Consider the following 144,179-nt stretch of genomic DNA (forward strand, 5'->3'; position numbering starts at 1 on the left):
TCAGAGATGTTCTTTTGCACACCACTGTCGTAAAGTATGGTTACTTGAGTTACTGTCACCTTCCTGTCAGCTTAAACCAGTCTAGCCATTCTCATCTGACCTCTCCCATCAACAAGGCATTTTCATTCACAGTACTGCTGCTCATAGGATGTTTTTTGTTTCCACACACACTCTAGGGACCATTGTGAGTGAAAATCCTAGGAGATCAGCAATTCCTGAGACACCCAAACCATCCCGTCTGGCACCAACAATGTCAAAATCACGTAGATCACATTCCTTCCGCGTTCCGAGTTTGGTCTGAACAACAACTGAACCTCTTGACCATGTCTGCATGCTTTTTTGCATTGAATTGCTGCCACGTGACTTATTGAATAAGCGTGTGCAAAGGTGTACCTAGTAAGGTGGCCACTGAGTGTATGTTTCCATCAAAACCCCTCAGACTCCAAAGGACAGTTGTGTACCAGCAGCCCCACCTACTGACAACAGTGAGGAAGAGAGTCTGGATATCCAGACCAACTTTACAAAGGGAAATGACTTCACATTACAAATACGTATAGAAAATATACGCCACCTCTCATTAATACACAAAAATAAGTTTGCCTCTCTCATGTTTAGGATGGATTATATTTCGGGTAGATGGGGCTCGTCGGCCATGATTGGCAGCTCATCGAGAAGGAAGACTCTGACCTCAGAGAATTCCACTGCCTTGAGGCTATACCCACTCATGGAGAAGGGAGTAACCCTGAGGGGAGAGTCCAGAGCTGGGGTCCCTGAGGCAGTCCCACGTTGAGTTCAATACTGACTGCAACTCCCGCGATGCTGCTGACACCGAACTGCTTTCCTTTGGGTTCCTCAGTCGTGTGGGGAAGGGGAGCCTGCTACGTGGGCAACAGCTTGCTCTCCATACTGTTCAAATGGTTGTTGTTCATGTATACAGTGTACAAACTGAAATATTTGTCTTCGCAAACATCCACGAAGAACAGAACCCCAAAAGAATGAATGACAGAGAAACATCAGAACCCCAAATCCCCCCTTCTCCCCCTCCCCCGTGCATCAACCTCCAGCCACCACCCCCCCACCAAAAAGGGTACCTAGACGTCTAGGACACAACATCCATGGTCAACCTTGAGCGATATGAGCATTATACAGTAAAACAAGATACGAAATAGGGTCAGGCCCAGGCAGTGAGACCTCTCTGCTATGCAGTAAGATCAGAGCTTATCTAACCTTCCTGGTCCACTTTGCCCCCACCCAACCCCACTCTCCATATTTCTCGACTCCCTTACTGAATAATAATCCGCATCAGTTTTAAACATGTTGAAGAACTCAGCCTCCGCAACTTTGTGCGACACTCACAACCCCTGTCGTCCTATAGGGTGGTGCAGCAGCATTGCACTTAGCGTAATGGTGTTACACCACCAGCAATTGGAAGATCAGGGTTCAATTCCCACCACTGTCTATAAGGACGTTATACATTTTTCCGTGATCATTCTGTTTCCTTGGGTGCTCTTATTTCCTTTCCCATTCCAGGATTAGCAAGTGGTGGGCATGCGATGTTGGCACTGGAACATGGTGACTCATGTAGGTTGCCCCCGGCACATCTTCAGACTGTGTTGGACATTGGCACAACCTATGCATTTCACTGTACATTTTGATGTTTCAATGAAGACGTGACAAATAAAGCTAATTTTTAAGAAGAAATTCTCCCTCATCCCCTATTTTAAAACTACTTTCCCAAGACCAGAGGCGAACTGTCCTCCCACAAACAAGAGGAAAATCTGCAGATGCTGGAAATCCCAGCAACACACACACAATGCTGGGGGAGCTCAGCAGGCCCGGCCGAAGGTTTTTGGCCTGAAATGTCGACTGTACTCTTTTCCTCGAGGCTGCCTGGCCTGCTGAGCTCCCCCAGCATTTTGTGTGCATTGAGAGAAATGTCCTCCGGGTATTTGCATATTTCAATAAAATCACCTCTCAGTTTTCTTCACGTACAGTATAAAAGTACGGATACAATCTAGTATAGGACTCCCGAAAGGTTAACTTGCAGGTTGAGCTGGTAGTAAGGAAGACAAATACAACGTAAGCATTCATTTTGAGAGGAGTAATATATAAAAGCAAGAATGCAATGCTGAATTTGTATAAGGCAAAGGGCAGACCACACTTGGAGTATTGTGAGCAACACACACAAAATGTAAGAGGAACTCAGCAGGTCAGGCAGCATCTATGGAAAAGAATAAACAGTTGACGTTTCAGGCTGAGACCCTTCCTCAGTACCCTTCTCAAGTCCCAAGGAAGGGTCTTGGCTTGAAACATTGACTCTTTACTCTTTTCCATGGATTCTGCCTGGCCTGCTGAATTCCTCTAGCATTTTATGTGTGTTGCTTTGGATTTCCAGCATCTGCAGACTTTCTCAGGTTTGTGGAGTATTGTGAGAAGTTTTGGGCTCCATGTCTAAGAAGGGACGTGCTAGTATTGGGGAGGTTTCAAAGGAAATTTACACAAATGATCCAAAGAATGAAAGGATTAATGTATGAGGTGATTTTGAGGGCACTGGACTTGTACTGTTTGGAGTTTTAAAGAATGACGAATCAACTCAATGAAACCTACTGTATTTTGAAAGGCTAGGTAGGGTGGACATCACGGGGATGTTTCCAATAGTGGCGGAGTCTAGGAGCCCAGCCTCAGAATAGAAGGACATCCAATTAGAAAAGAGAACGAGGAATTTCTTTGGCCAGAGGGTGGTGAATCTATGGAATTCATTGCTACAGTTGGCTGTGTAGGCCAAATCATAGGATATATCTAAAGCTGAGATTGTAAGCTTCTTGATTACTAAGGGTACCAAAGTTATGGAGAAAGGTAGGAGAATAGGTTGAGAGTGAAGTTAAATGAACCTTGGACAAATGGCAGAATAGATTCAGTGGGCTCAATGGCCTAATTCTACTCCTATGTCTTATGTTCATATTTGTCTAATAGAGCAATCCTAGTGTTCCTGTGCCTCAAGAAGACCATCACCATCTGGGACTTGCCCCCTTCATGTTATTGCCGTCCGGGAGGAGATACAGGAGCCCGAAGGTGCACACTCAATGTTTTAAAAACAGCTTTTTCCCATTCACCCTCAGGTTTCTGAATGGTTCATGAACTAATGAACATGATCTCATTATTCCTCTTTCGTATTATCTATTTTGTTGTAACATGATAATTTTCATATCTTGCACTGTACCGCTGGCACAAAACAGCAAATTTCATGACACGTCGGTGATAATAAACCTGATTTTGATCTTGATTCTGTCTAAGTCACAGTGGCATCGCAGGATTCTGGGTTCAATTCTGGCTTCAGAAGCTACCTGAGTGGAGTTCGTACATTCTCTCCACTGCTGAGTGGGATTCCCTCCTGGTGCTCCAGTCCCAAAAACATGCTGGTGGGCTATTTGTCTACTGTAAGTCACCCCTTAATTGACTTAGTGACAATAAGACTCAAAGGAGAGTTACACACAAAAGTGCTGGAGGAACTTAGCAGGTCAGGCAGCATCTATGGAAATGAATAAACAGTCGACATTTCGGCCGAGATCCTTCTTCAGCACTGGAAAGGAAGGAGGAAGGTGCCAGAGAAATAAAAGTGGAGGGGGGGAGGGGGAGGAGGACAAGCAAGAAGATGATAGGTGAAGCCAGCTGGGTGGGAAAGGCAAAGGGCAGAAGGAGAAGGGATCTATGAAGAAAGGAGAGGACAAAGGGAAGGAGGAGGGGCACTAGGTGGAGGCGATTGGCTTCTTATCTCTTCTCCTCACCTGCCTGAGTGGGGAATGGAAGAAGAGGGAAGGGGGAGGGAATTTTTTTATTTTATTATTATTATTTTTTTACCGGAAGGAGAAATCGACGTTCATGCCATCAGATTGGAGGGCACCCAGCTGGAATATGAGGCGTTGCTCCTCCATCCTGAGAGTGGCCTCATCGTGGCAAAAGGGGAGGCCACGGACCGACATGTCAGAACGGGAATGGGGAGAGGAAATTCCATTTTTGGTGGATGGACTGGAGGTGCTCAATAAAGAAGAGTTGATGGGCATGTGTGAAATGGAATAAATTGCAGGCGTGCAGAGAACGGGCAAACAGCATGGTACCATTTGGTTGAATGGCTTCCCTTTGTGCTAATAAAAGATAGAAGATTAAAGCAGCTTTTTATTTATTTTATTATTTATTGTCCTACAATGTGGATCTGGCCCTTTGAGCTGCGCCGCTCAGCAATCCATCCAATTTAATTCTAGTCTAATCAAGAGACAATGACCAGATTCCAAACTGATATAATTTTTGCTAAAGAGACACATATCAGGGCGGGAGATCAAAATAGATTTTTTAGATGGTGTAATGGTTTGCAATTCCACTCAACTTCTCAGAGTAAAACAAAAGGTGTGTCTATTTTCATTAAACCTAATATATTTATTCAAGAGGATATTGAATCAGATTCTAATGGTAGATTTTTAATTGTTAAAGGAACAATCTGTAACAGAAAAGTTGTTTTGGTTAATTTGTATGGTCCTAACTTAGATGATCCTTCTTTTTTTAAAAAGGTATTTGCTTTACTGCCTGACTTAAATGAATATATGCTCATAATGGGTGGGGATTTTAATTGCTGTTTAAATCCTATGATTGATAAGAGCTCAACCAATCAGCGACTTCCAAATCGATCTGCGTCATTTATTAATTCCTATTTGATTGATTTTGGGTTGATTGGTTTGTGGAGGTATCTTCATGCCAATAATAGAGAATATTCTTTCTTCTCACATGTTTATAAAAAATATTCGAGGATCGATTGTATTATAATCGATCCCCATTTCTTGCCTAGTGTTAAAACTTGCAAATATGACGCTATTGCTATATCTGATCATGCGCCTCTGAGTTTGTCTTTTGAATTTGATGATGTCACTCTTGCCCGCCCACCTTGGCGCATCTCTCAGACATTATTGCAAAACTCTGACTTTGTCAGTTTCATTGAAACCCAGATAAAAGAATTTTTTCTTTTTAATGATATAGGGGGTATGTCTAAATTAGTTATATGGGATATATTTAAAGCATTTTTACGTGGTCAGATTATTTCTTATTCAGCTAAATTTAAAAAACAAACTAAAGCAGAATTAGATAGAATTTCAAAACAAATTAAAGATTTAGATAATATTTATGCAATTTCCCCCAATACTGATTTATTTAAACAAAGGGTGGAACTTCAATCACAATATAACCTGTTATTAACTCATCCCATTGAAGATTATTTGCTTAAGTTATAGAGCCAATTTTATATGTCTGGAGTTAAAAATAATAAACTGCTTACATCTCAATTAAAAATGGCTGCAGCCAAAAGGCAAATCATGAAAATTCGTAGGAAAGATGGTACCTTAGCTCAGGAATATGAAGAAATTAATAAGATTTTTCAAGATTTTTATGCTGAGCTTTATAAATCTCAATGTCTGTTAGATTCCTCAAAAATGAATGCTTTTTTATAAAAGATTGTTTTTCCTAAAATCTCAGCTGAGGATCAAAAAACTCTCGATGCTCAAATTACTGAAGCTGAAATTCATAAAGCTATTTTTTCAATGCAATCTGTTAAGTCCCTAGGACTTGATGGCTATCCTGTAGAATTTTATAAAAAATTTGGAAAGTTGCTCTCTCCGTATATGTTGGAAATGTTTAAGGATTCTTTTGTGAAAGGTGACTTACCCTCTACTTTTTATGAGGCTTCTATTTCTTTAATTCTTAAAAAAGATAAAGATCCTACTGACTGTGCTTCATATAGACCTATTTCATTACTGAATGTTGACGCTAAGATTTTGTCAAAGATAATGGCCAATCGGTTGGAGAATATTTTGGGTAAAATTATTTGTAAAGATCAAACAGGCTTTATAAAGGTTTGCTATTCTTTTTCAAATGCTCAGAGACTATTTAACATTATATATTCATCCTCTTCTAAAACTTCACAATGTGTTGTATCTTTGGATGCTGAAAAAGCGTTCGACCGAGTCGAATGGAAATATTTATTCAATGTTTTAGAGAAATTTGGCTTTGGTGTTAATTTTAATAATTGGATTAAAATGCCCCTATTGCTACTGCTGTAACTAACAATTGTAGGTCTCCTTTTTTTCAGCTTTCACGGGGGACAAGGCAAGGCTGTCCATTAAGTCCTTTGTTGTTTAATTTAATATTAGAACCCCTTGCTATTGCTCTTTGTGAGGTTAAAAATATCCATGGGATCTTTGTGAATGAGACCATGCATAAGGGCTCTCTTTATGCTGATGATTTATTGGTTTATATATCTAACCCTGATGAATCCATTCCTGCCTTGCTAAAATTATTTAATGAATTTGGAGGTTTTTCAGGATATAAAATAAATTTTAGTAAAAGTGAATTGTTTCCTTTAAATGATTCTGTCTCTATATATGATAATACTCCTTTTAAAGTTTCAGACTCTTTTAGATATTTAGGTATTATAATTACTAAAAAATATAAGGATCTTTATAAAGCAAATTTTGTTCCCTTAGTAGACTGTATGAAGTATTTATTTAGTAGATGGAGTCCACTTATATTTTCACTTGTTGGTCGTATTCATATAGTTAAAATGATGATTTTACCGAAATTTTTATATTTATTTCAGAATATTCCTGTTTTTTTGAGTAGGAAGTTTTTTGATTGGATTGATTCTATTATTTTATCTTTTATTTGGAATAATAAAAGACCAAGAATTAGTAAATGTCATTTACAAAAATTGAAAAAGGATGGAGGTCTTGCTTTGCCTAATTTTAGAATGTATCATTGGGCTGTTAATGTGCGATATATGTCTTTTTGGTTATACTGGGTTGATAAGAGTGATCGGCCAATTTGGGTAGACCTGGAACTGAAAGTTGTAAAACAGTTTTATTTAACCTCATTATTGGGAGCTCCTTTACCTATGCAATTAGGTAAAGTTGTTAATTTATACCTATATCCTGTGATTAGGTATTCTTTACAAATTTGGCTGCAGTTCCGCAATTTTTTTAATCTTAAAAAATTTAAACTTCGTAGTTTAATTTACCGAAATTACTTTTTTAAGCTTTCTTTGAGTGATCCAATTTTTTTTGCTTTGGAAAAATAAAGGTATTAATTCTTTTTTGGATTTATTTAAAGAAGATAGATTGATGTCTTTTGAACAATTGATAAATATTCTCTTTCATACTCACACTTTCTGCAATACTTTCAAGTTAGATATTTTTTACAAACATATTTAAGCAATTTTCCCTACATCTTGGAGGCTGACCTGTTAGATACTATTATGAGTATGAATCCTTTGATTAAGAGTTCTATTGGAAGAATTTATAATTTATTATTACAATGGGATAAGCGTCCCTTATCTAAGATTAAACAGGATTGGGAAAAGGAACTTAATTTGACTTTTATGACGGAGGATTGGATGCGGATATTGAAGTTGGTTAACTCTTCTTCAATTTGTGCTAGCCATTCATTGATTCAATTTAAAATTGTACATCACTATCATTTGACAAAGGAGAGGCTTTCTAAAATCTTTCCTAATGTTGATAGTCATTGTGATAGATGTAAAACTGAGATAGCTACACTGACACATATGTTTTGGTCTTGTTCTATATTGGAACAGTTCTGGAAGTCGGTTTTCTCAACAATTTCTAAAGCACTTAAAATTAATTTACAACCTAATAAATTAACTGTGCTCTTTGAAATAGTTCCTCAAAATATTCATGGTATTTCTGTGTCCGACCAACATGTTATTGCATTTTTTACATTGATAGCTAGGAGGGCCATTTTGTTGAAGTGGAAGGATACATCAGCTCCCACTTCATCACAATGGTTCTCTCAAGTGATGCTATGTCTTAGTTTGGAAAAAATTAGAAGTTGAATCTTTGAACCTTTATTTGATTTTGAGAAAAGATGGGGCTCATTTGCTCGTTATTATCATTTGAGTTAATTGATATAATTTTTCCGCGATCTAATTGTAAATTTTTTTAGTATATTTTCTTTTCTTGCTGGCGGTTTGATGTTTATTTTTAGAAGTTTTTTGTATGACGCATAACTATGGGGTTGTACACCTAATGCGTTCTTTTTTTCCCTCACTTTTCTGCTTAGTAGGTTTTTTTTGTTATCACAAAATTTTTTTCAATCCTTAAGATAATTTTTTTTTGAGGCATTGTAAGTGTTGTTACTTCGATGTACTCATGTTATTTTTCCTGTGTATAACAATAAAAAGATTTGAAAAGAAAAGAAAGAGATAATGACCAATTAAACTGCCAACCTTTAGACTATGGGAGGAAACTGGACCACCCAAAGGAAACCCATGCAGTCACGAGGAGGACGTACAAACTCCTTACAGGCAGCAATGGGAATTGAACTTGGGTCACTGGTACTGTAAAGCGTTGTGCTAACCACTATGCTACCATGCCACCCCCCAATACTCTTCCAGAATTGCTATGCATGAACAAAACTGTTGACGTCTTTCAGTCTGGAGAAACAACTAATTTCCACTAATCTCTGCATTTAGGCCAATTTTATAACCATGCTGCTTTTGTTACAATATAGGAGCTGTTTAATTCCCTGCACCTTAACTATGCACACGGTTTTCTGTATGATTATCAATGCCTTCTGAAAATTCATGAGGTGACATGCACCACATTCTCATCAATCTTCTACATTACCTTATTAAAAATTCATTATTAACTATCAGTCAATAACATTTGACTTTAATTCATGCCAGTTCCCTGTTTTCCCTAATGCCTATAGATTATTCTCATGATCATTGTTTCTTAAAGATGCTTCACGTCTGAGGTCGAACCGACCAGTCTAGGTTCCTGGTGTTTTATACATTTTTTGCACAGTATTCTGGCATGTCCTTCCTACTTAGAAGTGATTGAAAGGTTATGGCAAGCCTCTCTGAAGCTTTCACCTCACCAAGCTAACTAGAAAGCATTCCCATGAAATTGGTGACGTGTTTTCTTGGACCACAGCCAGTTTTTGAGTACCTCCTTCAAAAGACATATACCACTCTCAGCTTCTTCTGTTCCTGCACATCCTTGGACAATATGCCATTAAAGGATAAAATAAAACTATATGAATCATTGTCTAAGTTTTCTTTAAACTTCCCTTGATCCCTTATTTTCACCACCCTTTGTCATCAGTTTCTATTATACTCTGATTCCATTCTTTAAGACTGTTCTGAGACAGAATCTCTTTATATTCACAGGAATCATTTGGCTATCAATAAAAAAAAAAATCAATCCTGGCATACGTGTGATGGACATGAGAAAAAAATGAATACTCCCTGTCTACTGGATATAAAAGACACCAGATATCAACAATACCACATTTCATTAGAAAAGATTGAACAAACAAAGTTGATTTATTAAGTGTCGCTGGTCTAGAAGATGACCGGTCTAAAACTGGATCTAACCAGCAATTAAAGTCTCCTCCCATCACAAATGAATAAAGACTCAAATCTGGCAAAAACGAAAACAGAAACGCTCAAAGAATCCTGGGTCATCTATATTCGGGGCATACAGATTAGCAAATACCATTAATTTATTATCTAATTTTCCTGACACTATAACAAAATGGTCATTAGTATCAGATACTACTTTATGTTGGACGAAGGGAACTATGTTATCCATAAAAATCGAAACTCCCCTAGACATAGCCTGAAAAGAGGAATTAAAATGTGGTCCTCTCCATCGGCAAAAAAGGCGTAAGTTGTCACATTTACGTATGTGAGTTTCTTGTAAAAAAAATTAGGACCTTAAGTTTTTTAATATAGGCAAAAATCTTATTGCATTTCACAGGGTGATTTAATCCTTTCATGTTAAGACTAGTAAGTTAATAGTTTGATCCATTTTTAATACTATTTAAAAGAAAGGTTAGAGTAATGACCACTGGAATGTATATTAAAACCAAACAATGAACCTTGAGATAGAGTAACCAAGCAACAGATTTGGCTAAGAGTCCAGAACAGCTTCCAGAAAAAAAAATCCATCCCCCCTCCCTCCTCCCAAAGTCAGAAAGCCGGCCAATAGACAGTCAGCAGCTACAACTACCATCCCCCCGAAAACCTACTGGTTTGGCTCCAAATTAATTTCAAGGTTAGCTGCATTCCAACCTAGACAAAACAGCAGACAGAAAGAAAAAACTTAACCCTCATAACAAAAACACATATAAATTAATGATTACAGTTTCAAATTGAAAAAATCCTATACTGAGCCTTATTGATAGAGAAAAACCTCAAGAAGATTAAGTATAATATAAAATAAAAAAAACCTTTCAAAATTCAAAACACATGGACACACAAGGTGTTAACTCGTTAGAATCTTATTCTCTAAATAAAGCGTTAAAAGATTCAAAAAGAGAGTTAGCTACAAAGGTTTATCAAAAGTAAAAGAAGCAATTATTTATGTAGAAAGATACTGAACAGTTAATTTTCTGATTTTAAAAATTCCTGAACCTCGTCACTCAAACAGAACCATTCCGTAGAGCCATCCCTCAGTATAATTCTGAGCGAAGCAGAATAAGGTTTGAAACCTTTGTTAAAAAGTTCCGACATAACCTTTTTGAACTTAGCACGCTCATCCATGATCTCGGCTGAGAAATCCTCAACGACTCTAATCTTCTGGCCATTATAATGAATCATTCTTTTTCCATGGGATTCACGAATTAAAAGTTCCTTTGTTTGAAATTCATGAAAACAGATTATTTCTGAGCTGGGTCTCGCTGCTGGAGCTGGTCTGGGCACAGGCAATCTATGAGCTCGGTCAATCATAGGTAAAGACGTTAAAATTTTAGGAAATAATTGTGTCAAGAAGCTTTGTCATCAGTTTCTATTATACCCTGATTCCATTCTTTAAGACTGTTCTGGTCCAAAACCTATGATGATGTCTCAGGCACTGCCTCCTCTTCAGGAGTGCATGTTATTTTACAATGAGCAGTGGTTTCCATTGGTTATTTCACTCTTTTTCCAAACTATTCACTTTACATCTAAAATATCCATTGTCTTTGGTGGTCTCCACTACATCTTCATTACTATAAGCAGATTGGAAATCCCTGCCTTTCTTGATCTACTTCTTGTCCAGGGCAGTTGGATGTCCTAGCAAAATCACATACAGCTTTGGCCCGGGATGCTCACATTTCCATTTGTGTCACTGAATCAGCATATTTCCCACCTTGCGTCAGCTTTACCTTGGGTTGACTGACATTGCCTTAAAATTGGATAACGATGGGCAGATGACCATGTTCAGCACGTGGGAACTTCTCAGTGCTGGCTTTGTAGTCACTTCATTCTCCAGTTCAACAGCCGAAGATACGAAATGGGCATTCTCAGAGATTTCCTGGTGGTCAACTAACATCATCTTGTGTGGAGTTTTGTTGACAAATATTTTTTCACAGTCCGTTTCTGGATTGTCTTTACTCCTGTACACTTCCATCACCTTCTGTCTTATTAGTCTTTACCATGGGCAAGTCGCTTTGCTTCCCTTCACTGCACTTCCTTAAGTACTGGGACCCCTTAAATACTTGCACTGAAGCACCGACTCACTCCAGTACCAAACTACATACGTGGAAACTCTCAGCTCAGTCATTTTGGCATTTCTCAAAGCTCAGCTGTTTGCCTTTGTAAACCTTCCAACTTCATACGATGCCCAAACTCAGTATAGACTGAAAGGCTTTCTTCTTCTAGCATTAAGTTATTGGCAATACTTTATATGATTTCTGGAAATCTGCCTTTCACTCAATAAACTACCCTGAAAATGCTGTCTCTTCTTTCGTAGGATAGTCTTTTTTATATCACCTAAGGCAGTTTCAAACCAAAACCAAAGCTGAATTAATCTAATATGACCAAGTTTCATACACTTTCTGCCTGTTGATGCTGGTGGTCTATGTCCTCATAGGAGAATCACTTTAGCTGGTGACAGAGATGTCTGTTTCAAAGGTTTTCCTATTTAGCCTAACTCTTTTCAAGCTACAGTGTAATTTTCCACACCAGTCTTTTTCTCATCCAAATCCTCCTCTCTGTTGCTGCTGCTCCTGCACCAGACAGCAGGTTGTGTGACTTCTGCCTTCCTCTCTGCCTCGTGCATTGCCAGAGACAGAGTTGTGGCGGTTTTCTCTCATTTTGCAGTCCATAACACAAATCTTGCTCAACCCACATTTCTCCAGGTCTTCACTCCATCACAAACAAGAGAAATTCTGCAGATGCTGGAAATCCAAGCAACATACACAAAGTGTTGGATGAACTCAGCAGGCCGGGCAGTTTCAAGTTCCTGGGTGTCAAGATTTCTGAGGACTTAACTTGGTCCCAACATATCGATGCAGTTATAAGGAAGGCAAGACAGCGACTATACTTTGTTAGGAGTTTGAAGAGATTTGTTATGTCAACAAAAACATTCAAACACTTCTATAGATGTAGAGTGGAGAGCATTCTGACAAGCTGCATCACTGTCCAGTATGGTGGTGGAAATGGGGCTACTGCACAGGACTGAAAGAAGCTGCAGCAGGTTGTAAATCTAGTTGGCTCCATCTTGGGTACTAGCCTACAAGGTACCCAGGACATCTTCAAGGAGTGGTATCTTAGAAAGGCAGCGTCCATTATTAAGGACCTCTGGCACCCAGGGCATGCCCTTTTCTCACTGTTACCAACAGGTAGGGGGTACAGAAGCCTGAAGGCACACACTCAGCGATTTGGGAACAGTTCCTTCCCCTCTGCCATCCAATTCCTAAATGGACATTGAACCCGTGAACACTACCTTACTTTTTAAATATACATTATTTCTGGGTTTTTTGCATGATTTTTAATCTATTCAATATATGTATACTGGAATTGATTTATAAATTTATTTATTATCACTTTTCTTCTTCTTCTAAATTATGTATTGCATTAAACTGCTGCTGCTAAGTTAACAAATTTCACGAGACATGCCGGTGATAATCTGCTCTTTAATGGCTGTACCCACAAACATTTGAAAATAGGAATAGAGGAAATGCCTCTACCTTCTCTGCCACTCACCCATTCAAAAATAAAATCATGCAGGTTTATCTGACTTGACTACGATTTCCAACAGCATGCTGCAGCCTCTGATTTCCTAAAAAAATTAGGTTGTTTTTCTTAAGTAGTTGTTCTTGATAAGAGACTAACTGATCCAATTTCCTGCTTTCCCTCTCTCACCTTACTGACATAACAGTCAGAAGACATGATATTCATAACACTGAGTTATGAATGAGATACAACTAGCTGTTGTTAAGCTTCGTGATATATACATTAAAGCAGATACACTAAATGTCTCTGAAACTCAGCCTTTCAGTGTTTGAAAATTTACTACAGATTTATAAAAAAGATGCAGCATAAGAGAGCTATTCACATACTGTGGTGAAGTAAATGCTCTCCAGTTAGTCTCCCACACATTTCCCAAAAGGCATGAAAGTGTCCTTTTCAAATATTTATCCAAATCCATTTAAAGTCTGCTTTTAAGTCTATTTCCATTACGTTTTGGGCAGTGGATTCCATATTACACAAAGATCTGTGTAATTATTTTTCCTCATGTTGCCTCTGATCCGCTTGGCAATTACCCAAAATTTCAACATTATTGACTCATCCACTGCTGGAATGAATGCTTCTCCCAATTTACTCTTTCAAAAAGCTTCATATTCTTAAGAAGAACATCAACTTTGCTGCACATCTATCTCACACATCATTCTCAAAAATGCCTTTTGCTCTCTCTCTATGCCCTTGGAAGATTCGGCATGACCACCATGTCTACTTTTTACACAGCTGGTGGGGTGGGGTGGGGAGGGGAATAGGGTGTCAATTTCAGTACCCATATAAAATGTAGTTCATATTGCCTCTCTTCACTCCTCTGACCAAACTGACACACTTTCTACATGTTTATTTACTTCCACAGGCTACACCATTTCAAAGTCTTTGAGCACCTTCCGCATTGTTCACCATACTCCCAAGATTTGTGCCATCTGCAGACTGTGAAATTAAATTTAGCTACTTAATATATTAGAAATAACATTGGTTCCAAAACCACTTTTTATTGACTGAAAACCATTTAGTAATACTTTTCCAATTATAGGCAGTATTACTTTTTCTATCAGCTTTATTGCACCAATTATGTAGCAAATGCCTCCTTAAGTATCATCAAATGCATTACAATCATCACTACATCAAAGAATACAGATAATCACATTCAATCTGAATTTAATAAATATATATATATATATATATTCAACAATAAGCTATATAGTTCCAATTTTGCAGTACACAAGTGTCAATGTTTTGCCCGAACCAAAGTTGACTAGCCTGTAATTATAGGGATATATCATTGTTTCTTACACAGTGATCTATCACAGGAAATCCTTTTGGCACCACCCCCACATAAGGAAGAAGATTGTGAGCAGAGCCCTTTATAACTTATGCCCTTAATTTCCTTACATTCATCAGCAATCTAGTATGCATCACATCCAGACTTGGTGACCTTCTTCGAGTGCTGAATTTTGGTCAGTGTTGCTACCTCAAAGACTGATGCAGTTCTATGTCCAGATATAATGGACTCACTTAGGTGCTATACAGGGATAAAATGCACCACAAACACTGCAAGTGGAGGGGAGCAGGATGAGGCATTCCCTGACAAAAGATCTTTTACCTGTAACAATAACTCTGCTTCTCTTCTCATAGATGCTGCCTCACCCTCTGAGTATTTCCTCTTTTTATGTGTAAGCAGTTTGTTCCTGGATTGCAGGAGACAATTTAAGAAGCATCCTGTAAGTGCATGTAAGGGGTTTCTTCTTTCACGTTACTTGCTAAGGCTAATAAAACGGCTTCTCTGTAATTTTAACTGATGAGGTAATGTTCTCTGTAGCAACATGTTTGGATTATAATTAGTGATAATGGGACTTGTATTTGTTTGCTAACCAACTGGGATAGATATTATTCTTCCTGGTGTGTCTAAAAGCTGTTGCTTGCACGGGATTTGAGGGAGAAGGCACGAGGAGGATGAAGAGAGAAGACGTGGCTTGAGGAGACGGTTGCCGGACCCACTGGGCCTGGGCTCGGGGTGGGAGCCCAGGGCTCGACGACTAGCAAAGGAGGAGCAGTAAAAGGAATCCATGAGCTCCAACGTTTGTGCACTGGACATGTTTATGTGATGATTGGCGCCTTTTATTTGTTTTCCTTTTCTTTTGTTTCTCTACTAACCCAATACTTAAATATAAAATCTTAATCATTTAACTTCACATTGTGGACTGAATGTTATTTCGGGGTACTGATGATACACAGGGGACACAACATGCAGCATCCACCCAAACGAGAGCGCTAAAGTTTGGCCGGGTAGGGGGCGCCACCCCCGAGATTATGTCAGTAGGCAAAACGAGTCTTACAATGTGAGGGCTCGTCTGGGATATGGATTTTTGTAGGGTGCTGTATTTTTGCCCTGTTAAAATCAGTGCTGGTGTGTCTCTGTGGGATTGGGGTTAGTAACAGGCTGAGTGACTGTCTCTACGGGATCAAGTCTGAAGTGAAGTCAGAGAGACAGAATTCCCAGCAGAGACTGGAGAAAGTGATCCAGAACCAGTTGCAAGTTGGGGAAGACAAAGGAAGTGTTCTGACTAAGGCCAACAGAAAACCGAGAGCCCAGAGAGGGGAGTTTGACTACACTTCCGAGGAGGTGAAGTAATTGCGGACAGATCTCAGAAGAGGGAAGCGCACGCTTGAAGGGAACCTGATGATGACCATTGACAGCTTAAATGAAGTGGAAAAACTGAAGGTTGACCTGGAAGAAGTCATTAGGAAGAGAAAGCTGGAGATAAGTTCAGTGAACACTAAACTGGAGGCTGGACAATCTTTAACTGCTGCTTTTCAGGTCAGGGTGGAAGAACCTGGTGGAGTAACTGCATCCCTGATTGAGATGGCCAGAACTGCTGAGACTGTGGCGAGAGTTAGAGGAGTCCAAGAAGAAGCTGTTGTCTCGATTACAGGAGGCTGAAGAGGCTGCAGAAGCAGTCCAGGCCAAGTGCTCCAGCGTGGAGAGAACCAACCAGCAGCTACAAATCGAGGAAAAGGGGAAGAATACGGATTCGACGGATGATGAGATAGAGGTGTGGTACACGCTGCCTTTCGCTAACTTCCCCCTGTGGGATGAAGAGACTCCTGGCCCTTCTCCCACTGAGTAAGGTGAGGGGGGTCTAGCTGTGGGCAGCCTGGGTTACTGCAGGACCCTGAAGGAGAGGCAGGGGTGCCTGGACACAGGACAGGAGGCTCCAGGTTGCAGTGGGGGCATAAGTAAGAGATTGAGAGAGGATTTGGCAAGCAGACCCAAGGTATCCCCAGTAGTGTCCGAGCCTGAAGGATTTAGGTGAGGGGAATGGAGGTCTCGGAGGATTAGCAAAACTCCGAGAGAGGTTGGCCTATATAGCACCTGGGGAACAAGGCGTAAGGTCTACTGTTTGGGGAGCAATGTCACTGTTTGTACCTGGATTGGGTTTCTGTGTCTGCAGGAATGGTTGGCGAGTTATTTAGAAGTCATGAGGACATGACTAAGTTTGGTGGGGGGAGATTGTAAGAGATTCCTTGTTTCATGTTACTTGCTAAGGCTAATAAAATGGCTTCTCTGTAATTTTAACTGATGAGGTAATGCTCTCTGTAGCAGCATGTTTGGATTATAATTAGTGATAACGGGAACTTGAATTTGTTTGCTAACCAATTGGGATAGATGTTATTCTTTCTTGTGTATCTGAAAGCTGTTGTTTGCACGGGATTTGAGGGAGAAGGCACGAGGAGGATGAAGAGAGAAGTCGTGGCTTGAGGAGACGGTTGCTGGACCTGCTGGGCCTGGGCTCGGGGCGGGAGCGCAGGGGCCGACTAGCGGAGGAGCAGCGAAAGGGAAACAGTGAGCTCCAACGATTGCGCACTGGACATGTTTGTGAGATTATTGGCGCCTTTTATCTGTTTTCCTTTTCTTTTGTTTCTCTACTAACCCCATACTTAAATATAAAATCTTAATTGTTTAACCGCACATTGTGCACTGAATGTTATTTCGGGGTACAGACGTTACACAGGGGACACAACATGCAGCATCCACCCAAACGAGAGTGCTAAAATTTGGCCGGGTAGGGGGCAGCACCCCCGAGATCATGTCACTAGGCAAAACGAGTCTTAAAAAAACTACAGTCAAACAAAAACTACATGTTTTTCTGTTTTTATTATCAAGCACCCTTCATGACTTGAACATATCTAAAGCGGCCTTTATTTTTTATGAAAGTCAATTCTGAAATGCTGTAATATGGTAGCTTACAATGTACGTCGACCAAGTCAACTGTTGACAAGATTATTGGTGAGAGATTAATATTGGCCAGTCTGTTGGGGACAATTCTCCAACTCTTTTTTTTATATACAAGAATGACCACAGAATGATTAGCATTATCTGGAAAGGTATACAGCTCACTGTTTTCACTTTCAGCTGAGAGATGGCATCTCCAGAGGTTATTATCTGCGTATTGCTGGAGGGAGGACTTGAACCCACAACCTTCAACACAGAAGCAAAAGTGCAAGCAGTCCAGACACAGCTTCAACAAGGTATCAAACGTTTGCAAAGAAAACACACACTGCATGCAGATTCCTAGACTAGAAATATATATTTATTAAATACAAACATTAAAGTTGGAAGCAAAAATTAAAATATAAATTCACAATTTGACAGTTCAATCTCAAAAAAAATCTGAATACTCAGAAGTCAGAAATTTTACAAAAGAAAACACAGAAATGTGTTTGCTAATGTTAGCTCAAACCTGCAACTTTTATGAAGGCAATCCAAAATTTTCTTTGTTAACTGAAAGCTCTGGCAAACGTTACTCTGTGTAATTATGGCATGGTTACAGATAGTGATACCATTACTTGTGGTCAGAAGGGCAATGATTGCGATTCTTGGATCAATTGCATCATCTATAAGTGGCTGGGTTTGCTTTTTCTTACCTTCTTTGTATCACATAATCTGCCTTCATTCCTTGTGTTTGCTGGAGAGGTCATCGTGCATTTAATCAGCCATAGCTGAATGGCTTTCTATTTTTGCTTGTAGTAGAGAAGTTCATTTTAGCTAGACTCTGTAGGCCTTTTGCTACAAAGCACTATTTAAGCAGACTGTCTGAAGAGCAAATACATTGCTGTAAAAGCACACTGTTCACCAAGAGTCGCATCCTGCTTCGCATTCATCGGTTGGCAGTTAGAATCTGGCACAAGATTTCTTAACACCAGTGAAGATTGTTCAAAATCTCATTGATTCACACTTGCCCTATGCTGCCTTGGCTCTATACTCTCAAATGTCTCCAGGCCATACTTTGCATTGCCAGGATTGGCCAACCCTACACCTTTGCACAACTTCTCTTCAAACTGAAATTCCTTGACCTCTTCTCCTATGGTTTTTGATTCTTCTTCCAATTCACAGCAGCACCCTCCAAGAGGAGCACAACCTTGTTACGGGGCTTGGAGGCTTTCATGTCTCAATGACCCGGAGTGTTATGTTGGCTGGAGTCAGGGCCCTGTGCTTTGGCTCTTGGTCGGGTTACCCATGCCAAAGAGGTCAATGGATAGAGGCTAGGTGAAGAGTGGTCCACTGATCCTCCAGGTTCGGGGGTTCAGCTCAGAACTGACAACCCTGACTTGTCAAAAAACAATTGTTAGGGAAACAGCAATGAAGAATCCGTCCACACAGACAGAGATGAAGGACCTTCATTGCTGCCCTAAATGCCAGCGGCATAACAGGCAGTCAGTAAGTGACAGTACAAATGACAAAGGTCAGACACAAATCATCGAGATAACTGAGCTTGATTAGAGACATACTTCGGTTGTGTTTCATTTGCACAAATATAGGGGCAAGGAGTTACTTTTAGACTGTCATTCTGGCAATACAGGAGAGAGAGGGGCTATCAATGTGTAATAGGTAAGATGAGTAGAATGAAAATTAACCATTAACCTGCAGCAATTAGTCAAATACATTTAACTGTTAGACACCTATAATCACCAGCATACGATTGTTCAGGATGGGGTAGTATATCGTCATTCCACCAACTTTTCTTAGGATTGAGGGTTTTTAATTTTAGGCCAATAGGATAAAATTATCTCCAATAACGAAGTACAGATACGAGTAGTTTGACTGTGAGGGATCTTATTGAAACGTATAAAATTCTAAAGGGATTGGACAGGCTAGATGCAGGAAGATTGTTCCCGATGTTGGGGAAGTCCAGAACAAGGGGTCACAGTTTGAGGATAAAGGGGAAGCCTTTTAGGACCGAGATGAGGAAAAACTTCTTCACACAGAGTGGTGAATCTGTTGAATTCTCTGCCACGGGAAACAGTTGAGGCCAGTTCATTGGCTATATTTAAGAGGGAGTCAGATATGGCCCTTGTGGCTAAAGGGATCAGGGGGTATGGAGAGAAGGCAGGTACAGGGTTCCGAGTTGGATGATCAGCCATGATCATACTGAATGGTGGTGCAGGCTCGAAGGGCCAAATGGCCTACTCCTGCACCTATGTTTCTATGTGAGTGTAGTAGGGTTTATAAGATATCCAGTTGCCTAAATAAAAGCAAGAATATGCTCTGTATTTAAGACCACTTCAAAAATATGGCAATGAGAAGGAACACAGTGTCACCCACAGGGGAACTAATTATTAGTCTGCTGACCATTATGGTATTCTGTCTTTGATAAGCAGATGGGCTGGTTTAACCCTAATTTTCCCTCATGCGAAGCCCAAAAACTGACTATCAGCTCTTCCAGTTCAACTAAAAAAAAACCGAGAAAATAAAATGTACATACAGAATATTTCTCATTGTGTATTTTCCTGTCATCCCATTCTCAACCCGCCTCTCTATGGGCAAATGTCAGAATTTCTTGGGGTTATTACATTATCAACCACTAGTTAAACTAGTTGTATGCCAGGGTCCCCCAGGCGCACTGTGAAATGGACTCAGCAGCGTTATTTGCCGAGCAAAGAACCAGGAGCTGACCCATGGAGATCAAATTATAGAACAGAGGCAAGAAGAGACCCAGTAAAAAGGAAGGAAGGGAGGGAGAGAGGAGATGCTAAGATGGGGCAAGTGTCAAGAGGGCAGGAAGGCCAGGTGTATGGAAATAAGGATTTGGGAAGTTTAGTGGAACAGCGATCAGGAGAGTAAGAGGTTTGGGCATTGGGAAATGTCAGAGGAATGGGAATTAGGAAGCCGAAACAGAAGGAGTCAGAGGGTTTAGGGAGTGCCAAAGGGAGCAGAATTATGGTGGGCCAGCCAGAGGATGATTAAGGAACATCAGGAGGATGGGAATGAGGGAGCATTTACCTTGAGAAACCATGAGGGGTTTCAGCTTAGCCATGTATCAATCATTTTGAAAGGGAAACTAGAGCATTATTAGCAACAATGCAGAGGCCACAGTGACATCCCAACAGCCTCAAAATCTTACACCCTGAATCCCTGAAACAGTATCTCTGTCGTAAACATGGCTCAGGATCCTCCCTCCTGAACCCAGACAATCAGAAGAAACGCTAGAAGAGCCTGCAAGCCCACTGCAGGGCAAGTCTGTGGTTTTTATGGTCCAACTGGATACTTAATGGAGTGTGTAATCATTTAAAAACAAGAAATAAAAGAGAGGCTTATCCAGTGCAGAGTCAAAACCATTATTCAGCTTAGAGGTGTGTGGAAATATCTCTGGCAACTGGATGAATGGAGGCACACTGGCATACCATTGAAACATGAAATCCAGGCACGGTAAAAGTATTTTACCTATAAAAAGGAACCCATCAGTTTCAAACCCTTCCCACCCGTTGGACCTTCCCCTAACTGAAAGTATTTAATGGCATTGGAGGTGTCGGAACCTCACACATCAGACGGGCTTCGATTACATGTGCATCAGTCTCTTCGCCTCCTCAATGGTGGAGCTGGTGGAACTGACTGGGCCTGCTTGATGTCGACTCTGCTTCTTCATTTTCAGCAGGTAGTAGATCAGGATGGCAAGAACCACAGTGATGCAAATGGCAAGAACCACAGCTATGGCAACGCCAGCTAGGGACAGAGAGAGAGAGAGAGAGAGAGAGAGAGAGAGAGAGAGAGAGCAGTTAGGAGAGAAGTATGCTCCACTGCTCCCTTCTCTGCAGTTCTCAAGCATACTACATCCCTCCATCCCCCAACCCACAATAACTCCACCCCTAAAATGCAACAAGCCTCCCTCCTACCACTTCCTCATGCTTTCCTCTTATCATCCCCTACTTGCAGGCTACCCCCAACACACCTTTGATTGTGTTGGTTGTTAATGCAGATGATGCATTTCACTCTATGTTTTGAAGCTATGTGATAAACTTGAATCTTGAACGCCCCATGCAGAACTGTGTAAAAGTCTTTGGCACATGTATATAGCTAGGGGCCCTAAGACTTTCGCACAGTACTGTATTTGTCAATGTGCAGTGGAGAGTGAGTTTGTAAATCTGGCAGGAGCAAAGGATGTTGGGAATGGTGAGGATGCAGCCCTGTGGGATGGGTGGCAGGGAAGGAGTGCCGAAGTCGGGGATGGCAAGGGTGCAGACACACCCAGCTCTGAGACACCAGGCAAGATCATTTGATTCCCAACAATTGGTTCATTAATCATTACAGAATGTCTCTGATGCTTCTTGCTTCTTCACCTCTCCCTTGCCCCATTTTCCTTTTTTCTGGCATGTGCGTGTGCGCAATGATGTCTTTTTCATGCCTTTACAAGGCGCAGAGCGAGAGAGAGACGGTGTGGCGCGCCACTCCTCACACAGACATTTTCGCAGTCTTTTTCCCTTTATTTTTACGAGGTCGAGTTGCAATCTCGAGACTCAACCCGGCACGGATGGAAAGCGTACTCGGGAGTGGCCCTGACTGGATTCGAACCCGGGAACCTCCGTTCCGGGATCCGGCGCTGATGTCATTGTGCCACCAGCCGGCCCAGTCCCTTGGCCTTTTTCCAACTGTGAATCCCTCTCCCTGCCCCCTTCCCACTCTCAGTCCACAATAGAGACCCATATCAGAATCAAGTTAATCATCATCCACATCTGTTATGAAATGTGTTTTTTCTGGCTGCAGTACGATACGTGTATATACACACATACCCACGACCTTTGCACAGTACTGTACTTCTAGTATTTCTGCCCTGCAAACACTCCCTCACCCACCACCTTTCATTACATTTCTCTTTCATTCCTCTTTTCCAAAGAATACTGACCATTTGAAGATTTTTCTTGCTCCTGCCTCTCAAAAACACCTCGGTAAAATACATCTTTTTCTGAAAAGAGAAAGAACAGAGTCTTTATCTTGTCTAGTGCAAGTGGTGAGACACACCTGTTCAGTGTGCATTTCCCTCCATATTTGTACGTACGAACATGTTGGGCAGTTCAGCCAGTGTCTCATAGATCCAGTCCTGATGCCTGGTGCTATCTGCGTGGAGATTGAAACATAGAAAACTACAGCACAATACAGGCCCTTCGGCCCACAAAGCTGTGCTGAACATGTACTTACTTTAGAAATTACCTAGGCTTACCCATAGCCCTCTATTTTTCTAAGATCCATGTACCTATCCAGGAGTTTCTTAAAAGACCCTATCATATCCACCTCCAACACCGTCGTGGGCAGCCCATTCCACGCACTCACCATTCTCTGCGTAAAAAACTTACCCCTGATATCCCATCTGTACCTACTTCCAAGCACCTTAAAACTGTGCCCTCTCGTGATAGCCATTTCAGCCCTAGGAAAAAGCCTCTGACTATCCAAATGATCAATGCCTCTCATCATCTTGTACACCTCTATCAGGTCACCTCTCATCCTCCGTTGCTCCAAGGAGAAAAGGCCAAGTTCTCTCAATATATTCTCATAAGGCATGCTCCCCAATCCAGGCAACATCCTTGTAAATCTCCTCTGCACCCTTTCTATGATTTCCACATCCTTACTGTAGTGGGGTGATCAAAACTGAGCACAGTACTCCAAGTGGGGTCCGACCAGGGTCCTATATACCTGCAACTTAACCTCTCGACTCTTAAACTCAACTCCACAGTTGATGAAGGCCAATGCACCTTATGCCTTCTTAACTACAGAGTCAACCTGCGCAGCAGCTTTGAGTGTCCTATGGACTCAGACCCCAAGATCTCTCTGATCCTCCACACTGCCAAAAGTCTTACCATTAATGCTATACTCTGCCATCGTATTTGGCCTAACAAAATGAACCACCTCACATTTATCTGGGTTGAACGCCATCTACTTCTCAGCCCAGTTTTGCATTCTATCAATGTCCCGCTGTAACTTCTGACAGCACTCCACACCATCCACAACACCCCCCACATTTGTGTCATCAGGTCTCCATGTGAAAAACCCATGAATTCCTCCAGGTGCTCGTTTCCTCCCATGTACCAAACACTACAGGCTGATAGACCCACACATCCTAGGGAAAAAGACAGTGACCATCCCTTATCGATGCACTTCATGATTTTATAAACGTTGGGCCCCTTGTGATTTTATATAATGGGAAAGAGGTTGAATCCATTAAGGTTCTATACACTGGGAATTAACTGTAAACATATTTGATTCATTGAGATTCCAGACAATGAACTCGAGTTGTAACCAGTTCGGTCTACCATGATTTGAGATAATGGAAGGAACGGGAAGCTGTTTTTTATTAGATGGACTGTACAACGTTTTTGTTGCATTGCATTTTTATAAAGGAACAGTTAATGAAAAAATGATTTATCTACAGTGAGGGCCTGCAAATAAGTGGCTTGATCCACTGAGATTTAGCGTTTAAGGAGCACGAATATTCAACACTTGAGCAAGAATTCTGACTCCGAGGATGATGGGAGGCCATGGAGAGGGTCAATAGCACTGTGGCCGGCTCTGAGGCTCAGCAGGGAAGAGTAAAGTCAGGCAGAGCAATTGTGTTAGGAGACTCAATAGCTAGGGGGACGGACAGCAGATTCTGTGACCACGAAAGATTCACCAGGATAGTGGGTTGCCTCCTCGGTGCTAGAGTCCAGGATGTCTCAGAGTTACTGCAGATATTTTCATGAGTGAGGGTGTGAGCCAGAGATTGTGATGCACATTGGCACCCATGTCATAAGTAAAAAGGGGGAATAGGTCCTGTGCAGTGAATATAAGGGAGTTGGGAAGGAGGCTGAAGAGTAGGACATCCAAGCTAGTAATCTCTGGATTACTCCTGGTGCCACGTACTAGTCAGGGCAAGAATAGGACGACAGTACAGATGAGGAACTGGTGCAGGGGACTGTGTTTCAGGTTCTTGGATAATTGGAACCTCTTGGGGATAGCAGTGACCTGTACAGGAGGGGCAGTTTGCATATAAACTGGAGGAGAACCAACATCCTGGCTGGGAGGCTTGTGAGTGCTACTCGGGAGAGCTTACACTAGTTTGGCAGGGGAATGTGAACTAGGTCAGAAAGTGGAGGGATGGAGAGGAAGATAAATATTGGGGCCAGTAAAAAGAAACAGGAGCAAGGTAATAGATACAATAGGATGAACAGAGTGAAGTGTGTGTGTTTTAATGCTAGGAGTATTATGAGTAAAGGTGATGATGTGGCCATTATGGAGACTTGGTTGAGGGAGGGACAGAAATGGGTACTTAATGTTCAGGGTGTAGAGTGTCGATACTTTAGAAAAGATAGAGAGAGAGGTAAAGGAGGTGGGGGTGGGAATTGCTCTACTTGTCCAGGACAATATTACAGCTGTATTCAGAGGGGCCAAAATGGAGGGCCTGTCCACTGAGTCTGATTGGGTAGAGCTCAGAAATGGGAAAGGTGAAAGGGATTGTACTGGAGACCCACCCTCCCAATAGCATTGTTCCCTCTAAGCTGTGCATGTGTGCAATGACTGCTCCCGTGCACAAAGCTTTTGTTGCCTTGCAGCCAGTTTTCCTTTATATAACGTTTTATTAAAGTGCCGCACAGCTTTCAGCCCATGTAAAAATTTCCTGCTCAGAGCAATGATTGCTCCACGCAGCTGTTAAGAAAAAATTAGAGGGATCATTGCCCAGTAGCTACTGGGACACTGAGGGACAGATATGGAGACAGAGTAAGGAAAGGTGTTGTCATGAGGGGCTTCAATTTCCCGAATATAAACCGGGACCTTCTGAGTGCAAGAGGTTCAGATGGGGCAGAAATTGTTAGGTGCATCCAGGATGGTTTCATAAATCAGTATGTAGGTAGTGCAACAAGGGGAGGGGCTGTACTGGACAAGGTTTTGGGTAATGAGCCTGTCCAGATGACTGACCTTTCAGTGGGTGAACTGTGACCACAACTCATTAAGTTTTCAGATAGCTATTGCTAAGGACAAGCATGAACCTTACAGGAGAGTATTAAAGTGGAGCAGAGCAAATTACGACAGCATTAAGCAGGAACTAGGCAGAATTAATTGGGAACAAGTGTTTTTGGGCAAATCCACACTTGACATGTGGAGGGTGTTTAAGGACCCGCTGTACAGAATATAGCACATGTATGTTCCAGTCAGAAGGAAGGTCAAGAATGGCAAGGTAAGAGGACCTTGGATATCCAGAGAAGTGATGAATTAAGTCAAGAAGTAAAAGGAAAGTATGCAAAGCTTAGGAAGCTAGAATCAAACAGAGACCATGAAGAATATAAAAAAGGCAGAGAAGAACTCAAGAAGAGAATTAGGAAAGTCAGGAGGGGCTATGAAAAGCCCTTGGAAAGTAAAATTAAAGAGAATCCCAAGACATTCTATACGTATATTAAGAGCAAGAGGATAACTAGGGAGAGGGTAGGACCACTCAAGGATAAAGAGAGGAACATTTGCTTGGAGGTAGAGGATGTGGGTGCGGTCCGCAATGAGTACTTGATATCAGTATTTACCAAGGAAAGGTACAGGGAGATCAGTGCTGCGTGTATTCATATGCTCCGGCATTTCGAGGTAAAGAAGGTATTGTGGGGTTTCTTAAAGAGCACTAAGGTGGTTAAGTCCCCACAGAGCGATGCGATATACCCCAGGTTATTGGGAGAGGCAAGAGATATGATTGCTGGGACCTTGACCAATATATTCATGTCTGCTCTAGCCACAGGCGAGGTCCCAGAGGACTGACAAATAGCTAATGTTGTTCCATTATTCAAAAGGGAACCAGGGATAATCCTGGAAACTATAGATGGTGAGTCTCACATCCGTAGCAGGGAAGATACTGACAGAAATCTTAGTGATAGGATTTATGAGCTTTTGGAAAACCATTGCCTAATTAGGGAGAGACAGCATGGCTTTGTGTGGAGTAAGTCATGTTTTACTAACTTGATTGAGTTTTTTTGACAAGGTGACGAGGGTCAGTGGTGAAGATAGATCTGTGGATATTGTCTACTTAGATTTTAGTAAGACGTTTCACAAGATCCATGGTGAATTGTCCATTTGGATTCAGAGTTGGCTTGCCCACAGAAGACAGAATGTAGTGGTTGAAGGGACTTACTCTAGCTGGAGGTCTGTGATTAGTGGTTTTCCACTGGGATCGGTGCTGAGACCTCTGCTATTTGAGATGTATATAAATGGCCTGGATGGGTTTGTAAATTTTCGGATGACATGAAGATTGGTGGTGTTATAGATAGTGTAGAAGACTGGCAAAGAATACAGCAGGACATAGATCAGTTTCACATATGGATGGAGAAATGGCAGAAGGAGTTTAACCCAGCTAAATGTGAAGTGTTGCACCTTGGTGAGTCAAATGTAAAGAGACAGTGCACTGTTACGGACAAGACCCTTAACAGTGTTGATGAGCAGAGGGATCTTGGGATCCAAGTTCATTGCTCCCTGTAAGTGAGTACACAGGTCGATAGGGTGGTTAAGAAGGCATACGGCATGCTTGTCTTTATTAGTTGAGACATTGAGTTCAAAAGTTGAGAAGTTATGTTGCAGCTTTATAAAACTCTGGTTAGGCCACATCTGGAGTATCGCATGCAATTCTGGTCGCCTCATTACAAGAAGGATGTCGAGGCTTTGGAGAGGGTGCAGAAGCAGTTTACCAGAATGCTGCCTGGGTTAGAGGGCATGTGTTATAACGAGAGGTTGGACAAACTTGGGTTGTTTTCTCTGGAGCAGCAGAGGCTGATGGGAGACCTGATAGAGGTTTATAAGATTATGAGAGGCAGAGACAGAGTAGACAGGCAGTATCTTTTTTCAAGGGTTGAAATATCTCATACTAAATGTGAGAGGGGGTAAGTTTAAAGGAGGGATGAAGGGCAAGTTATTTTTGAAACACAGAGACTTGTAGGTGGCTTGTATGTACTGGCTGGGGTAGTGATAGAGGCAGATACATTAGGGACTTTCAAATGTTTAATTAGGCATATGAATACAAAGGGAATGGAAGGATATGGGCATTGAGTAGGCAGAAGCGTTCGTTTAGACTTTTGATTACTAGTTTAATTGGTTCAGCACAACATTCTGGGCCAAAGGCTCTGCTTCTGTGCTGTACTCTTCTATGTTCTATGTACACTGTTGCTATAAAATTATCTGTATGGGCGACATGCAAAACAACGTTTCTCACTGCACCTCAGTACGTGTGACAATAATTAACCAATTATCTCAGGTCTGCAGATGAAGGAGCCCTACCTGACACTCCTCGGCAAGCTTTCATGCATTTGCTCTCCTCCTGGAAACGGTTCTCGTTGCCGTTGCAGCCTCCGTATGTGAAGCGCTCACATGACTTGCTGAAGGGGTTGTAGTAGAAGAAGCTGAAGTCTGCTCGGCAGGGGCCAGTCACCGGAGGGTAGACGCAGCGAGCTGGAGAGGTGAGACAGCAACGGAAGGGTCACAGTGAACGCTCCAAAATGCTGACTGCAGTCCCCATGACAGCGTCCTTATCAGACTGATCATTTCCTCCAGTGAAAGAGAGAGGGAAACGGTAACAGAAAAGGAGAACGGGAGATAGAGGCTTCATTTGCAGTTCCTCGGGCGTGTATTCACACACAGCAAACCCTGGAGATGACTCAGGTTTGAGTTACTAAGGTGTAGATTATGTCCACACTAAGCTCGTGCTGGGCCATCGCAACCTTGAAATTCGTCACTTGCCCTGTGAGATCGAAGATTATCATCACCTCCCAGACCCGCAAGTGCTAATGCTGAAGAGGACGAGGGAACCAGATATATGGGAATGAAATTCCCTCTAGATTCCCTCCAAGTCACACGATGTCCTGATTGGAAAATATATCAGCAGTCCTTCAGTGATACAAGGTTGGAACCCTGCAACTCCCTGCCCAAAGGAACTTTTGCAAGTACCTTCGGTGGAAGAAGTGCAGCAGTTTAAAGAGGCGGCACACCAACACTTCCTCTGGGGTCGAGAGGGGATGGGTAGTACCTGCTGGCCTCGTCAGCATTGTTCACTTGCTGTGAATTAATGAGAAGGAACAAAAAAAACGAGCAACCCTAAGAGTAAAAAAAGGAAGGTAAATGTACACATCCAAAATACTGGAGGAACTCAGCAAATCAGGCAGCATCTATGGAACAACCTCATCAGTGACATGGGTTCCACTTGCATGCCCAGCACCACCTCTTCACTCTTCAGTCTGCTTGCCGGATATTCACCTCTAAATGATCCATATTTTTCCCTAAATTCAACGTGGGAAGATCAAAATGGAGCATCACTTTTAAGGTGAGATAAGTTTTTTTTTAAAAAAATAAAACACAGATTGTGATGGCTGTGTAGAACATCCTGCCAGGGGCGGTATGAGAGGCAGATACATTAGGGACATTTAAGGAACTCTTAGGTAAGCATAAGTACAAACGTATGATAGAAAAATGGAGGGCTATGTAGGGGAGAAGATTCGGACTGATCTTTGAGAAGATTAAAAGGTCAGCCCAACATAGTGGGCCAAGGGCCTGTCGTGTTCTAAGTCTTATGCTCAAAGCCAATGTGTTTGGCTCTTCTGACAAATCCCCTTTCCCTTGCCACCGATGCCGTCTCACACTATGGCACTGGCCCAAGGCAGAATCTTTATTTTTTCCTTGGATTCTATCCTTTTCTCACCCCAATTCCTGGCTAAACTTGCAACTCTCGTGTGGTCCCCATTACTGGGCTCTACTGCTTCTGACTCCACAGCACTGTCTAAACTTGCATCTGCTCACCTACTGCAGAAATACACAAGTGTACCCTGCTTAGCAATAACCTACAGAGTGCTGATTCACTGCAGTACTCTTGGTCCAGGAGTCTGAACGCAGTGCGCTGCATCCCTGTCTACATTAAGAACAATGTCCTTCTTGGCCAGAACCTGTGCGGCATTCAAACAGTGATATCCTTAGTGTATGGCTTGGTGTGGGCTCGAGGTTGGTGCCTCTGCAGGAAATCGGTGTGTCGTGCGAGACAGAAGATCTCTGGCTGCGTGCCCAGAGACCCGAATTCTTTGGGCACAGTGTTCGGAGAAAGCAACGCAACAGACTTTCAAGATCATAAACCAGCAAGTTGTTTGTCTCCCCTCTGGCTGTGAAATGAAGACTCTTCTTTCCCTTTATTAGGGAGAGAGGGAGAGCCTGTGGTACGTCGAATTACTGGGTGAACGAGTAGTCTTTGGGGTACTGCAAGTCTGTGTCTTTATTGATGCTTTGCTGCACGCTTGAGTGCTCGGTGGGGGGCGCTGATGCTTTTTTTTTGCTGATGATTATGTGTGAGAGGGAGGAGAGCTGGGGGCAGCTTTGGGGTTCTAATATTTAACTTTCATTCATTCTTTGGGGCACTCCTCTGTTTTCATGGATGGTTGCAAAGAAAAAGAATTTCAAGATGTATATTGTATACATTTCTCTGACATTAAATGTACCTTTGAAAAAGTTTAAGGGAGATGTGTGGGACGTTTTTCTCCCCCCACAGTGTGATAGGTGCATGAAACTCACTGCCTAGGGTGGTAGTGGAAGCAGATAGAATAGTGGTGTTCATGAGGCTTTTAGAAGGGCACATGAATATGCAAGGAACGGAGGAATATCGATCATGTGCAGGCAGAAGAGATTAGTTTAAGTTGGCATCAGCTCAGCAGAGATATTGTAGGCTAAAGAGCCTATTCCTGAGATGTACTGCTCTTTGTTCTATGTTCCTTAGACAATTATTCAGTGCATTGTGATTACTCACAATTAACTAACTCACTTCATTCCTCTGCTTGTGTGAACAAATTTTCTCCATTCATTCTCTGCAAACATCTCGAAGAACTCAATAAATCAGCTGCTTAGCTTTCTCTGCTCTGAGAAGATCAACCCCAGTTTCTCTCATAACTGGAGATTCTCATTCTATAATGCATTCTGGTAAAGTTTCTCTTCATCACTTCCACGACCTGAACATCTTCCCTAAATTGCAAAATCCAGAATTGGACACAATTCTGCAAAGGCTTAGCATCACACCTTTGCTTCAGGACCATGCGTGTCCCTTTATAAAAGTTAAAAGCAGCGGCTCCAAGAGAAGGAGATATGAAAGGCTACAAGTGCTGGAATCTGCAGCAACACAAAAGGTGCTGGAGGGACTCAGCAGGTCAGGCAGCATCTGTGGAGGAAAATGGACAGTTGAATTTGCAGGTTGAAACCTTTCATCTCTACTTAGAAGAAATGGGAGAGATTGCCAGTATAAAAAGATGGAGGGAAATAGTGAAGTAACAGCTGTCAGGTGATATAGGTGGATCAAGGTGAAGGGGTGATAGGCAGAGGAAGGCCCCAGTGCTGTATCTCTTTTCCCCTTGCTGACCCTCCCTATCTGCCCATCACCCACATATTCCTCCCCCCAGTTTCACTCCCGACCTCCCGCACCTTATTCCATGCTCTTCTATCAGATTCTTTCATCTTCTGCCTTTTGTCATTTCCACCTATCTCCGCCCAGATTCTGACATCATTGCCACTTTCCACTCCCTCCCCCCACCACCCCAAATATCTGCCCATCACCCCCCCCCCTTTTATACTGGCTACCTCCTCTTTTTTTTTATTCCTATCCAGATCAACTATTTCCCTTTGTAGATGCTGCCTGACCTGCTGAGTTCTGCCAGCACTTTTTGATGTAACTCCAATAGGTTAATGTGAAACAGACCAGAAAGAGATCCAAAATATTATGTCACTTATCACCTTCTCTCACCTGTCCCCACTAACCTCACATCCCCTGTCTGCCCCACCCCAAAAATCTAACATTGGATTCAGAATTGAATTGAACATGGTGTAATTCCTACCTCTCATACATTTCATTGAAATCATCATCATGCAATAGAACGTGGAAACATACTCAGTAATATATTTCTCTAGATTTGACGGACTTGGCTATCTGACTAGCACCAGGGGGTTTAACTTAGGTTTGTGAAAAAAATTACCTTTCTCTTTAGGGATGTCTATGTCCAACAGCCTATTGAATCGGTCTCTTACTGGAAAAGAAAAGAAAAATTAAAGCAGGTTACAATAAATTTCATTAACCCTCTCTCCACGATAAACCATGGAGAAGCACCAAGAGGAAGGAAGTCAAAAGACACCAGTAAAATCCACCACTGATCCAAATTGCAGCAAATTTACTGAGGCAGAAAGCCGAAAAGCTGGGTGGGGAGATACGGATGTAGAAAATTCACAGTGGGAAGGAGTTGGAAACAAGTTCAGAACCAATGGGATAGTTTTCACATTCTGGCAGAGTCCAAAATGAAACACACAGCCTATTCTTGAGAAATCTCTTGTGGAATGAGGCAATGCCCAGTGTTTGTCACAAACCCTACATCCACATGCTATGTTCAACTATCCCGGGATGGTAACAACCTGTCATTTCCATTTCTGGCAATGAAGTTAATTGCAGCCGGAATCACTACTTCTAGACCCATTCTACAACATGACATCCAAGGTTTGAATCTCTCTCACTTGCTTGTGATCATTAGCCCAGATGGCTAAAGATTACAGTGGCTTCCAATTTATGTTTCTTTGCTTCAGTCATGTTGCAAAATATTTATTAGCTACACTAATTGACTTCTGGAGGTCTTCCCGATTTATCTTCTCTTACCTTAGTACCATTGTTGACTACCCGAACATCCTCAAATCCTACAATGCTCCTATTCTTTCCAGTTCCTTGTTTATATACATTTGCCTGTGTTGAAAATCAGCTGCTGCTGTCAGGTCCTACTTAGTAGAGCACTTCAATCAAATGGCTGCAGGTTCAAGTTTATTCCAGGACCATAAGATCAGAAGTGGAACTCCCAGTGCAGCACTGGAGGATCTCAACATTTTTGGATGACAACTTTCAGGTAAGATGTTAAACATGGGTCCCATTTGCCTGTTGACTTAAAAAATACACACAAAATTACCTTAAGGACGAGCACAGAAGTTCTTTTGGTATGTTGACAAAATCTATCCTTCCACCGGAATCAGGGGAACAAATTATTTAGTTTCTTGTAGTTTACCAACACTACATCACATGCAGCTAAGCAAATCTAAAACACTTTATTTATTTTTTATTGACAAACAGTGTGGATTAGGTCCTTTGAGTTGCAACACCTGACAAGCCCCCAATTTAATCCAAGCCTAATCACTGGACAATTTACAATGACACCCTATGGTACACCTTATTAGCTGTAGAGCTCCTTTCGCAGTCTTATGGTCAAGAAAGGTGCCAAATAAATGGAGGGCAATGTATCCCCCACTTGCAGCTTATCAAACTCACTGTATAATTTCTGAGCTTCTCCTATAAAATATGCATCACTTGCGAGTTCCAACACATTGAGATCCCACACTTAAATCGTGTATTCACACCTGGAACAAAGTGGTCCAATCTGTGGGAGATAGAGGAACACGCATTTTCCACCTTGCATGGCCTCAACTCCTCCTCGATTCTCAGCACTCCCTGATTTGAATTGAACTGGAATTACTTTGTTGGGAACGTTACAATGGTACACTATGAAGTAGAGTTTTGTATACTTAGCTGCAAATGGAGGTGTAAATACTGATTGCGAAGCACTTTCCCCATCTGAGCCCTTGCTGAGCATTAGTCACTACTTTGCATTAATTATTCTCCAGTTTTCTGATCACCAGTGATCTCTTTTGATATCATGGGTAGAGCTGAAGCAATTCTAATGATTCAACTCTTTGACAATAACTGCAAAGTCACTGGTTTGAACATTCCCCAGTGTTGTCTCATTCCCCAGGAATGAGAAAATATAATTAAACCTCTTAGTCTCAAACAGTGCCACTAAGAGCAATTCCCAGGAATTTTCAACTTATTTAACCACTCTAATCATTCATAAAGTCATTACAGCAAAGGGGAGAATTCTTGCCTTAGCACACTGAATAGTTTCTCATGGCAATCAGAACAATTATTATGCTCATCTTAGGGGTAAATCTTATTATATCTTCTATGGATTTCACTGCGGTCCTGCCCCTTCTGTTGTGACACTGTAATATTTTCTCAGGGGAAAAGTTTTTTGCATCTTCTGCTGTGCTCCTCCCTACTAGCTCTTCAGTCTCCATTGGATGCGCCGTTACACACTCAGTCCAGAATTCTTCCCTAGGAGAGCCCCATCCTTTCTTGTTACAGGAGAGAGGCAAGGACACAGAATGTCCCATCAAAAACAAGAGGTAGAAGCACAATCCATCCGCAGCAGCTTTGAAAATGGCAGTGGATGAATATCCAACAGGAAAGTCTACAGGAGATTACAGAGTATGTGACTGACTGGAAAGTTCTTTCAAAAAGCTGTCAGAATTTTTGCACATATGAATGGTCTTCCTTGGCAATTTGAGATGCTTTAGGGAGACAGGTGGAAATTAACAGAGTGGAAAGGAGGCTAGTGGCTTCATTCTGTGACTGCGAAAGAGCAGAGTATTCAACAGGAGATAGAAGAGTCCTCCACACCCTCGGCTATTTGCACAAAGGTTGAAAAAGGAGAATCTCAGAGTTGTATCCTGCATACATACTCCGATAATAAATGAACCTTTGAGCAAGCAGTACTCACTGTGTTCACAGCCAGATTCATCTGAGCTATCTCTGCATTGGGAAGTTCCATCGCACTCCAGGTTACGATCAATGCAACAGTTGTCTGCGCACTTAAACTGCTGCTCAGTGCATTCTTTGGTGCAGCCTGTGGGGTGAGGGGCAAGTGAACAGAGGTCAGGAGGAAATGGTTAAGGATTTGAACGACAGAATTGTGCAGAGGAACCCCAGCACATTGATCACTGTCAGTCACAAACTTATCAAACCCGTGCCTGGTAGATCTTGCTGGCGAAGGGCCTACAGCACCATCACTTCATTCCCAAGCTTACGCAGTGGAGGAGCTAAAGCACTCTCAACACCAGTGATAAAAGGCATTAATAATAACGTGAACAAATAAAATCAGCTGAAAATACAGAAATTCTTCAATAATTTAAAAGACAGAACTTATAATCCTCACTCTTCTTCCTTACAGCCCTGAAGTCCCAATGGGGCTTCAGATCCTGGGCACAGGGTTCTGGAACTCATTGGCAGACAATCTCTGCAAGATTGAACTCTGCCATTAGACGCATGAAATCTCCAATGAAGGAATATAGTGACAGACACAACTGTGCGAGACTACATTTGCACAAGTCTCTGGTATTTAATAGACAAGTGTTTATGGAGTCAAAGAGAAATACTGTAAGATCATAGGAGCAGGATTAGGCCATTCGGCTCATCGAGTCTCCTCCACTATTCCATCATGGCTGATTTATTTTCTCCCTCAACCCCATTCTCCTGCCCTCTGCCCATAACCTTTGACACCTTGACTAATCAGGAACTCATCAACCTCCGCTTTAAATGTACTCAATGACTTGGCCTCCATAGACATCTGTGACAATGAATTCCTCAGATTCACTGCCCTCTAGCTAAAGAAATTCCTCCTCACCTCTGTTCTAAATGGACCTCCCTCTATTCAGAGGTTATACTGAATCCTAGGCCTCCCCACTGGAGGAAACTCATTCTTCACATACACTCCATCTAGGTATTTCAATATTCAATGGGTTTCAATGAGACCCCTCCCCCCCTCTACCTTCTAAACTCTAGTGAGTACAGGCCCAGGGCTATCAAATGGTCCTCAGATGTTAACTCTTCCATTCCCAGAATCATTCTAATGAACTTCTTCTGGACCCTCTCCATGCCAGCACATCTTTTCTTAGATAAGGAGCCTAAAACAGCTCACAATACTCCAAGTGCGGTCTGACTAATGCCCTATAAAGCCTCAGCGTGACATCCTTGCTCTTATATTCTAGTCCTCTCGAAATGAATACCAATGTTGTATTTGCCTTCTTTACCACCAACTCAACCTGCAAGTTGACCTTCAAGAAATCCTGCACAAGGACTCAGGTCCTTTTGCACCTCTGATTTTTGAATTTTCTCCCCACTTAGAAAACTGCCCACACCTTACATCCTTCTACCAAAGTGCAACACCATACACTTCCTTAGATGTTATTCCATCTGCCACTTCTTTGCCCATTCTCCCAATCTGACTAAGTTCTTCTGCATCCTCCTTGGTTCTTCAACACTACTTGCCCCACTGCTTATTCTGCAGACATGGCCACAGAGCCATCAATTAGCATATTAAGTGAAAAGAAGAGGTCCCAACACTTAAACCTGTGGAACTCCACTAGACACTGGCAGCCAACCAGAAAGTGCCCTTTATTCCCAGTCCTTGCCTCCTGTCAGTCAGCCAAACTTCTATTGATACTGGTATACTTCCTGTATACCAGGGACTCTCATCTTGTCAAGCAGCCTCACGTGTGGCACCTTGTCAAGGCCTTCTGAAAATTCAAGTAAACAACATCCACCCGATTCTCCTTCGTCTACCCTGCCTGTTATTTCCCCAAAGACTTCCAATAGATTTGTCAGGCAAGATTCCCCATAAGGAAACTGTATTGAATTTGGCCTATTTTAATATGTGCCTCCAAGAACCCCAAAACCTCATCCTTAATAACAGACTCCAACCTCTCAGCAACCAATAAAGTCAGACTAACAGGTGACTTGCTTACCTTCAGACCTTTCAGCTTTCCAAGCAACTTCTCCTTAGTAACAGCAGCTACACTCAATCCTGCCCTTCGATCCTCTTGAATTTGTGGCATACGACTGGGGCCTTCCATTGTGAAGATCGACGAACCCAGAGGAAACCCAGGTGGCCACAGGGAGAAAAGGCTAACTCATGAGTGGCTAGGATTAACAGAAAAATCCAAGCCAAAGTACGTTTAAAGGCAAAATGTTTTTATTCTGCTCTTATTTTTATCTTTACTCTTGTGGTTGACAGCAGAACAGCAATGGCTGGAGTTTCTGGGAGCAATTTGGAAGGTGCAGGATAAATACATCCCAGAGGGAGGATGAGGCAACCATGGCTGACAAGGGAATGCATAAAAGCTAAAGAGAAGGTATATAATACAGCAAAAGTCAGCAGGAAGTTAGAGGATTGGGAAACTTTAAAAAAAACAACAAAAGGCAACTAAACAAGCAACAAGCTGAAATATGAAGGTAAGCTAGCCGATAATATAAAAGTAGATACAAAAAGTTATTTTATGTATATAAAGAATAAGAGAGGTGAGAGTAGATATTGGACCACTGGAAAATGATGTTGGCGAGGTAGGAATGGGGGACAAAAAAAAAAAGGCAAACAAACTAAAGTAGAAGAAATCGATATATCATTTTAGATACTGTTGGAGAGGTTGACCTGACAGAGGAAGACCATAGCAAACGGGACTCTGGCATTCTGCCCAGTGCCATGATCAAGAGAGCAAGGAGAAATGCAGTACTTATAGGGGATTCCATAGTGAGGGGAACAGACAAGATATTCTGTGAGCCAAACAAGGATACCCGGATTGTGTGTTGCCTCCCTGGTGCCAGGGTACGGGATGTCTCAGATCGGGTCCAGAGTATTCTGAGGAGAGAGGGCGAGCAGTCAGAAGTCTTGGTACATGTTGGTACCAATGACATAGACAGAAAAAGAGAGGAGGTCCTGAAGGAAGATTACTGGGAGCTAGGAAGAAAATTGAAAAGCCGGACCTCCAGAGTAATAATCTCAGGATTACTGCCTGAGCCACGCGCTAATGATGGTAAGAATAGCAGAGTTAAGCAGATGAATGTGTTGCTAAGTAACTGGTACAGGGGGCAGGGCTTCAAATTCTTGGATCATTGGGATCTATTTTGGGGGAAGTATGACTTATAGAAAAACAATGGGTTACACCTAAACTCAAAGGGTACTAATATCCTGGCGGGATTGTTTAAAATAGCTATTAGGGAGGGTTTAATCTAAATTGGCAAGGGGAAGGAAACCAGGGTGTTAGGGTCGAGGAAGAGGAGACTAGAAATAAGTCAAAGATACTGTGCAGCAAAGATGGCAAGAAGGACAGGCAGGTAAATAGACAGAATGATTTGGTGTGCGATAGAAATATAGCAAAATCGGTAACAGATACTGATCTAAATGTACTGTACGTGCAGCATTAGAAATAAAGTGGATGACTTGTTGTACAGCTACAAGTTAAAAGATATGACATTGTGGCCATCACCAAGTCATGGCTAAATGATGGATGTGATTGGGAGCTGAATGCCCAAGGATACATAGTGTATAGGAAAGATAGGAAGATAGGTAAAGGGGGTGGTGTGGCCCTGATGGTAAGCAACAATATCAAATCACTAGAAAGAAGGAATTCAGAAGGATCATAGGATCATCAAAGGATCAGAAGAGGTAGAATCCTTATGGGTCTAGTTAAGAAATGGCAAGGTAAAAAGACACTAATAGCAGTTATATACAGGCCTCCAAACAGCAGCTGGGATGTGGACTACAAGTTACAGCTGGAAATAGAAAAAGCATGTCAGAAGGAAAATGTCAAGCTAATTATGGGGGATTTTAATATGAAAGTGGATTGGGAAAGTCAGGAAGGTACTGAATCTCAGGAGAGGGAGTTTGTAGAATGCCTATGGGATGGCTTTTTGGAGCAGCTTGTCCATAAGCCCACCAGGAGATCAGCTGTTTTGGATTGGGTGCTGTGTAATGAACCTGAGGCGATTAGGGAGCTGGAGGTAATGGAACCCCTTGGAAGAAGTGATCATAATATGATTGAGTTCAGTTTCAAATTTGAAAAGGAGAAGCTGGTATTAGGTCTATCGATATTTCAGTGGAACAAAGGAAATTACAGTGGTATGAGAGAGGAACTGGCCCAAGTCGATTGGAGAACTAAGCTAGATGGAGGGACGGTACAGCAGAATTGGATGAAATTCCTACAAGAAATAAGGAAAGTGCAGGAAAAATATATTCCAAGAAAAAAGAAAATCATGAGTGGAAAAATGGCACAAATGTGGCTAACGAGAGAAGTTAAGGCTAAAATAAAAGCAAAAGAGATGGCATACAAGGAAGCAAAAATTAGTGGGAAAACTGAGGACTGGACGACTTTTAAAAACTTACAGAAGGAAACTAAGAAAGACATTAGGAAAGAAAAGATGAATTATGAAAGGAAGTTGGCAATTAACATAAAAAAGGATACTAGGAGTTTTTTTTAAATATATGAAGAATAAAAGAGTGACACGGGTAGATATAGGACCGATTGAAAATGATGCTGGAAAATTATAATGGGTGACAAAGAGATGGCAGTGGAACTAAATGAGTATTTTGCGTCAGTCTTCACAGTGGAAGACATTAGCAACATACCTGATAGCCAGAGGTCTCAGGGAATAGAATTAGGTACAGTCAAGATTACTAGAGAGAAAGTGTTTGGGAAGCTAAATGGACTGAGAATAGATAAGTCTCCCAGACCAGATGAGGTGCACCCACGGGTTCTGAAGGCTTTGGAGTTTGTGGAGGCATTGGAAATGATCTTCCAGGAATCAATAGACTCTGGCATGGTTCCGGAGGACTGAAAGGTCGCAAATGTAGTTTCACTGTTTAAGAAAAGAGGGAGGCAGCAAAAAGAAAATTACAGACCTATTAGTTTGACATCGGTAGTTGGAAAGTTATTGGAATCGATCCTCAAGTACGAGGTTATGAAATACTTTGAGGTGCATGACAAGATAGGCCCAAGCCAGCATGGTTTCATGAAGGGAAGATCCTGCCTCACCAACCTATTGGAATTTTTTGAGGTAATCTCAAATAAGATTGACAAGGGAGAGGCTGCGGATGTTGTGTATTTGGATATTCAAAAGGCCTTCGATAAGGTGCCGCATAAGAGGCTGCTTAATAAGATGAGAGGCCATGGAATTACAGGAAAGATATTGGAATGGGTGGAGCATTGGCTGATAGGCCGAAAGCAAAGGGTAGGAATAAAGGGATCCTATTCCGATTGGTTGCCGGTTGCTAGTGGTGCTCCGCAGGGGTCGGTGTTGGGGCCGCTTCTTTTTACAATGTATATCGATGATTTAGATTATGGATTAAATGGTTTTGTGGTTAAGTCTGCGGATGACACCAAGATGTGGAGGAGCAGGAAGTGTTGAAGAAACACAAAGGTTGCAGAGAGACTTGGTCAGTTTAGGAGAGTGGTCAAAGAAATGGCAGATGAGATACAATGTTGAGAAATGTACGGTTGTACATTTTGGAAGAAATAATCGCGCAGATTATTACTTAGGTGGGGAGACAATTCAAAAATCGGAAGTGCAAAGGGACTTGGGGGTCCTCGTGCAGGATACCCTAAAGGTTAACCGCTAGGTTGGATTGGCAGTAAGGAAAGCGAATGCTATGTTGGCATTCAATTCAAGAGGAATAGTGTAAGGAGGTGTTGATGAGGCTTTATGGGGCACTGGTGAGACCTCATTTGGAATACTGTGTGCAGTTTTGGGCTCCCTATCTTAGAAGGGATGTACTGATGTTGGCGAGGGTTCAGAGAAGATTTACGAGGATGATTCCTGGAATGCAGGGGCTAACATATGAGGAGCGTTTGTTGGTTCTTGAACTGTATTCATTAGAGTATAGAAGAATGAGAGGGGATCTCATAGAAACATTTCGAATGTTGAAAAGGTTGGACAGAGTAGATGTGGAAAGGCTGTTTCCCTTGGTGGGTGAGTCCACGACAAGAGGCCACAGTCTTAGAATTAGAGGGTACCCATTTAAAACAGAGATGAGGAGAAATTTTTTTAGCCAGAGGGCCGTGGATTTATGGAATTCGTTGCCACATATGGATGTGGAGGCCTGATCATTGAGGGTGTTTAAGGAGGAGATTGATAGGTATCTAATTAGTCAGGGTATCAAGTGATATGGAGAAAAAGCCGGAAATTGGAACTAGATGGGAGAACAGTTTAGCTCATGGTAGAGTGGCGGAGCAGGCTCGATGGACCGAATGGCCTACTTCTGCTCCTTTGTCTTGTGATCTTGTGAGGTATTTTGCATCAGCCTTCACTGTGGAAGACACCAGCAATATGTCAGCAATTCAACACTGTCAGGAGGAGAAGCGAGTTATTACTAAGGAGAAGGTGCTTGGGAAGCTGGAAGGTGTGAAGGTAGATAAGTCACCTGGATCAGATTGATGCCAACCCAGGGTTCCGAGAGAGGTAGCCAAAGAAAATATGGAGGCATTAGTAGTGGTCCTTCAAGAATCACTAGATTCTGGAACGTTTCCAGAGGACTGGAAAATTGCAAAGGTCACTCCACTCTTTAAGGAGGGAGGGAGAGAGGCAAAATAAAAGAAATGATAGGCCAATTAGTCTGACTTCAGTGGTTGGGAAGAGTTGGAGTCCATTAATAAGGATGAGGTTTCAGAATACTTGGAGGCACATGATAAAATAGGCCAAAGTCAGCATGGTTTCCTTAAGGGGAAATCTTGCCTGACCAATCTGGATAAAGAAAGGAATGTCAGTGGATGTTGTTTACTTGAATATTCAGAAGGCCTTTGACAAAGTACCACATATGAGGCAGCTAAACAAGAGCCCATGGTATTACAGGAAAGATACAAGCATGCATACAAGATTGTCCCACTGGCGGGAAGCAAAGAATGAGAATAAAGGGCAGTTTTTTGGTTGGCTGCCATTGTGTATTGATGTTCCACAGGGGTCAGTGATGGGACTGCTTCTTTTGTTATATGTTAATGGTTTGGATGACAGAATTGATGGCTTTGTGACCAAGTTTCCAGAAGATACAAAGATAGGTGGAGGGGCAGGCTGTGTTGAGAAAGCAGGGAGTCTGCAAAAGGATGTGGAAAGATGAGGGGAATTGGCAAAGAAGTAGCAGATGGAATATAGTGTAGGAAAGTGTGTAGTCATGCAATTTGGTAGAAGGAATAAAAGCATAAAATATTTTCTAAACAGAGAGAAAATACAAAAATAAGAGGTGCAAAGGGACTTGGTGTCCTCATGCAGGAGTCCCTATAGGTTAACTTGCAGGCTGAGTCTAGTACTGTTAAGTTCAGTTGCAATGTTATATTTAAGTTTGCTGATGACACCACAGTTGTGGGCTGAATCAAAGGTGGTGAAGATTCAGCATATTGAAAATCTGGCTGAACAGTTCACAATAACAACCTCTTACTCAATGTCAGCAAGACCAAAGAGTTGATTATTGAGTTGGAGGAGGAGGAAGAAACTGGAGGTCTATGAGCCAGTCCTCATCAGGGGATAAGGAGTGGAGAGGGCCAGCAACTTTAATGTCCTCCGTGTTAGTTTTTTCAGAGGATCTGCTTGAACTCAGCACATAACTATCAGTACAAAGAAGGCACAGTATCACCTCTACTTTCTTGGAAGTTTGCACAAATTCAGCATGTCATCTAAAACTTTTATAGATCCACAATGGAGAATATACAGAATGGCTAAATCATGGTGTGGTACAAAAACACCAATTCCCTCTAAACAGAAAAACATACAAAAAGTAGTGGATACAGCCCAGTCCATCTCCGGTGAAACCTTCCCCCCACCATTGAGTATATTCACAAGAAGAGCAGTCGCAGGAGAGCAGCATCCATCATCAAGGACCCCCACCATCTGGACATGCTCTCTTCTCACTGCCGCCATCAGGAAGGAGGTACAGGAGCCTCAGGTCCCACACCACCAGGTTCAGGAACAGTTATTAGCCCTCAAACATCAGGCTCTTGAACCAGAGGAATTAACTTCACTCACCCCAACACTGAACTGATTTCACAATCTGTGGACTCACTTTTAAGGACTCTACAACCCAAGTTCTTGATATTTATTGCTTACTAATTATTATTATTATTTTCTTTTTTTGCACTTCATAGTTTGTTAAATTTTGCACATTGGTTGCTTGTCTGTCTTTGTCTTGTGTGGTTTTTCATTGATTATATTACATTTCTTTGTATCTACTGTGAATGCCCACAAGAAAATGAATGTCAGGGTAGCATATAGTGACATATATACACTATGATAATAGATTTACTTTGGACTTTGAATCGCAGTTAAGAAAGGCAAATGCAATGTTAGCATTCGTTTTGAGAGGAATAGAATACAAAAGCAATGATGTAATGCTGAGGCTTTATAAGACAGTCAGACCACACCTGGAGTGTTGTGAGCAGTTTGGGACGCTCTAAGAATTAATGTGCTGGCATTGGAGAGGGTTCAGAGAAGATTCACAAGAATTATCCCAGGAATGAAAGGGTTAACACCTAATGAGTGTTTGATGTCTCTTGTTCTGTCGTCACTGGAGCTTAGAAGGATGAAGTGGGATCTCATTGAATGGTATTGAATATTGAAGGGCCCAGATAGAACGGATGTGGAGTGGTTGTTTCCTATAATGGGGAGTCGAGGACCACTGGGCACAGCCTCAGAATAGAAGGACGTCGACTTAAGACAGTGATGAGGAGGAATCTCTTTAATCTGATGAATCTGTGAAATTCATTGCCACGATGTAGAGGCTAAATCATTCAATGTAGTTAAAGTGAAAGTTTATATAGGTTCTTAATTAGTAAGGGTGTCAAAGGTTATAAGGAGCAGGCAGGAGAAAGAAGTTGAGAGGGATGAAAAAAAAATCAGTCATGATGGAATGGTAGAGCAGACTCAATGGGACAAATGGCCTAATTCTGCTCCAATGACTGACGGTATTACTTCTCATTTCACAATCTCTAAATACTGTATGGTTTGACAAGCACCTCCCAGGTCCTCATCCAAAAGGTTAGTCTTCACGTGCTTAGACTGGTTGTAGGCTGATTCACCTTGGAGAGGCATCATAAGATAATTCAAGTCTAAGCTTACTGATCTGAGGAAACACTCCAAAACCCACCAGCGTCCAACCATTTCTTAAATGAAGCATCCACTGGACCATTTGCAAGGGTATTCCATGCATTGATACAGTTCATAACATAATCCTAAATTTACCTCTTGCCAGTATGAGTTTGTATTCCACTAGCCATTCTGATCCAATTTAGTTTTAAGTATCACCTCTTCCTATCCTGTTTACTGAGTCACATGCAATGTCACACTTTGGGCATGTTCTTTCTAAATCACAGAGCCCAAGTTTCCCAGTTCGTTTGCCATAAAAGGACCAAAAAGATCAGAAAACACATGGACTATTTTCTGGAGCTGCCTATAGTTGTTGAGTCGCACCCAAATCTAGATGACAATAAAAGAGGACTACATGTCTTCATAATCATAAATCTCAGAAACCAGGAGTGGAAATCTGATAGATTGTGTTCCTTTGACCGTGACATCTACCTTCAATGTTTCATTTGTCTCAATGCATTTATGGGAAGTTGCTCCGTGCATTCATTTTGAAAGTACTTTTCTTTAAAGTACACTTGAGGATGACGGTATATATACGTGTGAGTTCTCTTACAGTCTGAGAAGCACTTGAAAATTCAAAAAAACAGTGATACTCACGTGGAAGATCTGATCTGTGTGAAGACTTGGCATCATCTGAAAGACAGAGAATGGAGGTTAGTTCCACATTTCATTTAGACAAAGGATACCGCCAGGTCTCTGCCAACTCTCAGAGTAATCCCATCTTTTCTGCTGCCCCAGCCACAATATTCACTGTAACCTATTCTCTATCAATTCTCGCCAGATTTTACCACTCACCTACACATGAATTTACAGCAACCAACTAACCTACCAACCTGCACTTTTTTGGGATGTGAGAGTAACTGGAGCATGGGGAGAATGTAAAATTTCTGCAAATTTTACAAGAACTTGGCTCCCTGGAGCTGTGAGTCAGCACCTGCTGCAACATCGAGCCATTAGAATACCCATGGCCGTCCAAAGAGTTGGAAACTTCTCTACTAGTCACAATAACCTCTCCCATGTTGGACTGCACCCAATCAGTGAACAGGAACACAAGAAGTGGCAATTCCAGTGGTGAAAATTTAAAAAAGCAGCACTTTACAGCAGCTTTCAGAGTTGGGCTGTGCCCTATCAGTGAAAAGAATTCATGAGAAAGGGCGAATAAAAATACTTCAGGAGCAAGCGGAGCAGCCTTTGTTGGAGTGGCAATTGTGTGAGCGGGTCAGTGTTGAAGTGGCTTTAGCTCATCAGGCTTGGACAAGTTAGGTTTTATCATCTTCTTTATTCTTCATTTCTCATCTGTTAGGACATTATTAATTCAGTCTGAATGACTCCAGGAGTTGTGTTTTGTTCCATGTGTGAAATCAGAATAATAGACCTCCAGCCCCCTGGATAACCACATCTGGACCAAGTGCACTGACCTGCAGTCTCTCAGAGAATGTGGTAAGGAACTGGAGCTGCAGCTCAATAACCTTCAGCTTACACAGGAGACTGAGGAAATGACAGATAGGGAGGAAGTCACCCCTAGATTGCAGGGGCCAGGTAACTGGGTGACTGTCTGGGAAAGAAGGGAAAGGTGCAACGAGTAGAGATTATGCTTTTGGCCATTACCCCCAATTAGAAGTATACCCCTTTGGATACTGTTGAGTAGGATGACCTACAAGGGGGGAGCTCAGCTACCACTGAGTCTGGCGCTGTGGCTCAGAAGAGAAGAGAGATGAAGAGGACTGCAGTAGTGATAGGAGACTCCAGTGTTAGAGGAATAGAAATGAGATTCTGTGGATGCAATAGACATACCTGGATGGTGTGTTGCCTCCCAGGTGCCAGGGTCAGGGATGTCTCGGATCAGGTCCACAGCATTCTAAAGGGGGTAGGTGAGCAGCTAGAACTCTTTGTACACATTGGCACCAGTGACAGAGACAGGAAAAGGGAGGAGGTCCTGAAGAAAGATTTCAGGGACCTAAACAGAAAGCTGAAAAGCAGGACCTCCAGGGCAGTAATCTCTGGGTTGCTGCCTGTGCCACATACCAGTGCGGGTAAGAATGGGATAATTTGGCAGGTGACCGCGTGGCTGAGCAACTGATGTTGGGGGTAAAAGGTTCAGATTTCTGCATCATTGGGATCTGTTCTGGGGAAGGTATGAGCTGTACAAAAGGGCCAGGCTACACCTGAGCCCAAAGGGGACCAATATCCTTATGGACAGGTTTGCTTGGGTTGTTTGGAAGCGTTTAAACTAATTTGACAGGGGGATGGGAACTGGGGTGATAGGGCTAAGATGGAGTAATTGGTTTACAAACAGAAGCAGTGTGTAGTGAGACTGCTAGAAAGGACAGGCTGATGATAGGGCAAAATTGCAGTCAGTGGGATGAGCTGCAATGAAAATGGAGGACAAAATCAAAAAAGGGTCAATACAGGACTGAAGGTGTTATATTTGAATGCATGCAGTATATGGAATAAGGTAGAATTTGTAGCACAGTTACAGATTGGCCTGTATGAAGTTGTGGGCATCACTGAATTGTGGCTGAAAGAAGATTAGCATCCAAGAATACACATTATATTGAAAGGACAGGCAGGTAGTCAGAGGGGATGGCGTGACTCTGTTGGTAAAAATGAAATCAAATTATTAGAAAGAGGTGACATCTGATTGACAGGTATAGAATCGGTGTGGGTAGAACTAAGAAGCTGCAAGGGTAAAAAGACCTTGTTGGGAGCTATATATAGACCTCTGAACAGTAGCAAAGATATGGTCTACAAATTACAATGGAAGGTTGAAAATGCATGCCAAAAGGGCAATGTTATGATGGTCATGGGAAATTTCAATATGTAGGTAGACTGGGAAAATCAGGTTGCTGCTGGATCCCAAGCAGGGGAATTTGTTGAATGCCTATTAGACTTTTTAGAGCAATTCGTGGTTGAGCCCGCTAGGGGATTAACCTTTCTGGATTGGGTACAATTAACCACAATTGATTAGAGAGCTTATGGTAAAGGAACCCTTAGGAGAAATTGATCATAGTATGACAGAATTCTCCCTGCAATCTGGGAAGGAGAAGATAAATCAGAGGTATCAGTATTAGAGTGGTGTAAAGGGAATTACAGAGGCATGAAAGAGCTGGCCAAAATTGATTGGAAGGGAACACTAGCAGGGATGATGGTAGAGCAGCAAGGGCTGGAGTTTCTAGAAGTAATTTCGAATACAGATGCTCGACACTCCAGGGTTCTGAAAGAGCTGCCTGAAGAGATTGTGGGGGCATTAGTAATAATCTTTCAAGAATCAATGTACTCTGGCACAGTTCCAGAGAACTGTAAAATTGCAAATGTCACACCACTCTTCAAGAAGGGAGAGAGGCAGAAGAAAGGAACTTATAGGCCAGTTAGCCTGACCTTAGTGGTTGGGAAGATGTTGGAGTTGATTGTTAAGGATGGGGTTTTGAGGTACTTGGAGGCATGTGATAAAATAGGCCACAGTCAGCATGGTTAATCTTGCCTGACAAACCCATCGGAATTATTTGATGAAATAACAGGTAGGATAGACAAAGGAGAATCAGTGGATGTTAACAACAGGAATTCTGCAGATGCTGGAAATTCAAGCAACACACATCAAAGTTGCTGGTGAATGCAGCAGGCCAGGCAGCAACTTTGATGTGTGTTGTCAGTGGATGTTGTTAACTTGGATTTTCAAACAGTCTTTGACAAAGTGCTGCATATGAAGCTGATTAACAAGGTAAGACCCCATTGTATTATAGGAAAGATACTACCATGGATAGAGCATTGGCTGATTGGCAGGAGGCAAAGAATGAGAATAAAGGCAGCCTTTTCTGGTTGGCTGCCGGTGGTTAGTGGTATTCAACATGGGTCTGAGTTAGGAACACTTTTTCACGTTTTATGTCAATGATTTGGATGATGAAATTGATGGTGTTGTGGCCAATTTTGCAAATGATATGAAGATACATGGTGGGGCAGATAGTATTGAGGAAGCAGAGAGGCTACAGGAGGACTTAGACAGATTAGGAGAATGAGCAAAGAAGTGGCAGGTGGAATACAATGTCAGAAAGTTAATTGTCACAGACCTTGGCAGAAGAAATAGAAGTGTAGACTATTTTCTAAGTGGAGAGAAAATTCATAAATCTGAGGTGCAGAAGGGTGGGAGTCCTTGTGCAGGACTCCCTAAAGGTTATTTTGCAGGTTGAGTCAGTGTTGAGGCAGGCAAATGTAATGTTAGCGCTCATTTCAAGAGAACTAGAATATAAAAGCAAGGATGTAATGTTGGCTTTATGAGGCGCTGGTGAGGCCTCACTTGGAGTATTGTGAGCAGATTTGGAGCCCTTATCTAAGAAACTATGTGCTGACACTGGAGAGGGTTCAAAGAAGGTTCATGAAAATAATTCTGGGATTGAGAAGCTTATCATACGGGGAGTGTATGATGGCTCTGAGCCTGTAACTACTGGAATTCAGAAGAATGAGGGGGAGGATCTCATTGAAACCTATCAAATGTTGAAAGGCCTCGATAGAGTGCATATGCAGAGGATATTTCCAATGATGGGGGAGTCTAAGACCAGAGGACACAGGCTCAGAATAGACGGGTGTCCATTTAGAATGGAGATGAGGAAGAATTTCTTTAGCTAGAGAGTAGTGAATCTGTGGAAGTCATTGTCACAGGTGGCTATAGAGGCCAAGTGATTGGGTGTATTTAAGGCAGAGGCTGAGAGATTCTTGATTAGTCAGGGCATGAAGGGATATGGGGGGAATGCAGGAGACTGGGCTGAGAGGGAAATGCATCAGCCACGATGAAATGGTGGAGCAGACTCGATAGGCCAAATGGCCTAATTCTGCACCATAAGATCTTAAGGTCTTATGGTCATATTGTCAGGTGACTTAGACCAGAAGCACTCTTGGTACTTAACCTGTATCTGGTGTGAGCTGATCCACTTGAAATCAGAATTTAAGTGATTAAAAGAAAACTGAAGGTCAGTTATAAGATTCAACCATTAATCAGTCAATATATTTTTTCCAAATGGTCCTTAATTTTTTGCGATTGATTGCTGGAGATAGTATTGAACACACACACAGGCACACACCAAAAATCAGTCAACTAATCCCACATATTGTGAGCCTAAATCTTCCTCATATGAAGTGCAACAAGAACACTCTTTTCAGAGAGGGTTGGAGCAGAAAAGCCTGGCTGATGCCTCCAATCTTTGAGGCTGATTGCAGGAAGCCAGCTAACACCCAATTTTCCAATCTTTTATAATATATACACACACAAACATATATACACTCTTCCAGAAGGCAAATGTAATGTTAGCATTCACTTTGAGAGGACTAGGATATAAATGCAAGGATATAACGTTGAGGCTTTATAAAACACTGATGAGGCCTCACTTGGAGTATTGAGAGCAGATTTGGGACTCTTATCTGAGAAACTATGTGCTGACATTGGAGAGGGTACAAAGAAGGTTCATGAAAATAATTCCGGGATTGGGAGGCCTGTCACATGGGGAGTGTTTGATGGCTATATAAAAAAGGGCGCCTTAGACTTTTGCACAGTCCTGTATTTGCAAACCTGGAGTGGAAAGTGAAATTGTAAATCTGGGGGGAGCAAAGGATGTTGAGAATGGCAAAGGTGGTGAGCCGTGGAAGGGTTGTGGGACAGGTGGCAGAGGAGTGCTGGGGAGGGGGATAGCATGGGTGTGGACACCAGGCAAGGTAATTTGATCCCAAACAATTGGTTTGTCTCTCTGGTGCTTCCTGCTCCCTCCCCTCTCCATTCCCCTTTTCCTAATCATGATTGCCCTCTCCCTGACCCCTTCCCACTCCAAGTCATAAAATTTGTTTTTTTTGTGGCAACAGTACAGTGCAACACATAAAATTACTACAGTACAGTGCAAAGGTCTTAAGCACCCTAGCTATGTATATGTGCCTAAAACTTTTGCATAGTACTGTACATGTTGTCCTGTGGCTCAAGTACAGGTTGGCAGGGTGTGGGGGTAGACTGCTAGCAGGGGAATGCCTTTCTTTGGAAATATATTCCAAATTTAGCCCTTAGTACATATTCAAGTTCCTGAAAAAAAATTGCACTCTTGGACATGAATCATGAGCCTTTCCCAATATTACTGACCTCTGACCCCACCACAGGCCTGTTCGCACTCCTTCTGGTTCACAAAGTTGTTCTGGTTGGCCTTGCAGCCACCATAAGTGAATTTCTTGCAGGACTTGGTGTAGGCATCGTAATACCAGCGAGGAAAGGCTCCACGGCAAGGCCCCACTTTGTGCTGAACATTGCAGTACTCTGGAGTGGGGTGGAGAATGACACACAGGTCAAAAGTGACCAATAGAGAACAGCGGCACAGTCCTTAGAAGATGTTTCGATGGTACAGGGCATATTACCCAGGAAACGCAAGCTGGATGTCAATACTCTACCCATGCTTCTTCATTTATCAAAATCCTGAAAATATATTTCTAAGGCTTCAAACCTCCTATGCTTATCTAATCTTCTGTTAAAAGTAGCAATGGTATTGAATTCACCCACTTCTTCTTTCTCTGGGTATAGTAGCTGCTACTGAATATCCTGTTGCATTTATTAAACGTATAATTATTTTCTCCTCCTTCACTGATCTTGTCTCCTCCACTGCCCAGTGCCCCACTAAGCTGTAAAATGCTCCACTTCCACTATCACAACCCTTGAGGCCCGCCACTCTACATTGTTCCAACTCCATGTGCCCCTTCTTGCAACCCCCATTTTTTCAGAGCCCTGTCATCCTTCCCAGATCCTCCCATTGCCCTGCCCTCTACACTCCCATAGCCTCACCCCCCATAATCCTGTCACTTTCCCCAATCCCTCCCATGCTCCCACTTCCTCCCTTGGCCCCAGCCCCAGCCCTGCCTCCCACTGATTCCCTCCCATGGCCTTGCACACTTCCCACTTCCTCTCCTGGCTCTGCCCACGGACCTGCCCCACCTGGTTCCTCCTATGGCTCTACCTTGCAGTCCTGCCCTACTGCTCATTCCCCCCAGACCATCTTCCACCTTTCACAAGTTCTAGACTTAACCTTCGAATAGTCATCATATTCCCAGTTCTCCTTTTTTGGAGCAAAATGGGAAAAGCCACCCATTTTTAATGGGAAATAACCACTCACAAATTCATCCCAATTTTGTAGCTTTCCCCTCATGTTTCTGTGGCTCTTTTCTAAACAGAACTAGAACCGAAGTGCTTCCATTAGGGTTTCACCAGTGTCCGTACAAGTTTAGCACTCTCCACTTTTCTACAAACGTTTGTACAATAAAGGGCCATAGGAAGAGTCGAACTAGCTCCTCGTTGGATCCACGAGAACTTGCTTACCCACTGTTTGATCTGGCGAGAGGACAGTTATGGTCACGTTGTCCGTCATCTTCTGACCAGCTGTGTCCGTGACAGTCAGCTGAAAGGTGTAATCCCCCACTTTCAGGTTTGAAACCACCACTTCATCTCGATTTTTAGTCCGCTGAGGAGAGAGAACAGAGAATTGAAGCCTTTGAGCAGCACCAGCAAGTCCAGAGACAACTTGAATTTATTCCGAGACCTTGAAATAGTATAGCACACTTAGAATTGACCACCAATGAAAAGCTCCCTTAACCTTTATATCTGAAGCAAAGTCAAGATGACAGTTCAGTGGCTTCTCACTCTTGCTGGAAAAGGTGCAGAGAATATAGCAGCAAAGAGGCAAGTCAATAAATCGGCACAATTAATTTAGCACTGGGTCTTCATAACATTTTCCACTAGCCAAGTGTAAGTGCTAAATCCATCACTGGGAGACCTCACCCGAATCAGTGTTAGACTGCCCAGGGCTTGAGAAAGCCACAGGGTAACGTAATGGGTGGAAACACATGCACCGTTCACAACCACCAACATTGAGTTGGGGTTCATCTTAAGAGGCTGGTCTGACATGATGATGTAACAACGAAGTTTTTTTTTAAACCGCACTTTATGTAGCGCTCATCTATACTCAGGCGGGTTTGCAGGATCCATAACTATAATGTTCTGTGATTGGTTGACAAATAAAGGAGGTGTTCCAGCTTCCCTCAAATTAAAACACCTCTACCGTTCTGTTTAGGAGAACCTGCAAGCAGACACCAAGTCTGCAGCGTGGAGGGAAGCAGGAAGCCCATCGTGGTAGATGGGTGTCTGATATCCTCCTCGGGGGGACTCTTATCAGGGAGAAGGCCATTCGGCATATGGGTTCCAAGCTGACTTCTGGCAGACTGTAAATCATCTGAGTCTGAACACTCCTGTTTCATGTGACCTGTCAGGTTCCAGGAGCACTCGGAACCCCAGTCGGCAGCAGCTAAATTCACAGTAATACAAGGTGGAGGTTTAACCTGTCATCATAAAAAGGCAAACACGAGGAAATCTGCAGATGCTGGAATTTCAAGCAACACACATACACTTCACCTGTGAGTCGGCTGGGGTGATATACTGCGTCCAGTGCTCCCGATGTGGCCTTCTATATATTGACGAGACCCGACGCAGACTGGGAGAGAGATCGCTCCCTACGCAACTCCCTTGTCCATTTGTCCTCCCCATCCCTCCCCACTGATCTCCCTCCTGGCACTTATCCTTGTAAGCGGAACAAGTGCTACACATGCCCTTACACTTCCTCCCTCACTACCATTCAGGGCCCCAGGCAGTCCTTCCAGGTGAGGTGACACTTCACCTGTGAGTCGGCTGGGGTGATATACTGCGTCTAGTGCTCCCGATGTGGCCTTCTATATATTGGCGAGACCCGACGCAGACTGGGAGATCGTTTCACTGAACACCTATGCTCTGTCCGCCAGAGAAAGCAGGATCTCCCAGTGGCCACACATTTTAATTCCACATCCCATTCCCATTCTGACATGTCTATCCACAGCCTCCTCTACTGTAAAGATGAAGCCACACTCAGGTTGAAGGATCAGCACTTTATATTCCGTCTGGGTAGCCTCCAACCTGATGGCATGAACACTGACTTCTCAAACTTCTGCTAATACCCCACCTCCCCCTTGTACCCCATCCGTTATTTATTTATATACATTCTTTTTCTCTCTTTCCTTTTTCTTCCTCTGTTCCCCTCACTATACTCCTTGCCCATCCTCTGGGTTTTTCCACTCTCCCCCTTTTCTTTCTCCCTGGGCCTCCTGTCCCATGATCCTCTCATATCCCTTTTGCCTATCACCTGTCCAGCTCTTGGCTCCATCCCTCCCCCTCCTGTCTTCTCCTATCATTTTGGATCTCCCCCTCCCCCTCCCACTTTCAAATCTCTTACTAGCTCTTCTTTCAGTTAGTCCTGTACCTCTTCCTAGAGATGCTGCCTGGCCTGCTGTGTTCACCATCGTAAAAATGCAGGCAAGTTTTTTTGTGGCCGGTTGTCAATACCTCCCTGTTTAAAAGGTATTTTTTGTAAAGAAAAAACGTACTCCCCCGCCCTCTCCAGCTCAACCCTCTACTTCCTTCTCTGAGTCTCTCCTGACCAGGTTGAGGTTAATACAGAAGCTAACCTGCCTTCGACAAACATGACAAGTAAAGCACAAGTTATTAGGATTCAGCCAGACTCTCTGGAAGAGCAGACAGGATCCACCTCAAGTCAGGACAGGTTGCAATGTAACTCAGTCAACCTGTGCAAGTTGAACTGGATGGGTTAGTTTCTTTTGTGCCAATCAAAGACTAGCATTAATCACAAATCAGGACCAACCGCCTACTCCCGTGGGAGCCCAGTGACTCATCTTTCACTAGTAACTTTTTAAAGGTTTCCATTCTTCAGGCTGTCCCTGGGAGCAAGAAGGAGAGAGGAGTGGGGGAAGGTTAGAGTTAGATATGTGATAGGCTTCCACTGCAATTATGCAAAGCACCTCAGTGACATTGCCCTGGCAACCAAGGTTAGGCCAGTAACAAAAGTGAGCAAGCAGATCAAAGAGCAGAGACAATAAACAACCCTTTAGTTTGATCATGGCACTCTGACCATGAATACCGATTAAAGCATCTGGGAGTGCAGATCTTACAAAACCTCTCATGGTCCCAGAACACAACTACATAATTAGCACAGCTCAGAACATCTCTACTTTCTGAGAAGGCTTACGAGAGCTGAACTGTGACATCAATACTCACATCCTTCTACAGATGTGCAGTAAAAAGCATCATAACATGCATGATATGGAAACTGCACTGGACCAGACAAGGCAGCTCGACAACGGGTATTCAAAACCGCCCAACACATTTCTAGCACCAGCCTAACCACCATCAAGGACATAAGTACAGAAAGGTGCTGGAAAAGGGCCAGTAACACCATGGAGGATCCCGCCCGCACTGCTCATGGACCATTTGTCTCACACTCATCAGAGTGGCGGCTATGTGGCATCCATGCCAGGACCACCAGACTCAAAGCAGTTACTTTCCCCAAGCAGTATAACTGATCAACAACCCCACCCACAAACCCGCCCATCCACACCGTGCCCCCCCCCCAACACCACTACTTTATAATTTCCTGTCAGAGGCACCTTATGTACAGACACTCAAGTGCCGAGCATCACTTTATGGACATACAATCAATTTATGTATATAAGCTACCTTATGCATGTATATTGATTGTGTTTTCATTATTGTGTTCTCTAACGTATTGTGATTATTTATCTACTTATTTAGAGATACAGCATCGGATCCAGAGTAACAATTATTTCATTCTCTTTTACATTTGTGTACTGCAAATTACATTAAACAATCTTGAACATTGAAGCTGCAATTCTCCACAAATGATTTCCCCACAACCTAATGTCAGCATTCAATTTCTTGTGGTTAACCTCTGGGAATTCCAAGTTTGTTTTTGTTTTCCTCCTGAATTAAGACAAGAGTCCATCCAGTTACACAGAAATCTGAACCCTGGAATCAAATTTCTCTGCAGCTTATTCACGAGCGTCCGTTAATTTGTTTACAAAATCAACTGATATTCAGATTGTCCCCTTCACATAGGGAAAAAATGTCCAGAGCACATCATGCACAGTTAAATTTGTCACAAGGAACATTTACATCCAGGGACTGTCATAGTCATAAAACACAGAAGCAGGATCTTTAGCCTACCGATGATCATCAAGCTGTTAAGTACCCAAATCCTTCACAAATCCAGTTTAATTCTCCTCACCTTCCACCCAAACTCTGCACAGATTCCACCACTCATTGGTTAAGCAATTGTGCAAATATTGTACAGCCCGGGAAACTGGAGCTTATCCACTTTGAAAGGAAGATCTCAGAGGGTTGTGGGTTTTTGGAACTCACTTCCTTAAAGAGCAAAGGAATGAGTCCTTGAATATTGTTAAGGCTTAGGTAGGCAAGGGATGAAAGTAAGTGCCAGATAGACAGGTATGCAGTGTTGAAGATGCAGTCATATCAAACGTGATCTTATTAAATATCAGAACAGGCTTGAGGGACTGAATGGCCTACTCCTGCTCCAACTCGCACAATCATAACAAAATAATACTGCTTAAGGAGACACAAAAGACAGCAGTTGCTAGAATTTGAAGCAACAAACAAACTGCTGGAAGAGCTCAGTGGGTCGAGCAGCATATGTAAGGAAATGTACAGTTGCTGTTTCAGTCACAAAATGGAGAGGGATGACAAACGGCTGCAGTAGAGGGGGATCTTTGTATCTTCCTATATGAAGCCCAAGGTTTGTATGTGGGTACAACCAATATTTAGGAAGGCCAAAGGAATGGTGGCCCTTTTCCAAAAGGATTGAGGAATAAATATAGGGAATTCTTACACCACCTATACAGTGCAGGTGAGTTAAATCTGAAGAAATGTATGCAATCTCCTTACTTCCTCAGAATTACACTTGTAGCAGCAATTCAAAGAAGTTTCACAGTTTGCTTCCAGACATGAAGGCATTGTCTTATGACAAAGAACTGAACTACACTCACTGAATGATGAACTTACTGAAATAATTAAGTTTCTGATGGGACCCTACTGATGGATGTTTCCCTCATAAGGGAACCTGGAGCTAGAAGGCATAGTTTCAGGGTAGGGAGTTGTTCACTTAAGATAAAGATGTAGAGGATTTTTTTCTCTCAAAGGATCATAAATCTTAGGATGATGCTGAAGGAGGGAGTGTAGGGACAGTTGTTACACCTCTTGCAGTTGGTCCAAACAGCCCTTGTGAGGCAGACACTCACATGCATATCCCTCCTCGCCTCCATTTATTGAATCGTGCGCTTATGTGGCCCGGTCTACCTCAGTGAGACTGGGTGACCTCTTCACTGAGCCATTTGCCCAGCACTGACACACAGTTTACACTTTTCCCACCCCCACTACTCCCATCTGCTCTCTTCATCCCTTCTTCTGTTCCCATGCTCCACCCTCCTTTCCAGCAGACTCCAACATCTGCAGCCCTTTGTTGCCTCCAGCTATTGGTGCTATTCCCACCTACCTATCACATGCCCCTCACTTGGATTCACCCATCACCTATCAGCTCTTGATCCACTCCTTCCATTCACTTTTTTAAAAAAGATACTGGTTATCTCCACCCCCTACCATCCATATTTTCTACAGTCCAGATAAAGGGCCTCAATCCGAAATATAAATGATTTCCTTCCCCCCACAGTTGCTGCCCGGCCTACTAAGCTCCTCCTGCATCTTGCGTGTTGCTTGTGGCTCAATCTACCCATCATCTCCCCCCTCACCAGGCTGCATCTGTTGCCTGCCAACCTTTGCCATAAGCCTTCCTTACTTCTCTTTTGTACGGGTCATCTCTCTTCTACACTTTGTCTTGATGTAGTTTCTCGACCAGAAACATCAACTATCCTTTGGTCTTTGCCAATCCTGCCTGACCCACTGAATTCTTCCTGCAATTTGGTTCAGGTTTACCAGCAGCACCACAGTGGGCCGTGAGCAAATAGGAATACAGGCAAATTGTTGGTCTTTTTGTAATCCCGGTTCACATCTACGCTGTTACGCTGCAAGTATTTCATTTATCAGTTCTCTAAGAGCCGTTTGTTCTGGTTTCAGCCTGTTTGGGTTAGTGTTGAAAATAAGGGATGATGTGGAATGTGTGCCATCAAATTAGTGGGAGGTTTTTCTTGGTGAGGGACAATAAGGTTGGTCTTGGGCTTTTGTTCAAGAGAAGATGAAGAGAGAAGACGCTGAGGAGGACTGGTCGTAGCATACGATCCGGTGGGAGACCCGTTTGTTCAGGATGGATTGCGAGAGACGTTCGGAAGGTGGTGTGGGCATTCACACTGACCCAGGACCCAGCGCGTGGGTGACAGAAAAGTTCAAGATGAGCCCCGACTTATGAATATTTGACTGTTTAATTAAAATGGGCCCTTTTTTTTGTTATTCTTTACTAACCCTTTAGTTAAGATTCATAAATATAATTCCTTTGTTCGTATGCAGTGTGCTGTCTGTTACTTTGTGGCACTAATTTGTAACAGGGTAGCGAATTACACAGCAGCCACACAAACCGGGGTTTGGGCTGGGACGAGCCGTCTCAATCTCATGAGTTTGGTGGGACCTGAGAGTGTCTTCCCTAGACTTGCGCAGCCAAGGAAACCGGGGTGTTTCATTTATTTTAAGAGTGTTGGGAGTACAAGAGTAAGGAAGTCTTATTAAAAGGTGAAACGCAGAAACACTGCAGCATCTTTGGCACCTAATAATGGTGCTAGTCGTCAAGACGCACAACCATCCCTCTTTCCTCAACATCCTCAATACGAGTGCCCCTCGAGGGCTCTGTGCTAAGCCCATTGCTGTACGCTGTGCTCATACATGACTGCACGGACTAACAGCCGAGTGATCACACAGCTAAGTTCACCGATGACACGACAGTGGTAGGGCCCATCAACAACAATGAGACGTCTTACAGAGAAGAACTGGAAGAGCTCGAGGCCTGGTGCCAAGTAATCTCTTCCTCATTGTCAACAAGACAAACAGGATGGTCATCAACTTCAGGAGAACTCGCACCTCACACTCCCTTTTACATCAGAGGCACAGCAGTGGAAAAATAAACAGTTCCAAGCCTGAGGGAGTGTATATCTTGCACCATGTCTCATGGTCTCAGAACACATCCTGCACAATCAGGAAAGGTCAACGACACCTCTGAAGAAGCTGGACAGTGCACATCTATACTCATGTCTTTCCACAGATGCGCAGTGGGGAACATCCTAACATGCTACATCACTGCACGGTACGGAAAATGCAGCACGACGGAGAGGAAGGCTCCACAACGGGTAGTCTAAACTGCCCATTGTATCACCGGCACCAGCCTACCCTCCATCAAGGACATAAATACAGAAAGGTGCCAGAAAAGAGCCTGTGACATCATGAAGGATTCCACCCACCCTGTTCATGGACTGTGTGCCCCACTCCCATCAGGTCGGCAGCTATGCAGCTTCTACACCAGAACCACCAGACTCAAAAACAGTTACTTTCCCCAAACAGAAAATCTGATCAATATCTCCGTCCACTAACCTACCTGTCTACCACACCCCCCACCCTCACCACTACTTTAGCATTTCCTGTTAGAGTCAACTTATGTTCAGACACTCCTGCTCCTAGCATCACTTTACAGATATATCAAATATCGCTGTGATGATTGTACGTTCTAGTACTAATTGTTTGGCGACCATGAAGTATTCAGTACAATCAATCTATGGTTAGTTCATTCTCCTTTACAGTTGAGTACTGGATATGACTTTAAACAATTTTGAACCTTGAATTTCTATCACTACCCAGTGCTTTAGTGAGGCATGATCCTGAGTACCTGGTATAACTTTAGCCTCCATACGCAATGAAGAAAAACTGAAAACATTAGTTTGGTCGATTAATTCACAGGCTGAGGATTGTCCATGAGGACAGGTAAGGTAAGCTGGGCCTATGTTCAATGGAGTTGAGAACGGTGAAGGCTGATTTATACTTGTGTGTCAAATGTATGCCGTAGGTACAGCATAGCCGCGAACCCTACGCTGTACTCTATGCAAACCCTACGCCATAGCCTAACGTGCACCTCTCCCAAAACGTAACTGCACATCGTGGCGACGCAGATCAAAACAACTGTGATTGGTCCGCTTGGTAGCAACTCTGGCTGCAATGCTTTCCATAAAGCTTTACAGACCTCCAAAATTATGGAGGACATATTTCGCTTTTACGAAGGACCTACATTAGTACCTTTTCTTCCTTTTTAAATCTTTTTATTGAATTAGTATACAAAAGGTAAAACATATAACAACCAATACATTGTTACGATACAAATATACAAGTAATATTAATACAAAAAAAACAATGCAAACAATGTAAGTTAGTTATAAAATAACAAGGTAATATAGTTATATATTAATTTTCCATATATATCGATAAGAAAAAAAAAATGGAAAAAAAAACCCCAAGGAAACCCACCATGCAACTAATCATTAGTACCTGTTTTCGTTAACCGAAAGAGGATTTTGGCTTTTACAGAAAAAGACGCTCGCTTTAAACTTGTTCTCCCCGAGAAAGACTACCATGACCACGAAGCCTTGCAAGGGCAGGTGTGTGCGCATGATTGTACGTGCTGATTTTTTTTTCGACAAATCAATTTTGGCTCAAAATTCCCGATTCTGTAAAGTGACACTACACTGTACATAGAGAAAATTCACCCTCTCTCAATTTCAGTCGCCATTATTTGAAGTTTGAGTTTCTTCGTGTTGAGTTTCGATATGAAAAAACTCAACACAGTGGTACAGAAACCCCACCGCCAACTAGCGTTTTGGCGGTGAATTGCAGAGCAACGCAGACACACCAACGTACAAGTATAAATGCTCACAATGGCGTAGCCCACTTGCGTAGGCTACGGCGTAAGCTAGTACGCACAAATATAAATCAGCCTTGAGCGATGACCCCATCACACTCTGAATCCTGGAAGGCACAAAGCTTAATCTGTCCTTTGGCTGAGTGGTTCCAAGGAGAGAGCATAGTCTCATTGTTTATGAATGAAGTGAGGAAAGATTTCTTGACTCAGAGTATGGTAATTCTTTGAAATTATATACTGGAGGTTCTGGAGGTTCCTTTAAGCATACAAGGCTGACTTTTGAGCACAGAGTTCAGGCAGGGAAGTGGATATTTGTTAGAAGATCAGGAGCGAACTTAACCAGTAGCAGAACAAAATCCAAGAGGCTCACTTGTCAACCTTTATTCCTTTGGTTAGTGCACATCCAGGTCTTAGGAACTTGACCCGATCTTTTTGAGAGCAATCCTATGTGCACCATAATTCTATATTTCTTTATACCAGAGGAGGCCATTCAGCCTATTAAGTCTATACTGACACACAGAGCAATCACACCTCCCCAGTTTTCCCTGTGACCAATTCTCTCCAAATCCCATCAAGCCGCCCCAGATTCTACCCTTTACCATGGGCAACGTACAATGACTGATTTACCCACTAACCTGACGTGGGAGGAAACACACACAGTTGCAGGGAGACGCATGTAAACTCCACACAGACAGCATCACATGTCAGGATCAAACCCCAGTCACTGGACCAATGAGGCAACAGCTTTCAGGTTGTGTCACTGTGTCACCCACCCGATGGCAGTGACGCTCCCACAAACCCATTGCCCTTGCCTTCTTTGGTGGTCAAGGTTGTGGGTGTGGGATCAAGTGTTGTCAAATCAAGTAATTCCAGTCCATTTTGTTTATGGTACGCACTAGAAGCAGATGGTGTCAGAACAACTCCAGCAATGATTATCCTGGGCGTCAAGGCCAAGAGGACAGAGTAGGATTTGGAACTCTACTCTAATTTGGATGGCATTGTTAAATATTGCCAAGATGACTCAACAATTGAGAATGGCTTGGACTCCACATACAGCAGCAGTGGCGATGGGCTACAAGGGTGAAAGACATTAGGGTGGGCAAGAGAGGCTGAGAGGTATGGGAGAAGCTGTGGCGTTGATTTGGTGTTGGGGTTGAGGTCAATGGGGAGAGTGTCGGCACTGTTGGTTAATGATATTAGAGGCAATGTGGTTCAGAAAGTGTTTCAAGGAACATTCTATTGGACTCCATGGATAGATCAGTGCTGTCACATGCTTGGAGGTTCACCTGAGACAAAGGGAAAGATAGGAGCATGGACTGCAGAAGATATTGAAATGTGGAGCTTGGTGAGGTAGAGTTGAAGAGGAGGCTGTCTGGTAATATTTCAATTCATTGTACAGGGCAATCCATTTTCTCTCCTGTCTCTAGGAGCTTATCTCATCAAAACAACTGATAACTTCAATTTTGCATGCATAAGATACAAAATGTTTTGGAAATATCAGCAGGAAAAAATTAATGGGTAAACATAGAAGTCAATATCACTTGGACATTACAGTTTCAAACAGAAACCAGTGAAACCCTTGTTTTCAGGCACTGAATCACCGTTGCATATTCATTGAGGAGATTTCTCTTCTTGTTGGACACTTACCGTTATCTTCACTGAAGGATCTCCCTGGACAAGATTCCAATCAAAACTGTTAATATTATAGTCATCTCTGCTCTCCAGCCCACTCAGAGTTACTTCCTCATTTGGCTGTACAAATCGGTCTCCTCCTGCTTTTGCCACTGGCAGTTTGTCACCTGTAAAAGAAGAGATTAAAAATATTAAGATTGGTAGGACTGGATAAAAGAGACACAATGGGTCATTTTTATTAATGTTTAAAAAATTCATACAGACACAATATATGACAGGAATGAAATGGGGATGCTTGATCATGTCAGCTTCTTGACAGGTAAATAGTTCAATCCCTGCGACAGAGTATACTACATTGTGTCTGAGGAGGGAATTGGTTCAAATATTCACCTGGGCTTTTGGTTAGAGTCTGTCTTTCTTCACTAAAGAAATGAGCCTCAAAAGAGCTGGTTGTCCACTACATGACCCCTCAATCTTTCTAGACTAGGTTTATTGTCTCTTACAAGGATGTATGTTCTTGCAAGCTTACTTCTCATTTGTCTCGATGCCTCTACTCAGACAACATGAAAATAAGACCTTACACGGCCTCCTTCTATGAAGCATTATTTGTTGGGTCCTTGAACATCCTAGTCTGGATTTCTTCTCAGAACCTACAAGCCGATCTTGTTACACTTTGATTACTATGTTCCCACATTACCTGGTCTTTTCTACTTGGTGTGTACAGTCCTATTGAACTTCACTAAAAAGCCTTAAAAGACCAAATAAAAGGCTGAGTAATAAAAACTCCAGCACTGACACCTGTGTCTGGCCCACCACCTTGAACTTCTGTAGTGTCAAAAGTTGGCACAAAGGTAAACACACAAAGGACATTGAACTTGTTCCCACAGAATCAACAATTTCGAGGGTGCAACTGTGCAGTCCAAGACCCTCACTGCCAGTTACCTCATACTAGCCATCAACGTTGAACAGGTTTCATCTTCAAAAGACAAGGAAGAATACGTGGGAGGGTGGTAGAACATTGGAATTCCCCAAAGATTGGACCAATCCCAATACTCTACTCATTACAACTAAGACCTCTTCCTGTATTGTGAAGGAATAATTATTTGTTAACATAACAGAAACAAATATAAGTCTCCCAGTTGTCTGATTTGAATAGTCTAATACTTTTAATACCAAATGCCTCATTTGGTAGAACTTTCACTTTTGAGTCAAAAGTTCTTGGTTCAAAGTCTTAAATTAGACTTGTTGACATAATCAAATTGATATTCACATGATAGTACTGAGGGAGTGTTACAGGATTGCTGGCGTTGCCTTTTGGGTAAGACGGGTAAATCATACACAGATGATATTCTGAGGTGACCCTCAGACCCAAATAGAAAATAATCGAAGGAGTTCTCTCCCAGTACGCTGACCAGGAATAACTCTCTTACTAATAAACCCTCAAACAGAAGGACTTTTCATTAATCACAGCGCTGTTTCAGGCAGACAGTGCCTCATAATAGTGACCTTACTTCAAAGATATTTCATTAGAAATTGGAGGCTAAGCACCTCATTAATAATGCTCCAGCAATTAGATTGAGGTTAGTTATTGGTCAAGCCCACTTTCTTGTCGGCCCTACATCCCTTCCTACTTCCCCAAGTGTATAAACCTACACAACCTCACAGAGAAAAAGAGTGGTAAAGATTCACAATCCTGAGTGAAAATAACTTCTCATCTCATCTTAGTGCGCCCAACTTCAGCTCTTGACCAACAAAGTTGGGGAAGTGGAACTGGAGCTGGATGTACTCAGGGCCATCTGGGAGACTGAAAACCTCAAAGATGAAACTTTCACCAAAGGGTTCACACCAAGGGTGTAGACTTCAGATAGTAGGTAGATGACCACTTGAAAAAGTAAGGGGAGTAAGCAGCTATTATAGGATTCCCCTGAGGCCATTCCCCTCAGCAACAGGTAGATCCCTTTGTGTACTGTTCTGGGGGGAGCTGGGGGTTGGGAATGACCTATCAGGGCACAGCAGCAGCAGCCAGGCCACTGACATTGCGGCCAGTTCTGAGGCTCAGCAAGGAAGGGTACAAAGTCAGGCAGTGTGAAAGTGATAGTTGATACTGAGAGGGAAGGATAGCAGATTCCGTGGCCATAAAAGAGAAGCCAGGATGGAGCGTTGTCTCCCTGGTGCAGGGGTCCAGGATGTAGCAGGGCAGCTACAGAAGATTCTCAAGAGGCACAGCGAGAAGCCAGAGGTTGTGGTGCACATTGGCACCAATGACAGGGGTAGAAAGGGTAGGGTAGGGAGTTAGGAAAGATGCTGAAGAGCAGGACCTCCAAGGTATTAATCTCTGGATTACTCCCAGTATAGGCAAGATAGCCAGCCTTCAGTGGTTGGGAAGATGTTGGAGTCCATTACTAAGGATGAAGTTTCGGGGTTCTTGGAGGCACGTGATAAAGTAGGCCAAAGTCAGTATGGTTTCCTGAAGGGGAAATCTTGCCTGACAAATCTGTTGGAATTCTTTGAGGAAATAACAGACAGGATAAACAAAGGAGACTCAATGGATGTTGTTTACTTGGATTTTCAGTAGTCCTTTGACAATGTTTATTACAGGAAAGATACAAGCATGGATACAGCATTGATTAATTGGTAGGAGGCAAAGAGTGTGAATAAAGGGTTCTCTTCTGGTTAGTTGCTGGCGACAAAGAGTGTTCCACAGGGTTCAGTATCGGACTCCTTCTTTTCTCATTATACAGTATGTTAACGGAATGACAGATGATGGAATTGATGGCTTTGTGGCCACGTTTGCAGATGGTACGAAGATACGTTAAGGAGCAGGTGGTGTTGAGGTAGCAGGGAGTATGTGGAAAGAATTAGACAGATTGGGAGAATGGGCAAAGAAATGACAGATTGAATATAGTGTAGGGAAGTTGTATTCTCATGTACTTTCGTATAAGGAATAAAGACATAGATTATTTTCTAAATGAGGAACAATTCAAAAATCAGAAGTGCAAAAGGAATTTGGGAGTCCTTGTGCAGGATTACCTAAAGGTTAACTTGCAGGTGATTCAGTGGTAAGGAAGGTAAATGCAACGTCAACTTTCATTTCGAGAGGACTAGAATACAAGGACAAGGGTGTGTTGCTGAGGTTTTATGTGGCATTGATCAGACTGCACCTGGATTATTATGAGCATTTTTAGGTTCTGTATCTGGCATTGGAAATGGTTCAGAGGAAGTTCACAAGAATTATTTTGGTAATGGAAGGGTTAATATGTATGAGGACTATTTGATGACTCTGGGCTTGTAATCATTGGAATTTACAAGAATGAGAGTGGAATCTCATTGAAACCTATCAAATAATGGAAGGCCCTGATAGAGTGCATGTGGGGAGGTTGTTTTCTATAGCAGGTGAGTCTAGGACCAGAGAGCACAGCCTCAGAACACAGGGATGTCCATTTAGAACTGAGGTGTGGAGGAATTTCTTTAGCCAGAGAAGTCAAATCAGTGGAATTCATTGCTCTGGATGGCTATGGAGCCCAAATCATTGTGTATTTAAAGTGGATGTTGACAGGTTCTTGATTAATCAGGTGTCAAAGTTTACTGGGAGAAGCCAAGAAAATGGGGTTCAGAGGAAAAATAAATCAGCCAGGATTGAATAGCAGAACAGAATCAATTGGCTGACTGGTCTTATTCTGCTCATGCCTTACTCGCCAACTATGAAAATGTACCCCTTTGCTCTAGACTTGCTAGCCAGAGGAAGCAGCTTCCCTGCGTCTACACTGACAATCTCTCTCAGGATCTTAAATGTTCTCATGAAGTCACTCTCATTCAGTTAAACTCCAGTGAACCCATCCCACTCAATACTTTGTCACAATACAGCTCATTCTAGAAATCAATCTCATGAACTTTTGCAGTATCATTTTCAAGGAACGCAGTAATCTTCCTAGGAAATGGAAGAATGCGTAGACTGGCTGTAATGTGCATTGAGATGAACTTGAGTTTGAGAAATTGCTATACAAATCTCTCACAGATGTTTTTTCTCTTGATTTGAAAATCAACTGGGCAATAGTCACCCGACCATTGAGCAGTAATCTTATAAAGGTGTATAAAATCGTGAGAGCTATAGAGAGGATTAACGCTCTCAGTCTTTTTATCAGGATTGGGGATTCAAGATCTAGAGGGCATATGTTTATGATGAGAGGGGAAAGATTTAAAAGAATGGGGCAGCACAATAGCACAACGGTTAGCAAACCGCCATTGTAGCTCTGGAAACCTGGGTTCAATTCCTGCTGCTATCTGTAAGGAGTTTGTACGTTCTCTCCGTAACCGTGTGCGTTTCCTCTGTGTGCTCCAGTTTTGTCCCGCATTTCAAAGGCGTATGGGTTAGCGGGGCAATTGGTCACAAGGGTGCAATTGTGCTAGAAAGGCCTGTTACTACGCAGTAGCTCTAAAATTCGGGGGTTCCCCAACCATATTATGCTATGGACCCTTACCATTAACCGAAAGGCTCGTGCTGTATATAAATAAATAAAGAAAGAAAGAAAGAAGGATCTGAGAGGCAACTCCTTTAACACAAAGCATGGTATTTATATGTAATGAGCTGTCAGAGGAAGTGGTTGATGCAGGTAAAATAACAACTTTAAAAGAGAATTGAAGTACATGGATTGGGAAGGTTTAGAAGATTATGGGCCAAAAGCCAGTGAATGGGACTAGCCTAGGTGGGCGTCTTGGTCAGCATAGACCAGCTAGGCTAAAGTGCTTGGTTTCATGCTGTATAATGCTATGATTTTAAGAGCTTTTTCGGAAGTCTTCTACTCACTGTTACACTGATTATGTAAATCTCCAATTCATTCCCGGGTTAATATCAAGTTAACTGGGCTTCACTGGAGTTTCATTAATTTCTTACAGCTAGACTGTGATTCAATCTCGTCAGTATCTCCTGGCATCAAATTTAAGCTCAATTTCAAAGCTCCCCCGGCCAGCATCCCATCACTTATGCTCCAATGACGCTAACACTCTGTTGCCCAGATCCCATTGAGCCAGCACTTAGATTGGGAGCCAATCTCCAGTACTGAAAGTCACATCCTTCCCAACATCTCCTCTGGCCCTATATCCAGGAAACAAACACCAGAATGCTTTGATTGAAATGGGAACATCAGTAGTGTACAAACATAGTTATGAGAAACAAATGCAGGAAAACAACACATTATCTCTGCTCAGACCCCTGCTTCCTACGACAGCGAAAAGCTCCTGGCAACGAGAATTGTCCATTTTTCTGATATGTTTTAGACTATTTCCCCAAATGCATCTGCCCTACTAGCACTTAAGTCAGCTGTCTGGGTTCTGGTTCTCCTCCTAAACTCCTCTGTATTCTCTCTTCCTCCCTTTGCCCTCACACTTGAAGACACACCTTAAAACATCACTTTGATAAAGTGGTTGATAAGCTTCATACCTACACAGCACAACATTAAATTCTAATTATGCTCCAGCGTACAGTCGGCCCTCCTTATCCGCGAGTTCCGCATGCGCGAATTCAACCAACCGCGAATCTAGAAAACCCGGAAGTGCTCTTCCAGCACTTGTTGTTCGAGCATGTACAGATTTTTTTTCTTGTCATTATTCTCTAAACAATACAGTTTAGCAACTATTTTACATAGCATTTACATTGTATTAGGTATTATAAGTAATCTAGAGATGATTTAAAGTATACAGGAGGATGTGCATAGGTTATCGTGGATCGGGATCAAAAAAAACCGGAAGTTCCCTTATTAAGTCAGAACAGGTACATCCAGTATTATTTAGCGTCAGTTAGTCAAACGTTTGTCTTAGTATATAGTATACATTTTACTTTCTATGCATATAAAACACTTAAGAAACGTATGTTTCAGCGCCGGGCTCAGGAACAGAAGTTCCCAAGTTCAATCCAGTGACAGACCGCTCCCGAGCGCGCTCTCCATCCGTGCCAGTTTGATGTGGAGGATCAAAAACCCAAAACCCCAAAACTCAATAATTAAACCACTGCGTTGCTTAGTAATAATTGTAGCTTTCATCAGGGCAAGACCTTTCTCACTTTATCCTTTAAAATTGTTCCGATCGTTGACCGACTGTAGCCTAACGCTTTTCCAATGACTGATGGCGTTTTACCTCCTTCCGATCTCTTTATTATTTCCACTTTATTTTCAATCGTGATCGTGATTATTTTCATGAACAGAAACACTGCAGATTGAGAGCTCCGCCACCAGGTCCTAATGTCCACTGCACTTAAGGTCGGGGTTCCGCTGGGTCCTAAGGTCCACCGCATTGAGCCAGGTTGAATAAGGGACTTGAGCATCCATGTTTTTTGGTATCCGCAAGGGGTCCCAGAACCAATTCCTCGCAGATAAGGAGTGCCGACTGTAATTCTTCTGCGTGTAGTAGTAGGTCAAGGACAATATACAAACACAAATTTGTAATCCAGCTTCACAGGTGGAGAATTGAGAGTAGGTTACAGCAGCAGAGCAGATTCAGTTATACAGCACGGAAGCATGCTCTTCCTCCCAACTTGCCCACGTCAACCAACCGTGTTGCAGCGGGCTAGTTACATCTGCCTGTGTTGGGCCCAGAGCACTCTGAACTTCTTTAATCCATGTACTTATCTAGAGAGCTCTTAATCATTGCTGATATGCCCATCTCAACCATGATTGATGGCTGCTTATTCCAAAAGTGTACCACCTATTGCATGAAGAAGCTGCCCCTGTTGTCCATTTTAAACCTTGGTCTCCTGTTTTTACTGTCTTCAACCTGGGAAAAAGACTATGTGTCTCTTCTCCATATAAGACCCTCATGAACTTACATACTTCAATCAATCTCCTTCCTTCCAGGGAAGGAAGTCCTAGTTTGTAACCCAAGTCCCCAATTCTAGGCAACATTCTTGTAAATCTTGACATTCTTGAGGAGGGAGGAGAAGATGGTGGCGCGGCGCAGTGCGTGCGACCTCTCCGGTGAATGATATCGTATTTGTAAGTAGGATGCCATGCACAATTCTGATTTGATGGAGAGAGACGTGAGAAGCATGGAGGAACATCTGGAGAAACTTCTGAAATGCCCGGTTCGCTGCCGCTGCCACTGTGCGATCGAGAATCTCCAGAGGGGAAGGCCCTAAATCCTCGGCTTTGCCTGTTGCTGGCGGCCGGGACTGGGGTCGAAGTGCTTGGCAGAGATGGTGCTCAGTGTCGGAGGGCTGGTCGGAGGCTCAAAGTTTTCGGACGGACTCAGAGTCGGACTGTGGTCAGGTGCTTCCAGTATGCTGCATCGGCAAGTTTGTGATGCTGGAAGCTCATGGCAGGGAGTGTTTTCTTCCTTCTCCTGTCTGCGTGAGATGGTGGGATTTTCGAGAGACTTTGAGACTTTTTTGTTTACCGTGCCCATGGTCTGTTCTTCATCAAATTAGGGTATTGCTTGCACTGTTGTAACTATATGTTATAATTATGTGGTTTTTGTCAGTTTTTCAGTCTTGGTCTGTCCTGTGTTTCTGTGATATCACACCGGAGGAACATTGTCTCATTTCTTAATGCATGCATTACTAAATGACAATAAGAGAGGACTGTGTGTCCTCATAATCTAATCTAAATCTTTTCTGCACACTTTCTAGTTTAATAACATACTTCCTATAAGAGGGTGACCAGGTATTCTAGTTGTACTTACCAGCATCTTATACAATTGCAACATAACTTTCCCAACTCCCATGCTCAGTTGAGTCACAAGAGACTGCAGATGCTGGAATCAGGAGCAGATTGACAAGCTCCTCCAAAAGATGTTGCTTAAGCTGCTGAGTTCTTCCAGAAGATTGTTTGTTGCTCCTATACTCAATACACTTACTGAGTGTATTAAATTAGGTTAGCATGCCAAATGCATTCTTCTCTACACTGTTTACCTGAGAAGCCACTTTCAGTGAACTATACACTTGTCTTCCTAGGTGCCTCTGTTCCATAGAGCTCCCCAGGACCCTATTACTCATTATACAAGTTCTAAACTGGTCTGATCTCCTCAGATGCAATATCTCACATTTATCTGGATCAAAAGCCTTTTGCCAGTCCAAAGCCCACATACCTAGCTGATCATCATCCACTATAATTCTTCTTAACCTTCAACCACACTATCTACAATTTTAGTATTATCCACGCCTTCTATATTCGCATCCAAATGATTTATATAAATTACAAGCACTAAAGATTTCAGCATAGACCCTCGTGCCACACCACTCCACTCTCAGGCCTCCAGTCTGAGAAACAACCCTTGACCATCACCCTCTAATGAGTCCAATTCTGTACCCATTTATGAATTCAATTTGGTACCTCCCCTGGAACCCATGTGATGTAACCTTCCAGCCTTCTCTGCCAAGAGGGGCCTTATTAAAGTTCATATAAGCAACATCAACTGCCCTAACCTCATTTAAGGTCTTCATTACCTCCCTGAAGAATTCCAAGAGACTTGTTAGATATGACTTCTTACGCACAATGCCATGCTGACTATCCTGAATGAGGCTCTGTCTCTGAATGTTGGTACATCCTGTCCTGGAGAATCCCCTGCAGGAACTTACCCACCATCAATGTCGATGTCTGCAGTTTCCTGATGTTGGTTTTATTGCCTATTTTAGACAATTGTGCTACATTATCACTTCCCAGTCTTCCGGAGCAACTCCTGTGGCCAGAGATTTAGGTAAATATTTCTGCAAGGACCTCCACAATTTCTTCTCTAGGTTCCCACAAGGTCTCTGAATGCACCAGGTTAGGCCCTGGGGATTTATCCACCTTAATGCACTTCCTGGCTTCCAAAAACTTCTCTCTGCTAATTCATACGTGCTCCCAGATAACATCCCTCTTTTCCCCCCATTTCAGAGGATGCACCCTTTCGAACATTAATGGCACAAATCACCAAAGTTCCTGGAGGAGGGAAAGATGTGCCTTCAATAGCTGTGTCTGCAAGACTAAATCATTTGTAAGTGACTAATTTGACAGATGACTACCACTTAAAAGGTTATCTCATCTTTAAATATTGTTAGACCTCGCAGAACAAATATTTTCTTGGCAGCAGTTTGCAGTGCCTATTGTGGCCATGTCAGACCAACATGCCTCACTATTTGCATCCTGACTAACAACATCACTGCTTGGAGTGCAGTGTCTTAACTGGACAATTTTCGAGGCACTGAACAGAGAATGCAGATTGCAAAAACATTTATTGTGCAAAGGGTGTGGCCAGCAATAACCATCTAGTTTCGCTTGTAACACTAAGAGGTCAGCAGCAGACCGATACTCCATTTATTCCAGAAGTCATTGCTGTTTCTGCATTCTCCCACACTAAATGCAGTGCACCCTTTGCCATCATGTACAGAGCATCAAAACTAGCAAGTTGGAATGAACATATCGAAATGGAGCTAATAACAATATAATTGCACCATACAATCACAGGAATTTCCTTGTTTGATTTCACTTCAGCTAACACGTGTCCTATGACAGTTGCCCCTTGTGTGCAGTGTATAGCCTAGCTCCACAGAAACAACGGACCACCCATGCACAACCAGCCCAGTGCAAAAGGTGATGTCAAGTACCAGGTTAACAGATCACACTTCTATCGGGTCTCTTCTCAGTCACCAACATTCCAAAAAACAGTCCTCCGAGGTTTCAACTTCTCCTTAACACTAATAACCTCAAATCCAGGCAACACCCTGGTGAACCTCTTCTGCACCCCCTCCAAAGTCTTGACATCCTTCCTGTGATGGAAGACCACAACTGAATGTGGCCGAACTGAGGTTTTAAACACCTACAACATGACTTCCTGAATCTTGTACTCAATGCCATGACCAATGAAGGTGAGCATGCCATTGAACATACCAACGCTGCTGCTTTCAGGAAGCTATGAACTTCATGACCTCTTCATACATCAATGCTCTTAAGGGTCCTGCAATTTTCCCCTCACATCAACCCATACAGGGGACTCGACCAATATGCAAAGTTATTTATGGAGCCCAAGTCTTTGTCCAAGGTTTTCCAGGCAATAGTGGATGGAACCTCACAAATAGACCATCGTTGTGCAACTGAGAAAATCTGTTGATTGTTATCAGCACAGAAGAAGAAAATCTTCTGATTTCAAAGTTGGTGATCGGGAGATTACAAAGCAGATGAGCTTAGAGCATAGATACGTACTTGGAGCTATGATATTGTGGCCATTGCAGAGACTTGGATGGCTCAGGGGCAGGAATGGTTACTTCGAGTGCCAGGCATTATATGTTTCAGAAAGGACAGGAAGGGAGGCAAAAGAGGTGGGGTCTGGCATTGTTGATCAGAGATAGTGTCACGGCTGCAGAAAAGGAGGAAGTTATGGAGGGATTGTCTACAGAGTCTCTGTGAGTGGAAGTTATGAACAGGAAGGGGTCAGTAACTCTACTGGGTGCTTTTTATAGACCACCCAATAGCAATAGGGGCATCGAGGAGCAGACAAGGAGACAGATTCTGGAAAGGCGTAATAATAACAGGGTTGTCGTGCTGGGAGATTTTAATTTCCCAAATATCGAATGGCACCTCTCTAGAGCAAGGAGTTTAGATGGGGTGGAGTTTGTTAGGTGTGTTCAGGAAGGTTTCTTGACACAACATGTACATAAGCCTACAAGAGGAGAAGCTGTACTTGATCTGGTATTGGGAAATGAACCTGGTCAGGTGTCAGGTCTCTCAGTGGGACAGCATTTTGGAGATAGTGATCACAATTCTATCTCCTTTATAACAGCAACAGAGAGGGATAGGAACAGACAAGTTAGGAAAGCGTTTAATTGGAGTAAGGGGAAATACAAACCTTTGTATGAGGCTATCAGGCAGGAACTTGGTAGCATAAATTCTGAACAGATGTTCTCAGGGAAATGTACAGCAGAAATGTGGCAAATGTTCAGGGGATATTTGTGTGACATTCTGCATGGGTACATTCCAATGAGACTAGGAAAGGATGGTAGGTACAGGAACCGTGGTGTACAAAGGCAGTTGTAAATCTAGTCAAGAAGAAAAGCAAAGCTTACGATAGGTTCAAAAAACTAGGTAATGATAGAGATCTAGAAGATTATAAGGCTAGCAGGAAGGAGCTTAAGAATGAAATTAGGAGAGCCAGAATGGGCCATGAGAAGGCCTTGGCAGACAGGATTAAGGAAAACCCTGAGGCGTGCTACAAGTATGTGAAGAGCAAGTGGATAAGACATGAGAGAATAGGACCAATCAAGTGAGACAGTGGGAAAGTGTGTATGGAACCGGAGGAAATAGCCAAGATACTTAATGAATACTTTGCTTCAGTATTCACTACAGAAAAGGATTTTGGTGATTGTAGGGATGACTTACAGTAGACTGAAAAGCTTGAGCATGTAGATATTAAGAAAGAGGATGTGCTGAAGCTTTTGGAAAGCATCAAGTTGGATAAGTCACCAGGACTGGACAAGATGTACCCCAGGCTACTCTGGGAGGTGAGGGAGGAGATTGCTGAGCCTCTGGCAATGATCTTTGCATCATCAATGGGAACGGGAGAGGTTCCAGAGGATTGGAGGGTTGCAGATGTTGTTCCCTTATTCAAGAAAAGGAGTAGAGATAGCCCAAGAAATTATAGACCAGTGAGTCTTACTTCAGTGGTTGGTAAGTTGATGGAGAAGATCCTGAGAGGCAGGATTTATGGACATTTGGAGAGGCATAATATGATTAGGAATAGGCAGCATGGCTTTGTCAAAGGCAGATCGTGCCTTATGGGCCTGATTGAATTTTTTTGAGGATGTGACTGAACACATTGATGAAGGTGGAGCAATAGATGTAGTGTATATGGATTTCAGCAAGGCATTTGATAAAGTACCCTATGCAAGGCTTATTGAGAAAGTAAGGAGGTTGATGCCTCTAATAAAATTAAAGCTGACTGGGAAAGAGAACTTGAGATTAATATACCAACTGAAAAATGGGAAAAAATTCTTCAGTTGGTGAATTCATCCTCTGTATGTGCTAAGCATAGGTTGATACAGTTTAAAGTAGTTCACAGGGCTCATATGTCCAAAGATAAACTATCTCGTTATTACTCTTATATTAATCCAATATGTGACAGATGCTAGTCTGAGATTGCTTCTCTAACTCACATTTTTTGGTCATGTCCCTTGTTGGAGAAATATTGGAAAGATATTTTTGATATTGTTTCAACAGTCCTAAATATAGACTTACAACCTCATCCAATTACTGCTATCTTTGGACTACCAATGATAGACTCAAATAATTTAACCTCTTCATCACGAAGGATGATTGCATTTCTTACTTTAATAGCTAGAAGGTCCATTTTGTTGAATTGGAAAGAGATCAACCCTCCTACAGTATTTCATTGGTTTTCACAAACTATGGTGTGTCTGAATCTGGAGAAAATTAGAAGTGCAGTTTATGACCCTTCTATTAAGTTTGAAAAAATTTGGAGGCCATTTATTCAGCATTTTCATTTGATGTAATTCGATCATTTCCAAACTTGTTTTATTTCTCTGTACTGTTGTTGGAGGGGAATGGAATCGTTGACGCTGAGGTTTTCTTCTTTTCCATTTTTAAGTTGTTAGTTTTGCCCAAGTCTTTTAGTTTAGTTTAGTTGTTTTTTTTTCTTTTGGGATGGGTTTTTTTCTCTTTTTTTGTCTTTTTTCTTTTTTTTTGCTTTATATTATCCGTGATCAGTTCTACATGTATGGGAGTTTTGGTAATTTCCACTATTTGGTTTTGCAATTACTCTTTTTTTAAACGTAACAATACATCTCATATTATCTGTATTATTGCTATGTTTTGTTTCTATATTTTGAAATTAAAAAAAAGATTGAAAAAAAAAGAAAGTAAGGAGGCATGGGATCCATGGGGACCTTGCTTCGTGGATCCAGAACTGGCTTGCCGCAGAAGGCAAAGAGCGGTTGTAGATGGGTCATACTCTGTATGGAGGCTGGTGACCAGTGGTCTGCCTCAGGGATCTATGCTGGAACCCCTACTCTTTGTGATATTTATAAATGATCTGGATAAGGAAGTGGAGGGATGGGTTAGTAAGTTTGCTGATGACACAGAGGTTGAGGGTGTTGGGGAGAGTGTGGAGGGCTGTCAGAGGTTACAGTGGAACATTGATAGGATGCAAGACCGGGCTGAGAAGTGGCAGATGGAGTTAAACCCAGATAAATGTGAAAGTGTTCATTTTGGTAGGTGAAATATGATGGCAGAATATAGTATTAATGATAAGACTATTGGCAGTGTGGAGGATCAGAGGGATCTTGGGGCCCAAGTCCATAGGACGCTCAAAGCAGCTGCGCAGGTTGACTCTGTGGATAAGAAGGCATATGGTGTATTGGTCTTCATCAATCGTAGGATTGACTTTAGGAGCCAGGAGGTAATGTTGCAGCTATATAGGACCCTCGTCAGACCCCACTGTGTTGACCAGTGTGCTCAGTTCTTGTCGCCTCACTACAGGAAGGATGTGGAAACCATAGAAAGGGTGCAGAGGAGATTTACAAGGATGTTGCCTGGATTGGTGAGCATGTCTTCTGAGAATAGGTTGAGTGAACTCGGCTTTTTCTCTTTGAAGAGACGGAGGATGAGAGGTGACCTGATAAAAGGTGTACAAGATAATGAGAGGCATTGATCGTGTGGATAGTCAGAGGCTTTTTCCCAGGGCTGAAATGGCTAACATGAGAGGGCACAGTTTTAAGATGCTTGGAAGTAGGTACAGAAGAGATGTCAGGGGTAAGTTTTTTTTACTCAGAGCGTGGTGAATGTGTGGAATGGGCTGCCGGCAACGGTGGTGGAAGCAGAAGTGATAGGGTCTATTAAGAGACTCCTGGATAGGTACATGGAGCTTAGAAAAATAGAGGGCTATGGGTAACCCTAAGTAATTTCTAAGGAGATAGGGCCTGTATTGTGCTGTAAGTTTTCTATGTTTCTCCGAAAGAAGACGCTAAAGGAAACCAGGTATAGTTATTTGGAATGGATAGTAGTGGATCTTAGTTTTCATGTCAATGGTAATAGTCCACATCCAGTAACAGTAGTCACCGCTGAAGCAAAAAAGTATTGTACATGTTGTAGAACTATGGTTCTTGCTAGGGAGGGTGCCGATTACTTCTAGAACTTTTGGTAGTATTCTAACAACTGTATCACTTGTTGAAACGGTTGTGCAGCTAGGAGCACCAACAGCAAATGATGAAGGTGGGAAAAGCTTCACTAGTGAAGATCCGCTTGTAGTATTAGAATACTACAAGGGAGTTAAAGTTTGGATGTGATACAAGTTATGGAGTAGGCACAATAATTAGCTAACTATGGACAAGGAGAAAGAGTGAGCTTGCTTCTGTTTCTGATATCTTCACCATGAAGACTAAAAAAATCTGCTGAAAGTCTGAAATGAAAACTGAAAATGTTGGAAACACTCAGCAGGAGGTGAAATAGCATCTGTGAAAGTGGGAACGGTTAATATTTCAGCTTGGTGATCCTTTGTCGGAACGGAACCACGGACAATTTGAGAATGAGTACTTGGAATCAAGAAAACCCACCAATTTTCAAACCAGCAGATCCTTTACCATGGGAAATTCCCAAAACAGTACTGCCTGCTACAGGGGCACCTCATCAAACAGCAGTACTGACATTCCTTCCATACATTCAACTACAGAAACTCCAGCTGGATGTCAATTCATTCTAAAAAGCTAGTTATGATCATGAGAAATGTGTATTTTGATTAGATACTTGTGTCTTGACTGTTGAAAGTTTAAATACATTGACAAAAATAATCTTCTGCAAAAAGGGAAGTATCACTGTGTATCTACATGCACAGGCATGTTGCATTCTGAATCTATGGACGTGGACTTTCCATGTCCCAGTTGTTTGGGAAGCTGTGGTGAGCTGCTGTGTAAAAATTAGACTAAATGGAATGCAGACCATTAAAGACATAAAAATTATATTTGTAGCTTAAGTGTTTTGCCTTGCAAATAAAACATAAAATTCTGATGAACATATGTGCTTTAATATATTTGAGAAAATACTATCTATAAAAATACCACAAATAGCAAGAGCGGTAAATCTGGGGGATGGGAGATCATTTAGGCAGCTTTAACAAAGGACTAAAATGCTGATAAAGGTCTAAAACTCATAACAATAAAAATAAAAGCCAGTCTCATCAGGGGATGAAGTGGAGAGGGTCAGCAACATTAAAGTCCTTGGTATTATCATTTCAGGAGATCTGTCCTGGTTCTAGCATGTAAGTGCCATTACAAAGAAAGCACAGTAGTACCACTTCTTTCTTAGAAGCTTGCAAAGACTTGGTATGCCATCTAACTTTGACAAACTTCTATAGGTGCACGGTGGAGCGTATATTAACTGGCTGCATCAAAGTCTGGTATGGAAACACCAATACCTTTGAATGAAAAGCCTACAAAAGTCGAGGAACACACAAAAAATGCTGGAGGAACTCAGCAGGCCAGGCAGCATCTCTGGAAAAGAGTACAGTTGACATTTCAGGTTGAGATCCCTCACTAGTCCTGATGAAGGGTCTCAGCCTGAAACATTGACTGCACACTTTTCCATCTAGATGCTGGCTGAATTTCCACCATCTGCAGATTTTCTCTTGTTGACTAAATCCCTCCCTACCACTGAGCACACCTACATGTTGCAGGAAAGCAGCAACCATCATCAAGGACCACCACTATCCAGGCCATGCTCTCTTCTCACTGCTGCCATCAGGGGTGATACAGGAGCCTCTGAACCCACACCACTAACTTCAGGAGCAGTTATTAACCCTCAACGATCAGGTTCTTGAACCAAAGGGGTAACTTCACTCTCTGCAACACTGAACGTCCCACAATCTATGGACTCACTTTCAAGGTCTCTTCATCTCATGTTCTGGATATTTATTGTTTTATTTTAATTATAATTATTATTTTCTTTAATTTTTTTTCTTTTCATATTTGCAGTTTGTTATCTTTTGCACATTTGGTATTTGTCTGTCTTTTGTGTGCAGTTTATGGCTATGTCCTGAATGTGGGTAACTGGAACTAGTATGAGGATGCAGTGGTTGTCATGGCCTGTTGGGCTGAAGGCCTTTTCTGTGCTGTATTACTCCATGGCTCTATAGGATAGCTGGACCCTACAGCAGTTTGACTTTTGTTCCAGTTTCCAGTATCTCCAGTGTTATATGTCTCCATAAAACCAAACCTTCCTGTCACAAATAAGAGAAAATCTGCAGGTGCTGGAAATTCAAGCAACACACACAAAAAGCTGGAGGAACTCAGCAGGCCAGGCAGCATCTATGGAAAAGAGTCAACAGTCAATGTTTCAGGCTGAGACCTTTCAGCAGGACTGGGGGAAAAAAGATGAAGAGTCAAAGTTAGAAGGTGGGGGAGGAGAGGGAGAAACCCAGGTGATAGGTTAAACCAGGAGGAGGGTGGTGAAGTAAAGAGTTGGGAAGTTGATTGTTCAGAGAAATATAAGTGTGGAGATGGTGTATCTAATAGGAGAGAAAAAAAGACCATGGAAAAAAGGGGGAGGAGCACCGGGGGAGGCAATAGGCAGGCAAGGAGATAAGGTGAGAGAGGGAAAAGAGGATGGGGAAAGTTGAAGGTGGGTGGGGGCCCATTACCAGTTCAAAAAAATCAATGTTCATGCCATCAGATCGAAAGCTACCCAGACAGAATATAAGGTGTTATTACTCCAACCTGAGTGTGGCCTCATCACTACAGTAGAGGAAGCCATGTACAGACATACTGGAATGGGAATGGAAAGTGGAATAACCGGAACAAGTATAGGATTAGAGAGAGTGACTTATGTTTGCCACTGATTGACCTTCCTTCTTGCCTCCTACGCCGAATTACATCTTTACACTCTGCAATTCCTAACACTAAACATAAAGAAGTGAAAAAGATGGAATCCAACTCCAATCTGTAATTACAGCACAGGCAGCTAACATATCACCTTGTAGCTGCTGGCTCAATCAGTCCTGAACAAAAGTCCACAGACGTGCTGTTATCACGAATAGGAATCACTGCCGAAAGATTGAGGAGCACAGTAAGAATCAAATTCCGTTTGGGCTCATCACTCAGCTGCCTCTAAAGGTAATGCTCATCAGGTGATTCACACTACATGCTATGTACATGTTGAGTATCCCATTTTAAAACAGTCCCATGTCAATATAACAGGTTCTGAATAACAACCATGCTTACTTCCTGCCACACCCTTGAGTTGGCACAAAACCAAGGCTATTTTCAATAAACAGTGAGAAAAGAAACTACTCAGACAAAACACCTTACTAGTGCCTTTCAAGCAGTGAAAAGGTCCTGAAGAACTTCGCAGCAGTGATTATCTAAAATTCAAGATGACATAGGGAGAGTCAGCTAATAATTCAGTTAGAGAGCAAAGGAAGAAGTCAGTGTAGAGGGCTAAGGAGAGAACTCCGGGGCCTGGGATGTCAGCAGCACTGGTGTAACTGCCAATGGTGCAGCAATTGAATTTAGAAATGTTTGTAGCCAGAAGTGGACACAAGCAAATATCTTCAAGGGTTGCAGGTCTCTAAGAGTTTCAAATTTGAAGCACTGCCAGGCCTTAAGGGGAGATTGACAAATGGGACATACTGAGATACAATACTGCCAGCAAGTATTGTACCGTGCAAATTCCCAATAGCTGAGACTGGCCAAATCCTATTGCTCTACATTGGTGAGATGCTAGGGATCTCTGATTTGCACCTAAGAAAAAGATACCTTGGTGAGAGTATATTATCTCCACATAGTCCTCTGATGGTGGTGGAAGTGCAACATCTAACACAAGCAACTGCTTGGTCTCCCTTGTACTATCCTGCTTTCCCTTAAATGCTTCTCATCAAATTACTCATTATAGCCAGCTTCATATTTCCTGTTACCTCTAGGAGAAGAAATTTACTGGATTAACTTTTGATTCAATGTTTTTGAATTTCTATATCATTAGAAATACTTTTATATCTACCTGCCCCCCCCCCACTCCTCATAATATAACAGAACCTACAGCAAGTCTTTTTTCAGCTCTCTTTGATAGTTTCAACCTCTGTGGCTCTTTCTCCCTTCTCCCAGTAGAGAATAAAGCTAGGTCCAACTCAAGTCTATTAACGACAGTTAGAACCTGCCAGCTCTGATAATTGCTCAACAATGGGTAATGGAAAAGGTCCAAAGCTGGGTCAAAAACTTTTCAAATGCAAATACCAAAGGATACAGGAGATTGAAGACTGATCTAACTTTAAACTGCTAATGTCAATAGGATCAATAGAAATTACTTCCCTTTGCGGGTAAAATCTTATAGTGAGCTGATAATAGGGAAAAGGACCAACAGTTTGTGTAAAGAGGCAAGCTGATAGGGACCTTTGAGAGGAGTTGCAGCAAAGTTTAGGAAGCAAGTTTTGGAACTCCAATCTGGCAGATAGAGTCCTTCAGCACAGAAGCAGGCTCTTCAGTCCCACTGCTCCATACTGATCACGACGGTCCATCCAAGACAGTCTCATTTCCCAACATTTGGCCCATAACCTTCTAAAACCTTTCCTTTCCGTGTACCTGTCCTACTGTGCCTTAGAAGCTGTTATTGCACCTTCCTCAACCACATCCTATGGCAACTCATTCAACACGCAGAGTCAGAATCGGCTTTAATATCTCCTGCACACCACCCTTTGTGTTTAACAAAAAGATGCCCTTCATGTTCTGATTAAAACTTTCTCCTCTCACCTTAAACCTATACTCTCTAATTCTTGATACTCTAACCCTGGGAAAAGACTGTGTGCATTCACCCTAACTACACCTCTTGTGAGATCATAAACCTCCATAAGCTCACCGTAGAGGAAGGCCGCCATGGACTCAGCTGACCATGTGACTTCAGTTGCCTTGACATGGGTATGCTTTCATTTTGCTACGGAGATAAGGTAATTGGAAATGTGGAAAAAGCCAGAATTGGAATGAGAAAAAAAAAATCAGGTTGTAGGACTTCAGGAGTTTACCGAGATAGAGAGGGAAGCTGTTGAATTATCTGCCAACAAGGATGACTTTACATACAAGGCTACAATAAGACAGAAGCCACTTTAGCCCAAAGCACACAGGATAGAAAAAGAGAGAGAGTATTAAAATTTGCTTAGATCAACCACCATAAACAGTGATCAAACAGAATCAGGGCATTAGTACATTACTGATTGTAGAACTTGCTTCACAGTATTACGCATAGTACACAAAGTACATGATTGTTAGTAAAACTAAATGCCATTTTACAGTACAATTATAGTACAATATAGTACAATTTAATTGTCACTGAATATTCATTCATTGCAAAAAAATCTATAATGCATATTAAATGAGCAACACTACTTCTAAGGAACCCTGAAGCCTACAAAATGCATGTCACAAATCTGCTGAGTCCAGTAAAACAGCGGCAAATCACGTTTTGAAATATTAAAATGAACAAGATTTAATTTTAACCAGCATCTTAAAGAAAAAGGGAGCTGCATAGAGGTTTAAGTGGTAACTTTTTTTCTTTGAGGTGAATGAAGGCTGGTGAATATGCTGAATACAGTTCTATGATTTCATGAACCAATGGCTGTCAACAGTGGAGAATACATAATTGGGAACATGTAAGAGTCCAGATTTAGAGGAATATTATACTCTTGATGGATTACTGGACTGCAGAAGGTTACAGAGATAGAAGAAGGTTAAACTAACATCTCATTTGCTGTCAACGTTTTTTTTAATTTGAGGCATCTTTGCAACAGGGGCCACTTTAACCAAAGGCACATATGGTAAGGGAGAATTGGAAGATCTGTATGGTTCATACTCATTCTGTGACTTATCACCATACCAAAACTCATTGCAGAACTTGCTTTGCAAAGTTTACAGCCATATTTCTTGCATCACAACATTGACCATTGTTAAGGAAGTGCACAATTGTAAAGATCTTCAAGCAGCACCAAGGTCACAAAAGGTTAGGACCTCTCTTGCATAATATTAAGAAGCTCTCACTGAATTCTTGTTCATCAAATGTTCCCCATATGTTAACCATTTCATCCCCGGGATCATTCTCATGAACCTCCTCTGGACCCTCTCCAGTGGCAGCACATCTTTTTCTAGATAAGCGGCCCATTCCACTCAAGACATTCCAAGTGCAGTTTCACCAATGTCTTATAAAACCTCAGCATTACATCCGTGCTTTCATATTCTAGTCCACTCAAAATGAATCCTAACATTGCATTTACCTTCAACTCAAGTTGCAAGTTAATCTTTAGGGAATCCTGTACAAGGACCCCCAAGTCCCTTTGTGTCTTTAACCAGTGACCTTACAGTGATGCCCTTAACACTCCAACATCACCACCCACCCAATCACCTGTCCATGCCACATTATCACCCTGTACTAGACACAAGATCTTCACCACACCGTGCCTTGCCACCTATTCCAAGCACCCACCATGACATCTCATGCAAACCACGGTAGGTCATGTCAAGATTCAAGTGTACTATTCCTCAGGAAATATAATTTCATTTGCATATCATCTTCAATATAATATGGTACTTTAACAGCAAAATGCCTGCAGCACATCAAAAAGGGAAAAATAAGTGCATAGGTTTAAAGAGGAAATTTCAGAACTAAGCATCTTGGCAATTGAAAACACAGCAATTTACATCAAGGATATACAAAATCCCAAAACTGAATCCTCAAGTTGTAGGAGGCTAGGGTTAGCAAGCGCAGAGGTTACTGAAGTTGGGAGGTGAAACAAGGAATGGGAAAATCCTACTCATTCCCCAGGCAAAAGCCAGGATACTCTATTCAGGGATTCAAAGGCAGAATTATGGGAAAGACCAGCATAGGTTTTGATGCAAGGGAAAGTGGGGTGGTCATTGGAAGCACAAAAGGAGTGAATGAGATTTTCATGAAGCCTCAGAAAAAGTAAAAAGTTTACTTCTTTGCTTCTTCAAACATAACCCAGTCAGCACGAAATGGAAAATTTTAATTGAATTTTAGCAGGTGCAAGATCAGAAGCCTAACTATTACCTCTGGGAGATAGACGGACACACACACACACACACACACACACACACACACACACACACACAGTAGAAGTGTGGCTGTGCAATCTGTGACATTGTTCCTGCACTGGCGTTCAAACAAGTAGATTTTATCAAAAATATTAAAGTATTGAAATGTTTGATTCAAGCAAACTTGCAGATATTTTAAATATAGCCAATGTCTACTGAGCTGGACTATTCAGGGACCAGCAAGGGATGTGCTAAATCAAACCAAAACTAAGTGGCTAGAAATAGGTTTACATCAGCCACCTGAGCCAAGTCTGCTTCCAAGAACAATAAATATTTTTTTCTGTTACTTGCACACCTTAAGCTTGCCTGCCCATGTTCACAATAAACAAAAACTGTTACACATTACTCAGGAAGATCGAGGGTAGTGTCATAGAGCGATAGAAACATAGGTGGGTCAATATACCACCTAACCCCAAAAATATTGCAAAAAAAGTTTTATGATTGTTTATAGTACTATTCGATGTGGAGAACAACATATCAAAAGTTGGACAATTTTGACACTTGGGAAAGTCTTCAAAAATGACATCAAAAAACAAGATGGCTGCCAGCAGAAAAAGTGTCAAAAATCTGACTGATAACCATCAAATTGCAACTTTTTTTAAACCTGATGTTTTCATGAATGCTCTTTTCACCAATGTTTTTCAAATAACAGTTGTTTCTGGAATGAAAGTTGCATTTGTACTGATGTCATGACGTCATCAATGACATAATCAAGGGACAACTCTGGTATGAAGTACTGACGTCATGACACATAATATGCTACCTTATGGCTTCTCAGATGCCGTCTTGTTCATCATCCTCTTCTATCACTGGCTCATTTATCATATTGTCACTGGTGCCATCTTGGCAATACCCTCATGCACTGGTGCATTCCAGCTCATGCTTTCTGCAGATAAACCTTAGCATATTGCACCCTCCCGAACAGCTGCAGTGAATCATCTGAATAAGTACCTCTGGAGCAGGCCTTTTGTCTGTCATCACTGGAAGGAGTTTTTCCCCTTCTACCCTCCATCCCCACTCAGACGGCTCCATTTCATCACTACAGCCTATCCACTCCATAACCTCGTAGTAAGTCCGCAGAGAGTGAAATTTACAGGCCGAGGTGGTTGGTGCCAGTCTTTCAGGCATGACAGAAGTCTTAGCTCTCGCAAATTTCTTGCAGAGCACATTGTATCTGATAGATGCCAGGCAGTCATTCTGATTTCCATTGACCAACGCCACCATTGCCCTACAGCCACTGGTTTTCACAACGTCCTGACTTTGCTTTGGTGAAAAGAACGTTTTCGAACCATCTCTGATTCCCTTTTCTTTCTTGATGATTCTTTGAACCCCGACTTCTTTCCGATCCCAAATACTCTGGACATTGAGTCGCATCCAGTAAAGGCATGGGGAAACAATAGATCATTACAAGCTGCTTCTCTGAGTATCTGCTTAAGGACCTTGATATTATAGGCATTTGATTTTGCCTTGTCCGAGCGGAAATAGAGTTCAGTGCAGTTTGTTACCACTACATGGTAGAGCAAGAGTACGAGGAGATCTGTGTCTTCTCCAACGAGGGTGGTAGATTTGAAAGCAGACATTGCGATGGCTGCTTTTGCAATCTCAACGTCGGCATCTCCTTCAGCTTGAATCACTTCACAGCCTCTCTGTCGCAAACATTCCATGATGAGCTGGATAGTTACCTGCTTGTTTGCCTCATTCGACAAGAAGTCCTCCTTTTTTCCACCAAATTTTGTCGCCACTGTAATGTTCACCTTGTTCGCATTCAAATTTCTACTTCGACACTGATGAGTACAGTTCATTATGCTTGGCCCAACCCCATAACCACCAAACACTACAGTGGCTCTGGCATAGTGTTTGACAGTGAATGAGGCTTAGTCATCTGCAATGAACTGTAGGTTCACCCCTCCGTCCATTTTAAGCAGTGCAGAAGTGTTTAAATGGGTGGTTGAAGGTGAGAGCAGATTCTGTTGGCGCTCTCCTTCAACCACCCATTTAAACTAATCCTACAGTAATCGCATTCTGTATTTCATCATTCAACCAGCCACCGATTCTACCATGTACTTACATACTGGGACGGAGCAATTTACAGTGTCCAATTATCCATAAGATATAGGAGCAGAATTAGACTATTCATTCCATCAAGTCTACTCCATATTTGATCATGGCTTATTTATTTCCCCTTTCAACCCCATTCTCCTGCCTTTTCCCTTTGACACACTTACTAATCAAGAACTTATATCTCTGCTTTAAATATACCCAATAACTTGCCTTCCACAGCTGCCTGTAGTAACGAATTCCACAGACTCACCACCCTCTGGCTAAAGAAATTTCTCATCATGTCTGTTCTAGACGGACATTCTTGCATTCTGAGTCTGTGCCCTTTGGTCCTAGACCGTCCCAGTATTGGAAACACCCTCTCCATGTCCACTCAATTATCTATAGATTTCAATTATCTATAGACTGTCAATTATCTATAGATTTCAATTATCTATAGACTGTCAATTATCTATAGATTTCAATTAAATCCCCCACCCCTTTCGTTATTCTAAACTCCAGCGAATACAGGCCCAGAGCCATCAAACACTCCTCATACATTAACCCCTTTGTTCCTGTGACCAATGTGCTGGCGTTGGCGAGAAGCCTTTGGACCCTCACCAATGCCAGCACATCCATTCTTAGATATGGGGCCTAAAACTGTTCACAATATTCCATGTGGAGTATCCATACTTTCCAGGTTGTTGAACCCACCTCTCTACTATTTAGCTTAAAGCCCTATCGACAGCCCTAGTTACGCGATTTGCCAGGACCCTGGTCCCAGCGTGGCTCGTGGAGCCTGCTTCATCAAAAGTTTCCTCCTTCCTCAATACTGCTGCCAGTGTCCTACAAATTCAAACCCACTTCTCCCACACCAATCTTTGAGCCACGCGTTCAGCTCTCCAATCTTATTAGCCCTGTACCATCACACACGTGGCTCGGGTAACAAATCCAGACATTACCACCTTTCTGCTCCTGCATTTTAATTTAGTCCCTAGCTGCTCAAGTTGCCTCAGCAGAACCTCTTTCTTTGTTCTGTCTGTGACATTTATCCTCATGGATCACATAAAGCGAATCTTTCCCCCCCCCAATGCAAATCCCTTCTCAGGTCAGGTGAGATATTCTGATCCTGGGCACCAGGCAAACAACACAGCCTTTGGGACTCTTGATGCTTGCAGTACAGAATTGCATCTATTGCCCCAACCATACAATTCCCAATGACAACTACATTTCTCTTCTCTCCCCTTCACCTTTGAATGGCTCCCTGAACCACGGGGTCATAGTTCGGTTGCTCATCCTTCCCACAGCCCCCACTCACATCCATAAACAAACAAGCTGCACGACCTTGGGATGTGGGAGAAACCAGAGCACACCAGGGGAAAGAAATTAGTCACAGAGAGAAAAGCACCAGAGATCAGAATCAAACTTAGGCTGCTGGAGCTATCTCCTCATATTCAAAGATCACTGGCAGAAACACATGTCAATCTTCCTCTGAAAGCATTTTAGTCAATTTGACTCACTCCATGATACCAAGAAGCAGCCATGGAGGCAAAGAGGCCAGATAAAATGCAGTTTAACTATGAAAACTGTGTGTTACTGAACTAGTCTAGATCTTAGTCACAATGTTCCAATGCAGTTACAACATACTGCAGTTACGTAGCAACATGGAAAGTTGTGATCACAAAAAGTTTGTTAAAAGCCAGTCTAGGGAATGACACCACAATCTATGAAGGTTGCCATCAAACAACACATACGCAACGAAACTGATTACTAATGCAAGTTAATGCTCCATTACAGCTTTCATCCAAAGAGGTGAATCCAAAAGATGAAATGAGAAATCCACTTGACACCAAGATAGCAGCTGATCAAATGTGGCATCAATGAGCCTTGGTAAAATAACTTACAGGAAATAGGTGGAAAGCAGTTCACTGACTGGGTTCATTCCTTCATAAAGGGGAAATGGATGAGCTTATTGGCAGTCCTTCATCTCTACCCCGAGATAACAGTGCCATTCCTTGGGTAACAAAGCACTTATACAAGACCAAAACAATAAACAACCAGCCGTGACAATCACCAATAAAGTCTAAACCACTTTGGCATTCAATGGCATTAGTATAGCTGAATTCCCTCATCGTTAGCTCTAAGTTTAACTAGAGTGGCCACGGGCAGCATGGTAGTATAGCAGTTAGTGTAATGCTATTAGGGTTGGGGTTAGGCCAGGTTCAATTCAGTCACTGACTGTAAGGAGTTTGTATGTTCTCCATGACCACATGGGTGCTCAGCTTTCTACCAACATCGGGTCGTAATCACATAGGTGTAATTAGCTGGCACTGGCCCATTGGGCCAGAAGGGCCTGTTACTGTTTTGTAACTTTAAATAAATAAACCCATGGCCATAACTGCATGTCATAGGCTGACCATCCTGGCTGTGTGAAGCCACCCCATTTGCTCAAAGGGGCTGCATTATCCTTCCAGAAGCTCAATACCATCAGGATTCACAACCCATTCTCCACATGACACGTTAACTCCCTCCAACACCCGAGAAGCCTATTAGAGTGCATCGCTTCCAAAATGCACTCCACAACCTGCCAATGTTTCTTCAACAACACCTTCCAAATCTCCACCCTCTACCGTCCCAAAGGGTTCAAGACACCAGGATGCATCAACATTTGCAAGACCCCCTTCAAATTTACCCCGGCCGGTGGAAATAAATCATTATTCTTTCATGAATACTTAGTCAAAGCCTGGCAGCTCTTACCATTCACACCAGGTCTCAGAGCAGTCCCACTGACCAACTTAATTCCCACATAACCTATTCTCTTTGTGTGCACATCAACTCCACCCTTCTTCCTCCACCATCCACTTATATTAGTGGTAATTTAACATCAACCAGAACCTCTTAAGGTTTGGGATGATGAGGTGGCAGAGGAGGGGGAACCTCAGCAGTCACAGAGAGAACACAGATTGAACCCAGGTCACTGGACCACAGTAGAAACATCACCTGCTGTGCCACTGCCCTGTCATCTCCTCTGGCAATTCCTTCTAACTTTCTTCAGTTCTGTACCTATATTATAGCACAGACCCAGAACAGAGTGCAGTACTACAAATCTGGTCGAAAGAAGGTCATAACCTGATCAATGCAAGCGCTCTGTGGGATGTGTTTTGGGAAAGGTACAGGTTAGCTTTGGTAAACTGAAATTAACCTTTAAATTACAAACAAGAGAAAACCTGCAGATGCTGGCAGTGCAAGCAACACACACACAAAATGCTGGAGGATCTATGGAAAAGAGTCCTGCCGAGGAGTCTCGGCCCAAAATGTCAACTGTACTCTTTTCCATAAATGCTGCCTGGCTTGCTGAGTTCCTCCAGCATTGTGTGTGTGTTGCTTAACCTTTCAATTATTTTTTCAGCTATTTCAATGCGTCATTCATTTATTTAGATTCTTTATTATTTCTACGTGCATCTCAATATGTAGGTATTACTGGTGAGGTCTACATTTTTCACGTCTGGTTCTGCTGAGAAGGTAGGCTCTCTTCACCAATGGTTGGTTAAAGCTTTACGTAAACATAAACAGCTTCTATGTGTCTTTCTTTAGCCCGTGATCGTAACTAACCAACAGATACTCAGAATTAATCATCCATCTGCTCCTACAAGAAAACAAAATATACGAATGCTGGGAGAAGATTAGGATTAAACTGTTACTTGGTTATTTTATGGCAAAATAATTTCTTAATAACTCACATTAGTGTATTCAGGAAAGAATTAGGGAAGGTAACAAAAATATGTGATTTCTGTGTGACTAATATCAACACTAATTCATTCTGTGATAAGCAGTGATACTTTTTGGAATACTAACTCAATGAAAGAAGCCACCTGATTAGAAGCTTGCACCTTCACAGGGTCTGGCAGAAGTTCAACCAGAAACAAGATAGTGAAAATCCCCTGAAGCAAGTTTTGCCACATAACAATCCAAGCAGAGACAAAATGAGTGCATTGAGACACAATGTGCTGGAACACACTGGTGACCAGATAGCTGTTCTGTACAAAGCACCCAGTTAGTTCTGTACATTTAGAATGAGAATCAGGTTTAATATCGTCAGCATATGTTGTGAAATTTGGTGTCTTTGCAGCAGCAGTACAATGCAATACATAATAATAGGGAAAAATACTGTGAATTACAAAAAAGATGTACAGTGGCATGCAAAAGTTTGGTCAAAATTTCTATTACTGCGAGTCACTAAGCGAGTAAAAGATGACCTGATTTCCAAAAGGCATAAAGTTAAAGTTGACACATTTCTCTAATATTTAAAGCAAGATTACTTTTTTATTTCCATCTTTTACAGTTTCAAAATAACAAAAAAGGAAAAGGGCCCGAAGCAAAAGTTTGGGCACCCTGCATGGTCAGTACTTAGTAACACCCCCCTTGGCAAGTATCACAGCTTGTAAATGCTTTCTGTAGCCAGCTAAGAGTCTTTCAGTTCTTGTTTGGGGGATTTTCGCCTATTCTCCCTTGCAAAAGGTTTCTAGTTCTGTGAGATTCTTGGGCCGTTGTGCATGCACTTCTCTTTTGAGGTCTATCCACAGATTTTCGATGATGTTTAGGTCAGGGGACTGTGAGGGCCATGGCAAAACCTTCAGCTTGCACCTCTTGAGGTAGTCCACTGTGGATTTTGAGGTGTGTTTAGGTTCATTATCCTGTTGTAGAAGCCATCCTCTTTTCATCTTCAGCTTTTTTTAAAATATGATGTGATGTTTGCTTCCAGAATTTGCTGGTATTTAATTGAATTCATTCTTCCCTCTACCAGTGAAGTGTTCCCCGTGCCACTGGCTGCAACACAAGCCCAAAGCATGATTGATCCACCCCCATGCTTAACAGTTGGAGAGGTGTTCTTTTCGTGAAATTCTGTACCCTTTTTTCTCCAAACATACTTTTGCTCATTGTGGCCAAAAAGTTCTATTTTAACTTCATCAGTCCACAGGACTTGTTTCCAAAACGCATCAGGCTTATTTAGATATTCCTTTGCAAACTTCAGACGCTGCATTTTGTGGTGAGGACATAGGAAAGGTTTTCTTCTGATGCCTCTTCCATGAAAGTCATATTTGTGCAGGTGTTGCTGCACAGTAGAACAGTGCACCACCACTCCAGAGTCTGCTAAATCTTCCTGCAGGTCTTTTGCAGTCAAACGGGGGTTTTGATTTGCCTTTCTAGCAATCCTACGAGCAGTTCTCTCAGAAGGTTTTCTTGGTCTTCCAGACCTCAACTTGACCTCCACCGTTCCTGTTAACTGCCATTTCTTAATTACATTACGAACTGAGAAAACGACTATCTGAAAACGCTTTGCTATCTTCTTATAACCTTCTCCTGCTTTGTGGGCATCATTTATTTTAATTTTCAGAGTGCTAGGCAGCTGCTTAGAGGAGCTCATGGCTGCTGATTGATGGGACAAGGTTTGAGGAGTCAGGGTATTCATAAAGCTTTGAAATTTGCATCACCTGGCCTTTCCTAACAATGACTGTGAACAAGCCATAGCCCTAACAAGCTAATTAAGGTCTGAGACCTTGGTAAAAGTTATCTGAGAGCTCAGATCTCTTGGGGTGCCCAGACTTCTGCACGGCGCTTCTTTCCTTTTTTTCCACTCTAAAACTGTACAAAACAAAAATGATACACTAATCTTGCTTAAAACGTTGAAAAGAATGTTTCACCTTTAACTTAATGACTTTTGGAGATCAGTTCATCTTCTACTCACTTAACTATTTACAGTAACAGGAATTTTGACCAGGGGTGCCCAAACTTTGGCATACCACTGTATATGTTAAATTAAATAAGTAGTGCAAAAGTGGAAATTAAAAGAAAAGTAGTGAGGTAGGGTTCATGGGTTTAATGTCCATTCAAAAATCAGATGGCAGAGGGGAAGAAGCAGTTCCTGAATCGTTGAGTATGTGGGTCCTTGGTGATGGATGCTGTCTTTCTGAGGCATCCCTCCTTGAAGATGTTCTGGGTGCTACGGAGGCTAGTGACCTTGATGTAGATGACTAGGTTTACAACTCTCTGCAGCTTATTTTGATCCTGTGCAGTAGCCCTCCATGCTAGACAGTGATGCAGCCAGTTAGAATGCTCTCCACAGTACATCTGTAGAAATTTGCGAGTTTCCCAACGAAAAGTCACAGATCTGATAAATTGTTTGTTTCTTTCTCCACAGATGCTGCCTGACCTGCAAGCTTTTCTAGCATTTTCACATCAATACATTACATAATTCCACATCCATCTAGATTGGAGAAATGTAGAAGGCACTGGAGATCAGATGCGGACACACGAATAAATTCAAGGACAATATGCAGTATATTACCCTGAGCTGGGGGGGCTGGGCTGCCACTGCTACTGTGTGATTGAGGATCACCAGAGGGGAAGGCCCCAAATCCTCGGCTTTGCCTATTGCCGTGGCCGGAGTCGAAGCGCTCGGCAGAGATGGTGCTCAGTGCTCGGTGTCGGACAGCTGGTCGGAGGCTCGGAGTTTTCGGACAGACCCGGAGTCGGACTGTGGTCGGATGCTTCCAGGATGCTGCATCAGCAAGTTTGCAGCGCTGGAGGTTCACCGTCTGCGTGAGATGATGGGACTTTTGAGAGACTTTGAGACTTTTACCATGCCCATGGTCTGTTCTTATCAAATTATGGTATTGCTTTGCACTGTTGTAACTATATGTTATAATTATGTGGTTTTTGTCAGTTTTTAAGTCGGTTTGTCATGTGTTTCTGTGATATCATTCTGGAAAATCACTGCATCATTTCCTAATGCATGCATAACTAAATGACAATAAAAGAAGACTGCGTGTCCTCATAATCTAATCTAATCTAATGCAGTCCAATTCATTTGAATGTGATAGAACAGTTTCCTGTTCTATCCTGCTGGAGGAACTCAGCAGGCCAAGCAGCATCTATAGAAAAGAGTAATGATTCTGGCAGAGACTCTTCATCAGGACTGAAGAAGGGTCTTGGCCCAACAATGTCTGTTGTTTGCTCTTTTTCATTGATGCTGCCCGGCCTGTTGAGTTCCTCCAGCATTTTGTATGTGTTGCTTTGGATTTCCAGCATTTTCTCGTGTTTGTTGTCCTATTCTATCTCAACCTGTTTGTCAACTGTCACACGTAAGCTCTGTTTGAACAATAATTCATTATTTTCATGCAAGGCATGAGCTGTGTCCAACTCAATCCAGCCCATATAGAGAAACATTGCAGGTCACACCTTTGAACGATTGACTGATGGATCATTTCAACTGGAGATCGAAACAATTTCAGAAAAGAGACAGGCGCAATCTGTACAGCATTTACCACATCAAATCAACTCACAAAAAGTGTCTTGGATCATGAATTTGTTTCTGTGTATGGGATTTTACAATGCACAAATTGGCTGCCAAATTACAAACTATCAGTTCTTCCTTGGCTCTGCATCACTTTAGGACCGTCCAGAGGATGTGATAGCATTGTCCACATATTGAAGAGTTAATGGACTTTGCTGACACCATTTAGATATCATTCACTGATTAGCTAATTGAAAGACAGGAAGTAGTTGTGCTTGTCCTTGAAGCTTTTCACAGAACTCCTTGTTACTGCCTGCACGTACAGATCTTTAGCAACCTAAACCTTCACTTGTCAATTACTATCCACTCACATAGCTTGTACATGTCATTGGGATGGCAGAGACATTTCACTGCAGGAGTATAGCTGTGCTACATTAAGTAAATGATTTTTGCACATTAATAATTACCACACTAAGCTGTTTTTACTGGCAACCCTGGCTTGACTGAAACTGAGAGGCAACCAAGCTCACAAGAGGTTAGCTTTAATGTGTCTCATAAGCAAAATGCGTTTTTCAAAATATACTATTCACCTTTTGCACCTTTCATCCACATGTGTAGGAGGGAGTTAAGAATTAACCAAAGGCTAAAGACTCACAGGACAAGGCCATGCTTTACAGTTGTTGAAAAGTCACAATAAGCTACTGATTCTGGGTATCTGAAATAAAACCTGAAGTGTTAACGGTCTCTGTTTCCAAAGGTGCTGCCTGACTTGCTGAGAATTTACAACATTTTCTGTTCTTTCATTTCATTCTTTACATTTACTTTAAATCAAAAACCTGGCCAGGACCACTTATTATAAGCCAGGAGGTCATTCAGACATTAAGTCCATTCTGGCTTCCAGTGTATCAAATCCTCGAGAGCCTTTCAACCTCACTTTAACTTCCCTGCAGCTTATTCATTCTCTTATGCAAAGTTCCACACATCTCAACCACCGTGCTTCTTCAATGCCCATCCTTCACTGATTCGTCCACAAAACAAGTCATACCAAACAATCTGCTAGAGGAACTCAGCAGGTCAAGCAGCATCAGTGGGAGAAAAGGAATTGTCGACGATTCAGGTCACAACCTCACATCAGGACTGGTTCATAACACAGTGCCGAGACTCTGCTCTGAGGTGACATCCATAGTGAACATACTGTAAGTGCATTTTACGAGAGACACACGAGACAGCAGATACAGGAATATGGAACAAAACAAAAAAACAATTTGCAGCATCATGGCTATAATTTACCCCCTCTGGTGAACGAAGAGAAACCCAAGGAACCCAACTACCATGTGAGCTCTGCAAACATTTTCTCCTTCTTTTTCCACATTTGCTGATTGATCTGTTGTGTGTTTCCAACATTTCCTTTTTATATTTCAGATTTCTAGCATCTGCAGCTTCTGATCTTAGAAACATAGAAACATAGAAAATAGGTGCAGGAGTAGGCCATTCGGCCCTTCGAGCCTGCACCGCCATTTATTATGATCATGGCTGATCATCCAACTCAGAACACCGCCCCAGCCTTCCCTCCATACCCCCTGACCCCCGTAGCCACAAGGGCCATATCTAACTCCCTCTTAAATATAGCCAATGAACTGGCCTCAACTGTTTCCTGTGGCAGAGAATTCCACAGATTCACCACTCTCTGTGTGAAGAAGTTTTTCCTAATCTCGGTCCTAAAAGGCTTCCCCTCTATCCTCAAACTGTGACCCCTCGTTCTGGACAACCCCAACATCGGGAACAATCTTCCTGCATCTAGCCTGTCCAATCCCTTTAGGATCTTATACGTTTCAATCAGATCCCCCCTCAATCTTCTAAATTCCAACGAGTACAAGCCCAGTTCATCCATTCTTTCTTCATATGAAAGTCCTGCCATCCCAGGAATCAATCTGGTGAACCTTCTCTGTACTCCCTCTATGGCAAGGATGTCTTTCCTCAGATTAGGGGACCAAAACTGCACACAATACTCCAGGTGCGGTCTCACCAAGGCCTTGTACAACTGCAGTAGTACCTCCCTGCTCCTGTACTCAAATCGTCTCGCTATAAATGCCAGCATACCATTCGCCTTTTTCACCGCCTGCTGTACCTGCATGCCCACTTTCAATGATTGGTGTATAATGACACCCAGGTCACGTTGCACCTCCTCTTTTCCTAATCGGCCACCATTCAGATAATAATCTGTTTTCCTATTTTTGCTACCAAAGTGGATAACTTCACATTTATCCACATTAAATTGCATCTGCCATGAATTTGCCCACTCACCCAACCTATCCAAGTCACCCTGCATCCTCTTAGCATCCTCCTCACAGCTAACACTGCTACCCAGCTTCGTGTCATCCGCAAACTTGGAGATGCTGCATTTAATTCCCTCATCCAAGTCATTAATATATATTGTAAACAACTGGGGTCCCAGCACTGAGCCTTGCGGTACCCCACTAGTCACCGCCTGCCATTCTGAAAAGGTCCCGTTTATTCCCACTCTTTGCTTCCTGTCTGCTAACCAACTCTCCACCCACACCAATACCTTACCCCCAATACCGTGTGCTTTAAGTTTGCACACTAATCTCCTGTGTGGGACCTTGTCAAAAGCCTTCTGAAAATTCAAATATACCACATCCACTGGTTCTCCCCTATCCACTCTACTAGTTACATCCTCAAAAAATTCTATGAGATTCGTCAGACATGATTTTCCTTTCACAAATCCATGCTGACTTTGTCCGATCATTTCACCACTTTCCAAATGTGCTGTTATCACATCCTTGATAACTGACTCCAGCACTTTCTCCACCACCGACGTTAGGCTAACCGCTCTATAATTCCCCGGTTTCTCTCTCCCTCCTTTTTTAAAAAGTGGAGTTACATTAGCCACCCTCCAATCCTCAGGAACTAGTCCAGAATCTAACGAGTTTTGAAAAATTATCACTAATGCATCCATTATTTCTTGGGCTACTTCCTTAAGCACCCTGGGATGCAGACCATCTGGCCCTGGGGATTTATCTGCCTTCAATCCCTTCAATTTACCTAACACCACTTCCCTACTAACATGTATTTCGCTCAGTTCCTGCATCTCACTGGACCCTCTGTCCCCTACTATTTCTGGAAGATTATTTATGTCCTCCTTAGTGAAGACAGAACCAAAGTAATTATTCAATTGGTCTGCCATGTCCTTGCTCCCCATAATCAACTCACCTGTTTCTGCCTGCAGGGGACCTACATTTGTCTTTACCAGTCTTTTCCTTTTTACATATCTATAAAAGCTTTTACAGTCGGTTTTTATGTTGCCTGCCAGTTTTCTCTCATAATCTTTTTTCCCCTTCCTAATTAAGCCCTTTGTCCTCCTCTGCTGAACTCTGAATTTCTCCCAGTCCTCAGGTGAGCCACTTTCTCTGGCTAATTTGTATGCTGCTTCTTTGGAATTGATACTATCCCTAATTTCTCTTGTCAGCCACGGGTGCACCACCTTCCTTGATTTATTCTTTTGCCAAACTGGGATGAACATTTGTTGCAGTCCATCCATGCAACCTTTAAATGCTTGCCATTGCATATCCACCGTCAATCCTTTAAGTGTCATTTGCCAGTCTATCTTAGCTAATTCACATCTCATACCTTCAAAGTTACCCCTCTTTAAGTTCAGAACCTTTGTTTCTGAATTAACTATGTCACTCTCCATCTTAATGAAGAATTCCACCATATTATGGTCACTCTTACCCAAGGGGCCTCTCACGACAAGATTGCTAATTAACCCTTCCTCATTGCTCAAAACCCAGTCCAGAATAGCCTGCTCTCTAGTCGGTTCCTCGACATGTTGGTTCAAAAAACCATCCCGCATACGTTCCAAGAAATCCTCTTCCTCAGCACCTTTATCAATTTGGTTCACCCAATCTACATGTAGATTGAAGTCACTCATTATAACTGCTGTTCCTTTATTGCACACATTTCTAATTTCCTGTTTAATACCATCTCCGACCTCACTACTACTGTTAGGTGGCCTGTACACAACTCCCACCAGCGTCTTCTGCCCCTTAGTGTTACGCAGCTCTACCCATATCGATTCCACATCTTCCCGGCTTATGTCCTTCCTTTCTATTGCGTTAATCTCTTCTTTAACCAGCAACGCCACCCCACCTCCCCTTCCTTCATGTCTATCCCTTCTGAATATTGAATATCCCTGAACGTTGAGCTCCCATCCCTGGTCACCCTGGAGCCATGTCTCTGTGATCCCAACTATATCATAATCATTAATAACAATCTGCACTTTCAATTCATCCACCTTATTACGAATGCTCCTTGCATTGACACACAAAGCCTTCAGGCGCTCTTTTACAACTCTCTTAGCCCTTATACAATTATGCTGAAAAGTGGCCCTTTTTAATGCTTGCCCTGGATTTGTCAGCCTGCCACTTTTACTTTTCTCCATAGTACTTTTTGTTTCTACCCTCACTTTACACCCCTCTGCCTCTCTGCACTGGTTCCCATCCCCCTGTAGTGAACTAACCTCCTCACGCCTAGCCTCTTTAATTTGATTCCCACCCCCCAACCATTCTAGTTTAAAGTCACCTCAGTAGCCCCCGCTAATCTCCCTGCCGGGATATTGGTCCCCCTAGGATTCAAGTGCAACCCGTCCTTTTTGTACAGGTCATGCCTGCGCCAAAAGAGGTTCCAATGATCCAAAAACTTGAATCCCTGCCCCCTGCTCCAATCCCTCAGCCACGCATTTATCCTCCACCTCACCGCATTCCTACTCTCACTGTCGCGTGGCACAGGCAGTAATCCCGAGATTACTACCTTTGCGGTCCTTTTTCTCAACTCCCTTCCTAGCTCCCTATATTCTCCTTTCAGGACCTCATCCCTTTTCCTACCTATGTCATTGGTACCTATATGTACCACGACCTCTGGCTCCTCACCCTCCCACTTCAGGATATCTTGGACACGATTAGAAATATCATTTAGAAGATCCAAAGGCACCATTTCAAGGACAACAGCTTCTGGTGTGCTGCCCAACATTTTACGTCTCAGCAAAAAAAATCCAAATTACTGGAAGGAGACAGAGGCTTGGTTGACATTTCGCATTGAGACCCTGCATTGGAGGAGGTTTTTTTTTGCTCCAAGGTTCTTCCATCCGTTTACCCCTCAAACAATGTTATCAGATCATTTGTCAATGCTACAAGTGGAATCTTCCTGCATGAAAATTTGTTCTGTTATATCCAGTCACACAATTGAGAGCACAATTCAAAAACACTTGATTGACTGCACAAAAGAGATTCTGCAGCTGTTGGAAAGCTTGACCGAAACACATCCGATGCTGGAGGAAGCCAATGCAAGTCAGGCAGTACTTATGGAGGGAGGGGGGCAAGGAAGTGAAAAGCCAGGTGGAAGGAGGAACAAGGAAGTGAGAGACGAGGGAAATGAGGAAATGAGAGGGTGAGGGTAGGAGATACAGGGCTGACAGCAGATTTAGGATGGGGGTCAGAGAGATGGGGAGGCGGGGGTTTGGGAGGGTGAAGGAAGACGGACAGGAGTTAGAGGGGTGCGTAGAGACGGGGATTTAGAAGAAAAGTTGAGGCTTGGGGGGTGGGAATGGAGAGATGGGCTATGAGGGGGACAGAGTGACTGGAGGGAGTAACAGGGATGGGGGAGGAGAGATGAGAGATGGAGGGAGGAGTAACTGGGGTGACAGGAGGGTAGGGAGGAATAGGAAGGAGTGAGGGGGTAGGGGGTAGGGGGTACAGAGAGACAGGGGTGGGGGTACAGACAGACAGGGAGAGGGGTGGTACAGCGAGATGGTGGAGGGGGACAGCAAGACAGGGGTGTGGGGACTGCAATGACGGGGGAAGGGAGGGATAGGATGAACAGGAAGGGTTGAGGGGTGTGGGGGGGAATTGGAAAGGAGTGAAGGGAGGGGGTGGAGGGACAGAGAGCAAGAGGGGTGGAGTGATTGGGGAGATAGGGTGGTAGACGGGAAGGAGTGATGAAGGTGGGGGGGACGAAGAAACAGTGGGTGGGTGGACATTGGGACGGGTCTGGGATGGAGACAGCGGGGCGGGGGAGTGACGTGGCTGGTGGGGACGGAGAGTCGCGGGGAGGAGACTGGGTGGAAGGAGGGTCGGGTTGACGTGGTGTTAGGTAGGAGGGAGTGGCGGGGGGTGTGGGGGCGGAGAGTTGGAAGGGAGGGGACACAGTGGGAGGAATGACTGGGGTGACGGGGTGGGGGTGCCAGAGAGTCGGAGGGAAGGAGAGACAGGGGATGGAGAAAATGGGGTGACAGGGTGGTGGGTGGGAGGGAGTGACCGACCGGGGGTGGAGGGAACCAAGAGTCTGATGGGGAGGAGAGACGTGGGGTGGGGAGACGCATGAGAGGCGAGACTGGGTTGACGGGGAGGGGGGAGGAAGGAGCAATGTGGCGGTGGCGGCGGCGGCGGCGGCGGCGGGGGGGGGGGTGGAAGCAGCGAGTTCGGTTACCTTTTTCAGGTGACCTGGGCTTCAGGTACTCTTTGTAGACATCCCCGAGGATGAAGTTGCTGAAACCAGCCCTCCTGAAGAACCGGCAGACGTAGTCCTTGTTGTAGAGGCAGTTGAAGAGGAAGCAGCCCTTGATGGTCCGGTACATGGGCTCGACCGTGGACTGGCCGGCCATGTCCTCCAGCAGGACCACATTACAGTCTCGGAGGCGGCAGCAGAGCCGCAGACAGTCGCGGGCGCGGTTCACGTTGGGCGAACTCAGGAAGGTGGCGCCCGCCGCCACAGAATTGTCTGTATCCAGGACGAAGTCTTCCCGACCCAGCTCGAAGTGGCGCTGGCATTCTTCAGCTACGGCGACCCTGCTGCCCCGGGGCAGCGGCAGCAACAGCAGGCAGGCTAGCAGGGCAAAGGTCGGCAAGCTCGGGCTGGTCATATTGGCGGCGCTCCTGGGCCGTTGCGAGGTGTTCTCTGAGTCCGCAGGTGAATGCGAAAACGGGCGCTGTGTCCTCCTAGCCTCTACAACAGGAAGTGTAACACAACACCTAGTACGTCCCAACACCCAGCCCCATAACAACACACAATTCAGCAGCGTTTCGTCACAACACCCAGCTCATCCCATCTACCAACTTCGACTCATTGCCATCACCCAAGCCCAGCTCACGACCAACATCCAACTCCAGCGTTTGCTCATCCTATACTCCCAGCGCTCTCACCCACCAGCCCAACACTCAGCCCTCCCTCACCCACCAGCCCAACACTCAGCCCTCCCTCACCCACCAGCCCAACACTCAGCCCTCCCTCACCCACCAGCCAACACTCAGCCCTCCCTCACCCACCAGCCAACACTCAGCCCTCCCTCACCCACCAACCAACACTCAGCCCTCCCTCGCCCACCAGCCCAACACTCAGCCCTCCCTCGCCCACCAGCCCAACACTCAACCCTCACCCATCAGCTAACACTCAGCCCTCTCTCCCTCACCCACCAGCCCAACACTCAACTCTCACCCATCAGCCAACACTCAACCCTCACTCACCCATCAGCAAACACTCAGCCAACACTCAGCCCTCCCTCGCCCACCAGCCCAACACTCAGCCCTCCCTCGCCCACCAGCCCAACACTCAGCCCTCCCTCGCCCACCAACCAACACTCAGCCCTCCCTCACCCACCAGCCCAACACTCAACCCTCACCCATCAGCCAACACTCAACCCTCACTCACCCATCAGCAAACACTCAGCCCTCACTCACCCATCAGCCAGCACTCAGCCCTCCTTCACCCATCAGCCCAACACTCAACTCTCACTCACCCATCAGCCAACACTCAGCCCTCTCTCCCTCACCCACCAGCCCAACACTCAGCCCTCCCTCCCTCACCCACCAGCCCAACACTCAGCCCTCCCTCCCTCCCTCCCTCCCTCACCCACCAGCCCTACAGCCAGACCACCCACGCTCACCTCACCAATATTCATCCACCCTTACGCACCCTTCCCATCTCTCTGCCCTCAGCACATTGCTCCTATATCCAGCTGCCCCTCGGCCACTCTGTTCACCCCACTCACCAGTCCCATATTCAAGCACCAGCTTCACTCATTCCTCCCAACAGCCTGCTCAGCACACTAACTTATACCCTCAGTTCACTCCTAATTATTTCCAGCCACCACATATCCACACATCACACCTGCTCACCCCAGTCCTAAACAGATTATCTGGTTGCTCCCACCTTCTGGCTCTCTGTGCCATTTCTCACTACTTCACAAGAGGGGACAACTTTGTGAGTAATCTACAGCGCTGAACTCTGTTCTAAAATTGTGAAATGTATTATATAAATACGTGAATGGAAATTCTTTCATTATTAATCAGATATCTGTCCTGAGCCAAGTAGAAGATCCTCTTCCCTCTGTGACTGAAGCACCAGATTAATCAGCACCTGCAACTTCCACTAAACAATTTTTGGCAGTAAGTCATACGGAATATGTAATGAGTAGAGACCAGAAGGACCTTGAGAAAACCCAGGTGTGGATGCATGCAAACTCCATACAGAATGGAGCAGTGAGACAGCTCTACTAGTTGTGCCTCTGTAAGCCCAAACTTGATGAGGGACATCATTTTTCTTTAGTTCCAAATTTTATTTTGCACATCACTGATCTTGACCAAAATGGTATAATATCCCATGATTTGATTCAATTAGCTTAACAGCAAATACTGACAGGAAACTAGGGCTACGTGCTGTCAGATTAACCGAGAAGAACAGCGGTGGTATATTTTCTAGATGGTGCACCCTGTAGCCACTGTACATAGGTGAGAGAGGATGTGATTGTTAAGGTGCTGAAATGAATGCCAATCAAGCAGGCTGCTTAGTCCTGGATGGTGTCAAACTTATATATATAGGCATCCGTTAGTCTCGTGAGACCATGGATTTGCGCCTTGGAAGGTTTCCAGGGCGCAGGCCTGGGCAAGGTTGTATGGAAGACCGGCAGTTGCCCATGCTGCAAGTCTCCCCTCTCCACGACACCAATGTTGCCCAAGGGAAGGGCATTAGGACCCATACAGCTTGGCACTGGTGTCATCGCAGAGCAATGTGTAGTTAATTGCCTTGCTCAAGGACACACACGCTGCCTCAGCCAAGGCTCGAACTAGTGACCTTCAGATCACTAGACGAACGCCTTAACCACTTGGCCATGCGCCAACACTTAAGTATAATTGGAACTACACTAATCCAGGCAAATGGAGAGTATTCTGTTGTGACCCTCAAATTTCAAGGTATATTTGTCATCAAAATATGTATCCTGACTTGCACCTTTTACATAGTGGAAGACCAGGTTTTCCGAGCTGAGGCACTCACTTCAGGATTGTTAACCTCTGTCCTGCTCTTGAAGCTGTGGTTTGGAATTTGGCAATGGAGAAATAAAAAAGATCTGTACTTGATCAGAGATCATTTAGCTTTGAAACAGTCCATTTACAAAGTGCTCACATGAGTGCTCTCCTGATTTGACCTGCAATTTTTTTGAAAATTCCCAGGATTTTATAAGTTCTGATATGGGGAGCTTCCTTACAATCTTTAGGTCACCCAATTCATAGAGTCAAAGAGTCATAGAGAGATATAGCATGGAAATAGGCTCTTCACTCTATCGAGATCCTGAGCAACAGGAGTGACATGAACTTGGATTCAGACTTATATATTTTCATCTGAATTAGGGGCCATTGACTTTGGGAACAATGTCACCACTGTCTTTGATGGATGGAAACCCATTGTCCTTTTGTGACCTGGCGTGTATGTGACTCCAGTCCCCTGCCTGAACATGTTTGACTTGAGCTGTCAACTCAGGTTGCTTCAAATCTGTAGCCGTTATATTCATAAGCAGAATAGGGTTGGGGAGGAGATGGTGGGCTTACCAATAATGTCCGTGTCTTGAGAAGAGTTCATTACAACCTAGACCTGGAATAAGATGGCATATGTTAATAGTGGAAAGCGTCTTCCTCTGAGGTGACTTGTACATATCCCATACATTGGTTTTTGCAGCCTGCAGTGATTGACAAGTCTAGCCCTCCGCTGAATTCCCAAGGTTGATCACGTTGAGGCAGGGAACAATGAACTCGCCAATCCTAGGAACGATTACAAGCTGCTTCCTGACTGCACAATGTCAGCTCGGTCACATACAGGGCAGCAAAGTTAGCTTAGGGCAGCTTAGTGATGTCTCATTGCAGACAGCGGAGTCCTTGTGAAGAGTTCTCCTGAATGTATAGAGCTGGCACTATTCATAGCTGGTTAATGGAATTATGCATTAGTCTCACCGTGTGAGTTCCAAATCTATCTGGGCATCATCTGGTATCTTATGCGTAGGCATCATCTGCAGGGACTTGAATCACTGGTCAGCTGACTTCAACTGCAAGTAGGCAATGGTATTTATGTCACTGAGAACCTGCTAAGACCTGAGCCCAATTGCAAACTGCATAATTGACTTGTGCTTCAATAGGAGAGTCTTCTGCGGTACTTGCAGCTTTAACCAGGTGGCATTTATACAGGCAACACACATCAAAGTTGCTGGTGAACGCAGCAGGCCAGGCAGCATCTGTAGGAAGAGGTGCAGTCGACGTTTCAGGCTGAGACCCTTCGTCAAAATCTCGGCCTGAAACGTCGACTGCACCTCTTCCTACAGATGCTGCCTGGCCTGCTGCGTTCACCAGCAACTTTGATGTGTGTTGCTTGAATTTCCAGCATCTGCAGAATTCCTGTTGTTGGCATTTATACAGGATCACGAAGGACATTATTGTAGCCAATTCTTTCACACTTCACCACTGCTGATGCAGGGCTGTTTTAATTATCAGTAGGTCAGTGATCTGGAGTCCTGGAATAGTAATCCAGAGAGTGTGATTCCAAACACGTTGTGAGAATTTGAGATGATTGCCTTGTGACAATGCTACTCATAGAAGAAAGTGGAAATGATTGGATAGTTTCGCTATCAATCATGTCTAGGGACTAAATTGCTGAATTTGGCTCAGGTTAAATTGAATCACATAACTTATCCTCTACTTACTGTAATTTTCAGTGTTATAGTGGATTCTAGTTAATTGGGTCACATCGGAACCAGTATATTTTGGCCCAATTAAGCAGCTGCCACAATTTGCTGGTTTCATGGAAATAGTTAAAAGGGTATAAAAACACAAACTACTTTTTTAACTGAGTAACAATTTGTGTATTTAAATAAAATACAGAACAAATTAGAACGCGACCATACTACTGGTGGATGTCTGTTGTATCCGACAATGACGGGAAACCTGTGTGGAAGAGTTTTTAATGTGGAAAAGATGTTGCACTGAGGTAGTTTACTCTCTTGACTTTGGAAGTCCAGGTCCAGTGGGCGAGTAGACTTCACAACTGGTGTCTTCCCCATGAGTCTTGATGAAAGGTCTCTGCCCAAAACATCAACTGTTTACTCTTATCTATAGGTGCTCCCTCAACTGCTGAGTTCTAACAGCATTTTGTGTGTGTTGCTTCAAATCAATGCAAGGCCATTCCCATTAGGATGAATAACAACCAATATGCAAAAGACAACAAACTGAGCAAATACAAAATGAGGGAAAAACAAAATAATAATAATAAATAAATAAGCAACAAATATTGAGAAAATGAGTTGTAGATTCCTGGAAAATGAGTCCATAGTTTGTGGGATCAGTTCAGTGATGGGGTGAGTGAAGTTATCCCCTCTGGTTCAGGAGCCTGATGGTTCTAGAGGAATAACTGTTCCTGAACCAGGTGGTGCGGGTGCTGAGGGCCCTGTACTTGCTTCCTGATGGCTGCTGCGAAAAGAGAGCATGTCCTTGATGATGGATGCTGCTTTCCTTCGCTCAGTAAATTGTCCTTGCTTACAGCAGGGTTGACCAATCGGTAAGAACTAAGGTTTGTGTTCTGCCTTCCCTCCCCAACCCGCTTCTTCAACTCATTAGCAGGCGTTATGTTTTCTAATAGAAGCACTAAATTTCTATTTTTCCTTTTCAGCATTCTTTTGAAGACCCTGACCTGGAGTTACACGCTGACCACGGTTCTTTGCAGGAATGGCACCCGCTCTCGGGGTTCCATGATCGGCCGCTGTTGTTCGGCACGCTAAAGGCTTGGCCTAAGAGTCCGGCTCGGATTCGGAAGCCTAGGATCTCGGGGCTCTGGAAACCGGCGGATCGAAGGTTGGTGTCATGACAGGAGACACGTGTGTCATCAGGGGTGACGGGTTATCTGCAACTGTGTGGCTAAAGACCCAGGATCTTTGCAATCTTCAGGCACAGAGCTCAGAAAAAGCAAAGCAATGGAGTTTTAACATTGTAAATCAGCGAGTTGTTTGTTATGTCTCCCTGCTCGCTGGGAAAATGGAGACACTTCTTCCTCCCTTATTAGGGAGAGAGAGAGAGAGAACCTGTGGTATGTCGAATACCAGGTGAAACGCGAAGTCTTTGGGGTAACTGCAAGTCTGTGTCTTTGCTATTGCTTTGCTCGCGCTTGAGAGCTTGGTGTCGGTGCCGATGATTTTTTTGTGCAGGAGGGAGGGGGGCTGAGGGGGACTTTGGGGCTCTGACATTTAACTGTCATTCATTCTTTGGGGCACTCCTCTGTTTTCGTGGATGGTTGCAAAGAAAAAGCATTTTAGATTAGATTATGAAGACATGCAGTCCTCTTTTATTGTTATTTAGTAATGCATGCATTAAGAAATACAATTTGTTCCTGCAGAATGATATCACAGAAAGACAAATCAAGACTGAAAAAACTGACAAAAACCACATAATTATAACATATAGTTACAACAGAGCAAAGCAATACCGTAATTGGATAGAGGAACAGACCATAGGCACGGTAAAAAGTCTCAAAGTCTCTTGAAAGTCCCATCATCTCATGCAGGTGGTTGAAGGAAGAAAACTCTTCCTGCCATGAGCCTCCAGCGCCGCAAACTTATCGATGCAGCATCCTGGAAACACCCGACCACAGTCCGACTCCAAGTCCATCCAAAAACTTCGAGCTTCCGACCAGCTCTCTGACACTGAGCACCGAGCACCATCTCTGCCGAGTGCTTTGACCCTGACCCCGGCAACAGGCAGTAGGCAAAGCCGAGGATTTGGGGCCTTCCCCTCCAGAGATTCTTGATCGCACAGTAGCAGCGGCAGCGAAGCAGGCATTTCAGAAGTTTCTCCAGATGTTCCTCCGTGCTTCTCGCGGCTGTCTCCATCAAATCAGGATTGTGCACGGCATCCTAGTTAACACATACGATATCAATTCGGAGCGGCCGCACGCACTGCATCGCGCCACTGTCTTCTCCTCCCTCCTCAGGATATATATTGTATACATTTCTCTGACATTAAATTGTACCTTTGACCCTTTGAATTTAAGTGTTCTTATCTTCATGAGCTCATGGACTAGCCAGAAAATTTACTGTTGGGCCACCATAGTCTCTTACAGTTGGAAACCCATTGTTCATTCATGACATGGTGTGTATGTGACCCCAGTCTCCTGACTGAGTGTGGTTCACCTTACCCATTCTCTGAGGTTGCTTCAGATCTGCAGCCACTACATTTATAGACAGAGCAGGACTGGGGAGGAGATGCTGGGCTTGTCGGTGATGTCTATGTCCTGAGAGGGGTTGGTGCTGTTGTCAGTGCAGACTAGACTTTGCAGAAGCAGGTGGTGGAATGTAGCGGAAAGTCTCTTCTTCTGAGGCCAAATTTTAGATTGACCTTATGGTGAAGAGCATGCATGGTGATTAATTCTGGAATGTACTGTATTGTCACGTGCAAGACCGAAGAAGCAGAGGCAGGCGATTCCTCAGGCCTGTTCCACCACCCAGTGGGATTGCGGATGATCTTTATCATTTCCCACTTTTTTGTGTTCCTCATTTTCCAAGTGACCAAGAGTCTGTTGGTATGTGACACAATTATACTATGGAACTGTGTGTCAACTATTCGTGGGGGGGGGGGGGGGGGGCGGGGTTTAAGAATTCTAAAGATTTCTCCTTACCTCCATCCTAAATGTTTAATTCCTCATGCTGAGTCGGATATTCTCCAGCCAGGCCAGATTGCTTTGTGGCATCTACATTGTCATCCCCTCCCCCCATCTCACAATTGTGTGGTGACCCTGTAAGTCTGCCTCTCTTTCTTTTCGTTTTGTGATTGCATGGAGAACCCAAATGAAAGTGCACATTGCTCCCGAAGCTGTTACTGAATATTGCTGGACACCCCACCCCTCCCCCTCAACATTCCCATTCCAGCTCCTAATACGGTGAAGCCTCACTTGGTTATTAAAGTATGAAAATCATAACATTCACACGGAGACTATGAAGTCATCATGTATGAACTGGGTTAATGAAAGAGCCTTCAGTATCATTGATCCTATCATCCTGCTCCTTTAACCTCCTTAAGTGAATATCCAGAGGTAATGGTTGAATTGGCTTCCACTACCTTTTCAGGAAGTGCAGTTTCGATCACTCCAGCTTGCACACTAAGAGGTCAGAGGTGAAAGGATGAACAGCTTTATCTTCCTCGGCATCAACATCTCAGAGGATCAATGCTGGCTCTAACACATTAATGCAGTCGTGAAGCAGGAATGCCAGTGGTTCTACTTTATTAGGATCTTGAGGAGATATTGTACTTGCAAATTTGTAAGGTGGAGAGCATACTGACTGGTTGCATGACAGACTGGTACAGAGGCTCCAATGTTGATCTTTCTTGTCAAAGCTTTAGAGTAAGAAAAGTAGGAACGTCTTATTTCTGCCTGTGACTACACCAGGGTTTCTTCCTGGTACACCATTTTCCTCTTACATTGTTAAGACACAGTAGAGGGTAGCAGAAGAAATAAGGGGATTAAAATGAAAGATCCATCATACAGCACAGGAAGAAGCCCTTCATCCTACGATGGCAAGTTAATCTAAATCCCTTCTGCCTGCACATGATTCATATCCTTCCATTCTCTGCATGTTCAAGTATCCACTTAACAGCTGCTTAAATGTCACCGTTGTGTCTGCTTCCAGCATCTCTCTAGCACCCTGTCCCGGCATTCCCCAATGTGTAAAAAGAATTTGCTCCGCACATCTTCTTTAAACTTTACCCCCTCACCTTAAGTGCATGCCCTCAGTTACTTGACGAATCTACACTGGGAAAAGATTCTGACTGTCTACCCTATCTACCCTACCTGATCAGTCATGATATATTGAACAACAGTGCAGGCATAAGAAGTTAAACAGTATTCTCCTCCTTCCAATTCTTTTATTCTTATTATGCTTGCCACTAATAATAAATCTTCTCTATACCTCAACTACAACACCTCAGGAAAAAACTATGTATTCCCACCTCCAACATTTTGTAATTCCCTCTAAAACTACCTGAGCATGCTTGTTCACTTTAGATCATGATTGTATTTTATAGATCCAGGTTGAATTTTAAATAGATGTGGCCTGGAAAGTTGTTTTTATGAAGAGGGAAGAAAACAAGGTTACAATTTCAGGTGGACAGGTTTTGCTCAGATTATCCACCTGGAACATTAACTCTTCTTCTTTCTTCACACAGATGTTGTTTGATGAGTATTTCAAGCTTTCTCTGCTTTATTTAAGATTTGCCGAGTTTTGCTTTCATGTTAGGTGGAATTCGTATCTTATTATGGCACAGTAGGCCATACCAGCACTGAAGAACAGTCCTTTTAGTCCCATTCCACACCCCCCAACAATTTCCTGCTGCACCTATATCTTACTCCCTCTTTGGGATCACTCCCTGAAGTTTGTTTTCACTGTAAACTGGAGAGGTGAGCACAAAAGGCGGCTGATACTCTTGCACTGAGTCACCGATGATGTCACTGATGATGTAAGAGATCACAAGGATGTCTGTAGTGGGCCTCACTGAATTCATTCTGTTAATTACTTGGCCAAAAGGTTCAATGGCCACAGAAACACTGCTACAAAAATATAAAATCAATGCTGAAAGTCTCAAAGGACCTGCAAAGAATGCTCCTGACAGGGCCTCATGGACAACCTGACATCTAAACAACAGGAGTCGCAGAGCAGCCACAGTACGCAAACTGCCCTGAAGTCCACCATGATTGACACCAATGAAGAGGCTCTTGGTTTTTCTAGCAGATAACACCAGGATTGGCTTGACGAGACCCAGGAGTTAAGTAACTACAAGTACAAGGCGTTTTTGGATTGGAAATGCCATTAAATGGTTAAAAAGGGGGACAAAACAGTCCTTCCAGCAATCAAAGGCTGAGAAATTAGTGACCTAAAGAATAGATGATGGGCAATATTCCAGCAGCTTAATATAGGTTTACTCATGCTGTAGGCAAAAAAAGCAAGCTCTTGATCTCCCAAACTTCCTTGTTAAGATCTTTGCATTTTATTTGTTTATCTGTACTGCACTTTCTCAGTAACAGTAACAGAATATATTCTGCATTCTATTTTCCTTTTTACTAGCTCGGTGTACATATGTTTGGATTATCTGTCTGAATGGCATTTCTGGAAAGCTTTTCACTGTGTCTTGGTACATGTGACAATAATAAACGTATTCCGCTTCATATTTGGTTACTTTAGCTTCACCCCAGTAGATGGTGCTGTTACATCACCTGTGGACAATCTCAGATTTCATTTTGGTCTTTCAAGAGAAGAGTGAGGGGAGAAGTCTGCTTCTGGTCATCACCATCAAATGAGAGTGAGACTGCTAGCAGCATGTTTTACACACCTTCTCACTCTTGATTCACTGAACTTCTGGAAAGCGATTCCAAAGGGCAGCTGACGTCTTTGCATCTTGTTGCTGATGACACTGAATGTTAATCTTTCCGGAATTTTCACATTAAAAAAAGGCGGGACCTTAAAGTCGAGTTTATTGCCATATGCTCGTGTATATGGATGCTCAGATGCCATGAAAAACTTAATTGCTCCAATATCATAAACGCAGAAAGTACACAAAAGATGCTAAAAATCCAGAGTAACACATACAAAATAACCGGAAGACCAAAAGATACAGGAGCAGAATTTGGTCATTCGGCCCATGGAGTCTGCTCCACCATTCCATCATGGCTGAGCTATTATCTCTCCCATTCTTCTACCTGCACACAGGCAGAGACTAAAGAGCAAGGCTCCAGAAGTAAGGAACACAAGAAGGTGGTCACAAGAGGCAGAGGACCAGCTCTGGGATTGCCTCAGGTCGGTGGACTGGGCCGTGTTCAAGGACTCATCTGTGGATCTGAATGAATACACCATGGTGGTCATGTACTTTATGAAAACAGTTGCACATCAGTGTGTCCCCATAAAATCATTCAGTCTTTCCCAACCAGAAGCCCTGATGAACCATGAGATTGACAATCTGCTGAGGGCCAGTTCAGAGGCATTCAATTGTGGTAATTGAGAAAGTTACAAGAGGTCCAGGTACAATATCCAGAAAGCCACCTCACAGGTGAAGTGGCAATCCCAGACTAAATTTGAATCAATGAAGGGTGCTGGACAGTAATGGCAGGTCTTGAATGCCATGACCTCTTATTAAGTTAAATCAAGCAACAGGGCTTTGCTTCCAGTTAAACTCAATGCCTTCCATTGCTTGTGCAACCCTCTAACCGGGGATCGTTTACCAACTTGTCTCGTTAGCTAACTTTGCTAAAAGCCATGTGATTCAGCGGTAAGAAGGCCACTTTTCATAAGCAATACACATCTAGGGTCGGTGTGATTTGGGGTTCAACCAAACAGAAACGTTGGGATGTTCCAATGAAAAGAACCTCAATTTGAATGAATGCTGTGTAAATACTGCCTATACACAGTCATCGGTAGCCCAGAAATGACAGATCCTAACCATCGAGACCTCTCTCTGAAAGGGATGTCCTCCTTCACTCTAATAGTATGGCAAGTACTCTTGGAGCGACCCACATTGAACTCGTCAATAGAAAAGACATCTTCGAGCTTCAGCGTCTTCTCAGTTACTCTCCTTATCTATTCCTTGAGTACCAGGAAGTCACCAAAGTTGAATGACTTTGCTGTTAACTTTCCTGATCCACGAGACTATCTCTCTCCTCGTTTTTGCACCAGAAAATTAGACATTACCCTCACAGGGAAAAGATGTGCCATTGGCACCCCACGTCTGAGGGTAACCCCTCTCCCTCTGAGGTGTTCTTGACAATCACTGTCATCCTGTTGGCATGGACAGCTGAAGATTTCTGCAGTTCAGGTCTCACCAGCATTCCAGCAGGTAAGGGTAACTCTTTCTTGTGATCCTCCACAGCATCAACCAGGAGGGCCTCAGCATCAGGCATTCTGGGGAATCTGGGGTTTCCCGTCAATCTTGCTACCTCCCTAGGACATAACACGATGGGTTTGTACAGGGTGTACCACACAGCTCCTCGTTTCTGCTCATCATCCTGCTTAGGAGGAACTTCTCAAAAGCTGCTCTGAACAGCAGATGAATGATGAGATTTTCAAAAAGTTCTCTCTATTTCTTTCCTTGCATGATCCCATGAGCCTTGTCACAATGGGAGTATTTGTTCCCACAATAAAGGAAGCTTCACTTCTTTCATCTGTATTCAGATAGATTAATACTAATGTATCAAAGGTCTCAGCTACTCCAACATCTGTTTCCGAAAATTTTGGAGAGAGTCATCAAGGGTGCGCTTGACTCCAGAGAACACTCTCAGCCTGTGATAATATTGGCTCTCCACAGGTACACTTCGGTATTTATTAACTAGTGACGTAATTGTGGAAACCAGCTCAGAATTTAGATCAACCACTGCAGGACCCATTAAACCTTTCACCTCAGACAAGTCCTTTTACTCACTTCACAGAAACGAGAACAACTTGGCTTTAAAGTCTTAACCCTCAGCTATAAACAACTTGCCTTTAAAAATATGGACTGCCCATCGCTCCACCTCTCCAGGCGCCCCTATCTTAACAGGCAGCGCGAATTCAGTTACGTCACTGGTAGCCTGAACCAATACAACATCCTTACCCGCTGATTGGTCAAAACACCGTTCAACCAGTGTAACTTTCTCCAGTGTTTCTACAGAATTCAGTACTCTGAGTAGCAGTTCATTGAGGGTTCAAATATCCACCCCGCTCAGAACACAACATGCCTTGTGGATAACTGCTTTGAATTGCACTAAACATTAATCCCCACAGCATCCATAATAAAGTACCTTAATTACAACACACCTCACTTTCTCCAAATGCTAGTTTAAGCACTGTCTTAGACATACAAATAAAGCACACTATAAACTACTTAATCAATCCTTAAAACAGCATTCGCACAGCATCTGAAATCCCGGATGAATCCCCACAAATGCAGCCATCTCATCGGAGCTTATACACCAACTTGGCTCATTAGCTAACTCTGCTACAAGCCATGTGCTTCAGCAGTGAGAAGGCCATCTTTCATAAGCAATGCACATCAAGGGTCAGTATGATTTGGGGTTCAACCAACAGAAATGTTGGGATGTTCCAATTAAAAGAACCTCAATTTGAGCAAATGCTGTGTAAGTACTGCCCATACACAGTTACCAGTAGCCCAGAAATGACAGATAGTACGCAAGCATAAAATTATAAAGAAGGTATATTTACCAATTTTCAACTTTATCAAACAGTTAACAGAGGAAGAAAAAAAAAAGGGCCCATTACATTTAAACTAGTCTAAATGTGCACATAAACATTGGAGCTCATTTCTGTAGTAGCTGGGTGCTGAGTTCTCATCACCAACCACAGGTAGAGCTTCCCTTCTAGGAATGTTCTGCCTCATGAAGCACCCCTTGCAATCGGGTCTTCCCTTTGGATTCTCCGGGTGTCTTCCCTGCTGCTTTTCTCTCTGCACCTCCCACTAAAAGCTCCAAAACTAGAAAACTGCCCTTCAGAAAACTCTTCCTGCCCAGTATTCCAGAACCATCTCTCACATCCCACAATCCTGATTGGCTGACATGACATTCCCAAGTTGGGTAACATGGCTCCTTATCTTCAGCTGAAGCCAAAACACTCCGTCCAGCAGGACTCACTGCTTTTACAGAAAACTACCTCACACCATAGCAGTAGAAATTTTACACTCACTTTGACCGTCAAAACATGGAGGCACCTTCAGAAACTCCCAAAGCTCCCAGTGACCTGATTTTAGTCTCTAACGTCAACATGCGAGCTTCTTCAGGAAGGTGGACCGATGGAAAGCATCCAGCCCAGTTGGGATACCTGGCCAAGTTCTAAAGACCCATGCTGATCAACTGGCTGGAGTGCTCACTGAGATCTTTAACCTCTCGCTTCAGCAGTCTGATGTATCCAGCCATTTCAAGCAGGCTTCAGTTATACTAATACCCAAGAAGAACGTGGTAACTTGCCTCAATGACTGTTGTCCAGTAGCACTTACATCCACAATGATGAAATGATTTGAGAGGCTGGTGATGAAACATATCTCCTGCCTGAGAAGTGACATGGATCTGCTCCAATTCGTCTACCGAAGCAACAGGTCCACAGCAGATGCTATCTCATTGGCTCTTCACTCAACTCCGTTCCACCTGGGCAGCAAGGGTGCACACATCATGATGCTCTATACTGACCACAACTCGGCATCCCCTCAAAACTAATCAATAAGCTTCAAGGCTTTGCCCTTAATACATCCTTGTGTAATTAGATCCTTGTTTTCCTCAATTGCAGACCTTATTCAGTTCAGATTGGCAACAATATCTCCTCTATGATCTCCATCAGCAAAGGTGCACTACAAGGCTGTGTGCTTAGCCCCCTGCTCTACTTGCTTTACACTTAAGACTGTGTGGCTAAGCACAGCTCCAATGCCATGTTCAAGTATACTGACAACACTATTGTCATAGGCTGAATCAAAAGTGGTGAAGAATCAGCGTATAGGAGGGAGATTGAAAGTCTGGCTGAGTGGTGCCACAAGAGCAACCTCTTACTCAATGTCAGCAAGACCAAGGAGTCGATTATTGACTTGAGAAGGAAAGCAGAGGCCCATGAGCTAGTCCTCATTGGGGGATCAGAGGTGGGGAGGGTCAATAACTTTAAATTATGGGACGTTGTCATTTCAGCGGACTTATTCCACTGTTCCGTTGGGTAGCAGACACCAACAGAATCAACAAACTCATTCGTAAGGCCAGTGATGTTGTGGGGATGGAACTGGACTCTCTGACGGTGGTGTCTGAAAAGAGGATGCTGTCCAAGTTGCATGCCATCTTTGACAATGTCTCCCATCCACTACATAATGTACTGGTTGGGCACAGGAGTACATTCAGCCGGAGACTCATTCCACCGAGATGCAACACAGAGCGTCATAGGAAGTCATTCCTGCCTGTGGCCATCAAACTTTACAACTCCTCCCTTGGAGGGTCAGACACCCTGAGCCAATAGGCTGGTCCTGGACTTATTTCCTGGCATAATTTACATATTACTATTTAATTATTTATGGTGCAACTGTAATGAAAACCAATTTCCCCCAGAATCAATAAAGTATGACTATGACTATGACTATTCTGGGCCCAGCTAGTAAGTGTAATTACAAAGAAATCATGGCAGCGCCTCTGCTTCCTTAGGAGTTTGCAAAGATTCAGCATAACATCTAAAACTTTGACAAACTTTATATAGATATGTATTGGAGAGTATATTGACTGGGTGTATCACAGCCTGATAGGGAAACACCAATGGCCTTGAACAGAAAATCCTACAGAAGGTACTGGATGCGACAGTACATCACGGGTAAAACCCTCCCCACTATTGAGCACATTAACATGGAGCATTGTTGCAGGAAAGCAGCATCCATCATCAGAGACCCCCACGACCCAGGTTATGCTCTCTTCTCTCTGCTGCTATCAGCAATGAGGAGCAGGAGCCTCAGGACTCACACCACCAGGTTCAGGAACAGCTATTACCCCTCAACCATTAGTCTCTTGAATCAAAGGGGAAAGCTTCACTCAACTGCACTTGCCCCATCACTGAAAGGTTCCCACAACCTATGGACTTAGTTTCAAGGACTCTTTATCTCAAGTTCTTGATATTCATTGCTTATTTATTTATTTATTTATTTTTCTTAGCTCATGCTTGTAAAATCTGAGGTACAGGCATAGCCAAACACATTAATTTCTCAATTGCTAAGCACTTTCAAACTACTCTAGTGGTGTTTTGTATTGTGGCTTTCTGAAGATTTATATGAATATTGCTGTGTAGATCTAATTGTTTAATGCTATTGTGTAATGCTTCTCTGTGGATTGTCACCTTGTCATGGTGGAGAAGCTTGTGTGGTCCTGTAATCCCAAGAGCAAAGCCATTTGGAGCTATGCTCCTGGTAGGGTCACCCATGGCGGTAAGGTCGAGGGTGAGGTCCCTAACAAAGAACAATCCAACCAAGACCTCAACGGTGGAACAGGCGGACTAAGTTACTTCGAACTCAACAGCTGTGAAAGCAGATGAAGGCTGCAACAAATCCATCAGCTCCAATCGTCGTGGTTTCCATGCCATTGGAATCAGTTGGTTGATTTGTGAAGTATTCTGTGCTTCTTGGAGTGCAACATCAAGTACATATTAAACAAATACATGCACAGGCGTCTTCACTCTGTGGGCCACTTCTTCAGAACGAAGACCATCATCCTCGACCTCGAAGGATAGCCACGATGACGACAACGATTGTGTAATGATTTTGGGATGATACCAGTTGTAGATACTACTGTTGGGACAATTTATACCCTGTTCATGTTCCATAATCTTTCAATTTCCTCTTTTAATTCTGCTTATTTTTGGTGTTTTCCAGTTATTGATTTCTGTAGGTTATGTGTGTTTGGAATGGTTATCTCTATTAAGTAAGTTATTCTTGCTTGTTTATCCTATAATATTATATCTGGATGGTTATTATTGATTGTCCACTCTGTAATAATGGATCAGGCATAATATAATTTGTAAGAGTCTGATTCTGAAACTGGATCAGGCTTGTATTTGTAGTAAGGTGTGGTTTCTTTTATGAGTTCGTATTTTAAAGAAAGATTTAGGTGACTGATATTTGCCACTTGATTGTGCCAGTGTAAGTAATCAGATTGAGTTAAACTGCTGCGGGATCCTGTAATGTGTTGGATTGTTTCTGTTTTCTCTTGGCATTTTCTGTCTTCATCATCTTGAATTTGTTGGATCTTATATTATGTATTTTTGCTAATCTTTTGTGTTAACCACCTGGTCCTATATTGCCGCAAGGAACCCCTCTGTTTCTAGGAAGAGGTTTCCAACTCTGAGCCAGGAGTTCAATGCTTCCTTATTTACATCTGGTCTGCTCAGATCGTGGGAATCTCTCATGGGGGGCCATGCTCTTCCATTGGTTTACGCTTTCTTCTATAGTGATAATTTCTTCATTTTTCTGGGTTATGCTTTCATTTATATTTAGTGGTGTGTACTTCTCATCAGAAATTGCATATGTTCATGTGGAGAGCTGATTCCTATTTTTGCTGATGAAAATATATCAGAAGGTTTCTCTGACTGGTGTATAAATTTTTAATGTCTGTTATTCCTCTTCCTCCTTCTGTCTGAGGTAGTGTTAATCCAAGTGCATTCAAGCGTATTCTGAAATTTGTCATTTTTATTCTTATTTTTCTTTGTAAATTTTCCAGATCCAATTAGGACCAAGATATTATGCACAAGAATACGTTAACCTGGTACAGCTAAAATGTTTATTTTCCTTGTAATATTTTTACAACTGAGCTCTATTTGGCAGATTTTCTTAAGCCTTGAAGTAAATTCTGGCAAAAGCTTTCCCTTTATCACATTATGATCTATTTTCTTTGCTTGTTGCTATCCCAGATACTTACATGTTTCATATTCATCCATCTGTTGTATTGTATCCTGCTGTTCTGCCTTATATTCTGCTAGTTCTATTGCCCCTTCCTTTATATTTATATTTAACATGCTGCACTTATCTAGTCCAAAGTTCATGTTTATATCTTTAAAAATTGTTCAATTTGAATTAATTGCCTTAGCTTTGCTGATGAAGGAGCATATAATTTCAAATTGCATAATCCATTTGGTTGTTTCTGATTTGATACCTTATTTTCAGCTGATTCATCAAATTACAGAGCGGGTTTAAAGCTAGCCAGAACCACAATGGGCTTATAGAATCACCCTGAAAAATGGCTTGGTTTATTTTGATAATATTGGTTGTTCTTTTTTGGTTATCAATAGATAGGGTGTTTATAGTATGCTAATACTTCATCAGATGTAGGAATCTCACAAGTATTGTGTCTATTGTAGGCAGCCGTCGATCCCAGGGGATCACGGGTTTGTGCCTCTGGTGGACTGTGTCCTCCCCAGGGCGCAAGCCTGGGCAGGAAGATTTGAAGAACCAGCAGTTGCCCATGCAGCGGGTTCCCCCTCTCTACGTCACTGATGTCGTCCAAGGGAAGGGCAAGCACCAATACAGCTTGGCACCAGTGTCGTCACAGAGGTTGCCAGAGTGAAGTTGTAAACAACATCCAACTGCCTTCGGGACCCCGGCTCTGGATTTCTTCCCCGGGGTTTACTCCCAAAGCCTTTCCCATGGGTGGGTATGGCCGCAAGGCAAGAGTTTTCCTTCTCCTAGGTGGGCTGCCGTCCAAGGGTGATGGGCCCCACCTGCCCGAAGTGACTGGTTTTGAGGCGCCAGTGGTCCGCCTTTGCCCCTTCTCTTGTCAGCAGAAGCAGTTCCGCCGGGACGAGTAGCTAAGCCACACGTTTTGGTGGTCAGTATAACAGCATGAAAGATTTCTGCTTTTCTGCTGGGCTTGACTTAGAATTGCAGAAGCTATTATCAGTTGTTCCTTACATCTCTTTAATAATAACATTATTATTATGTTTAGCATTATAATTGGAATTATTATCGGAAGTGTGCTAATGCGTGTGATGCAGCCATCTGCTGGAGCTATGTAGAGTAGCCAGACTGTGACACTAATAAGAACACAAACCATATTAAAGCACAAAAATTGCAAATTTTACCCAGTGGCATGTGTTAGACACTCATAGAGGATTCTGTATTTGCCTCACCATCACACATGATCATTCATCCTCCTCCCCACCCAGCTACAGTTCACTGATTACAGAAATCAGTTGCTCGTCGATTCGTGCAGCACATGGATTTCAATTTGTTTGCTTCTTCCAGGGTTCCAGAGTTTTCAAAGTCTGCAGGGATCGAGGAAGTAACTGCTGAAAAAGTTTCTGTTGAATGTTATTTACAGTATGGGAATAGCCATTAGGCCCAGTGCACAGATCCAAGTTTCTACTTCACAAAGCTCTCTATATTACTGCATCAATAATCATACTATCATCTTATGTCAAGGTTTGTTCACAGCACTGGCTTGGAGACTATCCTTTAGTTCCAGAAGAGGATTGGTAAATCCGGATACATGGTAAATACATTACTAAGTTAGTGAACTTTAGTTCCCATTCTGAGCTAACTCATTGGTTAAAAAGCATACCAGTTCAACTTGGTCTGTCCTGGTTTATAAATTTACAAAAATGTTCATTCAAAGGCTGTAAGTATCACTGGCAATAGCAGACTTCATTATCAATCCCTAACTTCCTCTGAGCCAAGAATCTACTACATTGAAGGGCCTAGGAGTCATAAATTGCGAAGACTATTCCATTTCATCCAAAAGGATTATAATGCATGGGATCTCATCCTGATCATCTGCGCTCTTATCCGCCCAAAAGCAGAATTTCTGGTCCCCAAATGCTTTAATTCCAATTCCCATTCCCATTCCGACATGTTGGTCCGTGGTCTCTTGTGCCATGATGACACCACCCTCGGGATAGAGAAGCAATAGTTTATATTCCATTTGGGTAGTCTCCAACCTAATGGCATGAATATCAATTTCTCCTTTCAGTAAAAAACTCCCTCTTCTTCCGTTCCCCACTCTGGCCTCTTACCTCTTCTCACTTGCCCCGGGGTCCCCTCCTCCTTCCCTTTCTCCTAAGGTTCACTCTCCCCTCCTATCAGATTCCTTCTTCTCCAGCACATTACATCTCCCACCCACCTGGCTTCATCTATCACCTTCTATCTATCCTCCTAACTCTCCCCCCACCTTCTTATTCTGGCATCTTCCTGCTCCCTTCCCAGTCGTGAAGAAGGGTCTCGGCTTGAAACGTTGACCGGTTGTTCATTTCCACTGATGCTATCTGACCTGCTGAGCTCCCCCAGCATTTTGTGTGTATTCCCTCGTCCTGAAGATGCATGGGCTTCATCCAGAAGATTAAGATGCATTCAGTCCTGGTTGTCCCCAGCACGCTTGAAGGATGTTGAGGTTTTGAATGCCTCCAGGGCACAGGAAAAACATGGAGGCTTTGGAGAGGATGCAGAAGAGGTTGGCCGGGGGTCTGTGTGGATCAGAGTACATGTGCTATAAAGTTAGATTCACCATTATCAACAACACATTAGGATTTGGGTTAAGTCCTGTTTCTGTGCTTTACACATCCTAGGGATGTGTTGCAAGTTTATATTTCCCTTTCTGAAAGATTTTATTCAAGCATATGGAACTTCATGGAAATCGAAATGATTTGTGGTTACTGTAAATTAATACAGCTGTTTAATTCCAGGCTTGTTTAAATACTCAAATTTTAATTTCTTCAATGCCATGACAGAATTCAAATCCTAGCCTCTAGTCCAGGGTCTCTCAACCAGGGTTCTGTGAGAGGTCACCAGGACTTCTGTGGAGATTGTGATTTATACAAACAAACATTGTTTTTTTGAAATTTGTTTGATGCTAGCGCTCGCAGTGGTGGGCAGTGACCAAGCAGCCCTTTAGCAATCTCTCTCAGTCCAGTATGGCAGTGCACAGTAAAACCATGTTTATTTGCTTGAGTCCATTCTCGGTTTTTTAATACGAGACAAGGGAGGCCGCTGATAATTGGTGAACACTGTATTGCCCGGAGGGAAGGACGGTAGGTTGATGGTGAGCACTGTATTGCATGAGAGGAGGACGTTAGGCTGATCATTGGTGAGCCCTGTATTACACGGAGGGGAGGACAATAGGCTGATGAGCGTGAAGTGTGTTTTCCAAGCATTGAATGGACTTCCCCAACGTGGACAATGACGTCAGCCTCTCCCTCCTGAATTATCTCCCCCTCCTCCAACTTCCCCTGACACTCCACTAACTGACTTACGGGTGCGAACAAACTACCGGTGTGGTAGAAAATTGGTGGGAAACTTTCATTCTAAAGGTCCGGTGTGGCGAGTTTTGAAGAGGAGGTGTGAGATGGAAGAGAAACACTCTGGAGCGTTACGGAAGGACACGGTGGGATTTCCCGTGAGATCGCTCACGTTTTGTGGGACCCTCGCCCATGTGGTACCTCAAGGCCTGAGTCCAACAGACACTTCCAGCCCATCAGGTGGTGGTGCAGCCAGAACCCCTCCACTTCCCTGAGCCCCCTTGACACCCACCCTGATAGGATGGGGACCAGTCCCCAAAACAGCTAGAACACCGTCTCCACCTGTGCAGGAGCACCCTGTCTGGATGAGACCAGGCCCCACTCCCTCAACAGCTCTCGGTAAAGGCGAGGCAGTTTCCTCAAAGTGGCAGCAGCTGATGCTGTCCGCTAGAAGCTACGTGTCCTGCAGGCAGTGTCTCCGGCGGAGAAAGTGATCACCAGCGCATGCCATCTCGGAGGGTGGTCGCTATACAGGTATCTCTGCAGGTCCTGAGGCAGAGAGCCACCAGCTGGGTGTGCACACTCACCAATGACTGACTGCCCTCCACGGTCAGAAGACTCAGGACCCAGGCAGAGACCCAATGTCTCCTGTTGCCCCACAAGAAGTCCACCAGCCTCTCCTGGGTCCAGAGACAAAAACAGTGGGCGGGATTAAAGTAATCAACCGGTCCCATATCTTTACAATGAAAGCTACTCATGAATGGGTTTTACATGGACTGGTGACCCAAGTTGTCCTATTCCATTGTGCTAGTCTGTGGTAAACAACTTACAAATATAGCAATGGCTCCAGCAAAATTGAAAAGATACTTAACTACAAATCACAGCCATATGACATGTAGAAGTGCTGATTATTTTAAACTACTATTGGAATCTCCAAACAAACAGATTAAAGCTTTTGAAAATAAAGTCACAGTTAGTAAAAAGATTTCAGGAAGCAAGTTATTTAGTAGTTTACGGGGTCTTTCTTTTTTGTATGTTAAATTTAAAATGGCTTCTTTGTTATGTTATACTGGGGAATGCTTCTTTGTTATGTTAAATGCTGAGAAAGTCTCTAGCTAGACATTTGCTTGGGTTAGTACAGATAGCAGGGTGCTATTAGCCAATGGGTGGTCATGTATCGTTTTGTTTTTGGATGATAATGCTGTCTCATATGACTGGGGACGGGTTTTTGGCAGGGAGTCGGAGGAGAGACGGGAAGGACGGTGGACGGGGTTTTTGACGGGGAGACCGAGGAGAGATGGGGAGGACGGTGGACGGGGTTTTTGGCGGGGAGTCGGAGGAGAGACGGGGAGGACGGTGGACGGGGTTTTGGCGGGGAGTCGGAGGAGAGACGGGGAAGATGGTGGACGGGGTTTTGGGGGGGAGTCGGAGGAGAGATGGGGAGGATGGTGGATGGGGTTTTGGGGGGGAGTCGGAGGAGAGACGGGGACGACGGTGGACGGGGTTTTGGCGGGGAGTCGGAGGAGAGACGGGGAGGACAGTGGACGGGGTTTTTGACGGGGAGTCGGAGGAGAGACGGGGAGGACGGCGGACGTGTGGAAAGGTTCCGGTCGATCACTTCGGGTGGTCGCGAGCCATGAGTCGACAGGATCCGGGTGGTCGTCAGGAATCGATTGAGCTCCAACGGTTGCGCACGAAGAACTTGGACTTTGATAAGTCTTGGCGCCTTTTTTTCATTACTTCCTTTTCTGTATCGAATTTATATTAATGTCATAGACTTAGTAATATCTATAAAGTGTACTTGGTAAAACGTACTGGGTGTGCTGGCTGATGATTGATGTTTGGGATTGATTCGGGCGGCAACCGACTCCATGGGAAGCGTTGAGGCAGGTGCTGGGTGGGATTTCCTCTAGACATACATGAGCCAATATAACCGAGCGTTACAGTAGCTTTAAGACTAGTTCACTCGAAAATGTTTAAAAAACTGTGAAAATCTAAATGAAGAGCACACCCATTTCCTGCTACATACAGAAATCCAGTGGCTTCACAGAGGTAGAGTTCTCAACAGGATGTTTCAGTTGAATGGTGAAATGAGGAGTACTTTCAAGAAAATAGTAGGCCAGATTTTGCCAAGTACTTTGAAGATGAAGAATGGTTGTAGAAACTAGCCTACTTAACAGATATTTTTCATTGTATGAACCAATTGAAGAAGTCTCTGCAAGGCCCTGAGAAAATGTTTTGACTTCAAGTGACAAGTTTCTTGGATTTAAAAGGAAACTGTTTCTTTCAAAAAACTGCACTGCAAAAGAAAACCTTGGAATGTTTCCACTGCTGGTTGGGCTGGAGAGTGAGAAAGGATATCAGAAAGTCTTGAATCTTATTGAAAACCACCTGGAAAGACTGCAGAACGAAATTGAACAGTATTTTTCATCCCTTTCAACACAAGTGTATGACTGGGTGAGGGGTCCTTTCTCTGAATCTTCTGCTCAGCCTGAGAACTTGACTTTGAGAAAAGAGGAAGAACTTTTTGAGCTGCACTCTGATTGTGCACTCAAGATGAGATTTACTGACCGGCCCCTGGACAAGTTTTGGATTTCTGTGAAAAAAGAATTTTGTTGTATGTTTTGCTGTACATGTGATGGATGAATCTGAATCTATCATGTGAAAGGCCAGGAGAAAGGGAAGCCACCGTCCCAATGAGAGATATTCAACCCAGGAGATGGCAGTGTAGGTAGAGCAGTAGCAACGGATTAATGAGTAGAATTAGGGAGAGCAATGAATGATGCCATCACCAAGCTGTTGAAATGAATTAAGAGACAATAGAAAAGGGGCATTGGAGGCTGGAGAGCGTGGGATGGATGCAAGTGGACATGATAAAGAATTAGGAGTTAAGAGGGAACAGACCTTGTATTTCACTGATGCGTGATTGGAGGTCACCAGGGCAAAAGTGAGCACCCCCACCAACTGACCTTTCCTCCCATAAGTTGGCGACAGCACCACTGGATTAATGATAAAAATCTGGAGGGGTGACATTGTCAGGTAGTGAGGGTGGGGGTGGAGGCACGTGAAAACTTTACTGTACATGGCCGATGTCACCCTCTTCTGGTCAGATCTGAGGTTGGTTCACAGCTAACCATTTTGAGCTGGCTTAGGAGCTACAGTTAATCACGTGAACAGCAAGGGCTATTGGTCCTCTTCACCATCTGGTCTGTTTGCCTGAAGGTGCTGGGGATCTGGTTAGGAGGGGTTGAGGCATGCAACAAGAATTGACTGAAGTGGATTGGGAAAGTAAAACAGAAATTGGGATGCTCCCTCTCTATAATGGGGACGAATCTGATCATCAGGTGTGAGGTGCTCTCAGGGCTGCTGTTTTTGGCACAGGTGTGGACCTCACCCCCCTCCTCCAGTTTGGTAATCACCCAAGCTGTCTTCAAATTCATCTGGGGGAGGGGGTAAGTCAGATGGCTCACAGTACACAAGTCCCTGGACAATGGGGAAAACGTACCCAATGTCGCCCTCAACCCCTTGACCATCTTCATGTGTGGCTGCCTCATCTGTGTGTGGTATCTAAGTACATGGGCGCCAAGTACCGCTATGTGCCAGGGCTCTATATGTTCCCCGTATTACTACACAACCTGTCCTTCATGGAAAAGTTCTTCCAGACCAACTTCTTTGACCACAAGTCCATCAGACAGCAATCAGCACGGAATATCCCGTAGACACTGCAGGAGATGGACATGACGGACACGGTCAAGTGATTCCCTGAGCAGACTGTCCATACCACCTGGCAGAATGCCTCATCGCCAGATCTCACCCACAAGCACCAAGACCTTGCCCGGCTATAGTGAGCAGGGCACCTTGAGTCAGGCCCTTCTTACATAACTGGATCATCATCCCCACCGCGCGCTGCCTGCAGGGTGACTCGAGTGGGGATGAGACATTTGCTTACCTCCTTGCAGTCTGTGGGTTTGTGAAGATGTTGTGAAGAAAGATGCAAGGGCCTGTGTCAAGGTTCACCCCGAGCAGCTGCGTGACAGGCTGTCTGATTTCAGGGACACATTCACAGACAGACATCAAGTGCTCCTGGCAGGCCATCAATTCGATGAAGGATGTGCCTTGTCCTGCAAGAAACTTGTAGGTCTGCCAGCACATCGAGGAGTCTGTAGAGGAATGCTGCCAACTGGACACAATGGAGCTTGGTGCAGCCTCCAATAGGGCTTGGTGGGGAAGGACGACTTACAGGATTCTCCTTTTACTGGACAGGGAGGGGTTGTTGGTTGAGGAAGCCCCTCATTTATTGTAGTCATGTACCATCCCAGGAGGCCGCGTGAGTAGCAATAGTGTTATTGGTTATTAGGGATTGTAAAGGAACACCACTTAACACATTGACCGTGAATGTAAAAATGAAAAAGCATCACATGGTTTATACTTGTAAATTATTTTTTATTATGAATAAAGTTTATTTCGATATTTAAAAATTTGGTCCATCCCCAATTGATATCGTATGCGACATTCACCCAAGTGAAATGTAGGTAAAGTTGTACATTTACTACCGTCCATCAGGGTCTGTTTTCCCATTCATGGTCTTGCAAATACATAGTTCACTGAAAGTGATGTTCCAGGCAGAGAGGGTGGTGACGAAGTCGATTGCCTCACTGGTCGTCATCAGTCAAGACGTTGAGCGTAGGAGTTGGGAAGTTATGTTGAAGTTACTCGTTAAGACATTGGTTCAAAGGTACAATTCAATGTCAGAGAAATGTATACAATATACATCCTGAAATGCTTTTTCTTTGCAACCATCCATGAAAACAGAGGAGTGCCCCCAAAGAATGAACAACAGTTAAAAATTAGAACCCCAAAGTTCCCCCTTCCGCGTGTAAGCGGCAGCAAGCAACAATCACCCCTCCCCCCATCGGGAAAAAGAAAGCAACAGCACTGCCACCAAGCACTCAAGCATGAGCAAAGCAATAGCAAAGGTACAGACTTGCAGTTACCCCAAAGTCTTAGTGTTTCACCCAGTATTCAACATACCACAGGTTCTCTCTCTCCCTAATAAGGGAGAAAGAGATGTCTCCATTTTCCCAGCAAGCAAAAAACAACTCGCTGGCTTACAATGTTAAAAGTCCACCATGTTGCTTTTTTGGAGCTCTGTGCCCAAAAAACTGGGCACACAGTTGCAGATGTCCCAACTCCCCTGACGACACACGGTCTCCTGTCGTGACGCCAACCCTCGATCCGCCCGTCTCCAGAGCCCCGAGATCCTAGGCTTCTGAATCCAAGCCAGACTCTTAGGCCGAGCCTTTGGTGTTTTGAACAGTGGGCAGTTGTGAAACCCCAAGAGCGGGTCCCATTCCCACAAAGAACCGTAGTCAGCGTGTAACTCCAGATCAGGGTCTTCAAAAGAACCCTGAAAGGAAAAAATAGATATTAAAGATGGAAACAGAGCTGTTTCCAAAGATGCAAGCAAAGGAGTTGCCATTAGGCGCCATTAATCCTCCTAAGCTCAGCCTCATGGTGAGGCCTCATTTGTAGTATTGTGTACAGTTTTGATCACTCTACCATAGGAAAGATGTTATTAAACTAGAAAGAGTGCAGAAAAGACTTATTGCATTTGGCACCCTGAGTTACATGGAGAGGTTGCATAGACGAGGACTTTATCCCATGGAACATAGGAAATTGAGTGGTGACCTGACAGATCATGGGAGAAACAGAGGGTGAAAGCACAGCATTTTTTTTTCTAGGGAGGATGTGGTAAAAACAAGAAGGCATAGGTTTAAGATCAGAGGTGAGGGGTTTAAAAGGGTCATCAGGGACTGCTCCTTCACACAAAGAGTGGTGCATACTTGGAATGAGCTGCCAGAAAAAGTAGTTGAGGCAGGCACATTAACAACATTTAAACACCATCTAGATAAGTTTGTGGATGTAAGGGATTTGGTGTGCTATGGGCTAACACAGGCAGATGGGACTAGCTCACAGAACAACGCAGATAGCACGGAGCAGTCGGCCCGAAGGGCCTGTTTCCATGCTTTAAGATTCTATGATTCACACAATTGTGCACTTACAGTCCAAGAGTGCTGTGTGCAGTTCTGGATGGCACACTGTCTGGGAAAGACATCACAAACAAGAGAAAATCTGCAGATGTTGAAAATCCAAGCAACATTGAAAATCCAAGGCAACACACACAAAATGCTGAAGGAACTCAGCAAGCCAGGCAGCTTCTATGGAAAAAAGAAGTACTGCCTGATGAAGGGTCTCGGCCTGAAACGTTGACTGTACCATTTTTTGAATCTGTAATGCCTTCCATCGGTCATTTTACCCTATAATTCAATTACAGAACTCATTATGACTATATTTTTGGAATGGAGTCAGGTGGATTGAATATTTCCTATGACAGTGAGAAACATGTTGAGATATTCCAGTATTGCATGAAGAAAGATATTGAAGAATTTTGTTGGACATCCATCTGCACCGATATCGAGTCCTTTTCGTATCCATTTCTTAAAATTGTGTCTTGTATGCCATCATCAATTGGAGGTAATGTGGAGGTGAATTTCAATAGGTTTCAGTAGGTACATTTAATGTCAGAAAAATGTATATAATATACATCCTGAAATTCTTTTTCTTTGCAAATATCCATGAAAACAGAGGAGTGCCCCAAAGAATGAATGACAGTTAAATATCAGAACTCCAAAGCCCCCCTCCAGCTCCCCATCCCACAGATAAGCAGCAGCAAAGCAACAGCCCCCCCCCCTTTCTAAAGGATGATTCAAAGTCCTGGATTGATGGACCAAAGGCTTTACTGAGGTTAGGAATAAAATATAATGGTTGCCGCTGATCCCTGCATTTCCTTTGAAGTTGTCAGGCAAGAATGAGCATGGGCACTCTTCCTCTCGGTGGACCGAGTACACTGCGATTCTGGAAGGAGCTGTACAACCACTGGGATCAGCACCCCAGTGGCAACTTTCCAAGTGGCTGAAACTATGGTTAACATAGATTTGTTTCCCTTAATGGAAATGGTTATGGTTTCTTCATCTCTGGGTTCCCCTGGCATCTCCTCTTCTTCAGCAGGGATGCCATCAAATCCCAGTGTATTAAAGTTATTCATTTGGCATATGACCGACCACTGTTGGCTTCTTGTTGTTTGGGGTGGTAAAGGTGGTGAATAATTTATGTTTCTCTTGTGAATTCTGCTGATTTGATGTTATGTACAGTACCTGTGATGCCATTGCAGGTAAGTTTATCATTGCATACAGACACTTGCGCATATGACAATACAATTGACTTTGATTTTGTATTGAGGCTAATTTCCTGTGGAATGGAGTCTAGGACATCTACATCAAGGAGTAAATGGGAAATCTTAGAAAAGTCTTTTTGACAAAAGGCACAGATTGTCCTTCAGTACTTGATAATTTAACCTCTTTGCTCTTAATAGGTTGGTGATGGGGCCTTGACAGTACTGAAGAATCTGTGTGTTTCATGCGTTCAATGGATTGCTCGATCTCCTGCACCCTTTCCACCTGTCTGTTCTTGCATCCTTCATCTCCCACCTCAGGCTGAGGTCCCTACTGGATCCAGACCTTTACCGCAGAGTAGTTTCTTTGCCCTGGAAGTGTCATGGGGGGGGGACGCGCTGGGAGTGGACCCAAATGCAAGACACAGATACTGAAGTACTAGGAACAGGACTTGACTAGAAAGCTGGGACAAGAACACAGACTTGGGCTAGGACATTGGCCAGGCAAGTGGGACCAGGACTAGGAACTGGGAACTAGGAGCCTGGGCTTGGACTCCGAGCCAGAGACTGGACAAGGACCCAGAACCTGGGTCTTGACTCGGGCTCGGACCCCGGAACTAGGCGAGGACATGATGTGGCTACAGGACTGGACATGGCTTGGGTTCCTCAAGGCGGGGACACGACGAGGCTTGGGTTCCTCGAGGCGAGGACATGACGAGGCTTGGGTTCCTCGAGGCGAGGACATGACGAGGCTTGGGTTCTGGGTCCTCGTCTTGGGCTTGGACTCTGGAACTAGGTAAGGACAAGACATGGCTACAGAACAGGACGTGGAACTCCTGCACAGGACAAGGCACATGGACAGGACGAGATCACAAAGCCTTGACTTGGACAAGACGAAGTTCCTGGATGTGGCTTGGACAGGACGAGGTACTCCTGGGCTGGGCGAGGCACAAGGACAGGACGAGACCAGGAATGCAGAACACAGAGCCTTGGTCTTGGGAGACAGGAACGCAGAACACAGAGCCTTGGTCTTGGGAGACAGGAACGCAGAACACAGAGCTGAGACCCCTCCTTGGGAACAGGACGTAGGGCTGGGACTCATACACAGAACACAGAGAGACAGTTCCCGACACAAGATAGCGTCAAATGGCCGGACCTACCTAGCGAAGGCGTGGACACAGAGACGGTTCCCAACACAAGGTAGCAGCAAATAGCCAGACCTACCTAGCGAAGGCATGGATACAGAGACGGTTCCCAACACGAGGTAGTAGCAAACAGCTGGACCTGACTAGCAAAGGCCTGAACACAGATACAGTTCCAAACAACGAAAGACAGTTCCTTATCTAGGCACAGCAAGACTCCAGTCTTGCTCTGGTGGTGGAACTTGACAGTGATACAGGCGAGGATACAGGCAAGGCTTCAGGCAGAGATTGCAGGCAAGGCTTCAGGCAGTTGCAGGCGAGGAGGGAGGGGGGGGGATACAGTCTAGTTTTCTCAAGCTGAACCAAGGAGCTATTTATGTAGCCAGCCCAAAATGTGAATCAGCTGCCTCAATTAGAGCACCCAACAGAAAAAGGGAAAACCAGAAAACCTGGAACAAGGAACAATGGGCCAGACTGTGAACTGGAATCCGGACTTCATGGACCGGACCATGACGGGAAGTGTAGTGAAGCTTCCAATCTAGGAGCACCCTGAACTTGAGACTAATTCAGTCCTGGAACTCCACGTCATTCTCATCAACCCAATCCCATTGTTGTCTGGTACAGATGCCAAGATTGTCTTCACAGGTGCTACATGTGATAGACATCATAGCTTTGCAGACTCTATGGTTCCAGTTGTGTGGAATTTGACAAGTTGTCTCTGAGGCACTGACTGAGAAGATTTATTTTATCAGGGTTCTAGAAACCTTAAACGTTGACTTTCTTACATCAACATTTGTGTTGTCGCTGTTGTTATAGAGCCAGGCTAATGGAGATAACAGCAAGTAGAGCTACTGCATTATAATGTCAATTGTAACCCCTGAAGATGCCTGTTTCCTATGTGTTATGGACTTATCATGAAATGTTATGGGAGAAGGCAGGGAAATTGGATCGAGAGTGAAATGGATCAGCCATGATGAAATGGTGGAGCAGACTCAAAGGGCCAGATGGCCTAATTCTGCTCTTATCTTTTATGCTGTGGAGTTTTTATGTTTTCTCTGTGGGTGCTAAGGTTCAAAGTAAATTTATTATCGAAGTACATATATGTGCTTCCTCCCTCTTTGCAAAGACATGCATGGTGTCCATTTCAGCTTACGTGGCTGACCATTTGAGAGTATTGTCTGACCATTGTCAGTTTGTTAATGGGCTTAATGATACACTGAGAGATTGTTTAGTTTGAGGAATCTTGCAAGACAATATTCAAAAATAGCTCCTAGGTGAAGCACACTTGCATTTAAAAGAGCAGTTGAAATTGCTGTATCAATGGAAATAGCCGCCAGAGCTGCAATTGAGTTGCAGTCAGGAATGAAAGTGAGGATGAACAAAATTGCAATGTCTAAACAGGAAATTTCCTGGCTGAATAAATTGTGTTACCATTGTGGCAGGAGCTCACATTCACCAGACCAATGCAGATTTAAAGGTGAAACTTGTGAAGATGCAACAAAGAAGAGCACGTGCAAAGAGCAGACTAAAATAAACGGACTGCACAGGGAAGAGAAAAAGATAAAAAGTCAAGTTGCAATTTCAAGAAGAGCACTAATCTGTTTGCTGTTGATGAAAAATCTGATAATGATGAGAGTGATACAGGACTGCGTAGCCTTGAGACTTCTTATGTGAAAACTAACAATAGACCAGCAATATGGCTAATGTCAGAGGTGAATGGCAAAATAATGAAAATTGAATTGGACATTGGCTCATCTGTGCAGTCATTCCTAAATATGGATGGAATTAGACATATTACCTCCGCACCATATCATCCAGCTACAAATGGCTTGGCTGAAAGGTTTGTTCAGAGTCTAAAGAAAGCACAGTGAGTAATGTCAGCAGAACACACTTACACAGACACTGAATCAGAAGCTCGTCAATTTCCTTCTCACATATGGCAATGTAGCACACTTCACAATCAACAACTTACCAGCTGTGCTGTTCCTGGACCGTCTCTTGCGTTTAAACTCTGGATCTCCTCAAACTCAATCTCAGGAGGACTATGCAAAGCAAACAGCTAAGATAAATTGAAGGCTCCTCAAGCAATCTCCTCATTCCTGGACAAGCAGCCCAGGCAAGGATTACAGAGGTGATGAAAAATGAGGACTTGCCAAGATTAAGGACAGAACTGGACCACCCTCCTACGCAGTGGAGTTTGCGTCTGATATAATTTGGAGATGACACATTGATCAGTTGAGAGCAGAGTCGATTGTTAGGAAAGAAAGGTGCTACCACTGTGAGAACCAATTCCTGCAGTCTCAGAGTCAACTCCTACAACCACAATGAAGGAGGGCCCAGAACCTGAGATTGTTTCACAGCCACAAGTCACACCTGCAAAGCAGAATGATCCCTCTTGTCAGGAAAGACATTATCCCACAAGAGTAAGAAATCCTTCACAGTGATTAAATCTTTAGGCATTAAATAGTCAATTTAAAATTTCCTATACTGTGGATGTCCTTATATAAGTAGTTGTATTACATATAGTTGAGATGCATTCTATATTGAGTTGAAGCTTATACTATAGCTAAGCAGGGAGGAATGTTGTGTATTTACTATTTCAGTAATGTTTGAATAATATTGTAAATATATTGTTGATTAAGCATTCTTTATTTAACTAATTCATTTCGGGTTTTATGTAAAACATAAGTGAGTTGCATATGTCATGATGCTACCATGTGATACATGTGGGCTTCACTTAAAGTTAGTATAAAGTAAGACTCGCATCTCTTGGCGCTCTTGTTTTCCTTTTAATTAGTTTGTTTTGGAGTTAAAAATATAACATCTGCAGTCAACTAATCTGCCTGTGCGATATATGAACATGATCATAAATCTACTGTCATAAATCACAAGACTTCATTTTTCTTTTCCCTTATATTACTAATACAAAGCAATTTACTTGATATATCATTTGAGTTTATTTCCCATTGTATCTCATCTTTTTCTTTAATTATGTGCCTGTAGAATGCTTTGCTGTTTAATTTGATGGTTTCTGTTTGTATTCTTTAACTCTGTCTCATTCCCTTATTCTCCTTCACTTTCTGCCTGCTTGTGTTAGCCTTATTCATCATTTTTAGCTTTAGCCTCTTGTCTTCATCTATTTGTTTGTTTTATTGCTTAGATTGTTCTAGATTTTCTTTAGAAATATCTATCTCCCCTGAAATCATTGTATTGTTTCCTAAGGATGCCAATTTAACTTCTGTATTTCTATTCTCATCTCACTGAAGTCTACTTTTATCCAGTCCACAAAGTATTATTATTTCATTTATTTTTCAACCATTAAGGTATGATCAAATTTGCTTGGATGTTTACATGCTCTGCTTTGTTTCCTAGTACTAATTATGTTTGTTACTCCTCTCCTAATTGGCTTCTTACAGGAGAGGGGGCCCAGAACAAACTGTTAAAGGATCCACTCACTTTTCCTAATCTCTCCTTGCGACTAATGCGGAGGAAATTCAAATTTCCCGCTGTGCCCTCCGAGTAACCTGCATCAGATTAGTGACTCCAGTTGTGTTTCAGATTCTCTGTACATTCCCCCCAGTCACGTAGTTTGCTGTTAAGGTGGTTCTTCCTAGCTTATTATTATAAGTCATTTTAGAATGGTATTTATTCCTTCTGTCTGAGTGAAAACTGAGCTACTGTCACAATGAAGGAAGCTCTGAGCACCGCCAGAGATGGGGGAACAGTGGCATAACAGGCTGTAGGTTTTAGGTAGGTAATTTGATATTGGCATTTTAATAATGCTTACGTAATGATTTCTATATCCTCACCTTTAACTTTTCTGCTTCTCTGTCCCATTTGAGCTACAGACTGATTTGAAGTTTAGTTTTCTGGATTTAGTCCAGTTATGTAATCACTGCCCAAATGTGTCTGTCATTGAAATGAGCCTCACCAACAGCATTACTGGTGGCAACACAACCTTCCTGACTTCCTTTTTAAAGCAAGATCTTCCTAAGGATTGTGCTATCCATGGCCTACAGCAGTAGTAAAGGGGCAGCCAATAGGTGACTAATAGAGAGGGCCTGCCACACCTGTCTTTCCCATATGCTGTTGCCCATTTGAATCAGCAAGGTGCCAATCATTCCAATAGCTGATGTTATGGGTACTATTTCTTCCAGGTCACTGAAGTATGTCAGCTGATCAAATTAATAGCAACGCATTTGAGGGTGTTTTTAATGCTGCTGTTGTTGCTCTTTAGAAAGCTGATATAAGTCATTGCTGAATAATTGAAAACTTCCAACAGCCTGCTTATAGTAAGCCCATCCCAAGAGGCAGTCAACCTGGCATTGTAATGGTACTCAGATAATTTTTTTTTGCAACACAATCTTTCTCCATTAGGTTTGCAGATAGGGAGGGATGGACATTGACAGTGTACTGGATTAATCACGTTAGCTTCCTGTTGTATAGTGCTGGTTTGGACCACTGATCCAATCATAATCCTTGTGTGCTTCTTTGTCTAATTATATCCTAGGATTGCTTTCTGATCACCATAGAAATGTGTAAGGAGTTTCTTCATTTATGTTACTGTGTATGTTAATCAAAATGGCTTCTTTGTTATGTTATAATTAAACTGGTTTCTCTGTGATGTTAACTGCTAAGACAGTGATTCTCTTTCTAGCAGCTAGTAGCTTGTTTGGGTTATCCCTAATGATAATGAGGGAATGAACCAATGGGTGTTCATGTTATTCTTTTCTTGGGGTGATATTCTGTCTCATATGGCTGGGAAACGGTGCGTTTAGCGGGGAGTTGGAGGAGAGACCGGGTGGAAGATGGACGTGCTGGGGTTTTGGCGGGGAGTTGGAGGAGAGACCGGGAGAAGACGGACGTGCTGGAAGCGCTCTGGTAGATCACCTTGGGTCGTCCCAAGCAGTGAGTCGAGGGGGTCGGAATGGATCGCAGGGTGAAGAGAGAAGACGACGGGTATTTGAGCTCCAACTGTGTGCATGAAGAAATTGAACTTTGATAAGTCTGGCACCTTTTTCTTTTTTCTTTTATATTGTATCTCTATTAATCTCATAGTCCCAGTAAGATTTATAAAGTGTAATCTGTAAAGTGTACATTGTGTGCTGTCTGATACTTGATGTTTGAGGCCGTATCAGGTGGCATCGTACAGCAACCGACGCAACCGGGAGACATGGTTGGGCGGCGGACGGGGTTTCCCCTAGGTAAATACCCCTAGGATATAGGTAAATTCCCCTAGGATATAGCTGAGTGTCACAATGTAAAAATCTCAAAAACAAATCAGAAATGTTCACTTGCACCATCAATTGTGGGACTTCACAGTTATTTGTGAGACATTAGCTTATTAGAAAAAGCAATACAAGCACGTTAGAAGCATTAACAGGTAAAATATTACGCTATACATTAGGACAGATGACCAAATGCTTATTAAAGTATTTGTCTTTAAGTTAGACCTCTAAGGGAAATTTGGTAGCAAGATAATTCCCGAGCTTGGGATACAGTATTGGCAACTAAAAGCTTACTTAGAAATAGTGTCACTATTAATTGTTTGAAAATACTGAGAGGAACCAATAGAAAAGGTAAATAGCAGCGATTTCGCTCCTTATATTCGTAAGAGAGACACACTGTAGGTTGGTAAAATGAAGACATCATACAGCGTCTTTATCGCCTCATCTAAGCTGATACACATGCTCCAACCTGTACACAAGGTTCTTAATGTGGATTTAAGAAACAAACATAACAGCACCGGATAAACCATGTCTGCTTCTAGAGACTATTATGGGGCATGGTCTCAAAGGAAAAGCCTGGTCTTTCAGAAATGAGCTGAAAACCTCTTCAATAGTAAAGCGCAAGAGTATTTTAGAACTTTCGTCCACAAAATGGTGATTGCTAATTTAAATTGGAGTGAGATTTATATTCATCAAAATTATGAAGGGATATGGAACAAAGTCAGCCATTTTTTTTGAGAGATAGTTGTAACAATCTCAAGGAGTTAAGTCATCCTTTCCCGTTCCTATATATATAGCTACCAAGGGATAGGATTGTCACACACCTACGGGGACAGTGGATGTCATACACACAGGAATGGGTGTTGCTGAGGAGATGGTAGCCAGTGATCCTACACCCAAGACAGGGATATTGTGCCATAAGACATGTAATGACTTGAAAGAAATGGACAAGGTAAGATCTGCTGTTAGAAACACAATGCTCCACTTACAAATGGAAATAAGGAAGTAAGAAGCAGAAACAGACATGTTTAGTCTGTTGTTCCTTTCGATAAGATCACAGCAGATGTTATCATAGCCTCAGCTCCACTTCCCTCTTTGATACTCTTAACATGACTCCACACTGAAAAATTGGTTAATTGGTAACTAGTTTATTGTTGTCATGTGTACAATGAAAAAGACTTGTTTTTCAATGCCATCAATACAGATAATTTCAGCACAATGCAGCACATTGAAGTAATACCAGGATCAAGCAAGAACAGATTACAGAATAAAGTGTTACAATGTCACATACCCCGTGACAGGTTAAAGATCCAGCAGAAATGAGAAACACTTTGGAGTCCGGTATTGCTATTAACTAATGGTATTTATTAGTAACTACACAATACAGTAATATAAATGCAGATATATCAAACAGATTAGCAATGATTTTATATATATATATATATGTGTGTGTGTGTAAATATATGAAACCCAAGCTTCTTCAAGTCTGGGGGTAAATAGATAGTCTTACAAAGATGAGTAAAGTTCAGTTCAGTTCGTGCTATTGAGTTGAGTAGTGATGGAGAGAGAGAGAGAGAGGGAGAGATTTGAGTCTTCAGGTGAGCTGCCGTGGTCGATCTCCCGTTGTCCTCCGAAATCCTTTAGAAGTCACCAACTGTGACCACAACAAAGGAGACTGTTCTTCTGTGGTGGAATTATCAACCCAGGCGAGGGTCGGACACATGAGTAACTCCCCACTGGTCACACCCTTTTCACACTGCGAGAGCCACTGATCAATCCTCCAAAACCTACCTTTTCTGTGGGCACAACAATGCTCATTCAGTGTCCAAAACCAGGTGTCTGTAGGTCTAACAGCTGACCTTCTATTTATCTCACCGTGCTGAACACCAGCTGTCTATCAAGCAGCTCCTCCCTTCTCTCTCTGTAAGAACTTGGAAGCTGCCAGTGTCCCTTGCAAAGTGTAAGCATGCTGCAGAGAAACTATAACACCAACTCAAAGCAGTTTTCACCTCTCTCTCTCTCTCAATAACAAGGTGTTTGGTGTTGAACAACTCTCTCTCTCTCTCTCTCTCTCTCTTTAAAAGTACAGTTCATAGGGGTAATTCAGGACCCCGTCACAACAATTACAGGGAAAGTGCAGTGGAGGCAGACAATTTGGTGCAAGGTCATAACGAAGTAGATTGTGAGATCAAGAGTTCATCTTATCATACAAGAGCTCTGTACAATATTCTTATAACAGCAATACAGAAGCTGTCCTTGAGTCTGTTGTTACGTGCTTTCATGCTTTTGTATCTTCTGCCCAATGGGAGGGGGAGAAGAGACAATGCCTGTGGTAGCCTTTGTTTGGTTGGCAGCTTTACCAAGGCAACAAGAAGTGTAGACAGAAGCCATGGAGTGGAGAATGGTTTTTGTGATGTGATGAACCGTGTCATTAACTCTTTGTACATTCTCGCAGTCTCAGGCAGAATAGTTGCCATACAGAGCATGATGGATCTGGATAGGATGCTTTCTATGGTGCATCTTCAAAAACTGGCGAGGTCAATGGGGTCACACAAAATTTCTTCAGCCTCCAGTGGAAATAGAGGCATTGGTGCACTTTCTTGGTTACAGTGTCTATGCGGTTCGACCAGGACAGTCTATTGGTAATCTTTACTCCGAGGAACTTCAAACTCTCCCCCGCAGCACTATTGATGTTAACAGAAGCATGTGCACTACCTGCTGTTTCTGAAGTCAATAACCAACAAAACAAATGTCTATCACAGGCTTGAATATATTCATTGACTTCATCTCCAAAGCTCACTGGAATAGTGACTGAAGATGAAACCATCGTTAATCAATGTATCTAGTGTTACATTCATCAATCACTCAATAATCTGCTGAAAGACAGTAGGTGCTCAGACGACCCTATGACTCTTAATGAAGAACAACTGAAAGTGTTTCAAACTTTAAAAGTAACATTGAGCACTATGTCATCATGCTACCATGTGATACGTGCACGCCCCACACAAGGTAATCACAAAGTTAGACACATTTCAGACTCCCTTGTCTTTCTTTGAATTATTTTAATGTTTTGAAGTTATAAAACATAATAGTGGCAACGAGGTATTTTAAGAACAAACCTGATATGACTACCGACATGCTAAAGCACAGCGAGGATGGCAACTTTAAAAAATCGCAGCAAGAAACAGTCAATTTTTAAATTAAAAAAGAGCACAGCACAGCACCTACAGAGACAGTTGAGTTAAAAAAAAGGCAGTAAATGAAAAAATTCAGTATTTATAAATAGTGAGTACTGGGTGATAATAATCATAAAAAATGTAGAAATGGCTAGCTACATCAGGAAGATAGACACATTTGATTACACAACATAACTGGATTTTATATACTGAGCAGATGGAACATTATTTTGAAGCAAATGAAATAGTGAATGAGAAGCATGTACTGATTTTGCTGAGTGCATTGGGTTTAAAGGCATACGGTTTGCTTCGAAGCTTAACTGCTCCAAGCAAACTAGGAGAAATGAGCTTTGCTAATATTGTGAAATTAACGTAGGAACATTTATAACTGAAGGCATTCTTGATTGCAGAATGCTTTAGGTTTATAAGCAGAATCAAAAGAAAGGGGAGTCTATTTCAGCATATGTGGGTGAATTGAGATTGAGCGTTGTCAGTTCAGTAGTGGGCTTAATGATACACTAAGAGATAATTTAGTTTGTGGAATCTTAAAAGAAAGCATTCAGAAATGGCTCCGAACTGAAGCAGTTGAAATTGCAGTTTTAATGGAAACCACAGACAGAGATGCAACAGAGTTACAGACAGAATGAAAGAGAGCATGAACAAAATTGGAACGTTTTTAAACAGAAACCAGCCTGGCCAAACAAATTTTGTTACTGTTGCAGCAGGAGCTGACATACACCAGACCAACGCAGGTTTAAAGACAAACTCGCAGAAAATGCGTACAAAGAGTATTTTGGGCAGACAAAAATAAATGGACTGCACAGAGAAGAGAAAAAAATCAGTCAAGTTGCAGTTTCAAAATGAGTACGAATCTGCATGCTGTTGATGAAAAATCTGATAATGATGAGAGTGATGCAGGACTGAGTAGCCTTGAGATTTACTATGTAAAACCTCGCAATACTCAAGCGATATGGCTTATACCAGAAGTGAATGCCAAATTAATTAAAATGGAATTGGGCACTGGTTTGGCAATTTCAGTCATTCCACAAAATGAGCTTGAATGACATTTCGAAGATACTGAAGCTTGCAGATATCCAACCAAGAACTTACACTGGAGGAAAGATAACTCCTGTAGGAATAATATTTGTAACAGTGAAATACAACACACAACAAGCCACATTGAGCTTGTATATGGTATAAACAGGAGGATTGGCATTATGGGGCATAATTGGCTGAGGCAACTACAACTTGACTGGAGATCCATTCATCATTTACATGCCACATTCCTGCAATGAAGCCAACTGAAATTGAATTAGGATACGTACTGGATGATGCCACAGCAGTGTTCAAGGATGGCATTGGAAAACTCAAAGATATCAAGGGTAAAATAGTGTTAAATGAAAATGCCGCACCCAAGTTTTGCAAAGTTGATCCAGTTCATTATACCATCAGTGATAGTAACCAGTGAGAAAAATCACATGGAGGCTGAAGGAATTCTTTCCAAGATTGAGTGGAGTCCATGGGTAACACCAGTGGTCCCAGTAGACAAGAAGAATGGATCTGTCAGGATCTGTTGTGATTTTAAGGTCACCATCAACCGAATCCTGAAAGTAGATCAGTACCCTCTGCCCAGGATAGAGGATACATTTGCAAATCCTTCTGGAGGAAAAAAACTTCAGAGAAGTGGACTTAGCTGAGGCCTACTTGCAGATGGAGATGGAAGAAGACTCCAAAGTATTTCTCAACATAAAAGGCTTTATTGCTATAATGGACTTATTTTTGGAGTAGCATCTACACCTGCGCTCTGGCAGAAAGTTATGGACCAAGTACTGCAAGGCTGTCCAGGCACTCAGTGTTGTTACCTGGATGATATCATTTTTACCAGTAAGGATTACAAGGAATATCTCCAAAACCTCAAGACAGTGTTAAAAAAATGAGAAGATTATGGACCCAGAGCATGACATGACAAGGGTGAATTCTTTGAACCAAGCATCACTTACTGCGGCCATACTATTAACACACAAGAATTACTCACGTGTGCTGAGAAAGTTCAAGCAGTGGTGGATGCCCCAAAGCCAAAGGACATGTCACGGTTGTGGTCCCTTTTAGGATTTGTCAATTACTATAACAGGTTCCTGCCAAACCTGGCAACTGTGCTCCATCCCTTGGACTCAATACTGCAGATTGGGAGGAAATCACAATGGACAAAGCAGTGTGAAGTGGCTTTCCAAAAGGTAAAGGAAATGGGGAATTCAGGCACTGTACTGACACATTATGATCCATATCGTCCAGTGAAGCTTGCCTGCGATGTTTTGCCTTATGGTATAGGTGCAGTCATGCCGCATGTTGTGAGTGATAGAAGTCAACATCCCATAGCTTTTGCATCAGGTTCTCCTACCGTTGCAGAGAAAAAATATGCCCAGGTTGACAAAGAGGCCAAGATCTTGAAGCTTATTAATTAGTTTTAAGGAGATGATTGTATTGAAAGCTGAGCTGTGGTCAATAAACAGCATCCAAATGTATATATCTATGCTGTCCAGGTGTTCCAGGGTTGAGTGAAGAGCCAATGAAATGGGATCTGCTGTGGATCTGTTGTGCAGATCTTAGTCATTTCTCAGGCAGGGCTTGATATGTTTCATTACCAATCTCTCAAAACATTTCATATCTGTGGATGTCAGTGCTACTGGATGATAGTCATTGAAGCAGGTTACCACGTTCTTTTTTTTTTAATTTATTTATTCATTTACGGGTGGTGGGCATCACCAGCTAAGCCAGCATTTATTGTCCAACCCTAGTTGCCCTTGAGAAGGTGGTGATGAGCTGCCATCTTGAACCGCGACAGTACTTGAGGTGTAGGTACACCTACAGTGCTGTTAGGGAGAGAATTCCATGATTTTGACCCAATGACAATGAAGGGATGGCGATATGTTTCCACGTCAGGATGGTGAGTGACTTGGAGAGGGATTTCTAAGTGCTGGTGTTCCCAGGTATCTGCCGTTCTCGTCCTTCTAGATGGTAGTGGTCGTGGGTCTGGAAGGAGCTGCCTTAGGAAATTTGGTGTATTGTTGCAGAGCATGTTGTAGATAGTACACACTGCGGCAACTGTTCTTTGATGGTGGAGGGATGGGATGTTTGTGGAAGGGGTACCAATCGAGTTGGCTGCCTTGTACTGGATGCTATCACACTTGTTGAGTGTTGATGGAGCTGCACTGATCCGGGCGAGTGGTGAGTACTCCATTACACTCCTGACCTGAGACTTGTAGATGGTGGACAGGCTTTGGGGAGTCAGTAGGTGAGTTACACACCACAGGATTCCTAGCCTTTGATCTGTTCTAGTAGCCACCGTGTTTATATGGCTAGACCAGTTCAGTTTCGTGTCAATGGTAACCCCCAGGATATTGATAGTAGGGGATTCAGTGATGGTGATGCCATTGAATGCCAAGGGGTGATGGTTAGAGCCTCTGTTGTTGGAGATGGTCATTGCCTGGTAGCTGCATGGCTGGACTGTTACTTGCCACCTGTCAGCCCAAGCCTGGATATTGTCCAGGTTCTGCTCTATTTGGGTATGGATATGAAATGCTTCACTATCTGAGGAGTCATGAATGATGTAGAACATCAAGCAGTCATCTGTGAACATCCCCACTTCTGACCATATGACGGAAGGAAGGTCATTGATGAAGCAGCTGAAGATGATTGGTCCTAGGACACTTCTCTGAGGAACTCCTATAGTGATATCCTGAGGGTGAGATGAGTGACGTCCAACAACCACAACCATCCTCCTTTGTGTCAGGTATGATTCCAACCAGCGGAGGGTTTCCCCCTAATTCCCATTGACTCCATTTTATCTAGAGCACCTTGATGCCATGCTTGATCAAATGCTGCCATGATGTCGGGGGCTATCATTCTCACCTCACCTCTGGCATTTAGCTCTTTGGTCCATGTTTGGACCAAGGAGGTGATGCAGTCAGGAGCTGAGTGGCCTTGACGGAACCCAAACTGGGCATCCGTAAGCAGTTTATTGTCGAGTAGGTGCTGCATGATAGCACTGTTGATGACCCCTTCCACTACTGTGCTGATGATTGAGAGTAGGCTGATAGGGCAGTAATTGTCTGGGTTGGACTTGTCCTGTTTCTTGCGTACAGGACATACCTGGGCAATTTTCCACATTACCGGATCGATGCTGGTGTTGTAGCTGCATTGGAACAGCTTGGCCAGTGGCACAGCAAGTTCTGGAGCACAAGTCTTCAGGACTATTGCCAGGATTTTGTCTGGGCCCATAGCCTTCGCAGTATCCAGTGCTTTCAAACATTTCTCGATATCACATGGAGTGAATAAGATTGACTGCATACTGACATCTGGGATGCTGGGGACTTCTGGAGGAGGCCAAGCTGGATCATCTACTCAGCACTTCTGAATGAAGGTTGTTGCAAATTCCTCAGCCTTATCTTTTGCGCAGGTGTGCTGGGCTCCTCTATCGTTGAAAATGGGGATATTTGTGGAGCCGTCTCCTCCAGTGAGGTGTTTGGTTGTCCACCACCATTCATGGTTGGATGTGACAGGACTACAGAGCTTAGATCTGATCCGTTGGTTGTGGGACCACTTGGCTCTGTCTATTTCTTGCTGCTTATGGTGTTTGGCATGCAAGTAGTCCTGTATTGTGACCTCACCAGGGTGACACCTCATATTGAGGTATGCCTGGCGTTGTTCTCAGATTGCTCTCCTGCACTCTTCATTGAACCAGGGTTGATCCCCTGGCCTGGTGGTAATGTTAGAGTGGGGGATATGCTGGGCAATGAGGTTGCAGATTGTAGTTGAGTATAATTCTGCTGCTGATGGCCCACAGAGCCCCAGCGATGCCCAGCCTCGGGCTGCTAGAACTGTTGAAAGTCTATCCCATTTAGCACGGTGGTAGTGCCACACAATGCAATGGAGTGTTTCTTCAATGTGGAGACAGGATTTAGTCTCCACCATACTGTGCGGTGGTCACTTCTACCAATGCTGTCATGGACAGATGCTTCCGCGGCAGGCAGGTTGGTAAGAATGAGGACAAGTGTGTTTTTCCCTCTTGTTGGTTCCCTCACCACCTGCTGTAGTTCCAGTCTAGTAGCTATGTCCACTAGGGTCCGACCAGCTCGGTCTCTGGTGGGACTACTGAGCCATTCTTGGTGATGGACATTGAAGACCCCACCCAAAGTACATTCTGCACTCTTGCCACCCTCAGTGCCTCCTGCAAGTGCTACTCAACATGGAGAAGTACTGATTCATCAGTTGAGGGAGGATGGTACATGTAATCAGCAGAAGGTTTCCTTACTGTGTTTAACCTGGTGCCATGAGACTTCATGGGGTCCAGAGTCAAAGTTGAGAGTTTCCAGGGCAACTGCCTCTCTACTGTATACCACTGTGCCACCACCTCTGCTAGGTGAGTCTCGGAATGGCTTTTTGGAAGTCGTACTAGACCTCTTGTAACTGTCTTGGTCACCAGTCTTGAGACCCTCTGATCTGACCCTCACAGATTACAGATCTCATGGTTCATCCAGGGCCTCTGGTTGGAGAGAACTGAATGACTTTGTGGGGACGCAGTTGTATACAACTGTTTTTATAAAGTCCATGACAACTGTGGTGTATTCATTCAGATCCACAGATGAATCCTTGAACACGGCCCAGTCCACCGACTCGAAGCAATCCCATAGCCACTCCTCTGCCTCCTGCGGCCACCTCTTTGTTGTCGTAATCTCTGGAGCCTTGCTCTTTTGCCCCTACCTGTATGCAGGTCGGAGAAGGACAGTCAAGTGTTTTGATATCCTTAAGTGCAGTCTGGGCACAGGACAGTAGGCATTCCTTATTTTAGTAAAGCAGTGGTCTAGTGTGTGGGGACCTCTGGCACTACAGGTTATATACTGATTCTAACTGGAACGGAATTTCTTCAAATAAGCCTGATTGAAACCCCTAACTGTGATATGAAATACGTCACGTTGGGCTATTTGCTGTTTGGAGATGGCATCATGCAGAATCTCAAGTGCCTGGTTACAGTTGGCCAGTGGTGGTATGTAAACCATGGTCAGGGTTATAGAAGAGAACTTTTCCAGTAAGTAGAATAGTCAGCATGTGATCATTTGGTGTTCAAGTTTGAGGGTACACCAGGTACGTCAAAACCAGCACATTGGAGCATCACAGGAGCTTGCACACCTCCACCTTTTGCCTTTTCTGAATGAGCAGTTTGATCCATCCTGTGTATTGAGAAATCTTCAGGTCTGATCACCATATATGACGTACTCCAAGTAAGCCACATCTTGGTAAAACACAGAACACAACAATTTCTCAATTCCCTTCAATACACCCATTTTGACCTTAGGTTCTCAGTTTTGTTCTCCAGTAGCTGCACATTCGCTAACATTTGCTGACTAGAGGGGAACTCATCTCTCTGCATTTCAGCCTGGCTTGGAGAACCCCCTCCTGCTTTGCTTCCAGCCATGGCGATGAACCTTTATTAACTTAAAGGAGCCACACCTGTTGGCTTGGGAGTTAAATCCGCTGAGTCCTTCAGAATATTGTGAAATCTGTAGTTTATTAAGTTGATTCAAAAGTACTTTGCTTAAAGGAAAATTGCATACTACAGATTGCAATGAGAGTAAGGGTCTGGACGTATTGTACGTAGGCTGCAAAATATCGCCATAGTTCACCACGCCATCTTGCCAATCGAATGGTTGTTTCTGGAACTGAACTCCTGGCATCAGGAAGTGAGGCTGCTGGTACTTCTGCCCAACAGGCAGAGGATTAAAAGTTTTGATCAAAGCCTGTAAATTGTTAGAAGGAAGATCAACTAATATCTACACTGATTCTTGATATTCTTTTGGAGTTGTTTATGATCTTGGAACTTATACAGACAAACGGAATTTCTCAATGCTGTAGAAACCCCCAATGAAGAATAGTCAACTTATACAAGAATATATGGATGTCATACAACTGCTATGAGAAGCTGTTGTATTAAAAAGTAAAAGTCACTCCAAAATGACTACAATGAAACAATGTGGAAATGAATTTGTGGATGGAAGTACAAAAAGACAACATGGCAAAGAGTAAAAGAAATAAAATCATGGTGTAGACTCGATGGGCCAAAAAGTCTAATTCTCCTATGCCTTAAGAAGTACCAAAAACATATGCAGTGACCCTAACAATGTGAAAACAAAGTTGAACCTTGTATGATAGACTGACTTGCAAGATTATGCAGCACTGCAGATATGCTACCTAGGATACATTGGAGTACAAAAGCTGATCCACAGATTCTCCCAATGGTGGTGGAAGCCAAAATTCACAAAGCTTGAAAAATGTTTGAACAGTGCATGAATTGCCAGAAAGCGAATGCTAGAGCAGTGGAAACACTACAATTAAATGCTCCTGCCCCACCTGATCCATTTTTACCCTTATGAGTAGACTACATTTCTTTACCAAAATGTCAAGGATACTAAGATGTACTAGTAATAATAGACAAGATTTTAAGGCGGGTGTAAGTTATTCCAGGAAGGAAAGCCAAACTGCCACACACACAGTAAAAACCCCGATCAAGTACTATGTTCCTAAATGGGGACTGCCACCTCACATCGACTCTAAACAAGGAATGTATTTCAATGGAAGTGTTTTTCAGGATTTATGTCAACTGATGAATATTGAATGGTCTTTTCATTGTACAGATCACTCAAAGTCATCAGGACAAGTCAAACGAATGAATGGAACTATTAAAAGCGACTGATGTTCTATAGATGTGTGATTGAAACTGTATTGACTGGCTGCATTACAGCCTGGTATGGGAACACCAATGCTTTGAGTGGAAAATACGACAAAAGGTAGTGGATTCTGCCCAGTACACCATGGGTAAAGCCCTCCCAACCATTGAGGACATCTATATGAATTATCATCACAGAAAAGCAGTATCCATTATCAAAGATCCTCACCACCCAGGCCATACCGTTTTCTTGCTGCTACCATCAGGTAGAAGATACAAGTGCCTCAGGACTTGCACCACCAAGTCAAGAACAATTACTATCCCACAGCCATCAGACACTTGAACAAAAGAGGATACCTACACTTATTCTATTTCAGGTGTTCCCACAACCAATGATTTCACTTTAAAGACTCTTTAGTTATTTCATGTTCTCATTATTTATTGCTATTTCTTTATATTTGCGTTTGCACAGTTTGTTGTTCATTGTTCCTGCTTACAATTACTGTTCAATGGATTTGCTGAGTACGCCCACAGGAAAAATAATCTGAGGATTGTATGTGGTAACATGCATTTACTCTGATATCCAAGTTCATTACATGCAGAAATGGAGCCTACACCTCTCTTCCATGTAACTGGTTGGGACACTGCTAGTTAGGGCATGTTTTTCCTGCACACACCTTACCTTTACTTCCTGAGTCTAGAAGTGAGCGAGACATTTCAGAAGGAGATCGTTTTGCATCAATTTTATTCCCAAACTATGGTCTTGCAAAGAGTATAAGAGGAATTAAAACGTTGCTGCAGCTTTAGAAAGAGTAGGCAATGATATTACTGAAGCTTTGGGAAAAGTAACAACAGAAGTGGTCATTATGCAAAATCATATAACATTTGATCTCTTAACAGTTAAGGGAGGGGGAGACGTACAGTTATAGGCAAGGAGTGTTGTACTTACATACTAGATGAGTCTGAAGACATAACTGATTTGGCTGATCATATCTGTAAAGGAGCAGCTAAAATATGTCAATCTGATGGATGGGATTTCTTTGATTGGGGTCAGTTAAGTCTCAAAATCCAGGGTTACTCAATATTACAAGTCATATTATTCACACAAATAAGCCTTATCATAATTTACATCCTTTTACTTATTTAAAGATCATCATTAATAAAACAGTTCAAACTTGCATAAATGTGCCTACTAATCTGCCTAACCATGACCTAGTCTTATGAATACTTGAAAGAATATATACTCCTTGATATTTCATAACTTAAGTAGTTTTAGATGATTTTATATATTGATACCACAAGCTTTCTTGCCTCTGAATCTTGAGATATAATGATTCTAAATGTGTGATTTAGAATCAAAGGGCATGATTGTTGGATTATATTAGACTGCTTGTTATTTTCGTTGCAGTTTAACAATTAATTTTCTGCTTTTATTTCAAGTAGTTCTTGTATGCATATACCAGTTTAATATGGCTCTAGTGGCTGTACAAAATGTGATTCTAGAAAGGCCTGGAAGTCTCTTTTCTCTGCATTATTTCAATAAGTGCTTTCTCAAAGGTTAACTTGGCACTGCAATACTTGAAGAAGTGCTTTCTTATTGGATGACTCTAATCTACAAATTTGAATGGAATATTCCTTATCTCTGTGGTATAAAATAGCTAAGCACAAAGCAGCGCCATCTTCTTAATCTTCT

General features: G+C 43.1%; 1 protein-coding gene across 1 annotated transcript; it reads right to left on the minus strand.

The window, feature by feature from the left end:
* Window positions 1–17,633: 17,633 nt before the first annotated feature.
* LOC140201411 (kunitz-type protease inhibitor 1-like) lies at window positions 17,634–99,151 on the minus strand. The gene is made up of 11 exons (XM_072265479.1): window positions 99,128–99,151; window positions 97,409–97,924; window positions 60,537–60,688; window positions 50,453–50,594; window positions 49,232–49,402; window positions 43,717–43,752; window positions 33,941–34,066; window positions 31,331–31,381; window positions 27,615–27,785; window positions 22,243–22,302; window positions 17,634–21,065 (listed from the first exon to the last, which is right to left on the minus strand). The coding sequence occupies exons 2-11, from the start codon at window positions 97,839–97,841 to the stop codon at window positions 20,902–20,904; spliced, it is 1,506 nt and encodes a 501-aa protein (XP_072121580.1). The 5' UTR covers window positions 97,842–97,924; window positions 99,128–99,151; the 3' UTR covers window positions 17,634–20,901.
* Window positions 99,152–144,179: the final 45,028 nt, after the last annotated feature.

Source organism: Mobula birostris, chromosome 1 (assembly GCF_030028105.1).
Source record: "Mobula birostris isolate sMobBir1 chromosome 1, sMobBir1.hap1, whole genome shotgun sequence".
In the NCBI taxonomy this organism is placed as follows: domain Eukaryota; kingdom Metazoa; phylum Chordata; class Chondrichthyes; order Myliobatiformes; family Myliobatidae; genus Mobula; species Mobula birostris.

What these genes read in the sequence shown, in the direction of transcription:
- LOC140201411 (XM_072265479.1), bottom strand. Translation starts at nt 97,841, where the DNA reads ATGACCAGCCCGAGCTTGCCGACCTTTGCCCTGCTAGCCTGCCTGCTG. An exon ending in GGCCTGTGGTGGGGTCAGAG is followed by an intron (nt 43,753 to 49,231) that starts GTCAGTAATATT and finishes TCTGTCTTTCAG; the next exon opens with ATGATGCCAAGTCTTCACAC. An exon ending in ACACAGATCAGATCTTCCAC is followed by an intron (nt 34,067 to 43,716) that starts GTGAGTATCACT and finishes CTCACCCCACAG; the next exon opens with GCTGCACCAAAGAATGCACT.